General features: G+C 47.1%; 1 protein-coding gene across 4 annotated transcripts; it reads right to left on the reverse strand.

Moving 5' to 3' along the window:
* Positions 1-32,207: 32,207 nt before the first annotated feature.
* exosc9 (exosome component 9) lies at positions 32,208-118,325 on the reverse strand. 4 transcript variants are annotated; one of them, XM_086009908.1, is made up of 12 exons: positions 118,311-118,325; positions 109,978-110,072; positions 106,785-106,904; positions 92,701-92,803; positions 91,001-91,138; positions 66,752-66,834; positions 65,547-65,679; positions 61,616-61,704; positions 57,806-57,952; positions 54,566-54,744; positions 54,394-54,472; positions 32,208-32,898 (listed from the first exon to the last, which is right to left on the reverse strand). In XM_086009908.1, the coding sequence occupies exons 3-12, from the start codon at positions 106,811-106,813 to the stop codon at positions 32,799-32,801; spliced, it is 1,080 nt and encodes a 359-aa protein (XP_085866034.1). In that variant the 5' UTR covers positions 106,814-106,904; positions 109,978-110,072; positions 118,311-118,325; the 3' UTR covers positions 32,208-32,798. The 4 variants fall into 4 exon arrangements, 3 of the variants coding, with proteins under 3 accessions (XP_085866034.1, XP_085866010.1, XP_085866024.1); XM_086009884.1 differs by lacking the exon at positions 118,311-118,325 and adding an exon at positions 117,517-117,677; XM_086009898.1 differs by lacking the exons at positions 106,785-106,904; positions 109,978-110,072; positions 118,311-118,325 and adding an exon at positions 93,242-93,325.
* Positions 118,326-144,179: the final 25,854 nt, after the last annotated feature.

Consider the following 144,179-nt stretch of genomic DNA (forward strand, 5'->3'; position numbering starts at 1 on the left):
CTCACACTCCCAATCTCTCTCTCTCTCACACTCCCAATCTCCAATTCCAATTCCAATTTCCAATTAAAATGCTTTATTGGCATGAAAGTTTACAGAGAACCATATTGCCAAAGCTTACATAGCAAAAAGGTACAGTTTTCCAACATTCTGTAGGTGTCAATCGATTTGACATTTGTTGCGTACATACAATATTACTTTTAAACAGTATTAATTTTAAACAGTCTTTGTACTTCATTTGGTACGTTCAATATTAATTTTAAACAGTCTTAATTTTAAACAGTCCTCAGGTTGTGACATGTTGTTACATATTTGGCCCCAAGGTATGGTCTGTCTCCTTCTCCTAGGACTAATCTCAATTTTGACAGATCATCCAATTCCTTGAAATCTGGGGTTGTTTGGCTCAGCTTGTTGAATAATACGTTTCTTGATGTGTTGAATTTTTCGCATTTTAGGAGGAAATGCATTTCTGTTTCAACCTCGCCAGCCAGACATTGATCGCATATTCTATTCTCTCTAGGCTGCCAGGATTTCTTGTATCTGCCTTTTTCAATTTCCAGTTGGTGGTCGCTTAGTCTGTACCTGGTGAGGGTCTGTCTCTGTTTTGTGTCTCTGATGGTCGTGAGGTAGTCTGCCAGTTTATATTCTCTTTTTAGGGCCCGGTAACATTCTAATCTGCTTTGGCTTTCGGTTATTTTGTTCCAATGTTCCAGGTAGGTTTCTTTGCATTTTTTAATGATTTGGTTCACTCGGATTGGTGTTTGGACGGCTGTGTTGGTCTGGGGCTGGTCAGGGTCCGGCTGAGTACTTAGTTTCCGTAGCAGCTGACTCAGGGGACTCTTTTCTGGGTTTAGCTCTTGGGTCTGAAAGGCTTTGAAATGAAGGGTGTCTGGGGAGCTAGATTTGAGGTGATTTAGGAAGTTTAGTGCTCGTTTTTGGATGTTTATTATCAGTGGGTATCTGCCTAGTTCGGCTCTGCATGCATTTGTTGGCGTTTTTCTTTGGGTGCGAAGGATGCTTCGGCAGAATTCTGCATGTAGGGCTTCTATTGTATGTTTTTCCCATTTAGTGTAGCTTTGGTGATTTAGCGGGCCCCATACTTCACTACCGTACAGTGCAATGGGCAGGATTATGCTGTCAAATATTTTGAGCCAGATTTTGATTGGGATTTGGATGTTGTAGAATTTTCTTTTTATTGCATATAGGGCTCTTCGGGCTTTTTCTTTTAGTGCATTCACTGCTATGCTGAAGCTCCCTGATGCTGTAATAGTTAGACCAAGGTAGGTGTAGCTCATAGTGTGTCCTATAGTGATATCACTGAGGGTAAACTGGTATTTGTTTTCCTGACATCTGGGCCTTTTTTGGAAAATCATGATGTTGGTTTTCTTTAGATTTACTGTTAGAGCCCAATTTTGGCAGTATTTGTCGAGTAGGTCTAGTTGTTGCTGTAGTCCCTGTTCTGTGGGAGACAGCAGAACTAGGTCGTCCGCATAGAACAGGGATTTCACTTCTCCATCCAGGAGACGGAGACCTGGTGACTCGCTTTGCTCCAGCATGTCTGCTAATTCATTTATGTATATGTTGAACAGGGTCGGGCTCAAATTGCAGCCCTGCCGGACGCCTCTTCTCTGGGTGAAGAAATCGGTGCGTTTGTCTCCAATTTTGACCCCGCATTTGTTTTTCAGATACATTGATTTAATAAGGTCATAGACTTTGCCCCCTATTCCACATTGAAGAAGTTTATAATAGAGCCCTTCGTGCCATATAGAGTCAAAGGCTTTCTTGAAGTCGATGAAACAGGCGAATATTTTCCCATTTTTTGTTTGGTGTATATGTTTTTCAATGAGGGTGTGAAGGGTATAGATATGGTCGGCGGTGCGGTGTTTTGGAAGAAAGCCTATTTGGTTTTTTCTGAGGATATTATGTTTGTTAAGAAAATCAAGTAATCTACTATTTAGAATACTGCAGAATAACTTCCCTAGACAACTGTTGACACAGATGCCGCGGTAGTTATTTGGGTCTGATTTGTTTCCGCTTTTATATATGGGGGAGATTAGTCCTTGGCACCAGATATCGGGAAAACAGCCTGAACGTAATATGATGTTGAATAATTTGAGTACCGCACCCTGCATCTCCATATTGCTGAACTTGAGCATTTCATTTTTGATGTTGTCTGGGCCACAGGCTTTCTTTAGGTGGAGAGATTTTGTTTTTGTGGCCAGTTCTTTCCATGTGATTGGGGAGTCTAGAGGGTTTTGGTTGTCTTTGATTGTTGCTTCTAATGTGTGGAGTTTTTCTGTGACCTGATGTTGACTTGGGTTTGTTTCGTTTATTGGGATGTCTTTGTAGAGGTTTTCAAAATGTGTTCTCCAGATGTCGCCATCTTGGATTGGTAATGCTTGCAATTGTGTTGTACTCAGGTTATTCCACATTTCCCAGAATTGTTTTGGATTGGTGGAGTTTTCAATTTCTTCTAGTATTTTGTGGGTATAGTTTTGTGTTTTGTTCCTAATGGTGTGTTTATATCTTTTGAGGGTTTCATTGTATCTAGTACGTAGGTCCGGATTGTTTGGTTGGCGATGCTTTTGGTTTGATATTTTTCTCAGGTCTTTTCTGGCATTTTTGCATTCGTGGTCAAACCATTTCTTATTTTTATTTTGTCTTTTGTGACTCTTCCTCTTCTGTTTCACGAGGTCGGCTTTTACAGCTGCCTCATGAAAGATCATATTTATATCCTCTATGGCCATGTTTACCCCATCTCTGGTGATCTCATATAGATTTTCTTTAAATTTTGAAATTTTACTTGTGAGATCAGGTGAATTTAGTGCTGTGATGAATTTATCTCCACTGTCTGGGGCCCATCTGTATGTCTGGTTTATTTTATGTAGCTTACTGGGTTCCTTTTTTGTGTCTGTAGTTTGGGCAGAAAGTTTAAGGTACACATTTATTTGGTTATGGTCTGAGAGGGGGGATTGCTGCCTGACAGTGAATGCGTTGATATCGCAGGGGTCCAGGTCAGTGATTGTATAATCCACCACACTAGACCCAAGAGTTGAGGAATATGTGAGTCTCCCTAAGGAGTCCCCTCTGAACCTACCGTTAACTATGTACAGGCCTAAGGCTCGGCAGAGTTGCACTACCTCCCTACCGCTTTTATTTATTTCACAATCGAGGTTGTTTCGGTTTGCGATGGCTGGTGTGACATATAGAGGGGTCTGGCCAAACACATGGTTGTTGCCCTGTGGGTCTATGAAGTCAGGTTCACATCCTGTCCTTGCATTTAGGTCCCCACATAATAGCACCTTTCCTTGGGCCTGGAAATGGCTGATTTCCATGTGGAGAGTGTCAAATATCTCCTCTTCAAAATATGGCGATTCTATTGGAGGTATGTAGATCGCACATAAGTAAACATCGTTTTTTGCTATTCCTATATTTTTATCTAATTTTAGCCATACGTGTGATTTTCCCTGTTTTATCGGTGAGATGTGTTTGTTCAGTTCTCCTTTATACCACACCAGGATTCCCCCGGAGGTTCTGCCCTTGCGTGTCTTAATGTTCTTTACTGAAGGCACAATAATTTCATGGTACATTGGGGGACAGTGGGTCGGCATGTCCTTTTGGCACCATGTTTCTGTTAACACAATTATATCAATGTCTTTTATAGCTTTTAGGAATTCAGGGTCTGTACTCTTCATCCCAAAAGTTGAGGAGCGGAGGCCCTGGATATTCCAGCAGCTTATGTGGAAAGAACGCATTTATATAGTTCAATAAAACGAAATAAAATGGACCTATTTTGTGGGATGAGTGTGGAAACACTATTTTCTATAATGCTAAATGATGATTTAGTATAAATTTCATGAGGCATGCACATATATCTATCTAATAGTAGTAATAATACTGATAAGATAACAATAATGATAATGATAAATAACAATATTAATATCTCTCTCTCACACACTCCCAATCTCTCTCTCTCACACACTCCCAATCTCTCTCTCACACTCCCAGTCTCTCTCTCTCACACTCCCAATCTCTCTCTCTCACACTCCCAATCTCTCTCTCACACCCAATCTCTCTCTCTCACACTCCCAATCTCTCTCTCACACTCCCAATTTCTCTCTCTCTCACACTCCCAATCTCTCTCTCTCACACTCCCAATCTCTCTCTCTCACACACTCCCAATCTCTCTCTCTCTCACTCCCAATCTCTCCCTCTCTCACACTCCCAATCTCTCTCTCTCACACACTCCCAATCTCTCTCTCTCTCACACTCCCACTGTCTCTCTCTCTCACTCCCAATCTCTCTCTCTCACACACTCCCAATCTCTCTCTCTCTCACACTCCCTCTCTCTCACACTCCCAATCTCTCTCTCTCTCTCACACATCCAATCTCTCTCTCTCACACTCCCAATCTCTCTCTCTCACACTCCCAATCTCTCTCTCTCACACTCCCAATCTCTCTCTCTCACACTCCCAATCTCTCTCTCTCACACACTCCCAATCTCTCTCTCTCTCACACTCCCAATCTCTCTCTCTCACACACTCCCAATCTCTCTCTCTCACACATTCCCAATCTCTCTCTCACACTCCCAGTCTCTCTCTCTCACACTCCCAATCTCTCTCTCTCACACTCCCAATCTCTCTCTCACACCCAATCTCTCTCTCTCACACTCCCATCTCTCTCTCTCACACTCCCAATCTCTCTCTCTCACACACTCCCAATCTCTCTCTCTCTCACACTCCCAATCTCTCTCTCTCACACACTCCCAATCTCTCTCTCTCACACTCCCAATCTCTCTCTCTCACACACTCCCAATCTCTCTCTCTCACACACTCCCAATCTCTCTCTCTCACACACTCCCAATCTCTCTCTCACACTCCCAGTCTCTCTCTCTCACACTCCCAATCTCTCTCTCTCACACTCCCAATCTCTCTCTCACACCCAATCTCTCTCTCTCACACTCCCAATCTCTCTCTCACACTCCCAATTTCTCTCTCTCTCACACTCCCAATCTCTCTCTCTCACACTCCCAATCTCTCTCTCTCACACACTCCCAATCTCTCTCTCTCTCACAGTCCCAATCTCTCTCTCTCTCACTCCCAATCTCTCTCTCTCACACTCCCAATCTCTCTCTCTCACACACTCCCAATCTCTCTCTCTCTCACACTCCCACTGTCTCTCTCTCTCACTCCCAATCTCTCTCTCTCACACACTCCCAATCTCTCTCTCTCTCACACTCCCTCTCTCTCACACTCCCAATCTCTCTCTCTCTCTCACACATCCAATCTCTCTCTCTCACACTCCCAATCTCTCTCTCTCACACTCCCAATCTCTCTCTCTCACACTCCCAATCTCTCTCTCTCACACTCCCAATCTCTCTCTCTCACACTCCCAATCTCTCTCTCTCACACTCCCAATCTCTCTCTCTCACACACTCCCAATCTCTCTCTCTCTCACTCCCAATCTCTCTCTCTCACACACTCCCAATCTCTCTCTCTCACACATTCCCAATCTCTCTCTCACACTCCCAGTCTCTCTCTCTCACACTCCCAATCTCTCTCTCTCACACTCCCAATCTCTCTCTCACACCCAATCTCTCTCTCTCACACTCCCAATCTCTCTCTCACACACCCAATCTCTCTCTCTCACACTCCCAATCTCTCTCTCTCACACACTCCCAATCTCTCTCTCTCTCACACTCCCAATCTCTCTCTCTCTCACACTCCCAATCTCTCTCTCTCACACACTCCCAATCTCTCTCTCTCACACTCCCAATCTCTCTCTCACACTCCAGTCTCTCTCACACACTCCCAATCTCTCTCTCTCACACACCCAATCTCTCTCTCTCACACTCCCAATCTCTCTCTCTCACACTCCCAATCTCTCACACACTCCCAATCTCTCTCTCTCTCACACTCCCAATCTCTCTCTCACACACTCCCAATCTCTCTCTCTCTCTCACTCCCAATCTCTCTCTCACACTCCCAGTCTCTCTCTCTCACACTCCCAATCTCTCTCTCACACTCCCAGTCTCTCTCTCACACTCCCAGTCTCTCTCTCACTCCCCCAATCTCTCTCTCACACTCCCAGTCTCTCTCACACTCCAATCTCTCTCACACTCCCAATCTCTGTCTCTCACACTCCCAATCTCTCTCTCTCTCACTCCCAATCTCTCTCTCTCTCTATCTCCCCATTCTCTCTCTCTCCGCAGTCTCTATCTCTCACACTCCCAATCTCTCTCTCTCTATCTCCCCATTCTCTCTCTCTCTCCCCATTCTCTCTCTCTCTCCCCATTCTCTCTCTCTCTCACTCCCAATCTCTCTCTCTCTCTATCTCCCCATTCTCTCTCTCTCCCCAGTCTCTCTCTCTCACACTCCCAATCTCTCTCTCTCTCACACTCCCAGTCTCTCTCTCTCACACTCCCAATCTCTCTCTCTCACACTCCCAATCTCTCTCTCTCTCACACTCCCAATCTCTCTCTCTCTCACACTCCCAGTCTCTCTCTCTCACACTCCCAATCTCTCTCTCACACACTCTCAATCTCTCTCTCTCTCTCACTCCCAATCTCTCTCTGACACTCCCAATCTCTCTCTCACATTCCCAATCTCTCTCTCACTCCCAGTCTCTCTCTCTCACACTCCCAATCTCTCTCTCTCACACTCCCAATCTCTCTCTCTCACACATTCCCAATCTCTCTCTCTCTCACTCCCAGTCTCTCTCTCTCACACTCCCAATCTCTCTCTCTCACACTCCCAATCTCTCTCTCTCACACTCCCAATCTCTCTCTCACAGTCCCAATCTCTCTCTCTCACACTCCCAATCTCTCTCACACACTCCCAATCTCTCTCTCTCTCACACTCCCAATCTCTCTCTCACACACTCCCAATCTCTCTCTCTCACACTCCCAATCTCTCTCTCTCTCTCACACTCCCAATCTCTCTCTCACACTCCCAGTCTCTCTCTCTCACTCCCAATCTCTCTCTCTCACACACCCAATCTCTCTCTCACACTCCCAGTCTCTCACACTCCCAATCTCTCTCACACTCCCAATCTCTGTCTCTCACACTCCCAATCTCTCTCTCTCACACTCCCAATCTCTCTCTCTCTATCTCCCCATTCTCTCTCTCTCTCCCCATTCTCTCTCTCTCTCCCCATTCTCTCCTCTCACTCCCAATCTCTCTCTCTCTCTATCTCCCCATTCTCTCTCTCTCCCCAGTCTCTCTCTCTCACACTCCCAATCTCTCTCTCTCACACTCCCATCTCTCTCTCTCACACTCCCAATCTCTCTCTCTCTCACACTCCCAATCTCTCTCTCTCACACTCACCTCTCTCTCTCATCTCTCTCTCTCACACTCCCATCTCTCTCTCTCACACTCCCAATCTCTCTCCCACTCTCTCTCACACTCCCAATCTCTCTCTCTCTCACACTCCCAATCTCTCTCTCTCACACTCCCAATCTCTCTCTCTCACACTCCCAATCTCTCTCTCTCTCACACTCCCAATCTCTCTCTCTCACACTCCCAATCTCTCTCTCTCTCACACTCCCAATCTCTCTCTCTCTCACACTCCCAATCTCTCTCTCTCTCACACTCCAATCTCTCTCTCTCTCACACTCCCAATCTCTCTCTCTCACACTCCCAATCTCTCTCTCTCACACTCCCAATCTCTCTCTCTCACACTCCCAATCTCTCTCTCTCTCACACTCCCAATCTCTCTCTCTCTCACACTCCCAATCTCTCTCTCTCACACATTCCCAATCTCTCTCTCTCACACATTCCCAATCTCTCTCTCTCACACTCCCAATCTCTCTCTCTCACACTCCCAATCTCTCTCTCTCACACTCCCAATCTCTCTCTCTCACACTCCCAATCTCTCTCTCTCACACTCCCAATCTCTCTCTCTCACACTCCCAGTCTCTCTCTCTCACACTCCCAATCTCTCTCTCACACACTCTCAATCTCTCTCTCTCTCTCACTCCCAATCTCTCTCTCTGACACTCCCAATCTCTCTCTCACATTCCCAATCTCTCTCTCTCTCACTCCCAGTCTCTCTCTCTCACACTCCCAATCTCTCTCTCTCACACTCCCAATCTCTCTCTCTCACACTCCCAATCTCTCTCTGTCTCTCACACTCCCAATCTCTCTCTCTCTCACACTCCCAATCTCTCTCTCTCTCTCTCACACTCCCAATCTCTCTCTCTCTCACACTCCCAATCTCTCTCTCTCACACTCCCAATCTCTCTCTCTCACACTCCCAATCTCTCTCTCTCACACACTCCCAATCTCTCTCTCTCTCTCACACTCCCAATCTCTCTCTCTCACACACTCCCAATCTCTCTCTCTCACACATTCCCAATCTCTCTCTCACACATTCCCAATCTCTCTCTCTCACACTCCCAATCTCTCTCTCTCACACTCCCAATCTCTCTCTCTCACACTCCCAATCTCTCTCTCTCACACTCCCAATCTCTCTCTCTCTCTCTCACACTCCCAATCTCTCTCTCTCTCACACTCCCAATCTCTCTCTCTCACACTCCCAATCTCTCTCTCTCACACTCCCAATCTCTCTCTCTCACACACTCCCAATCTCTCTCTCTCTCACACTCCCAATCTCTCTCTCTCTCACACACTCCCAATCTCTCTCTCTCACACATTCCCAATCTCTCTCTCACACATTCCCAATCTCTCTCTCACACACTCCCAATCTCTCTCTCTCACACTCCCAATCTCTCTCTCTCACACTCCCAATCTCTCTCTCTCACACTCCCAATCTCTCTCTCTCACACTCCCAATCTCTCTCTCTCTCACACTCCCAATCTCTCTCTCTCACACTCCCAATCTCTCTCTCTCACACACTCCCAATCTCTCTCTCTCACACTCCCAATCTCTCTCTCTCTCTCTCACACTCCCAATCTCTCTCTCTCTCACTCTCCAATCTCTCTCTCTCACACTCCCAATCTCTCTCTCTCACACTCCCAATCTCTCTCTCTCACACTCCCAATCTCTCTCTCTCACACTCCCAATCTCTCTCTCTCACACTCCCAATCTCTCTCTCTCACACACTCCCAATCTCTCTCTCTCACACTCCCAATCTCTCTCTCTCTCTCTCACACTCCCAATCTCTCTCTCTCTCACACTCCCAATCTCTCTCTCTCACACTCCCAATCTCTCTCTCTCACACTCCCAATCTCTCTCTCTCACACTCCCAATCTCTCTCTCTCACACACTCCAATCTCTCTCTCTCACACTCCCAATCTCTCTCTCTCACTCCAATCTCTCTCTCTCACACTCCCAATCTCTCTCTCTCACACTCCCAATCTCTCTCTCTCTCACACTCCCAATCACTCTCTCACACTCCCAGTCTCTCTCTCTCACACTCCCAATCTCTCTCTCTCACACCCAACCTCTCTCTCTCACACTCCCAATCTCTCTCTCTCACACTCCCAATCTCTCTCTCACACTCCCAATCTCTCTCTCACACACTCCCAATCTGTCTCTCTCTCACACTCCCAATCTCTCTCTCTCACACACTCCCAATCTCTCTCTCTCTCACACACCCAATCTCTCTCTCTCACACTCCCAATCTCTCTCTCTCACACTCCCAATCCCTCTCTCTCACACACTCCCAATCTCTCTCTCTCTCACACTCCCAATCTCTCTCTCACACACTCCAATCTCTCTCTCTCACTCCCAATCTCTCTCTCACACTCCCAGTCTCTCTCTCTCACTCCCAATCTCTCTCTCTCACACTCCCAATCTCTCTCTCACACTCCCAGTCTCTCTCTCTCACACTCCCAATCTCTCTCTCTCTCTCACACTCCCAATCTCTCTCTCACACTCCCAGTCTCTCTCTCTCACACTCCCAATCTCTCTCTCTCACACACCCAATCTCTCTCTCTCACACTCCCAATCTCTCTCTCTCACACACTCCCAATCTCTCTCTCTCACACACTCCCAATCTCTCTCTCTCTCACACTCCCAATCTCTCTCTCACACTCCCAGTCTCTCTCTCTCACACTCCCAATCTCTCTCTCTCACACTCCCAATTTCTCTCTCACACACCCAATCTCTCTCTCTCTCACTCCCAGTCTCTCTCTCTCACACTCCCAATCTCTCTCTCTTTCACACTCCCAATCTCTCTCTCTCTCTCTCACACTCCCAATCTCTCTCTCACTCCCAATCTCTCTCACACTCCCAATCTCTCTCTCTCTCTCACTCCCAATCTCTCTCACACTCCCAATCTCTCTCTCTCTCACACTTCCAATCTCTCTCTCCTTCCCTCTCTCTCTCTCTCTCCTTCCCTCTCTGTCTCTCTCTCCTTCCCTCTCTTTCTCCTTCCCTCTCTCTCCTTCCCTCTCTCTCTCTCTCCTTCCATCTCTCTCTCTCTTTCCTTCCACCTCTCTCTCTCTCCTTCCCCCTCTCTCTCTCTCCTTCCCCCTCTCTCTCTCTCCTTCCCCCTCTCTCTCTCTCCTTCCCCCTCTCTCTCCTTCCCCCCCTCTCTCTCTCTCCTTCCCCCCCTCTCTCTCTCTCTCTCCTTCCCCCTCTCTCTCTCCTTCCCTCTCTCTCTCTCCTTCCCTCTCTCATTCCCTCTCTCTCTTCCCCCCAGTCGCTCCCTCTCTCTCTTCCAACAACAACATGCCCTCGAGAAAGCCTCGGCACCGCCGGGCTCCCCCAGCTAGTCTATATATATAAAGCGGCTCTTCTGTCTGTCTGTCTGTCTCTCTGTCCGTTCTCTATACACGCAAAAGTTATAGAGCGTACCTACACGTGTGTTACATCAAAAGAAAGCTTGTGATTACGGACCGGTCATAGGCATATTTACGTTTTGGCCGGACAAAAATCGTGCCCGCGGTATCCAAAAAACGTTCAACATTCCGCTCATTATCCCCTCATTAGCATTGAGTGACTGTGATGTCAAAGAGCTGCTATGATGTCAGAGCAGTTTTTGTGCTGTCATAAAGAAATCAATGCTTTCACTGTGCCCAGCCTACTCAGCTGGGGTGACTCGGGCCGGGCTTCTTCCTCTCTTTCTCTCCGTCTCTTTATCTCTCTCTCTGTCTCCAAGTCTCTCTCTCTCTCTCCCCCAGTTTCTCTCTCTCTCCCCCAGTTTCTCTCTCTCTCCCCCTCAGTCTCTCTCTCTCTCTATCTCCCAGTCTCTCTCTCTCTCCCAGTCTCTCTCTCTCCTCCAGACTCTCCCTCCTCCAGTCTCTCTCTCTCCCAGTCTCTCTCTCTCTGTCTCTCTCTCCCCCAATCTCTCTCTCGTTCCCCGTCTCTCTCTCCCCCAGTCTCTCCCTCTCTCTCTCTCCCCCCTCAGTCGCTCTCTCTCTCCCCCAGTCTCTCTCTTCCCCCCTGGTCTCTCTCTCTCTCTCTCTCCCCCAGTCTCTCTCTCTCCTCTCTCTCCCCCCAGTCTCTCCACTCTCGCTCTCTCCCCTGTCTCTCTCTACCCCAGTCTCTCTTTCTCCCCCTCAGTCGCTATCTCTCTCCCCCTCAGTCTCTCTCTCTATCTCCCCAGTCTCTCTCTCTCTACCCGTCTCTCTCTCTCCCCCCAGTCTCTCTACTCTTTCTCTCTCCCCGTCTCCCTCTCTCTCCCCCCAGTCTCTCTCTCTGTTTCCCTCTCTGTCGCTGTCTGTCTCTCTCTCCTTCACTCTCTCTCTCTCCCTCTCTCCTTCCCTCTCTCTCTGTCTCTCCTTCCCTCTCTCTGTCTCCCTGTCCTTCCCTCTCTCTGTCTCCCTGTCCTTCCCTCTCTCTGTCTCTCTCTCTCTCTCTCTCTCCTTCCCTCTCTCTCTCTGTCTCTCTCTCCTTCCCTCTCCAAACGGGGCGATACCGAATTTCTAGCCCTCTCCCTCTCTCTCCCCCCAATCTCTCTCTCTCTCCCCGTCTCTTTATCTCTCTCTCTGTCTCCCAGTCTCTCTATCTCTTCCCCCAGTCTCTCTCTCCCCCAGTTTCTCTCTCTCCCCGTCTCTCTTTCTCTCTCAATCCTCAGTCTCTCTCTCTCTCCCCCAGTCTCTCTCTCCTCCAGACTCTCCCTCCTCCAGTCTCTCTCTCCCAGTCTCTCTCTCTCCATCTCTCTCCTCCAGTCTCTCCCTCCTCCAGTCTCTCTCTCTCTCCCCCCAATCTCTCTCTCACTCCCCGTCTCTCTATCTCTCTCTCTCGTCTCCCAGTCTCTCTATCTCTCTCTCTTCCCAGTCTCTCTCCCTTCCCCGTCTCTCTCTCTCTCCCCAATCTCTCCCTCTCCCCAGTCTCTCTCTCTCTCTCCCCCCAGTCTCTCTACTCTTTTTCTCTCCCCCCGTCTCTCTCTCTCTCCTTCCCTCTGTCTCTGTCTGTCTCTCTCTCCTTCCCTCTCTCTCTCTCTCTCCTTCCCTCTCTCTCTCTCTCTCCTTCCCTCTCTCTCTCTGTCTCTCTCTCTCCTTCCCTCTCTCTCTCTCTCTCCTTCCCTCTCTCTCTCTCTCCTTCCCTCTCTCTCTCTCTCTCTCCTTCCCTCTCTCTCTCTGTCTCTCTCTCTCTCCTTCCCTCTCTCTCTCCTTCCCTCCCTCTCTCTCTCCTTCCCTCCCTCTCTCCTTCCCTCTCTCTCTCTCTCGTCTCCCCCCAGTCTCTCTCTCTCTCTTGCATCACGGGGGGCGTTTCATTCCATGTGTGGGCGTGCCTAATACTGCAGCCTCCCGAAATGTCGCCGCCATTTTTTTAATACCGACAGCGACAGCACCAGCACAACAAACCCCCACAGTGCAGCTCTGGCAAAGTATCCCGCTCCCGGCCCGCCGGAGCGGGCGGTGAGTTGGGGTCACTCGGGCCGGGCCTCACAACCGCTCGGCCCAAGGCACAGAGTGGGGGAGCGGCAGCGGCCGGCCGTAAACCGCGCGGCCCTGTAAACTGCCGTTTTACAAAAAAGCCTTGGCAACGCCGGGCTTCCCCCCCTTCCCTACCCCCCTCCCGCCCCCTTCCCCCTCCCCCCCTTCCCCCCAGTTGCTCTCTCTCTTCCCCCCAGTCTCTCGCTCTCTCTTCCCCCAGTCTCTCGCTCTCTCCCTTCCCCCCCAGTCTCACGCTCTCTCTTCCCCCCCAGTCTCACGCTCTCTCTTCCCCCCAGTCTCTCGCTCTCTCTCTTCCCCCCCAGTCTCTCGCTCTCTCTCTTCCTCCCAGTCTCTCGCTCTCTCTCTTCCTCCCAGTCTCTCGCTCTCTCTCTTCCCCCCAGTCTCTCGCTCTCTCTCTTCCCCCCAGTCTCTCGCTCTCTCTCTTCCCCCCAGTCTCTCGCTCTCTCTCTTCCCCCCAGTCTCTCGCTCTCTCTCTCTCTTCCTACAACAACATGCCCTCAAAAAAGCCTCGGCACCGCCGGGCACCCCCAGCTAGTATATATATAATCTATATACACACTATGTACACACACACGTACAGACATATAACACACACACATACAGATAGAGATACATAACCTATACACTAAGATATAGATACAGAAATTATGCTCTCACACACATTGTCCTTGGCAACAAAAAACATGTTATTTTGAAGGCAATGGGTGTAATGATCATTAATGACACTTCCAGCAATTTATTGCCTTTGAAATAGCACATATCTTGTTGCCAAGGACATTAATTGGCTTAGCAATGATGACTTCTGATGGAGACTAGCCTGATAGTCATGTATGAAGAATAGCCACTTGAGTAAAGTACCAGAGGGATGGCAGCATCTGTTGGTGCGTACACCTCTGGAGGAGAAAATGGCCAAACATGTTAAACAAGAAGTTTGTTTCACTGTCCATTGGAGAACTGCAACTGCAACTCCTAATAGTTTACTGGGTAAATTCACTGACTAGTGCGCCTCTTAACATCCAGACCAGGAAACCAGGAAGGTCTCTGGTTCCATTCCTGGTCTATGGATTTGCTGCTCTCACCTGGGTGACAAATTTACACTATAATTGGTTACAGGTAAGAAAAAAAAAATCAGCAAGTAACGCGTGCTGGAAAGTGCATCAGCAGCTCATCTCTGATTTCCAAAGCCACTGTCTGGGCACGCACATCAATAACCTGGAGGAACCCCTCAATCTTCCATGCAAATAAATTCAAAATTATGAAGAATTGAATTTGCATCATGGAATTATCTTTATTGCTCTTCTCTGAACAATCATAATACTGCGGAGTCACTAAGGGTTAAAATAACCTGCTTCCACTTGCAATCAAATACTTTTCAGACAAATGTTGATATTTGGTTAGACTTGGTGATAGCTTCACAATGGTACCGGGGCTTTGAGGATTAAATTATCAGAACAGTTTGCATAAACCAGGCTTGTATTATAGCAGGTTGAGGGATGATCTGATGAAGGTGTTAAAATTTTGAATAGGATTTGATTGGGTTGATATGGAGAAACTATTTCCTCTGGTGGGGAACCACGAACAAAGGGATATAATCTTAAAATTTGAGCTAGGCCATTCAGGAGCGGAATCATAGAGCACTTTTTCCACACAAAGGAGTAGAAATCTCCAAAAGGCTGTGCATGCTCCGTCCATTGGAGCTTTCAAGACTGAGATAGAATGATTTTTGTTAGGTAAGGGCATCAATGGATATGGAGCAAAGTTGGGTAAAAGGAGACCAAAACTGTGTACAGTACTCCAGGTGTGGTCTCACTAAAGCCCTTGTAGCAAGACTTCCTTACTCTTATACTCCAACCCCCTTTCAATAAAGGCCAACATGCCATTTGCCTTCCTAATTGCTTGCTGTACCTGCATGCTAACTTTCTGTGTTTCTTATATGAAGACACCCAAATCTCTCTGAACACCAATATTTGAAAGTTTCTCACCATTTAAAATATATTCTGTTTTTCTATTCTTCCTACCAAAGTGAATAACCTCACATTTCCTCACATTATACTTCACCTGCCACCTTATTGCCCACTCACTTAACCTGTCTATATCCCTTTGCAGGCTCTTTGTGTCCTCTTCACAGCTTACTAGTCCACCTAGCTTTGTATAGTCAGCAAACTTGGATACATTACACGGTCCATTCATCTAAGTCATTAATATAGATTGTAAATAGCTGAGGCCCCAGCACTGATCCTTGCGGCACCCCACTAGTTACAGCCTGCCAACCTGAAAATGACTCGTTTATTTCTACTCACTGTTTTCTGTCTGTTAACCAATCCTCTATCCATGCTAGTATGTTACCCCCAACCCCATACGCCCTAATCTTGTGTAATAAACTTTTATGTGGCACCTTATCGAATGTCTTAGAAATCCAAATATACTACATCCATTGGTTCCCCTTTATCTACCCTGCAAGTTACATCCTTAAAAATCTCTAATAAATTTGTCTAACACGATTTCCCTTCCATAAAATCATGTTGACTCTGCCTAATTATATTATGATTTTCTAAGTGCCCTGTTACCATTTCTTTAGTAATGGATTCCAGCATTTTCCCGACGACTGATGTCAGGCTAACTAGCCTGTAGTTCCCTGTTTTCTTTCTCCCTCCTTTCTTGAATAGCGGTGTTACATTTGCTACCTTCCAATCTGCTGGGACCGTTCTAGAATCTAGGGAATTTTGGAAGATCACAACCAATGCATCCACTATCTCTGCAACCATCTCTTTTAGAACCCTAGGATGTGGGCCATCAGGTCCAGGGGATTTGTCGGCTTTTAGTCCTATTAGTTTCTCTAGTACTTTTTCTCTACTGATAATAATTATTTTAAGTTCTTCACTCTCAATAGCCCCTTGTTTCCCCACTATTTTTGGTGTGCTTTTTGTGTCTTCTACTGTGAAGACGAATACAAAATATTTGTTTAACGTTTCTGCCATTTCCTTATTCCCCATTATAATTTCTCCCGTCTCAGCCTCCAGGGGACCAATGTTTACTTTTGCTACTCTCTTTCCTCTTTACATACTTGTAGAAGCTCTTACAATCTGTTTTTATATTTCTTGCTAGTTTACTCTCATATTCTATTTTCTTCCTTTTTATCAATTTTTTGATCATCATTTGCTGGTTTCTAAAACTCTCTCAATCCTCAGGTTACTGCTATTCTTCACAACATTATAAGCCTCTTCTTTTAATCCAATACTATCCTTAACTTCTTTGCATCCTGGAATGAAAAGATAACCCCTGGCTTCTATTCTGCACTACCATCTCCTTAAATCCCTCTCCTCTACCCCATCCACCTCCAGCAACAAAACTAGGAGCTCAAGGACTTCTTTGACACCAAGATTGAGACCATCCGTTCAACTCCCTCCCTTTCCATAGCCCACCAAGCCAAACTTCCCCCGAGGATTGCTCTGCTCTAACCCTGAACTCACATCTTTTTCCAGTTACTCTCTTATCTCCCCTCATTCCCACCCTGAGCTCATCATGTTCACGAAACTCACCTCCTGCTCTCTCGACCCTATTCCCACTAAACTGCTAACCACCCAACCTCCTTTCCTGGCCCCCATGGTAGCTGACATTGTAAACGGTTCCCTCTCCTCTGCTACTGTGCCCCTCTCTTTAAAATCTGCCATCACCAACCCCCCACCTCAAAAAACCCAGCCTTGAACCCCCTCTGTCCTTGCAAACACCACCTTATCTCCAACCTCCCTTTCATCTCCAAAGTCCTTGAACATGTCGCCTCCCAAATCTGTGCCCATCTTTTCCACAACTCCATGTTTGAACCTCTCTGATCTGGTTTCCACCCGTCACAGCACTGAAACAGCCCTAATCAAAATCACAAATCGCTATGCGATTGTGACCGTGGTAAACTATCCCTCATCCTTCTCAATCTGTCTCTAGCCTTGACATGGTTCACCTCACCATCCTCCTCAAAAGCCTCACCTCTCTTGTCCAGCTGAGTGGAACTGCCCTTGCCTGGTTCCATTCTTATCTATCCAGTTGTAGCCAGAGAATCTTGTGTAATGGCTTCTCTTCCCATCCCCGCAACAGTTAACTCTGAAATCTTCCTTGGCCCTCTACTGTTTCTCATCTACATGCTGCCCCTCGGCAACATCATCCAAAGACACACCAGGTTCCACATGTACACTGACAACACCCAAGTCTACCTCATTATCATCGCTCTCAACCCACCCAATACCTCAGTTATCATGAAATAGAAACAGAAAATGCTGGAGAAACTCAGCAGGTCAGGCAGCATCTGTGAAGAGAGAAACAGAGTTAATGTTTCAGGTCGATGACCTTTCGCCAGAACTGGAAAAAGCAGGAAATGGAACAGATTTTTAAGCAAGTGAAGAGGCTGGGAAAGGGGGGAGGGGATGAAAGAACAAAAGGGAAGGTCTGTGATAGGATAGAAGGCGGAAGAGGTAAAGAGACATTAAGAGATATTCAAGGCAAAAGGAGATGGTAATGGGACAGGTTAAGAAACAAAGGATGGCTCTAGATGAAGTGTAAATTGCGTTGGCAGAATGAAAGACAGCTGCCATGTGGGGGAGAAGAAAAAAAGACAAAGAGTGTGGATAAAAAAAAATATATATATAATAGGGACTGAGGTTATGATCTGAAATTGTTGAACTCTGTGTTGAGTCCAGAAGGCTGTAAAGTGCCTAATCGAAAGATGAGGTGCTGTTCCTCGAGCTTACGTTGAGCTTCAGTGGAACAATGTAAGAGGTCGAAGACAGTGAGGTCTGAGTGGGAGTGGAGCGAAGAATTAAAGTGACAGGTGACCGGAAGCTCGGGGTCCCCCTTACGGACTGAACGGAGGTGTTCCGCAAAGCGGTAACCCAATCTGCGTTTGGTCCCCCCAGTGTAGAGGAGACCACATCATGAGCAGCGAATACAGTATACTAAATTGCAAGAAGCACAAGTAAATTGCTATTTCACCTGGAAGGGGTGTTTGGGGCCCTGGACAGTGGGAAGGGGGGAGGTATAAGGGCTGCAAGCGCAGGAGATGCAACACATGCCCTTTTTTTTAACCTCAGTTATCATGCTGCTTGTTCGACATCCAGTATTGGATGAGGCAAAATCTCCTCCAATTAAACATTGGGAAGACCAAAGCCATTGTCTTCAGTCCCCGCCACAAACTCCGTTTCCTAGACACCAATTGCATCCCCTCCCTGGCCACCGTCTCAGGCTCAAGTAGACGGTTCACAACCTTGACATCCTATTTGACTCCAATCGGAGATCCCTATATCCTCCATCAAAACAACCACCTACTTCCAGCTCCATAATATTGCCTGTCTCTACCCATCTTCTACTGAAACCATCACATATTTGTCACCTCCAGATTTGACTGTTCCAATGCTCTCCTGGCCAGACTCACATCTTCCACCATCTATAAACTTGAGCTCATCCAAAACTCTGCTGCCAAATCCCAACTCGCACCAAGTCCCATTCACCCATCGCCCCAGTGCGCTCTGACTTACATTGGCTCCTGGCCCAGCAACACCTTGAATTTAAAATGCTCATTCTTGTGTTCAAATCCCTTCATGGCCTCACCCCTCATCTCTATAACCTCCTCCAACCCTATAACCTTTTGAGTACTCTGCATTCCTCCAATTCTGACCTTTCATGTATCCCCGACTTCCTTTGCCCCACTATTGGCGGCTGTACCTTCAGCTGTCTGGGGCCCCTAAGGTCTGGAATTTCTTCCCTAAAACTCTCCACCTTTAAGAAACTCCTTAAAAACCTACCTCTTTGACCAAGCTTTTGTTCACCTGTCCTAATGGTTCCTTCATTGGCTCGGTCAGTTTTTGTCTGATTATGCTTCTGTGAAGCACCTTGGGACATTTTACTACGTTAAAGGCGCTATATACATGCAGATTGTTGGTAACCCCCACTTGTTATTTCTTACTGAATTCAGTTTTTCCAGTTACCTATTTACATTAGCACCGAATCATATAGCAAAGTTGCATTTGCAAATTTTCCCTTACAAGCTCTTGCTACAACTGGGGACCCAGAACAAGCAGACCTTCAACAGTCCACTTCAGGGCAATGTCATTCATCATCACCTCCTGCTTTTTATTGCCAAACCAAAGTTAATTTGCTATTAATTAGGTTGTCTCATTGATAAGATCAGATGAGACCGGAAGGAGCGGACCTGGAGGGAGCACAGCGAAAGCAGAGCAGTTCAAATGTGCAGCAGCAACTCAACTGAGGCAATTTTTGAAAAAGTGACGTCAGAGTAAAAAAAGTGATTTCGGCACAAGGGAAGGAGCTGATTGGTGAGTAGCTGGTGAGTAGCTGGTGAGTGTATTTTTTTTAAGTTTATTTCTGCTAAGTTAGTTAATAGCTTGTTAAATAGAGGGAAAGAGCTGATTGGTGAGTAGCTGGGGAGTGATTTTTGTTAAGTTTTAAGTTTATTTCTGCTGGGTTAGTTCTTAGTCTAGTAGAGGCATGGCAGGGCAACTCAATCCCGTGGAGTGTACATCCTGTGCCATGTGGGAAGTCCTGGAATCTTCATGTAGCCTGGATGACCACATGTGCGGGAAGTGTTGCTAGCTACAGCAACTCGAGTTCTGGGTTTCAGAGCTTGAGCAGCGGCTGGAGTCACTGCGGTGCATCCGCAAGGCTGAGAGTTACGTGGATAGCATGATTCTAGAGGTGGTCACCCCGCAGCTTAAGAGTATGCAGGCAGAGAGGGAATGGGTGACCGCCAGACAGAAGAGGAGGGCCAGGCAGGTAGTGCAGGAGTCCCCAGAGTGCATCGTGCTCTCCAACCAGTATTCTGTTGAGTACTGGTGAGGGCGATAGTTCCTCTGGGGAGTGCAGCCAAAGTCAAGTCCATGGCACCACGGGTGGCTCAGCTGCATGCCGGGGGGGGGGGGGGGGGGGAGGAAGATCGGGAAAACAATAGGGGTAGGGGATTCGATAGTTAGGGAAGCAGACAGGTGTTTCTGCGGTCATAGACGTGACTCCAGAATGGTATGTTGCCTCTCTGGTGCCAGGGTCAAGGATGTCACTGAGCGGCTGCAGGACACTCTGAGGGGGGAGAGTGAACAGCCAGAGGTTGTTGTCCATATCGGTACCAACGACATAGACAGAAAGAGGGATGAGGTCCTGCAGGCAGAGTTTAGTGAGCTAGGAGAGAGATTAAAAAGCAGGACCTCAAAGATAGTAATCTCTGGATTACTCCCTGTGCCACGTGCTAGTGAGTACAGGAATAGAAGGATAGAACAGATGAGTGCCTGGCTGGAGAGATGGTGCAGGAGGGAGGGATTTAGATTCCTGAGGCATTGGGACCGTTTCTGGGGAAGGTGGGACCTGTACAAGCTGGACGGGTTACACCTCAACAGAGCTGGGACCAATATTCTCGTGGGGAGGTTTGTTAGTGCTGTTGGAGAGGGTGTAAATTAGCTTGGCAGGGGGATGGGCACCAGCATAAAGGAGCAGGAAAGAGGAATATGGTGCATAAAACAGTGATTGTGTTGGATAGTACTAGAGAAGATAGTACTAGAAGAGGTAGTAGTACCATATTAAATCGGAGCAGACCAAGACTACGAAAAATTCAAAAATGGGTTTAGAATGCATGTACGCAAATGCACAAAGTGTGGTGAATAAGGTTGATGAGCTACAAGCACAATTAGCTGGGTGGCAATAATGGAAACGTGGCTTAAAAATGGTGAGGACTGGGCACTTAATATTCAAGGGTACAAGGTGTTCAGAAAAGATAGGGAAGGAAAAAAGGGAGGTGCTGATTAAGGAAGACATTGTAGTGTTGGAAAGGGAGGATGTTCTTGAGGGAACAAGGACAGAATCCATTTGGTTAGAGCGGAGGAGAAAAAGGGTATGATCACACTATTGGGGATATTCTATAGGCCTCCAAATAGTGAGAGGGAGGTAGAGAAGCAAAACTGCAAGGAAATCAGAGAGATATGCAAGAGCTATAGAGTGGTGATATTGGGGGACTTTAATTACCCAAATATCGATTGGGATAATGCTAGGGTAAAGGGAAAGAAGGGGGAGGAATTTCTGAAATGTGTTCAGGCGAATTTCCTTGATCAATATGTTCTTGGCCCAACTACGAAAGAGGCATTGCTGGATCTGGTGCTGGGGAATGAGGTGGGTCAGGTCGACCAAGTGTCTGTGGGAGAACACTTGGGTGCGAGTGATCATTGTATCAAAACCCGGGAGAGTTCAAAAGCAGCGGGAGCAGAGCGAGAGCGCCAAAACCCCGGGAGAGTTCAAAAGTAGTGGGAGCAGAGTGAGAGCACCAAAACCCGGGAGAGTTCAAAAGCAGCGGGAGCAGAGCGAGAGCGCCAAAACCCCGGGAGAGTTCAAAAGCAGTGGGAGCAGAGCGAGAGCACCAAAACCCGGGACAGTTCAAAAGTAGTGGGAGCAGAGCGAGAGCGCCAAAACCCGGGAGGGTTCAAAAGCAGTGGGAGCAGAGCGAGAGCGCCAAAACCCGGGAGAGTTCAAAAGCAGCGGGAGCAGAGCGAGAGCGCCAAAACCCGGGAGAGTTCAAAAGTAGTGGGAGCAGAGCGCGAGCGCCAAAACCCGGGAGAGTTCAAAAGCAGTGGGAGCAGAGCGAGAGCGCCAAAACCCGGGAGAGTTCAAAAGCAGCGGGAGCAGAGCGAGAGCGCCAAAACCCGGGAGAGTTCAAAAGCAGCGGGAGCAGAGCGAGAGCGCCAAAACCCGGGAGAGTTCAAAAGCAGCGGGAGCAGAGCGAGAGCGCCAAAACCCGGGAGAGTTCAAAAGCAGCGGGAGCAGAGCGAGAGCGCCAAAACCCGGGAGAGTTCAAAAGCAGCGGGAGCAGAGCGAGAGCGCCAAAACCCGGGAGAGTTCAAAAGCAGCGGGAGCAGAGCGAGAGCGCCAAAACCCGGGAGAGTTCAAAAGCAGTGGGAGCAGAGCGAGAGCGCCAAAACCCGGGAGAGTTCAAAAGCAGCGGGAGCAGAGCGCGATACAAAGAACCGGTGAGTGTAAAGTAAAAAGTAATCGAAGTGTGATGTCACCAGAAAGCAGGTAAGTGATTGGTTGGTATTTCTTGCTTTTCTTCCCAAACTTGAGAGTCTAAATTTAAGTGCCTTGGTGTAGATTAAAAGATATGTGTTCCAAATTTAAAACCTAATTAATTAATTGAGATGGGAGACCAGGCAATGTGTTGTTGTTGCATGTGGGAGCTCGTGGACACCATTGAGGTCCAGTGCGACCACATCTGCAGCAAATGTTGGCTGCTCGAGGAACTTTGGCTCAGAGTTGATGAGCTGGAGTCCGAGCTTCAGACACTGTGACACATTAGGGAGGGGTAGTGTTACTTGGACACTATGTTCCAGGAGGCAGTCACACCCACTAGAATAATTACTTCCAATTCTGCCCATGGTCAGGGACAGGAGGGTGTGACTACAAGCGAGGCAGGTATTGGGATCCAGGAGGTAGTGGTGGAGGAGCCTCAGCCCTTGGCCTTGTCCAACAGGTATGAGATTCTTGCTCCATGTGTGGACGAGGCCAGGGACTGCAGGGAGGTTGAGCAAACTGACCACAGCACCGTGGTACAGGGAGCCATTTAAGTGGGGGGAGCAAAAAGAAATGTTGTAGTGATTGGGGACAGTATAGTAAGGGGGATAGATACTGTTCTCTGCAGCCGAGAGTGTGAGTCCCGAAGGCTGTGTTGCCTGCCCGGTGCCAGGGTTAAGGACATCTTCTCTGGGCTGGAAAGAAACTTGGAGTGGGAGGGGGAAGATCCAATTGTCATGGTCCACGTAGGTACCAATGACATAGGTAGGACAAAGAAAGAGGTTCTGCTGAGAGAGTATGAGCAGCTAGGGGCTAAATTAAAAAGCAGAACCACAAAGGTAATAATCTCTGGATTACTACCTGAGCCACGAGCAAATTTGCATAGGGTAAATAAGATCAGAGAAATGAACGAGTGGCTCAAAGACTGGTGTGGGAGAAATGGGTTTAGATTTGTGGGGCACTGGCACCAGTACTGGGATAAGAGGGAGCTGTTCCGTTTGGACAAGCTTCACTTGAACCATGCTGGGGCTAGAGTCCTGGCAAATCGAATAACTAGGGCTGTAGAGAGGGCTTTAAATTAAATAGTGGGGGGGGGGGGGGGGAGGATCCAGGTGAGCGGCAAAATAGAAAGTCAACGAGAAATGAGAAAGCAATAGAGCAGGCTAGAGAGGGGGGAAATAATAACCAGAGTGTGACAGGGACAGAATGTTTAAAAATAAGAGTGTAACAGAAAAAAAGGCCAAAACAAGGAAAAATGGTAACAAGATAAATGAGTTGACGGCACAAATAGATGCAAATGGGTATGATCTGATCGCCATTACGTGGTTGCAAGGCGACCAGGGCTGGGTACTGAATATTCCAGGGTATATGATAATTTGGAAGGATAGAAAGAAAGGAAAGGGAGGTGGGGTGGCTTTGTTGGTAAAAGATGGGATCAGTGTAGTGGTGAGAAGTGATATTGGCTCAGAAGATCAAGATGTAGAATCGGTTTGGGTGCAGATAAAAAATAATAAGGGGAAAAAGTCTCTTGTGGGTGTAGTCTACAGGCCCCCGAACAGTAGCAATGCTGTTGGACAGAGTATAAATCAACAAATAATGGAGGCCTGTAAAAAAGGTACGGTAATAATCATGGGTGATTTTAATCTCCATATTGATTGGACAAATCAAATTGGCCATGGTAGCCTGGAGGAGGAGTTCATAGAGTGCATCCGGGATGTTTTCCTAGAACAGTATATAATGGAACCAACCAGAGAGCAGGCTATCTTAGATCTGGTACTATTTAATGAGACAGAATTAATAAATGATCTCATAGTAAAGGATCCTCTAGGAAAGAGTGATCATAGCATGGTTGAATTTCAAATTCAGTTGGAGGGTGAGAAAGTTGTATCCCAAACCAGTGTCGATCTTAAACAAAGGAAATTAAAATGGCATGAAGGCAGAACTGGCTAAAGTGGACTGGAAAAACAAGTTATAGGGTAAGGAAGTTGAAATGCAGTGGTGGACATTTAAGGAGATATTTCATAACTCTCAACAAAAATATATTCCAGTGAGAAAGAAAGATTTTAAGAGAAGGGAGCACCACACGTGGTTAACTAAGGAAGTAAAGGATGGTATCAAATTGAAAACTAAGGCATACAATGTTGCCAAGATTGGTGGGAGACCAGAGGATTGGGAAATTTTTAAAAACCAGCAAAGGAGGACTAAAAAAATAACAGAGCAGATGAATTATGAGTCAGCTGGCAAGAAACATTAAAACAGATAGCAAGAACTTCTACAGGTATATAAAAAGAGGGTAGCTAAAGTAAATGTTGGTCCCTTAGAGGATGAGACTGGGGAATTAATAATGGGGAACAGGGAAATGGCAGAGACTCCGAACAAATATTTTGCATCGGTCTTCACTGTAGAAGACACTAACAACATCCCAATAATGGATAATCAAGGGGCCACAGGGAATGGGGAACTAAAGACAATCACCATCACTAAGGAAATAGTACTTGGTAAAATAATGGGACTAAAAGACGACAAGTCCCCTGGACCAGATGGCCTACATCCCAGGGTCTTAAAAGAAGTGGCTGCAAAGATAGTGGATGCATTGGTTGCAATATACCAAAATTCCCTGGACTCTGGAGAGGTCCCAGCGGATTGGAAAACTGCTAATGTAAGACCCCTATTTAAGAAAGGAGGGAGACAGAAAGCAGGAAACTATAGACCAGTTAGCCTAACATCTGTCGTTGGGAAAATACTGGAGTCCTTCATTAAGGAAGCAGTAGCAGGGCATTTAGAAAAACATACTGCAGTCAAACAGAGTCAGTATGGTTTTAGGAAAGGGAAAACATGTTTAACAAATTTGCTGGAGTTCTTTGAGGATGTAACAAGCAGGGTGGACAAGGGTGAGCCAGTGGATGTGGTGTATTTGGATTTCCAGAAGGCATTCGATAAGGTGCCACATAAAAGATTACTGCATAAGAGCTCACAGAGTTGGGGGTAATATATTAGCATGGATAGAGAATTGGTTAACTAACAGAAAGCAGAGTCAGGATAAATGGGCCATTTTCTGGTTGGCAAACAGTAACTAGTGGGGTGCCACAAGGATCGGTGCTGGGGCCCCAACTATTTACAATCTACATTAATGACTTGGATGAAGGGATCGAGTGTACTGTAGCCAAGTTTGCATATGATACAAAGATGGGTGGGAAAGCAAGTTGTGCAGAGGACTCAAAGAATCTGCAAAGGGATATAGACAGGCTAGATGAGTGGGCAAACATTTGGCAGATGGAGTATAATGTGGGAAAGTGCGATGTTATCTACTTTGGCAGAAAAAATAAAAAAGCAAACTATTATTTAAATGGAGATTACAAAATGCTACAGTTCAGAGTGACCTGGGGTTCTTGTGCATGAAACACAAAAAGTTAGCATGCAGGTACAGCAAGTAATCAAAAAGACAAATGGAATGTTGGCCTTCATTTCAAGGGGGTTGGAGTATAAAAGCAGGGAAGTCCTGCTACAACTGTACAAGGTATTGGTGAGACCACACCTTGAGTACTGCGTACAGTTTTGGTCTCCTTATTTAAGGAGGGATATACTTGCATTGGAGGCAGTTCAGAGACGATTCACTCGGTTAATTCCAGAGATGAGGGGTTTGACTTATGAGGAAAGGTTGAGCAGGCTGGGCCTATACTCATTGGAATTTAGAAGAATGAGAGGTGATCTTATTGAAACATAAAATACTGAGGGGGCTCGACAAGGTAGATGCAGAGAGGGTGTTTCCCCTCGTGGGGAAATCGAGAACTTGGGGGGCACAGTCTCAGAATAAAGGATAGCCCTTTTAGAACTGAGATGAGGAGGAACTTCTTCTCTCAGAGGGTCGTAAATTTGTGGAATTCTCTGCCGCAGAGAGCTGTGGAGGCTGGGTCATTAAATACATTTAAAGTGGAGATAGACAAATGTTTGCAAGATAGGGGAGTGAAGGGTTATGGGGAGCAGGTCGGGAAGTGGCTTTGAGCCCAAGATCAGCCATGATCTTATTGAATGGCGGAACAGGCTCGAGGGGCCAAGTGGCCTATTCCTGCTCCTATTTCTTATATGCCATAAGATTTAGATTCGCCATGGAGAGGAGCAAGTAACAATCTAGAGCAGAACTTCTAAACTGGAATAGGGCTAACTTCAATGGGATGTGAAAGGATCTAGCCAGGGTAAAATGGAACCAATGACTGACAGAGAAAACTGTAACAGAACAATGGGAGATCTTTAAGGAGGAGATGTTCCATGTACAGGCTAGGTACAATCCAACAAGAGGGAAGGGTAAGAGAACCAAAGCAAGGGCTCCTTGGATGACGAGGGAGATAGAGAAGACGATGAAACAAAAAAAGAGGGTGTATGATGCATGTCAGGTGATTTCTTCAATAATATAAGAACATTTTGGCTTAAAAAATAAACCAAAAGGCTAGCAATATCTTCAGGGTTTTACTAGACCTTAGCTAAGAGTTGTGGGTGGATTTTTAAGGGTTGGTTTAAATTCAAAGTTCAATTTTCTTGTAATTGATGCAATCTATAGATTCATTTAGACAGTTCAAAGAAAAAACCTAAGCATCTAGTACCAAAATATTAAAGTTATAATGGAGGCACACTACTCCAGTGATGAAATTACTCAAGAATTGAAAAATTGTTGAAAAAAAAGCAATTTCTCCATGCTTAAAATCGGTTTCTGCCTCACATCCATCATCGTAAATCACCTCTACGTATTCTTGGGATGTTCAAACAAAAAAAAAAGGCATCCCAACATTGGCCTCATTTCCTAAGCAGCCAGATAACCTATATATAATGTAGGTGAACAACCAATACAGGAAACTTTGTGATAACCGGCACCGGCGGGACCGGCGTGTTGCCGATCTATCAAAACTGCCGGACATACAAAGTTAATGTTGAAGCATACGGAGGTTTTCATCTCCATATCTGACAACAAACACTGTTGCTTAGCAACAACTTCTAAAGAGTCGGCTGCAGCTGCAAGCGTCTGTAGCTGAAGCTGTTGCTATAGCTACAGACCTTGCAGTGGCTGACTGGGAAAAAAACAGAACGAGATCTAAAAAAACTTACAGAAAACGGCTCCTGATTTTTGCCATTAGATCGAGTATTCCGGACATACAACCTCCGGATAAACCAAAGTTTCCTGTACTAACATTTCAACTGAGGAAACCAATCATTTATTCATAAATTTAATTGACTGTGGAGTTATCTTTTCATCTATATGACAAAACTGTTAGATGCAGGAAAGGCCTGCAAAATGATTTAATTGGGTTCAGCATCAAATAAAGATTTCACAATAACAAAAACATTTCAGCTTAAAAAATAAACCAAATGTAGTACATAAAAATCTGCAGTGTCAGGATATTGGAGTAAATAATTTACTCAGCTTCAGTGATAGAAAATGTTGCTTTATGTTGTTTCCCACGAGAACAGTTTAACATTTACCTCGACAATATATGTCCTCCTTTGGCTCAGTGTCCATTTTTCTTGTGCCTCTGGATGTTTTTCTATGTTAAAGGCATACAAATATTCAGAAGACAGAAAACAACACTGAACCTACAACATCTTTGGCCCGCTGATGGGCTACTGCACTAGTCAGATTCTGAAGTGTCATGTAAGTTTCCAACCGGCAAGAAAGGGACCAGCGGGAGCAGCGAGGAGGAGCTCGGGAGAAAACCCGGCGACCAGCGAGGCCCGAGACCAGTCGGGAGCAGTGTGGTGAGACCGGTATAAAAACCGGAGAGCAGCGAGGCCCGAGACCAGTCGGGACCAGCGGGAACAGCGAGGAGGAGCTCGGGAGAAAACCCGGCGACCAGCGAGGCCCGAGACCAGTCGGGAGCAGTGTGGTGAGACCGGTATAAAAACCGGAGAGCAGCGAGGCCCGAGACCAGTCGGGACCAGCGGGAGCAGCGAGGAGGAGCTCGGGAGAAAACCCGGCGACCAGCGAGGCCCGAGACCAGTCGGGAGCAGTGTGGTGAGACCGGTATAAAAACCGGAGAGCAGCGAGGCCCGAGACCAGTCGGGACCAGCGAGGAGGAGCTCGGGAGAAAACCCGGCGACCAGCGAGGCCCGAGACCAGTCGGGAGCAGTGTGGTGAGACCGGTATAAAAACCGGAGAGCAGCGAGGCTTACCAACTCAGCAGCGGGGAGAGAGGTAAAAAGTAATCAGTGTGCGACGTCACCAGGGAGCAGGTAGGTGAGTATTTCTCTTTTTTCAATACAAGCTTGAATTCTGTGGTGTTAAATTTCTGTGGTGTAGTGGGGATAGTTGGTAAATAAAGCGCCCTAGAGCATACCTGTAACTGGGGTATTGAATAAATTTTTAAAGAAATTAAAGGGGTAAGTCATGGCAGGAGAGTTCAGACCCGTGCTCTGCTCCTCCTGCTCTATGTGGGAAGTCAGGGATGCTGCCAGTGTCCCTGATGACCATGTGTGCAGGAAATGCATCCAGCTGCAGCTACTTGTAGACCGCATTGCGGCGCTCGAGCTGCGGGTGGATGAATTTTGGAGCATGCGCGATGCTGAAAGGCTCGTGGATAACACGTTTAGCGAGTTGTGCACGCCTCAGGGTAGGGCAGCACAGGGGGTGACCATCAGGCGGAGCAACAAAGGCAGGCAGGTAGTGCAGGGAACCCCTGCGGACATCCCCCTTTCAAACAAGTATACCGCTTTGGATACTGTTGAGGGGGATGACTCACCAGGGGAAGGCAGCAGCGGCCAACTTCCTGGCACTGGGGGTGCTCCTGCTGCCCAGGAAGGGGGGAAAAAGAGTGGGAGAGCAATAGTGGTAGGGGATTCTATAGTAAGGGGAACAGATAGGCGTTTCTGTGGCCGTAGACGTGAATCCAGGATGGTTTGTTGCCTCCCTGGTGCCAGGGTCAAGGATGTCACTGAGCGGCTGCAGGGCATTCTGGAGGGGGAGGGAGAACAGCCAGTGGTCGTGGTCCACATTGGTACCAACGACATAGGTAAAAAGAGGGATGAGGTCCTGCAGCAAGAATTTAGGGAGCTAGGTGAAGGATTAAGGAGCAGGACCTCAAAGGTTGTAATCTCTGGATTACTCCCGGTGCCACGTGCTAGTAAGTATAGGAATAGGAAGATAGAACAGATGAATGCGTGGCTAAAGGGATGGTGCAGGGGGGAGGGCTTTAGTTTCCTGGATCACTGGGTCTGCTTCTGGGAAAGGTGGGACTTGTACAAGTCGGACGGTTTACACCTGAACCAGGGGGGAACCAATATCCTTGCGGGGAGGTTTGCTAGCACTGCTGGGGAGGGTTTAAACTAACTTGGCAGGGGGTTGGGGTACAGAGTGGAGCTATAGTAGGGTGTGATTTACGGCCAAATACAGAGGGAAAAACAAGTCAGCTGGGAAGGCAGAGCAAATATGTGAAGGCAAAAGAGAATATGGCAGGGCTGGAAGGCATTTATTTTAATGCAAGGAGTCTTGCAAATAAGGTGGATGAACTGAAGTTGTTGTTGAACACATGGGAGTACGATATTGTTGCTATCACGGAGACATGGTTGAGGGAGGGTCAGGACTGGCAGCTCAATATTCCGGGGTATAGAATCTTCAGGCGAGACAGAGGGGGGTGTAAAAGGGGAGGGGGTGTTGCAATATTAATTAAGGAGTCAATTACTGCTGTAAGGAGGGATGATATATTAGCGGGTTCCTCTAATGAGGCCATATGGGTAGAACTTAAAAACAAAAAGGGGGCAAGCACTTTGCTGGGAGTGTACAAAAGGCCCCCAAACAGTCAGGGGGAGATAGAGGAACAGATATGTAGGCAAATCTCAGAGAAGTGCGAAAATAATAGGGTAATAATAGTGGGGGATTTCAACTTCCCCAATATAAATTGGGACAGTCAGAGTGTGAAAGGCTTAGAGGGTGCAGAATTCTTAAAGTGCATCCAGGAGAGCTTTTTGAGCCAACATGTAGAAAGTCCTACAAGAGAGGGGGCGGTACTGGACCTAATTCTGGGGAATGTAGCCGGGCAAGTGGCGGAAGTGTCAGTAGGAGAGCATTTTGGCGACAGTGACCATAATTCGGTGAGATTTAAGGTGGTCATGGAAAAAGACAAAGACGGCCCGGAAATAAGGGTTCTAAATTGGGGGAAGGCCGATTTTAATATGATAAGGCAGGATCTGGCCAAAGTGGACTGGGAGCAGCTGCTTATAGGAAAATCCACATCAAAACAGTGGGAGACTTTCAGAAGGGAAATAGAGAGAGTACAACGCCAACATGTTCCTGTAAAGGTCAAGGGTGGGACCAACAAGCAAAGGGAACCTTGGATGACAAGGGATATACAAAAATGCATTAGAAATAAGAGGGGGGCTTTTGGCAGTTACAAAAGACTAAAGACAGAAGAAGCCCTAGAGGAGTATAAAAAGTGCAGGGGCATACTTAAAAAAGAAATTAGGAGGGCGAGGAGGGGCCATGAAATAACACTGGCGAGCAAAATAAAGGAAAATCCTAAGATGTTTTATAAGTATATTAAGGGCAAGAGGATAACCAGGGAAAGGGTAGGGCCCATTAGGGACCAAAGTGGCAATCTGTGTGTAGAGCCAGAGGATGTAGGCGGGGTTTAAATGAATTTTTTGCATCTGTGTTCACTATGGAGAAAGACGATGTAGACATAGAAATCGGGCAAGGGGACTGTGACATACTTGAACATATTAGCATCGAGAGGGAGGAGGTGCTAGCGGTTTTAGCGGGCCAAAAAGTGGATAAATCCCCAGGCCCGGACGAGATGTATCCCAGGCTGCTGTGGGAGGCAAGGGAGGAGATTGCAGGGGCTCTGACACTAATTTTCAGAACCTCTCTGGCCACAGGGGATGTACCAGAGGACTGGAGAACAGCTAACGTAGTACCATTATTCAAGAAGGGTAGCAGGGATAAACCAGGGAATTACAGGCCAGTGAGTCTAACATCTGTGGTGGGGAAATTATTGGAAAAAATTCTGAGGGACAAAATTAATCTCCACTTGGAGAGGCAAGGATTAATCGGGGATAGTCAGCATGGCTTTGTTAAGGGTAAATCATGTCTAACAAATCTGATCGAATTTTTCGAGGGGGTGACTAGTGGGGTGGATGAGGGAAATGCTGTGGATGTGGTGTACATGGACTTCAGTAAAGCTTTTGACAAAGTCCCGCATAGGAGACTGGTCAAGAAGGTAAGAGCCCATGGGATCCAGGGTGCCTTGGCGCGTTGGATCCTAAACTGGCTGAGTGGCAGGAGGCAGAGGGTGATGGTCGAAGGTTGCTTTTGTGACTGGAAGCCTGTGTCCAGTGGGGTACCTCAGGGATCGGTGCTGGGTCCCTTATTGTTTGTGATCTACATAAATGATTTGGATGAAAATGTAAAAGGTATGATCAGTAAGTTCGCAGATGACACGAAAATTGGTGGGGTGGTAAATTGCGAGGAGGAAAGCCTCCGGCTACAGGACGATATAAACGGGTTGGTCAGATGGGCGGAAAAGTGGCAAATGGAATTTAACCCTGAAAAGTGCGAGGTGATGCATTTTGGACGGACAAATAAGGCAAGGGAATACACAATGAGTGGTAGGACCCTAGGAAGTACAGAGGGTCAGAGGGACCTTGGTGTACATGTACATAGATCCCTGAAGGCAGCGGAGCAGGTAGATAAGGTGGTTAAAAAGGCATATGGGATACTTATATTCTATGCCTCGGCTAATGAAGGCAAGAGCAGGGAGGTTATGATGGAGCTGTACAAAACGCTGGTGAGGCCACAGCTGGAGTACTGTGTGCAGTTCTGGTCGCCTCACTATAGGAAGGATGTGATTGCTTTGGAGAGGGTGCAGAGAAGATTCACCAGGATGTTACCTGGGATGGAGCGCCTCAGCTATGAAGAGAGGCTGGACAGGCTGGAGTTGTTTTCCTTGGAGCAGAGAAGGCTGAGGGGGGACCTGATTGAGGTGTACAAAATAATGAGGGGCATAGATAGGGTAGATAAAGAGGAACTTTTCCCCTTAGTGGGGGGGTCAATAACAAGGGGGCATAGATTCAGGGTAAGGGGCAGGAGATTTAGAGGGGATTTGAGGAGGAACTTTTTCACCCAGAGGGTGGTTGGAATGTGGAACTCAATGCCTGAAAGGGTGGTGGAGGCAGGAACCCTCACAACATTCAAGAAGCATTTGGATGAGCACTTGAAATGCCATTGCATACAAGGCTATGGACCAAATGCTGGAAAATGGGATTAGACTGGACAGGGATGGATGGGCGGCGCAGACACGATGGGCCGAAGGGCCTCTTTCTGTGCTGTAAAACTCTATGACTCATCTCCTTCAGAGCTATTCAGCCATTTTCAAAATTCTCAATAGAAAGGATTTTATTCAAGAAACATCAAAAACAGGTTAAACAGGCCAACATTTAAGCAAATTAACAGAATTGTTTGAAAATTAAAAGACAAAATTTAAAAAAGGCAAAGAATAAAAAGATAAAACTCATTGTTTCATTGCTCTTGCAGGCAACAACTGCAGAAGTGGCAAAAAAGGTCTGAGCTGAACTATTAAACAGTAGCAAATGCAGAGCTGCTAAAACAGTAACAAGTGCAATGAATTAGAAATTAACAAAAATCCCTGAAAAGTTGCCTAGGTTACTCCAATTACAGTTAACCAGGTATCAACAAATGGTTAGTAAAAACCCTAAAGGGATTTTAAATCGATTTATCTGAACAAAATTTTACAAATTACAGTTGCTTTTACAAAATTACAGATGGACATCAAGTCAAGAATAAAGATTTAGACAAACCTACTTCTTGAGACGTGGAATTAGAGTGTATAATGTTGCAATTTATTTCATATGCCTCCTCCGAGGATAACACATTTCACATGCAACAATAAAATATACTCTTAATAAAGCTTCAATAGAATGCATATCAAATTATTTGAAAACTAAGCTATCACAGCTGGGATCCTTTTTTCTTCTGTTTTTTCTTGTTTTTATTTTTTGATAGTATTTTGCTTGTTGATATCTGCTGTGTTTCTTCAGAATTTATTTTTCTAAGGGATGAAATAAAAACAATGGACCATCAACTTCAGAAACTGGACAGTTGACTCGAATGTGTTACTATTTTACAGAAAATTTATAAAGTATATAGAATTTTACAACACAGAAACAGACCTTTTGGTCCAACAGGTCAATACCACCTTACTTCATATCTCACTCTATCAACACTACTTTCTATTCCTTTCTCCCTCATCTACTTATCTAGCATCTAGCTTCCCCCTTAAATGCATCTATGCTATTCACCTCAACCATTTCACATGGTAGTGAGTTCCATATTCTCACCACTTCCCAAGTTAAGAAGTTTCTCCTGAATTCCTTATTGGATTTATTAGTGACTATCTTATATTTATGGCCCCTAGTTTTGGACTTGCCCACAAGTGGAAACATCTTCTCTACATCTACCCTATTGAATCCCTTCCTAATTTTAAAGACCTCTATCAGCTCACCTCTCAGTTTTCTCTTTTCTAGGATGTTCAGTCTTTCTTGATAGTTGTACCCTCTCAGTTCTGCTGTCATCCTTGTAAATCTTTTTTGCACTTTCTCCAGTGTTTCTATATCCTTTATGTAATATGGAGACCAAAACTGTGCACAAATGTGGTCTAACCAAGGTTCTATATAAGTTTAACATAACTTCTCTGCTTTTGAATTCTGTTCCTCTAGAAATGAATCCCAGTGCTTTGTTTGCACTTTTTATGGCTTTGTTAACCTGCATTGCTACTTTTCATAGTTTATGAATCTGTACCCCTAGATCCCTTTGTGCCTCTACCCCATTTAGATTCTTATTTTCTAAGGAGTAGGTGGCCTCCTTATTTCTCTTACCAAAATGCACCATCTCACACTTATCTATATTGAAATTACTTTGCCAGTTATACACCTATTCTGCAAGTTTGTTAACATCTTCTTGTATTTTGTCGCAGTTCTCCTCAGTATTAACTATAACCCCGAATTTGGTGTCATCCACAAATTTTGATATTGTACTTCCAATTCCAGAGTCCAAATTGTTTATGTAAATGGTGAATAATAGTGGTCCCAACACCAATCCTTGTGGAACACCACTTCTCACTATCCACCAGTCTTTAACCCCACTCTGTTTTTTGTTCATTACCCTCATCTACTCTTTGTTACTTCAAAGAATTCAATAAGGTTGGTCAAGCATGATCTACCCTTTTGAAATCCGTGCTGACTATTCTTTATTATATTTCCAGTTTCTTGATGTATTTCTATGTCATCTTTGAGTAAAGGTTCCAATATCTTTCCTACCACTGACTCAAGTGAACTGGTCCATAGTTCTCTGGATTTGTTCCATCGCCCTTTTTGAATATGGGAACATCATTAGCTGCACGCCAGTCCTCTGGCACTATTCATATATACATATATAAATACAGAATACATATTATCTTCTCTACGTTTGTCTAGTTTATCATTTATCTCCCTCTTTTCGAAACATTCATAACAAGATAGACGAACTAGCGGCACAAATAGAGATAAATGGATTTGATCTAATAGCCATTACAGAAACGTGGTTGCAAGGTGACTAAATGTTCCAGGGTACTTGATGTTTCGAAAAGACAGGCTGAATGGAAAAGGATGGAGGATAGCCCTGATAATAAAGGATGACATAAGGACAGTAAAGAGGAAGGATCTTGGCTCGGAAAATCAGGAAGTAGAATCAGTATGGGTGGAAATAAGGAACAAGGGGCGGAAAACACTGGTGGGAGTAATATATAGGCCACCTAACAGTAGCTATACCATTGGACAGAATATTAATCAAGAAATAGTAGGAGCTTGTAACAAAGGTAATGCAATAATCGTGGGGGGGCTTTAATCTTCATCAAATCAAATTGGCATAGGTAGTCTGGAGGACGAGTTCATGGAATGCATTCGTGACAGTTTCCTAGAACAATACATCATGGAACAGGCTATTTTAGATCTTGTATTGTGTAATGAGACAGGGATAATCTGCAGTCTCATAGTAAAGGATCCTCTGGGGCAGAGTGATCATAAACTTAATGTGAAACTCTATCATATGAAGAGTGACTTGCCTAAGTCCAAAACTAGAGTCTTAAACTTAAATAAAGCCAATTACATAGGTATGAGAAGCCAGTTGGCTAATTGGATTGAAAAAATAGATTAAAAGGTATGGCAGTAGATAAGCAGATGGCATTATAAGAAATATTTCATAATTCTCAATAAAAATGCATTCCATTGAAGAACAAAAACGCCACGGGAAAAGAGATCCAGCCGTGGCTAACTAAAGAAGTTAAGGATAGCATTAGATTAAAAGAGGCTTCACACAGAATCACACAGAAACCTCACAGTGCAGATAGAGGCCATTTCGGCCCCGTAACCCCTACACCGACACATATCCCACCCTATCCCCGTAACCCCACGTATTTAATCCCCCTAACACTAAGGGTCAATTTTATCATAGCCAATCAACCTAACCCGCACATCTTTGGACTGTGGGAGGAAACCGGAGCACCCGGAGGAAACCCACGCAAACACGGGGAGAATGTGCAAACTCCACACAGACAGTCACCCGAGGCCGGATTCGAACCCGGGTCCCTGGCGCTGTGAGGCAACAGTGCTAACCACTATGCCACCGTACCAGATTGCAAGAGCTTCTACAAGTATGTAAAAAGGAAGAGAGTAGCAAAAGTAAACGTTGGTCCCTTAGAGGCTGAGACAGGAGAAATTATTATGGGGAATAAGGAAATGGCAGAAACATTAAACAAATATTTTGTATCTGTTTTCACAGTAGAACACAAAAAAGGATACCAAAAATGGTGGGGAACCAAGGGACTAATGAGGATGAGGAACTTAACGTAATTAATATAAGTAGAAAAAGTACTAGAGAAACTAATGGGACTAAAAGCTGACAAATCCCCATGACCTGACGACCTACATCCTAGGGTTCTAAAAGAGGTGGCTGCAGATAGTGGATGCATTGGTTTTGATCTTCCAAAATTCCCTAGATTCTAGAACGGTCCCAGCGTATTGGAAGGTAGCAAATGTAACCCCGCTATTCGAGAAAGGAGGGAGAGAGAAAGCAGGGAACTACAGGCCAGTTAGCCTGACATCAGTCGTCAGGAAAATGCTGGAATCCAAATCGTGTTTGACAAATTTATTAGAGTTTTTTGAGGATGTAACAAGCAGGGCAGATAAAGGAGAACCAATGGGTGTAGTATATTTGGATTTTCAAAGGGCATTCGATAAGGTGCCACATAAAAGTTTATTACACAAGATAATGGCTCATGGGGTTGGGGGCAATATATTAGCATGGATAGAGGATTGGTTAATGGACAGAAAACAGAGTATAGATAAAAGGGTCTTTTTCAGGTTGGCAGGCTGTAACTAGTGGGGTGCCACAAGGATCAGTGCTGGGGCCTCAGCTATTTACAATCTATAGTAATGACCTAGATGAAGGGACCGAGGATAATGTATCCAAGTTTGCTGACAATACAAAGCTAGGTGGGACAGTAAGCTCTGAGGAGGACACAACGAGTCTGCAAAGGGATATAGATAGCCTAAGTGAGTGGGCAGTATGGTGGCAGATGGAGTATAATGTAGGGAAATGTGAGGTTATTCACTTTGGTAGGAAGAATAGAAAAACAGAATATCTTTTAAATGGTGAGAAACTTTTAAATGTTGATGTTCAGAGTGATTTGGGTGTCCTCGTGTAAGAAACGCAAAGCTAGCATGCAGGTACAGCAAGCAATAAGGGAGGCAAATGGCATGTTGGCCTTTATTGCAAGGGGGTTGGAATATAAGAGTAAGGAAGTCTTGCTGCAATTGCAGAGGGCCTTGGTGAGACCACACCTGGAGTACTGTGCACAGTTTTGGCCTCCTTATCTAAGGAAGGATATACTTGCCTTGGAGGCGGTGCAGCAAAGGTTCACTAGATTGATTCCTGGGATGAGAGGGCTGTCCTATGATGAGAGATTGTGCAGAATGGGCCTATACTCTCTGGAGTTTAGAAGAATGAGAGGTGATCTCATTGAAACATACAAGATTGTGAAGGGGATTGAGAGGTTGTTTCCCCTGGCTGGAGTGTCTAAAACTAGGGGGCATAGTCTCAGGATAGGTTATAGGCCATTTAAGACCGAGATGAGGAGGAATTTCTTCACTCGGAGGGTTGTGAATCTTTGGAATTCTCTGTCCCAGAGAGCTGTGGATGCTGAGTCTTTGAGTATATTCAAGGCTGAGATAGATAGGCTTTTGGACTCCAGGGGAATCAAGGGATATGGAGATTGGGCGGGAAAGTGGAGTTGAGTTCAATGATCAGCCATGATCTTATTGAATGGCGGAGCAGACTCGAGGGGCCATATGGCCTACTCCTGCTCTTATTTCTTATATTTCTATGTTCTTAAGTTCTTTCGATCTTAAATATCCTGATATCCTTTTGATCTCTTCTTCTAATGTCATATCCACCACGTTAGTTTCCCTGGTTAAAAACGGAGGCCAATTAACTATTCAATATTGTGCCATTCCACTGACATTACCTGTAACTTTATCTTTCAGATCCTTATCTTAATTTCCCTTTTGATATTTCTGGGTCTATTTTACTCATTCTTTTAATATTCTTTGATAATTTCCCTTTTGTAATTCGTCTTTGCCTTCCTAATTGTTTTTTGTCCTCTTTCCTAACCTATTCGTATTCCCCTTTGTCATCCTCTGCATTATTACACAGAAACATAGAAGATAGGAGCAGGAGTAGGCCATTCAGCCCCTCGAGTCTGTTCCGCCATTTAATGAGATCATGGCTGATCATCCAAATTCAGTACCCTGCCCCTGCTTTCTCCCCATATCCATTGATCCCTTTAGCCGTAAGAAATATATCTAACTCCTTCTTGAATAGAGAATTCCACATGTTCACCACTCTCTGGGTGAAGAAATTCCTCATCTCAGTCCTAAATGGCTTACCCCTTATCCTTAGACTGCGACCCCTGGTGCTGGACTACCCTGCCATCGGGAACATCCTTCCTACATCTAGTCTGTCTAGTCCTGTTAGAATTTTATAAGTTTCAATGAGATCCCATCTCATTCTTCTAAACTCTAGCGAATATAAGCCTAATCGACCCAATCTCTCCTCATACGTCATTCCTGCCATCCCAGGCATCAGTCTGGTGAATCTTCGCTGCACTCTCTCCATGGCAAGAACATTCTTCCTCAGATAAGGTGACCAAAACTGCACACAATACTCAAGGTGTGGTCTCACCAAGGCCCTGTACAACTGCAGCAAGACATCCTTGTACCTGTACTCGAATCCTCTCGCTATGAAGGCCAAGATACCATTTTCATAAGAACATAAGAAATAGGAGCAGGAGTAGGCCATAAGGCCCCTCGGGCCTGCTCCGCCATTCAATAGGATCATGGCTGATCTGAATCTAGACTCACGTCCACTTCCCTGCCTTCTCCCCGTAACCCCTAATTCCCTTATCTGCTAGGAAAATGTCTATCTCCATTTTAAATTTATTTAATGTTGCAGCTTCCACAGCTCTCTGGGGTAGCAAATTCCACAGATTTACTACCCTCTGAGTGAAGAAGTTTCTCCTCATCTCAGTTTTGAAAGGGCAGCCCCTTATTCTAAGATTATGCCCCTAGTTCTAGTCTCACCCATCAGTGGAAGCATCCTCACCGCATCCACCCGATCAAGTCCCCAAACAATCTTATATGTTTCTTCTTAACCGCCTGCTGCACCTGCATGCTTACCTTCAGCGACTGGTGCACAAGGACACCCAGGTCTCGTTGCACTTCCCCTTTTCCCAATCTATTGCCGTTCAGATAATAATCTGTCTTCCTGTTTTTGCCACCGAAGTGGATAACCTCGCATTTATGTCGACTGCAAACTTGGAGATATTACATCTAGTCCCCTCGTCTAGATAATTTATATATATTGTGAATAGCTGGGGTCCTAGCACCGATCCCTGCAGTACCCCACTAGTCCAATTCCAATTCCAATTCAAATGCTTTATTGGCATGAAAGTTTACAGAGAACCATATTGCCAAAGCTTACATAGCAAAAGGTACAGTTTTCCAACATTCTGTAGGTGTCAATCGATTTGACATTTGTTGGGTACATACAATATTACTTTTAAACAATATTAATTTTAAACAGTCTTTCTACTTCATTTGGTACGTTCAATATTAATTTTAAACAGTCTTACTTTTAAACAGTCCTCAGGTTGTGACATGTTGTTACATATTTGGCCCCAAGGTATGGTCTGTCTCCTTCTCCCAGGACTAATCTCAATTTTGACAGGTCATCCAATTCCTTGAAATCTGGGGTTGTTTGGCTTAGCTTGTTGAATAATATGTTTCTTGATGTGTTGAATTTTTCGCATTTTAGGAGGAAATGCATTTCTGTTTCAACCTCGCCGGCCAGACATTGATCGCATATTCTATTCTCTCTAGGCTGCCAGGATTTCTTGTATCTGCCTTTTTCAATTTCCAGTTGGTGGTCGCTTAGTCTGTACCTGGTGAGGGTCTGTCTCTGTTTTGTGTCTCTGATGGTCGTGAGGTAGTCTGCCAGTTTATATTCTCTTTTTAGGGCCCGGTAACATTCTAATCTGCTTTGGCTTTCGGTTATTTTGTTCCAATGTTCCAGGTAGGTTTCTTTGCATTGTTTAATGATTTGGTTCACTCGGATTGGTGTTTGGATGGCTGTGTTGGTCTGGGGCTGGTCAGGGTCCGGCTGAGTACTTAGTTTCAGTAGCAGCTGACTCAGGGGACTCTTTTCTGGGTTTAGCTCTTGGGTCTGAAAGGCTTTGAAATGAAGGGTGTCTGGGGAGCTAGATTTGAGGTGATTTAGGAAGTTTAGTGCTCATTTTTGGATGTTTATTATCAGTGGGTATCTGCCTAGTTCGGCTCTGCATGCATTTGTTGGCGTTTTTCTTTGGGTGCGAAGGATGCTTCGGCAGAATTCTGCATGTAGGGCTTCTATTGTGTGTTTTTCCCATTTAGTGTAGCTTTGGTGATTTAGCGGGCCCCATACTTCACTACCGTACAGTGCAATGGGCAGGATTATGCTGTCAAATATTTTGAGCCAGATGTTGATTGGGATTTGGATGTTGTAGAATTTTCTTTTTATTGCATATAGGGCTCTTCGGGCTTTTTCTTTTAGTGCATTCACTGCTATGCTGAAGCTCCCTGATGCTGTAATAGTTAGACCAAGGTAGGTGTAGCTCCCAGACAGAGGGAGAGATGCACAGGACGTACGCAATACCTCAGACAGAAACAATCCATTAAGAGACAATAAGCAGATGTGCAGCAGCATCTACTTCCGCCTTATGGATCAAGGACTAATTAATAGAAAGAACTGTAACCAAATTGTATTAACTTTTGTAGACAACTGGGGTGATCTTTTTTTTCCCCACACTTAGACACGACAAACACGTACCACTCTTTAACCTATCATAGAAAAAGATAAAACTTAACATGAAATCCTTATATATTTCGACCTGGAATATCCAAGGTCTACGCTCTTCACTGCGAGAAGTGAAGAGTAGGACCCCAGAGTTCATAGAGGAAACTAAAGATCTAGATATTATCATTTTTACAGGAAACTTGGTATAAAGGAAAAGGACACACCGGCTGTCCCCAAGGGTACACTGAGCTAGTGGTCCCCTCCAATAAATTACCAAGTGTAACCCAAGGCAGAGACTCCGGAGGCATACTGATCTGGTTTAAAACAGAACTTAAGAATTACATCAAATTTATAAAAAAGGGCGAAAACCATATGTGGCTCAAACTTGAGAGGGAGATTATCTCAAACACCCAAGATGTTTACATTTGCGCACTTTATATCCCTCCAATCGATTCCCCGTACTACAAAGAGGACACCTTCTCCAACATGGAGGGGGAAATTATCCAATATCAGGCCCAGGGGAACGTGTTGATCTGTGGGGACCTCAATTCAAGAACGGGCGAAGAACCAGACTTCACCAATAATCAGGGAAACAATTACGTATTCGGGAATAACCACTTTGACATCCCTTCCCTTCCATACAGGCATAACTGCGACAAGCAGTCAAATACCAACGGTAAACAGCTACTACAGCTCTGTCGAAACCTGGGTCTGTACATTGTCAATGGTAGGTTCATAGGAGACCTCCTAGGAAGATCGACCTACTGCTCACCTCTTGGCTGCAGCACAGTAGACTATATGATTACAGACTTGGACCCATCCTCTTTCAGAGCATTCACAGTCAAACCACAAAAAACACTGTCAGATCACAGTCAAATTACTATGTTTCTCAAAAAGACAGAAACAAACAACATAGAAACACAACCCAGTAAACTGTACAACACCAAAAAATCGTACAGATGGGCCAAAAACGACACGGAAAAATACCAGAAAACAATTAGCAATGCATCAACTCGAGCTCTCTTAGACACCTTTCTGGATAACATATACACTCACAATAAAGAAGGCGTAAACCGGGCAGTTAGTAAACTAAACAATATTTTTGATAATTTGGCAACAAATGCAAACTTGAAAGCTCGCAAGAACAAACCCAAAACAAAAAACTATGAAAAATGGTTTGACCATGATTGCCATAACATGAGGAAAAAACTTAGAAAACTATCAAACCAAAAACACAGACATCCAGAAAACGAGGAATTACGCCTTACTTATTGTCAGACGCTAACACAATACAGAAACACACTCAGGACCAAAAAAGAGCAATTTATTAAGAATACACTCAGCTCCATGGAGGAATCCATTGAGTCGAATTGTTTCTGGGACAACTTGAAAACACTACACAAAAAACACGACGATTTGTCCATTCAAAATGGGGACACATGGGTAAACCACTTTGAAAAATTATACCAGAAAAACACACTAGGACCAGAGCAACACCAAATACGCAAAAAACTGGAAAAGCTTGAAATGGCCATAAAAGATAACCAAAACCCGCTAGACGCCATAATAACAGAAAAAGAACTTCTTGAAAAACTCAAGGACCTGCGACCAGGAAAAGCTTGCGGGACAGACGGCATACTAAACGAGATGATTAAACACGCAGACGACAAACTGAAACTGGCTATCCTAAAACTCTTCAACTTGGTTCTGAGTGTCGGTTATTTCCCTGACATCTGGAACAAAGGACTCATAACACCCATATACAAAAGTGGGGACAAAATCGACCCAAACAACTATCGAGGCATCTGTGTAAACAGTAACCTGGGGAAGGTATTCTGTAGCATCATAAACAAAAGACTTATAAACTTCCTTGAAGAGCACAATGTCTTGAGTAAAAGCCAAATTGGATTCCTGCCAAACTATAGAACATCCGATCATATCTTCACCCTACAGACCCTAATTGACAAACACGTTCACCATAACAAAAGCAAAATCTACGCATGCTTTGTAGATTTCCAGAAGGCTTTCGACTCCATCTGGCATGACGGTTTATTCCTGAAACTTATCGAAAGCGGGGTAGGAGGTAAAACATATGATGTAATTAAATCAATGTATACAAACAATAAATGTGCAGTTAAAATTGGAGACAAACAAAATACTTCCCACAGGGGCGGGGGGTGACGCAGGGCTCGCCAATCTCACCAACACTCTTTAATATTTACATTAATGGATTGGCAAAACTACTTGAACAATCTACAGCACCCGGCCTCACCCTATATGAATCCAAGGTTAAATTCCTCCTCTATGCCGACGACCTGGTTCTGCTGTCACCAACTAAGGAGGGTCTACAGCAGAACCTGGACCTGCTGGAGTCGTACTGCCAGACTTGGGCCCTGACAATAAATCCCCAAAAAACCAAAGTCCTTGTGTTCCAGCAAAGATCCAAACAACATGGACCCACAATAAATTTCACAGTAGGAACAACCAAAATTGAACAAACCACTCACTACACATACTTGGGCTTAAAAATCAGTTCTACAGGAAACTTCAAACTGGCTGTGAATGAACTGAAAGAGAAAGCAAGAAGGGCTTTCTATGCCATCAAAAAATCAATCCAAATAGAAATCCCAATTAGCATTTGGCTCAAAATTTTCAAATCAGTAATTGAACCAATTGCACTCTATGGCAGTGAGGTCTGGGGACCACTAACACAACAAGATTTTGCAAAATGGGACAAACACCCAATTGAGATCCTACATGCGGAATTCTGTAAAAGTATCCTCCGGACTCAAAGGAAAACAGTAAACAACGCATGCAGGGCGGAACTAGGCCAATACCCATTAATAATCACTATCCAAAAAAGAGCCACCAAATTTTGGAATCACCTACAAATGAGCAACCCCCAATGCTATCACTACGACGCCCTGAAATGCCAAGAGCTGACCATAAAGAAGAATACCCTCAGTCAACTAGTCCTGGGACTCAATAAAGTAACTAATAACAATACTAACAATAACCAGCCCCAGGACAGTGACAGGGTAACACAAAGAATTCGACCCAACACAATCGTCGCTAAGCAAAAGGAAAAATATCTGTCATATTGGGCAGAAACAACAAAAACCCAAAGCAAACTCAATTGCTACTTGGCCCTAAACAGACAATACAACATAGCTGATTACCTGACCATGGTAAAGGATAACAAACTGAGAAGAACCTTGACAAGGTACAGACTTAGCGAACATAGCCTAGCGATCGAAAAAGGCAGACACAGGCAGACCAGGCTGCCAAGAGAAGACAGGATATGCTCTCACTGCAGTCAGGGAGTAGTTGAGACAGAGATGCACTTCCTCACAGCCTGTGGAAAATATCAGGGCATCAGAGAGAATTTCTATCAAAAATTCTCACAAATATGCCCTGAATTCAGAAATCTGACTGACAACCAAAAACTCCCATTCCTACTGGGGGAGGAGAGAAGCTGTGTAACACTGGCGGCACACTATGTTACAGCTTGCCATGAACAGAGGGACAACCAGTAAACTAAGACAAGAGTATATATAAACAAGGCGAAAATATATTTATAAACTCAGGGATATACCTGTTTATACACTGTATGAATGGAACCGCGTTTATGTGTTCAACCATAAATGTATTTTGATGCTTTGGCAACATAAGATGTACCTTATCATGCCAATAAAGCGATTTGTATTGTATTGTATTGTGTCCTACAGTGGTATCACTGAGGGTAAACTGGTATTTGTTTTCTTGACATCTGGGCCTTTTTTGAAAAATCATGATGTTGGTTTTCTTTAGATTTACTGTTAGAGCCCAATTTTGGCAGTATTTGTCGAGTAGGTCTAGTTGTTGCTGTAATCCCTGTTCTGTGGGAGACAGCAGAACCAGGTCGTCCGCATAGAACAGGGATTTCACTTCTCCATCAAGGAGACGGAGACCTGGTGACTCGCTTTGCTCCAGCATGTCTGCTAATTCATTTATGTATATGTTGAACAGGGTCGGGCTCAAATTGTAGCCCTGCCGGACGCCTCTTCTCTGGGTGAAGAAATCGGTGCGTTTGTCTCCAATTTTGACCCCGCATTTGTTTTTCAGATACATTGATTTAATAAGGTCATAGACTTTGCCCCCTATTCCACACTGAAGAAGTTTATAATAGAGCCCTTCGTGCCATATAGAGTCAAAGGCTTTCTTGAAGTCGATGAAACAGGCGAAAATTTTCCCATTTTTTGTTTGGTGTATATGTTTTTCAATGAGGGTGTGAAGGGTATAGATATGGTCGGCGGTGCGGTGTTTTGGAAGAAAGCCTATTTGGTTTTTTCTGAGGATATTATGTTTGTTAAGAAAATCAAGTAATCTACTATTTAGAATACTGCAGAATAACTTCCCTAGACAACTGTTGACACAGATGCCGCGGTAGTTATTTGGGTCTGATTTGTTTCCGCTTTTATATATGGGGGAGATTAGTCCTTGGCACCAGATATCGGGAAAACAGCCTGAACGTAATATGTTGAATAATTTGAGTACCGCACCCTGCATCTCCATATTGCTGAACTTGAGCATTTCATTTTTGATGTTGTCTGGGCCACAGGCTTTCTTTAGGTGGAGAGATTTTGTTTTTGTGGCCAGTTCTTTCCATGTGATTGGGGAGTCTAGAGGGTTTTGGTTGTCTTCAATTGTTGCTTCTAATGTGTGGAGTTTTTCTGTGACCTGATGTTGACTTGGGTTTGTTTCGTTTATTGGGATGTCTTTGTAGAGGTTTTCAAAATGTGTTCTCCAGATGTCGCCATCTTGGATTGGTAATGCTTGCAATTGTGTTGTACTCAGGTTATTCCACATTTCCCAGAATTGTTTTGGATTGGTGGAGTTTTCAATTTCTTCGAGTATTTTGTGGGTATAGTTTTGTGTTTTGTTCCTAATGGTGTGTTTATATCTTTTGAGGGTTTCATTGTATCTAGTACGTAGGTCCGGATTGTTTGGTTGCCGATGCTTTTGGTTTGATATTTTTCTCAGGTCTTTTCTGGCATTTTTGCATTCGTGGTCAAACCATTTCTTATTTTTATTTTGTCTTTTGTGACGCTTCCTCTTCTGTTTCACGAGGTCGGCTTTTACAGCTGCCTCATGGAAGATCATATTTATATCCTCTATGGCCATGTTTACACCATCTCTGGTGATCTCATATAGATTTTCTTTAAATTTTGAAATTTTACTTGTGAGATCAGGTGAATTTAGTGCTGTGATGAATTTATCTCCACTGTCTGGGGCCCATCTGTATGTCTGGTTTATTTTATGTAGCTTACTGGGTTCCTTTTTTGTGTCTGTAGTTTGGGCAGAAAGTTTAAGGTACACATTTATTTGGTTATGGTCTGAGAGGGGGGATTGCTGCCTGACAGTGAATGCGTTGATATCGCAGGGGTCCAGGTCAGTGATTGTATAATCCACCACACTAGACCCAAGAGTTGAGGAATATGTGAGTCTCCCTAAGGAGTCCCCTCTGAACCTACCGTTAACTATGTACAGGCCTAAGGCTCGGCAGAGTTGCACTACCTCCCTACCGCTTTTATTTATTTCACAATCGAGGTTGTTCCGGTTTGCGATGGCTGGTGTGACATATAGAGGGGTCTGGCCAAACACATGGTTGTTGCCCTGTGGGTCTGTGAAGTCAGGTTCACATCCGGTCCTTGCATTTAGGTCCCCACATAGTAGCACCTTTCCTTGGGCCTGGAAATGGCTGATTTCCATGTGGAGTGTCAAATATCTCCTCTTCAAAATATGGCGATTCTATTGGAGGTATGTAGATCGCACATAAGTAAACATCGTTTTTTGCTATTCCTATATTTTTATCTAATTTTAGCCATACGTGTGATTTTCCCTGTTTTATCGGTGAGATGTGTTTGTTCAGTTCTCCTTTATACCACACCAGGATTCCCCCGGAGGTTCTGCCCTTGCGTGTCTTAGTGTTCTTTACTGAGGGCACAATGATTTCATGGTACATTGGAGGACAGTGGGTCGGCATGTCCTTTTGGCACCATGTTTCTGTTAACACAATTATATCAATGTCTTTTATAGCTTTTAGGAATTCAGGGTCTGTACTCTTCATCCCAAAAGTTGAGGAGCGGAGACCCTGGATATTCCAGCAGCTTATGTGGAAAGAACGCATTTATATAGTTCAAAAGAAACGAAATAAAATGGACCTATTTTGTGGGATGAGTGTGGAAACACTATTTTCTATAATGCTAAATGATGATTTAGTATAAATTTCATGAGGCATGCACATATAGCTATCTAATAATAGTAATAATAATGATAAGATAACAATAATGATAATGATAAATAACAATATTAATAATTTAGTGCATTCCTCTCCGGCTTTCTATCACTGCCTGCCACTCGGAAAAAGACCCGTTTATTCCAACTCTTTGCTTCCTGTCTGCCAACCAGTTCTCTATCCAAGACAGTACCTTACCCCCAATCCCATGTGCTTTAACTTTGCACGCTAATCTCTTATGCGGGACCTTATCGAAAGCCTGCTGAAAGTCCAAATACACCACATCCACTGGTTCTCCCTTATCTATTCTACCAGTTACATCCTCAAAAAATTCCAGTAGATTAGTCAAGCATGATTTACCTTTTGTAAATCCATGTTGACTTTGTCCGATCCTGTCACTGTTTTCCAAGTGTTTTGCTATTACATCTTTTATAATGGGCTCTAGCACTTCCCCCACTACCGATGTCAGACTTACCCGTCTATAATTCACCGTTTCCTCTGTACCACCTTTGGGGTTACATTAGCTATCCTCCAATCCATGGGAACTGTTCCAGAGTCTATAGAATTTTGGAAGATGACCAGCAATGCATCTACTATTTCTAGGGCCACTTCCTTAAGTACCCTAGGATGTAGATTATCAGGCCCTGGGGATTTATCGGCCTTCAATCCCGTCAATTTCCCTAACACCATTTCCCTACAAATACTGATTTCATTCAATTCCTCCCTCTCATTAGACCCTATGTTCCCCGACATCTCTGGGAGGTTATTTGTGTCCTCCTTTGTGAAGACAGAACCAAAGTATGTATTTAATTGGTCTGCCATTTCTTTGTTCGCCATTATAAATTCCCGATTCTGACTGCAAGGGACCTACGCTTGACGTCACCAATCTTTTTCTCTTCACATATCTATAGAAGCTTTTACAGTCTGTTTTAATGTTCCCTGCAAGCTTACTCTCATAATCTATTTCCCCCCTCTTAATTAATCCCTTTGTCCTCATTTGCTGAATCCTAAACTGCTCCCAGTCCTCAGGTTTGCTGCTTTTTCTGGCCAAATTATATGTCCTCTCCTTGGATCTTATGCTATCCCTAATTTCCCTGGTTAGCCACGGTTGAGTCACCTTTTTTGTTTTATTTTTATGCCAAACAGGGATGAAAAAATTCTGTAGTTCATCCATGCGATCTTTAAATGTTTGCCATTGCCTATCCACCGTCAACCCTTTAAGTAATGTTCCCCAATCCATCCTAGCCAACTCGTGCCTCATACCATTGTAGTTTCCTTTATTTAAATTCAGGACCCTAGTCTGAGTCAACTACTTCACTCTCCATTTAAATGAAGAATTCTATCATATTATGATCGCTCCTCCCCAAGGGGCCTCACACAACAAGATTGCTAATTAATCCTTTCTCATTACATAATACCCAGTCTAAGATGGCCTGATCTCTAGTTGGTTCCTCGACATATTGGTCCAGGAAACCATCCCGTATACACTCTAGGAATTCCTCCTCCACAGTATTGTTACTAATTTGGTTAGCCCAATCTATATGTAGATTAAAGTCACCCATGATAACTGCTGTGCCCTTATTGCATGCATCTCTAATTTCCCGTTTAATGCCATCCCCAACCTCAGCATTACTGTTTGGGGGTCTGTATACAACTCCCACTAACGTTTTCTGCCCCATGGTATTTCTCAGCTCTGCCCATACAGATTCCACATCATCAGAGCCAATATCCTTCCTTACTATTGAGTTAATCTCTTTAACCGGCAATGCTACCCCACCTCCTTTTCCTTTTTGCCTGTCCTTCCTGAATACTGAATATCCCTGGATGTTGAATTCCCAGTCTTGGTCACCCTGGAGCCATGTCTCCGTAATCCCAATTATATCATATCCGTTTACATCTATTTGCACAGCTAATTCATCCACCTTATTACAAATGCTCCTCACATTAAGACACAAAGCCTTCAGGCTTGTTTTTTTTTTTTTTTTTAAAAACACTCTTAGTCCTTTTAGAATTATTATTTACTGTAGCCCTGTTTGATTTACACCCTTGATTTCTCTGCCTTACAGTTTTGCTTTTCTCCTTCCTGTCTTTTGTTTCTATCCTTGCTTCCCTTTCCTCTGTCTCCCTGAACAGGTTCCCAACCCCCTGCCATTTTAGTTTAAACCCTCCCCACAGCACTAGCAAACACTCCCCCTAGGACATCGGTCCCGGTCCCGCCCAGGTGCAAACCATCCAGTTTGTACTGGTCCCACCTCCCCCAGAACCGGTTCCAATGTCCCAGGAATTTGAATCCCTCCCCTTTGCACCATTCCTCTAGCCACGTATTCATCTGAAATATCCTTCTATTTCTACTCTGACTAGCACGTGGCACTGGTAGCAATCCTGAGATTACTACCTTTGAGGTCCTATTTTTTAAATTTACCTCCTAACTCCCTATATTCAGCTTTTAGGACCTCATCCCGTTTTTTTACCGCTATCGTTGGTACCTATATGCACCATGACATCTGGCTGTTCACCCTCCCCCTCCAATATTGTCTATGTTCTTAGTGTATTCTTTTTCTTTAGCTTCAATTTTACTCTCATCTCTTTATTCATCCATGTTGTTTCATTATTGATTAGTTTGTTTTTTTAGCAGAAAATATTTTTCCTGAACTCTATTAATCACGTTTTTAAATATTTCCCACTGCCATTCTATCTCTTCATATGTCAACATTTTTTCCCCAGTTCCATCCTCACCACCTAATAATTAGCTTTTTACCAATCTATTACTTTGGTCTTTGTCTTACTTATGTCCTTCTGAATCTAGATCCTAAACCTTATTGGCGTTGTGATCGCTATAGCTTAGATGCTCCCGTACGCTTACCTCGCTTATCTGCTCAGTTTCCATTAATTGATCCAGCAGTGATTCCTCTCTTGTTGGGCTTCTTACGTACTGGGTAAGAAAGTTGTCCTGTGCACACTATAAAAACTCCATTTCCTTTTCCCCACCTCTTCTTGCCAGTTTATTTGAGGGTAGTTGAAATCTCCCATGATTATTATTCTATGGGGGGAAAAATTCAGTGGCACCCCCTTTGGGGCGCTATTTTTAGCGCCCCGAAAAAGTTAGTGCTCCTGCGCTGTAAATTCAGTGGTAGCGCCCCAAGCAGGAGGCGGGGCGCTACTGGAATCGCTCCCCCTCCTTCCTAGGGCGCTACAAGTGAATATCGCGGCACTACATGCAACACTGCCATGCGCATCAGCACGTAGCGCCGTGGTATTGCAGGCCTCCCGCCCCTGATTAAAGGGGAGGGGCCTAGCGCTACACACTCCGGTGCCCTGCTGCACCACTGCGGAGCGGGGTGCCGAGAAAGCAGCCCGGAACTCAAGAGGAGTGCCGAGCTGAGCGATCGTGGCCAGCACCCCGAATGAAAAGGGGAAGGGGGCAGGTGCTGGCAGGCGGCCCAAAACAAAATGGCCGCCTGACACATGCCCTTTAACTTGCGGCTGCAAAAATGCCACCCTGACCCCGTCGGACATATTGCCCGGCGATAGGTTAGGGGGCGCAACTGAAGTTTGCGGCCGGTGTGCAAGTGGGGCGCTACCGGCTAACCCCACCACTAGCCTCCCGCTGAATTTCGCGGGAGGCGTTCGTGACGCCGCGCTCAGGCGCTTTGCGCCGCGGGGGCGCTAACGGGAGGCAGAAAGCAACCCAATTTTCCTCCCTATGTTTTACTCATTTTATAGATTTGTCTACATATTTCTCCCTCCACTTCCCTTCACTATTAGGTGGTCTGTAGTATACCCCTATTAGCGTAATCGATTCCATCTTATCCTTTATCTCAATATACAAATGGATTCTGTTTCTATCTTATTAGTTATTTCTACGGCCAGTTATCTCTAATTAGTACAGCTACCCCACCCCACTTCTTCCTTTTTCTTATCTTTTCTAAATAAGTTATATCATGCCAATCTTCATCTTTATGCAGCCATGTTTCAGTTATCCCTACATCTGGTTCCTTGCTACGAATTATTGCCTCCAGTTCCCCCATTTTGTTTCTGATGCTCTGTACATTGCTGTACAGGTAAGTTAATTTATTTCTATTAATCGTTCCTCTCGCTTTATTTTTTAAGTTATTTTATACTTATGTTCTATAACTTTAACTGCCTCCTGACCGTTTATGTTATTCTTATTCCTTTCCTTGGTCTGACCTTTACTCTCATCTCCTATTTCTTTTATATTCATGCTATTGTTATTTTTACCAGATCCCCCCACCCCCATCTTAGTTGTTTGAAGTCCTTCGACAGCCCTATTTATCCTTTCTGCTAGGACCTTGACCCCATTCGGTTTAGGTGAAGCCGTCCCAGCGGTACAGCTCCTTCCTGTCCCAGTCGCCCATGAAATGAACCCCTCCTTCCCACACCACTCTTTCAGCCACACATTCACCTTCCTCATCTATCTAGCCCTATGCCAATTAGCACATGGCTTGAGTAGTAATCCCTCGATTTTTTATGTAGTTCCTAGCTCCTGATACCTCCTTAGCAGGATCTCCTCCCTGTTCTTCCCCATGTCATTTGTCTGGACATGGACCATGACAACTAGATCTTCCCCCTCCCTTTCCAAGTCCCTCAGAGTTATTCTTAACCCTGGCACCAGGTAGGCAACACACCCTCCTGGACTCTATCTGTCCCCATAATGATCAAATCCTCTATGACTACAACTTTTCTATTTCTAGTTTGCTTTCCCCCCCACCACCCCGGACTGCTTCCTGCTCCACGGTGCCATGGTTAGCATCCTACCTGCAGCCTTTATCCTTATCCCTACAGCTAGTAACTACATCGTACCTGTTGGATAGGACCGGTGTCTGCGGTACCTCCTTCTCTGCCTCCCCTGGGTTCCCCCTTACCTGCTGACTGACAGCCACACACCTCCCTTCCTGCATTTTTCTATGAGCTGTGACTGTGGATTAAACTATCAAAGAATTCCTCCCCCTCCCTTTGTGTTGGAGTGTCTCTAAGTCGCACTCCAGCTCAACCACTCTCAAGGCAGAGACATTTCTTACAGGTGCAGTTATCCGGGACAATCTTACTGTCCACAAAGCCCCACATTTAGCAGTTCCGACACACTGCCTGTGCAGCCATTTCTAATCTTTATTTATTTATTGTTAGCAGTAATTTATTTCTAGAACTAACAATCACTTGAGGTCTAGATTATATTTAGTAGATGGATTTAGATTGACTTCAAATTAGTTAGTAATTAATTACATTGATTACTTTATTTACCTACCTTTTTTTAAGATAGTTATTCCCTAATCGATTGAATAAACTTATTCCTGATTCAGGCATATAATACACAAATCACATGCATCTTAATGAACTCCTGATCAGACACAACACAAGATTAACCTATACATAACATGCTTCACAATGCTCCAATGATCTTTCACACAACAGCTCCTTGCAGAAAAGAACATTTTTTACACAGGATTCAGTTGAAGCCCATTTAAATCATGATGCTTTTGGACATTTAATTATTAAAAATATAACCACACTGCATAAATGCTGATCCAAGCATAACTTGTTCTTTCCAAGGCGGAACGGTGGTATGAATTTATATGTGAATTGAGCAGAGGGGTGTCAGTGCCGGGGAATGGAACACTATTCCACTTTTTGCATTCAATGAAATCACTGAGCACAAGTTGAGCAAAGTTCACCAGGTATGGACTAAACCAAAACAAACTGGTATACTTTCCTGTGAAAGAAAATCCAGGAGTAGAATGTGGTTATCACAATATATGTGTGCCCCATTCGCCTTATGTTAGTTAAGTCCTTGATGCACTGTGATTTAAAGAGTAGATTTATAAAATGGTGCAGTTTATAACAGTGTTATGAAAGGAAACTGTAAATATAATGGCCCAGATTTTGCAGTTGTAATGATGGCGAAACTGTCAGCACTCACCGCCATTACTCTGTGAAACTGACATCAACTTCTGGCGTCTGCACATGCACAGTTAAACGCGGAAATCCAGAAGTTGCTGTCAGTGATTCCCTCCTCCTCCACAGGGTGCGCTGAAGTCCCTGCAGAGGGCAATCTTTAGAAATTAACTTGACTGACGTGAACTTCCCCTGTTACGCTGTAATATCGCTGTTAAAATCCCCCAAAAAGTTAAGCCTCGTTAAATGAAGTGTAACTGGGTTTTTAATGGCGTGCTATGTCATAACTACTGCTGAACAATCTCCCTGGCCCTGAAAAACTAATTTTATATTTGTGTAATGTCAAATTTTTCCATTGTGATAAAAATTCTATAGGTTTTAAATAAGTTTGTTTATGATATTTCAACTTCTACCTTAATCCCATGTGTATGTCCCAATCTTTATTTCGCTCTCTGTAAAATTTATAAAAAGTGAAGGATAATCAGTGGTTTTTACTTCCTGGTTTGCTGTCTGAGAATTCTTCAATGTTATTGGCTGCTTAGCCTGTTTGATATCATCACTGCTGCTGTACGTTCAAGATCCCCTAGAGTTGGCGCCAGAATGATGTTAACGTCAGCAAAGGTGAAATTGATGCCAGAGAGCACTAGATCTTTGTGGGCAGCTTTCTTCGAAGTCAGCGGTGAGTGCTGCCACTTCGCCGCTGACTGCAAAATCCGGGCCAATGTGCAATAGGGAGGACACGAAAAACCACTTTTACGAATGTCGCAGACTAACATCAGTACACGTATGCATCTTATTGGTAAATTACCAGTTATCATTATGCGTCATCACCAAATACAACTGAAGCTCTATTGAAGAGCAAATTCGTAACATCGTACAGATATCTTTGAATTGTTACCAAGTTCCAACTTTCTTCCCAACATAGCAAGCAATAATGAGGTACCAAAGGGCTGCCAGAACCATAGCTCAAGAAAGAGCCGCCATCTTCAGGAGAGAAAATTACAAACAAAAATAGTGTGTTCAAATTAGTAAAAGAAAAAGTGGTGCCAAGTCACACATTAGCTTTTTTTTTTATAAAGAGAAGTCTGAGCTATATTCTCCCCTCTTCTCCTGAGAGCGTCAAATCCTTGCTGGGTTACAGTTGCACAGGTACTAGTCCCCTTCCAATACCTCACCCAAGTGGTCATTATTAATGTGTTAGTCTTGATGGTGAGTGCCAGTAGGCTATTCCACTACATGGGACCTCGCAGTGGAGCACAATCCTGTCCTCAATCAATATCCACACACACATACATACTTCCAAGAGGGAACACTAGATAATTGGCTAGGTTTTCCCTCCTTAAACCCAGAGGCGCTGAGGCCAGTTATAGCATCATTACTTTGCTCCCAGCTGAGATCAGCTAACTCAGCACAGACTACGGAATGTACCCACTGAACCATCAAGCTTTAAGGGTTATAGTGAATCTTGGGTATCCTGACTGAATGACACATTTTAGGTGTCAATTTTTCCTTTAAAAGGTGTACTTGTAACTTTTTATAACCTGTACTTATAAAGTGTTTTCCATTGTTTTTGTTTAAATGCTTTACTCATTCTAATAAACTCTCCTCACAAGGGGGTGGGTAAAACCTTAGCAGCACGAATGACTTATTGGGACTACATTATTAGCGATGTAGATTTTCTATCCTCTTGTTCTGTCATCAAACCAGCTTATTGAAACAAGGAAAGTATAAACATGTTTTCTTCTTAAAAAGTATTTCCAAAGAATACAGCTGTCTTGGAGTCACCTATTCATACAATACTGAAATGAATACTGAATCCTTTCCTTTACGCATACACTGCCGAAAACCATTATTAAAATAACTGGCCTCGTCTACTTAAACTTGAAATAAATGTATCAAGCAATTCAATTCTCAATGGGTTTCGTTCCAACCCACCTTCCTTTCTTCTGCATTCTTTCTGGTTCCAGTATTATCATTTCTTCCTCTTCACTGTCTGACAGTTGGATAATCTCAGCTGTACAAAAAGTACAAAGAGAGAGACAATAAATATTCAGCAAGTCTCTAATTCTAAACTGAACACTAGACAACACAGATGCAGAATATTTACCATCTGTAGGTTTGCTTGCTTTTTCATTATCATTGCCCAAACTCTGGGCACCCGGTTCAGGAACAATATCCTCTTCATCTTCTTCCTCCTCTTCCTCCAGATCATCGATCATCCATTCATTTTGAATCCCTTCCCCAATTTGACCTGTTCCAGGAGCACGCACAATTGGTTTTGGAACACTGTTTCCAGTTAAGAAAAATATTAGTCAAGCACAATAAAGCCTTTGTAAAAAGAAAAAGTGCTAGACTTTGTCAAAAATATATTAATTGCTACCATTGTTAGGAACTTTCCAATTAAGGTTTTAGTACACTAAAGTCGTACGGTATTGTACAACTTGCCACTTAAATTAGTATTGGTCCACCATGATACTCGTAGCTTTATACTTCAGGAACAATCAATATTTTGCTCTTATTCCCTACATTACTTCCATTGTTGCCCACCTCAGTCATTCCCCCATGTTACCCTTCTTCCCTAGTGGTATGTGTCTAGTATTTCTAAATAGGATACTTTTATTTCATACTTTCCTAATAGTACTGTCCAATCCAGTTTCCTTAACACGCCCCTCAAAATCTGCCTTTCTAAAGTTGAGTGTTTCCATTGTATTCTCCTTTCCATCATAAACCGAAGCTCAAACTCCACTATACTGTAGTCACTGTCACCAAGGTGTTTCGATTCTCACCTGCGCTACCATCTATCGGTCGTTACTTAATATCAAGTCCAACAGTGTCCCAGCTCATGCAAATTCTTTTACCAACTGTCCATGTAACAGCCCAGGGTCACAATATTACTCCTACTATAAACACTTTTAGACACTTCCCAATCTATCCCTGATAAACTGAAGCCATCCAATCTCGGTTCCTGTACATACCAAGTTCTTGATCCAATCCCTCCTTCTGACCTAATGGTTTATTGCAGACACCAGTTAGTTTTCTTCTCCTTCATGTCTCTTATTCCTGTTCACGGGGTTGTCACCTTATTTGCACCCGCAGCAGACAATCAACTTCTCTTTTACATAAAAGGCTACACCTCCCTCACTATTTGCCTTTCCCATTTTTACTTTTATTACTTCTATTACAAGAAACAACAACAACCATTTATATTGTGCCTTTTAATGTAGAAAACTTCTCAAGGCAGTCTACATAGTGGAGTAGAAGAAAATAATAGATGAAAAGAATGGATGCAGAGCCACGTGCAAGAGTTAGAGGTGACAAAACATGGTTGAAAAGATGGAGAGAGAAGTAGAGGCAGAGCAATTTAAGCAGGGTGCTCCAAAATTAGGGCTGAGGCATCTGAAGGCTCTGCTACCAATGGTAGGACAAAGAGAGGGAGGGGAAGGCACAGAAGAGCAATCATTGGACCAAAGGGCATGGGAGGAATGCAAGGCTGGATAGGTTACAGAGATAGGGTGGATGAAGCCATAAAAGGATTTGAAGAAAAAGTGGATTTTCCCCGACCACTGCCTCCCAGGGAAAAGGTCAGGAAAAAGGAGCAATCTGGGCCATTGCCCCTTTAAAGCTGTTCTGGGATTCCTGAAGAGTTGGAGCTTGTCCTGCACTTGTAGTAAGCATGGGCCAGTCTGATACATGCTAATGCGGCAAAAGATTCTTTCCTGGCCTCCGACCTGTGCTGAGTAGAGAGTCCGCAGGGGTCCTGGGGCAGTCCAAAAACACCCAGGTGGGGCCATTTAAATTTTTGTTGTTGATAAAAGTAAGTGTCAGCATGCTCCCGCACCACCTCCACCCCAGGATCCTGAACACAGAGACTGAGATGCAGCTGTAAGCCTGAGAGGTCTGCAACTACACCTCATTTTCCTGCCCTTTCTGATGGCACCTAAGCCCTGCTCTGACAGTGTCCTTAAGTCATGTAAATGGCTGGGACAAGAATCTCTGGTGCTCCTGTCTAGCAACAGGATGGCAGGAGGGTGAAGCAGAAAAATCCCACCCTGGTTTCTTTGCGAAGTGATCTGTACACCTGCATGTTTACCCAACCCGTGTCATTGGTCAACCAGGTCTCCACGCTACCTACGAGATCATAGCCTCCCTCTCCAGCAAGCACCTCCAGGTTTCCAATTTTGCTCTTCAGATTCCTAGCATTTATTTATCGAAATCTGAAGCATCCATTCCCAGTCCCATTCCCTAGACTAATGTATTTAATTACCTTGTCATTGTTTCCCGTGTAGCCACATTCTTAACAGTGAATACACTTTCCTACTATATCCTACTGCATTTGAACAGTCATCTACCAGACTCCGTTGTGTACCATAATGTCTAACTACTGTATCTTTTCTATCTTCAGCATTCTATTTTCTTTCTAAGCCTGTTCTGTTGTTATTTCTGTTCACCTCTTCCCTTGGTATCATTAGTTTAAATCGTTCTCCCACTAAAGTTGGCAAAAATTCTTTAACAGAGTTCAAAAACTCTTAAAATTTCACGACCACCAGACATCTCAAAGCGCTTTACAGCCAATGAAGTACTTTTGAAGTGGTCACTGTTGTAATGTGGGAAACGCGGCAGCCAATTTACACACAGCAAGGTCCCACAAACAGCAATGTGATAATGACCAGATAATCTGTTTTTGTTATGTTGGTTAAGGGATAAATATTGGCCAGGACACCGGGGATAACAGGGAGTGCTACATTGTCAGTGGTGTTGTCTTTCGGATGAGACATTAAACCAAGGCTCCGTCTGCTCCAGCAGGTGGATGTAAGAGATCCCATCACACTACTTTGAAGAGCAGTGGAGTTACCCCGGCCAATGGCCAATATTTACCTTTCAATCAACATCACTCAAAAAAATTATCCGGTCATTATAACATTACTGTTTGTGGGAGCATGCTGTGTGCAAATTGGCTGCCACGTTTCCTATAATACAGTAGTGACTACACTTCATTGGCTGTAAAGCGCTTTGGACATCCTGAGGTTGTGAAAGGCACTATATAAATGCAAGTCTTTCATTCAAATAAACATAGTGGATTATGCAACATTTCAATTTGTTGCTCCAGCACATTGCATGCAATATTCCATCATGTTTAGTGCACACAAACAAATACTAGGAAACCACTGGAAAGTTCAAGCACGAAATTGATTAAGAGTTCTAACAAGACGACAGCAAATGATTAACTTAAACCATTAAATTTTAAAATATAAATATAAAGTTAGTTTCAAAGCATGTATAAAATGCTTTATTAAGCAGATTAATCATTGACTTTAATTTAGCAACTGGACCAATGATCAAAAGATACAGTGATGGGGATGGTTCAGCCTTTGATATGATTTCTTCAGCTTGTTCTTCAACACCATCTGTATCCACTGGAGCTTCATCGAGCTTAAAGGTAGTGATCCGCTTGTTTGGTATGGATTCTGCAAAACCAAACTTCCCACCTTCCTTCCTGTCCAATGCAAAATGTACAGGCATTTTAGTAAGCTTTTGCATAAAATCTCAGCAGTTGGGTTTGCTATTGTTATTAATGCATCAAATTATTTACTTGAACTATGGTCTTCTTCATTCTTTGATATTGCAGTCTACTGGAGGGGAGAGGAAAGGATGGGAGAACATATTAGGACACTAAAGATATGAAATTCCTTTGGGGTTTCATCAGTCTCTTGCTGTAACTCTGGAACCAGGATTTTCATCATTTCCAGGTTAATTATGGCTACCTTATAAGAGGTGGGACTTCCGTCCACCCTGGTACAGGGACCTCCTACGCAGGAAGCTCCCACTCCTCAGGCCACTGGGGCATAGTGCATTACTGGAGGCTGGTACAGTGACTGGGGGCATATTGACCTCCACAAGGGTGCATGTGGGCCCCATTGGTGGGGTCCAGGACAGGCAAGCAGCCTAGACTCTCAAAGACCAGGATTGAAAAAAAATGTAGGTTGTCCCCCCTTGCAAGGACCAATGTGCAAGAATTTGCAACTGTAGAAGCCACATATGTAGAGCATGAAAACTAATAATGCTACTTAGGATACACAAATAGAGCTGTGCCTTTATCCTGTTCGCATCACAAGGTTGTCCCCTTGAATGGTGCTGAAGCTGTCTGATTTAATTGCTCATTACGTAGTAACAAAATGCATTCCTGAGGAAATCAGGGGAAAAGGGCTGGTCCTCTACCTGTATCATGCTCTGTCCCCTTGAAGAGCCATCCACGCCCTTCCCCCCCCACCCCCACGTCTAATTTTCCCGGCCTTTGTTGAACAGGGTGGAAACCTGGCGAAACGCACATTGCATGCAATATTCCATCATGTTTAGTGCACACAAACAAATACTAGGAAACCACTGGGAAGTTCAAGCAAGAAATCGTTTAAGAGTTCTAACAAGACGGCAGCAAATGATTAACTTAAACCATTAAATTTTAAAATATAAATATAAAGTTAGTTTCAAAGCATGTATAAAATGCTTTATTAAGCAGATTAATCACTGGCTTTAATTTAGCAACTGGACCAATGATCAAAAGATAGAGTGATGGGGATGGCCAGATTGAATTTTGTCCCCCAAGCCAGCAGGCTGGAGACTGCCCCAAGAAGGATGATTTGTGACCCGTGCAAAAAATACCATCTTCCCGACTACACAAATCAACATATGGATTGTTGCAGATGTTATTGAGAATGCTTCCTATCCATTATCAACTTATCATGTGACCTAGGAGTGAATAGTGTAGTCAAACTGCACCCTGATGTCTCTCTGTGCTGAAAAAAAAATTAAGTGTCAAAATTCTTGTAGCCAGAATTGCTCTCCAATAAATGAGTTAGTCATGAGCTTCAAGCAGTCTTCACACTTCAGGTAATAGCAGTTAGAAAATAGTAAAGATGGGCATCATGTGAGTAGTGACTGAAAGGATTTGCGACACTCAGTCAGTTGAACCAACACAACCACCAATATTAAAGATGATGGCCCTGAAGTTGCATTCAGCGGCGTATCCAAGGAGTACGCCACTGACCTCTGAATGAAATCCGCACTTACCTGGTGCGAGGCTCCAAACGAAAACTTGCTTTGAAATGCTGCAGAGTTGTACGCAGCATAGTGGCCCACGGATCCCAGGGGCGCACCATTGTGTGTAAACGTACCTGGGATCACGCGGGACGGTGCTCCCTTCACTAGCCATTCAGGAAACATTGATTAAAGGAAGATACAGGCCAATTTGAATCCAGCCTACAGCAGAGTTAAGCATAGCAACTGGACAGCCTCACTATAAATACTGGCTGGCCTTCACTCTTAGATTTATTTTTCTTGCACCACATGGTTTTTGCAAGCTCACATTAATACATTTTCATATATCTGGAAATGACCTGACAAAAAGTTGAAATATATTTTGACACCATAAATTTGATATTATATATATATTATATCACAAATTATTATGGCCCTGAAATTGCAATTTTTTCACACACCCTCCCCATATGCTGTGCTAACAGGCTCCTGCGCCTGTTTGTACCAGCCAGAAATTTTTCCAGTGTAATTGATGCGCAGTTGGTGGGCAATTAGCCCAACACTGCGCCAGCACATCATTTCAAATGAGGACCTGACATTCGCAGCGGATGATCTTTCTAGTCAGAACTTGACAGATCGTAAGTTCAGGATTCAGCGTATGCGCTTAAACCCCGAACTTGCAGTCAATTTCAAAGGCGGTATGATATCGTACTCAGAGTACGACATCATGCCAACCGTGAATTCAGGCCCAATGTTGCTTTAAAAATCAGTAGTTCTTTCCTTCCCCACACCACCTTGGGATGACGGCAATATCCTAATTGTACATGGAGGAGGAACAAATGAGCCTCTCGTATCACTAGCTTTTAAATCCATTCTTCTGAATTGAATTTGAAATATAATACAAAGTCTTAAAAATGACTAATACAAAAAACATTTGCTTCCATATACTTGCGTTTGTAATTTTTCTTTAAAAAGACGTACAGAAATTGGTTCATAAATCTGACAAATTATGACCAATAACTCTAAAGTATACAGTATACAGGAAACACGCTTTTAACCGGCACCTAAATATCCGGAAATCTCTCTTAACCGGCAAAATTCAGGAGTAGGTTCAGATAAGTTTTACTTTATATTAGTGGCTGTGTAACCGGGGTTCCTGGATCTGTGGCCGTGTAACCGGGGTTCCTGCACCTGTGGCCGTGCAACAGGGACTCCTGGATCTGTGGCCGTGTAATCGGGACTCCTGCACAAGTGCCGTATAACCGGGGCTCCTGCACCTGTGGCTGTGTACGGGGCTCTTGTACCCTGGTAAATATACCTCTCTGTAATTCAGACTTTTTGATCAACCGGCACCACGCCGGTCCCGTCGGTGCCGGATAAAAAAAAGTTTCCTGTACATTAAAATATTTTAATTAATTCATCCATCAAAATTGTGTTAAATGTAATCACTTTGACAGTACATTTCAGCACATATATAATTTTTTTAAATGAATACTGTATACTAACAAATCATGCGCTTACAATTTTAAAAATACCACTCACATTCATCAAAGTGTAAGTTTATATTTTCAGGCAACAGAGTATGAATAAGTTTTGAAAAGCAGCCCAACACTAATCTTTTGTTCAATTGTCCTGATTAATCCAAGCAAGCAAATCAAAATATATTTGGATACAGAAATTTTTTTCATATTTTCAAAAGATGGTGACTCATGCTGGGGTATGATACCAAGGGTGCACATTGCTCCTTCCGCTCCACCCACCCCCAAAAGAATATCACCCAAGTTGTCATTTTTTATGTGGAAGCCTAGATGGCAAATGCCAAGGACTCGAATAGTAAGGGGCTGTAGGTGAGCCTTACCCTGTCCTCACCAAAATCCAAACGGATGCACTGGCCAGCAGGAGACACGAGATAATGATCAGGAACCATTGCCAAGTTTGCCCCTCCCCAGCCTAGGGACACAGAGGCGAAATTTACCATCTCCACTTCCTGAGTGATAACACAGCACAGATTAGACACTGAATCTGCCTGTTCACACGCCATCAGAGGAGCTCCAACTTATAAATTAATTTACTTTCAAAACACAGCACTTTGTATAAAAAAATTAAGTGTTTAAAATAAACTTGCCTGACTTTTTTATCATTTTCAAGAGCTTTCTGCATTAGTTCTGTGATCTCTGCCACCTTCACCCCAGCTATTTTAGTACAACGGAGAACCTAAAATGAAGAGATAAGATTATTGTTCTTCCTTGTTCCCGGTTTCTTCCTTCTTTCGTGGAGATGTTGATTTATTTTGGGTACAGTCCACAGGTACCAGCAGCCCTCTAGTACCTCACCCCATTAGGCATTCTTTATGTGACATCCTAGACAGCGAGCATCACCAGTCTATTCAGCTGCAGGGCCAAAGCCGAGCTTGATCTTGTCCCAGACATGTGTCTCCACACATTCACTTTTCAACAGGGTCACTGGATGGTGATCTGGAGCAGGACCTTGGCTAGTTTTTCTCTTCACCTAGCTCAAAGGGGCTGAGGCTGGTTTATAGGGGCCCACTGTCCTGCTGAAATTAGTAAACCCAGCACAGACGATGGTGAACTGGCTATCTTCCTTAGTCTGCAGTGTGCTTTCATAGTAGCTACTGACCCTGCAATATCAGGTGTCAAGTATATGACTGCTGGTCAGAGGTTGGAGGTTTTTTATTGCAGGGAAGAAGGACTGGTAGAGGTGGTACTGAGGATTGTTAATGTGGCGATGAGGGGTTGGGTAGGAGTAGATCAGCTGAATCGTTGGACAGTCAACTGCTAGTGAATAGCTCTGGCTACAGCCTGGTGCTGTTGCCCTCCCACTTCTGCTCCATCTTTGGGGTGTTCATGCTGTGCAGGCTTCATGTATAGACCCTATTGCTCAGCAAAGTTGTGCAGACCACCACAATCTGGGAGACTCTCTGTGGGCTATATGGTACAAAGCCCTCAGATTTGTCCAGACAATGAAAGCATTGCTTGAGCAGTTCAGTGCTCTGCTCTATGATGGCTCTAGTAGCCCTGTGGCTCTGGTTGCATATCAATTCGGCTGGCAAGGGCTAGTCATGTATAGGTGTCATGAAGAGCCTTTGTCCTCAGGCAGCTAGCTCCTGACTTGCTGAGGTTTGTCAAAGAGTGTGGGGGGGGGGGAGGGGGAGAGATGGTGGACTGGCACAGTATGTAGGTGATCACTCACCAGCTGTTTATTCATGCATTTCCTGTTCATGAAGGCTGCTGGCTCATTGGGAAATGCCCTGACCACTACATGGGTGGAGTCAATGACATCCTGAACTTGTGGGAAGCCTTCTACAGCTGCATAGCCGACAGCCCTTTCCTGCTGACATTTATGGGGAATGTTATAACATCTTTGGCCTTGGCAAAGAGGGCATCAGTGTCCTTCTTGATGCAAGCATAGATTGCAGACTGACTAATGTCACCTGCTGCAGCCTGTAATGATGTTAGGGCCGCTTTCTCATCGGGCTGAAGGAGTTAAAAAGCTACCCAAACACAGCAATTTCTAAGGTCTACAGACTCTTCTGATTAATATAATGACAAAACTTGGAATTTGAAGTTTCAGGACCAAATGGTGATCTACATCAAGGAACATGGATCATCTTTAACTGAAATTGATAGAAAATCAAATGATCACATCATGTATATTTAACATTTAAACTGAAAATAATGGGGCTAGTAGACACCAATCAATCTGTTGGAGAAGCCAGGATGAAGTAATTTGGTGCATGGCCTTTAGGAAAAGCCTGGACCGCTTTCCTTTTTATCTAGTGTACAATAGCCTTCCAAAACGAAATGCTTTCTTGTCTAGTGCTGGTAAATCGATGTGATTGGCCAGTATTATGATGCCCATTACACAAAAAAAGAAACAAAATGGCAGGTACATTAGATGGTAAGAGAGTACTTATGAAAAATCGGAAGAATCTAGAGCAGATAAACTTGGGCAAAAGAATGGATAGATTACTTTTTATAAATCTTTTGGAAAAAAAACACCAATAAAGTGATAACATACAATCAATGCAACAAAGCAGAACCAACAGCACTGGGAAAAGCACTCTAAGCTATCAGCAACACAAAACAATGAGAAACTTATTTTCCTTTCACATCATATAATCTAAGAGTACACTGCAGCTCTACAAGAATCACCAGGTCCCTGGCTTATCATCAGCAGTTTATGCATAATACCTCAGAGATCAGCTTTTGAAAAAAAATAGAAAATAAAACCAATTTTAGCGTACTGTAAAACATAATGAAGTTTAAAATGATATAATTATCCCAAAGGAAAACTTGGATTAGATTTTGTCATTGAACTGATTTGAAGCATTGCCAATCATTCTAAGAATACCAGTGATAAAAGAGGATTTAGTTTAATTGCAATTTTGTGCTACACAAATGAAGTGAGGTGTGGGGGGGGGGGGTTGAAAAAAAGGAATAAAAACACCAGGGCCTAGAAATTCAGTGGCCTGCGCCACCAGTTTGCGCCCAAAGAGGGCTTTTGCGCCACTGTGCAAACCTACCGCGATATTTAGCGGGGCGCTAATGGCGGCGTTAGCCATTAGCGCTGCGCCGCCACCGATGACGTCATCGGTGTGCGCAGCGCCCCGCTATCGCCCCGCTGGCCATATTTGGTTGCTGCCGCCTCGCCCGCAAACAGCGACTGGTACACGGGGCCTACCTGTGCCGGTACTGGGGCGAGTTAAGGTGGAGGTGCGGCCGGCCGCTTTTTCGGCGGCCGCCTGCCCGCACCTCCTTCCCCGGCCTCCTACACGCCCCCCCCCCCCCGCGGCATTGCCAGCTGTTTCCAGAGAGCCCGGCACTTCTCCTTGGTGCCGGGCTCATTTGCCGGCACTCGCGAGCGGGGATCGCGCTGTTGCAGGCACCTCCCCCTTAAGACTGAGAGGAAGGCCTGCAGTACCGCAGGCTGCCGTGCCGCAGCGGGTGGCGCTGCGGCACTTTGCACGCCGATATTCAGTTTCAGCGCCTCAAGCAGGGCGCCGAAACCCTTGTTTAGCGGCCGGCTTCCACTTGGGGCGCTGAAAGTGAATTTCCCGCTGGCGCAAGTGGCTCCGCGCGCAGCGGTAATTCTGGCGCCCAGGCGAGCTGGGCGCCCCTAACTGAATTTCTAGGCCCAGATACCTTAAAGTGGATTAATCAGATGCTGAAGGCAGAGCAAATAGAACATTCATTTGCAACTTTTATTTGTTCTTTCCTCCCATCCCCCCTCTCCCTGCTCCTACACTTGCTTAAAAACCTGTTACATCGCCAACCTTTTCCAGTTCTGACGAAGGGTCATCGATCTGAAACGTTAACTGTTTCTCTCTCCACAGATGCTGCCTGACCTGCTGAATATTACCAGCATTTTCTGTTTTTATTTCAGATTTCCAGCATCTTGCTTTTGTATTCGTTTGCAACTATTCAGTAGTTAAATCAATTTCAAGTATTTTTTTTTTTTTTATATAAAAGAGCTTGCATTTATATAGCACCTTCCATATCCTCAGGATGTCCCAAAGTATTTACGATAATTGGATTAGTTTTGAAGCGCAGTCAGTTGTGCAAACATGACAGCTAATTTGTGCACAGCAAGGTTCCACAGACAAATGACCATATCATCTATTTCTGGTGATGTTCGTTGAGAGGGGAATGTTGGCCAGGACACCAGAGAACTCCCTGCTCTTCTTCAAATAGTCCCTTTGGAACTTTTACATCCACCTGAACAGGCAAATGGAGCCTTGGTTTAATGTTTCATCCAAAAGACCAGCACCTCCAACAATGCACCAGCCCCTCAATAATTGAAAAATAAAAACCAGGGGCTAGAAATGCACAACACTCAATCAACATTTGAAAGAGAAAGAGATGGGGACCTTTAACACAACTCGTCTTTAGATAAAAAGTTACATCTATAATATTAACCTTTCGGGTGCTGACTGACCTACTGTACATTGCCAATATTTTGTTTTTACTTCAAATTTCCAGCATTTCTTTTTGTAGACTTACACTTTTACGAAAACGTAAGTGTGCAAGCATGCTGACCTGATCTTTTAGAAGCATAATTCCACCACTGGACTGAATGGTGCACAGCTCACGGTGTTTGTTCATGGCAATCACCAAAAGTCCATCCATGACTCGTTCCTCATGTTCGATTGGATCCACCAACAGGTACGTTCTATAAAAGAAAAATATTACTTAGAAATTACAACGTGCCTACCTTGTTCCCATATCTCTTTATTCACCTTTCCTTCAACTGCTTAACTGATTTATAAATGTTGAGTCTGTGCGTCAATCCTAAATTTTATCTATTTTTAGTGACACATACAGGGGGAATTTGCTACTTGTGGCTGTTTTGTGCTTCACTTTCAAGCCCACAGAATAGCTCAGATCTTTCTTGTAATATAATATTTACAAAAATGTCCAATGACTATGAGTGGAAGATTTTAGGGCATAAAGGGGCAGATTTTCCTCTTTAGCATTTGGATCTAAGGCATAGCCTGGGAAGAGTGCTGAAAAGGAAAATCAGATGGAAAGGATCATGCCTGTAATGGAGCCCACCCGATTTTCTGTTCATTTAAATCAATGGGAGGAAAACAGAGCAGTTGTGTTATGAGCACGCGCTCCTCCCTGCATTCCTCCTAGGTGACGCTTTACGTCCAATTACGAAAGAGAAAAATCTGCACCAAATTATCTGTTCTCTTTCTCTGCATTGTATCTCAGGTTACAATTACCTCCTTTAACAATGAATAAAATTGGGCATTCACAAGCTCATCGTTCAAGGTAAATCAAGCAACATTACACAATGCAATAGATTCTTTATACTTATCTGATTGTGTTAAAGAAGTCAAGCTAAAGATTTCAGCTTGATTATGATTTAGATTTACAAATCTAAGGGATGTGATAAAGTTAACACTATTGAGAGGTTGAATCCTTTACACAGTTTACTCTGCTGCCACCACCACCCTTTCTAAAATGGCTGAAAAAACAAAAGGATACTTAATCCATATCCTGCTAAGTAAGCAGAAATCCTATTCAGAGTTGGAAATTCAGTAAAACTAAGTTGCATTAGGTTATATGTTGGTCCCCTATTGAGGTTATAATAAAGTTTTACTTGTACACTAGATGTTAAAGTTTATCTCCAAAATAAAATGATTTTATTTTATCTAGGAAGAGAAAAATAGTACAACTTGTCCCTATATGGGATCAAGAAGCACAAGAAAGAAAAACAATCTAACTTTTATACCCACCCCTGCTGAAAGAAGGCAAAGCTGACAGCAATGGGCATGTGATGGATGCTCAATGGGATTGGATCACGCTCCTCTGGTGTATACTAGTGAAAGAGAAACACTGTTAGAGGCACATTCTTTGATGCTAACAATTAGTCAAAAGATTTAACTGCAATGACTCGTGTTTTGCATTTGACAACAGCTTCTCACTATACCACCAAGATATACTCAGATCTCTAACATAATAAATATGGTTTATGCCAGTCATTGACATCGAAAGCTATGCAATGCATTCTTCTCAATAACAAGCTCCTTGGTAATTAGAGTCATAGGGGGAAAAATTGGGTGAGTAGCGCCACCTGTTAGCGCCTAAAGAGGCAGTCAGTGGCTGTAGCGCCACTGGCTGCGCCTCCCGCGATATTCAGCAGAGGCGCTAATGGTGGCGTTAGCCATTTGCGCTGCGCCGCCACCGATGACGTCATCGGTGTGCGCAGCGCCCCATTCGCGATTATTTGGTAGCGAACGGCGCAGTTGCGCCGTTCGCTACCCGCGCCCAGCTCACGGGGCCTTACTGTGCCGGCAGCGGCGCAAGTTAAGGTGGAGGTGCGGGGCGGCCGCCTGCCAGCACCTCCGTCCCCGGCCTCCTGACACCCCCTTCCCCCCCCCCACCGCGGCATTGCCGACTGTTTCCCGAGAGCCCGGCACTTCTCCTTGGTGCCGGGCTCGTTTGCCGGCACTTGCGAGCGGGGATCGCGCTGTTGCAGGCCCCTCCCCCTTAACAATGGGAGGAAGGCCTGCAGTACCGCAGCATGCCGTGCCGCAGCGTGTGGCGCTGCGGCACGTTGCGCTGCGATATTCAGTTTCAGCGCCCTAAGAGGGACGCGGAGCGCCTCGAGCCTCGCCCCGTCTCCCTCTAGGGGCAATGGAACTGACTATCTGACGATCGCTAAAGCCTCGAACGCTGCGCTAAATACTGCGCTCAGTCGACTTTTGCGCCCCAACCCAATTTCTAGGCCATAGAGTTATACAGCACAGAAAGAGGCCATTTGGCCCATCGTGTCTGCGCCGGCCATCAAGCCCTATCTATTCTAAACCCATTTTCCAGCACTTGGTCCGTAGCCTTGTATGCTGTGGCGCTTCGAGTGCTCATCTAAATGCTTCTAGAATGTTGTGAGGGTTCCTGCCTCTACCACCCTTTCAGGCGGTGAGTTCCAGATTCCAACCACCCTTTGGGTGAAAAAGCTTTTCCTCAAATCCCCTCTAAACCGCCTGCCCCTTACCTTGAAACTATGACCCCTGGTTATTGACCCCTCTACTAAGGGGAATAGTTCCTTTCTATCTACCCTATCTATGCCCCTCATAATTTTGTACACCTCAATCAGGTCCCCCCTCAGCCTTCTCTGCTCGAAGGAAAACAACCCCAGCCTGTCCAGTCTCTCTTCATAGCTCCAGCCTAGGTAACATCCTAGTGAATCTCCTCTGCACCCTCTCCAATGCAATCACATCCTTCCTATAGTGTGGCGAGCAGAACTGCACACAGTATTCCAGCTGTGGCCTAACTAGTGACTTATACAGCTCCATCATAACCTCCCTGCTCTTATATTCTATGCCTCGGCTAATGAAGGCAAGTATCCCATATGCCTTCTTAACCACCTTATCTACCTGTCCTGCTGCCTTCAGGGATCTATGTACATGCACACCAAGGTTCCGCTGATCCTCTGTCCTTCCTAGGGTCCCAACCTTCATTGTGTATTCCCTTGCCTTGTTAGTCTGCCCAAAATGCATCACCTCACACTTTTCAGGGTTAAATTCCATTTGCCACTGTTCTGCCCATCTGACCAACCCGTCTATATCGTCCTGTAGCCTGAAGCTTCCCTCCTCGCTATTTACCACTCCACCAATTTTCGTGTCATCTGCGAACCGATCATACCTCCTACATTCATATCTAAATCATTAATGCACACTACTAACAGCAAAGGACCCAGCACCGATCCCTGCGGTACACCACTGGACACAGGTTTCCAGTCACAAAAACAACCTTCGACCATCACCCTGTCCCTCAGAATTTTTTCCAATAATTTTCCTACCACTGATGTTAGGCTCACCAGCCTGTAATTCCCTGGTTTATCCCTACTACCCTTCTTGAATAATGGTACTACGTTAGCTGTCCTCCAGTCCTCTGGCACTCCCCTGTGGCCAGGGAGGTTCTGAAAATTTGTGTCTGAGCCCCTGCAATCTCCTCCCTTGCCTCACACAGCAGCCTGGGATACATCTTGTCTGGGCCTGGGGATTTATCCACTTTTAAGCCCACTAAAACCGCTAGCACCTCCTCCCTCTCAATACTAATTTGTTCAAGTATATCACAATCCCCCTGCCTGATTTCTATGCCTACATCATCCTTCTCTACAGTGAACACAGATGCAAAATATTCATTTAAAACCTCACCCACATCTTCCAGCTCTACACACAGATTGCCACTTTGGTCCCTAATGGGCCCTACTCTTTTCCTGGTTATCCTCTTGCCCTTAATATACTTATAAAACACCTTGGGATTTTCCTTTATTTTGCCCGCCAGTGTTTTTTCATGCCCCCTCTTCGCTCACCTAAGTTTATTTTTTTAAGTACCCCCCTGCACTTTCTATACTCCTCTAGGGCTTCCACTGTTTTTAGTCCTTTGTATCTGCCAAAAGCCTCCCTTTTTTTCCTAATCCATTCTTGTATATCCCTTGACATCCAGGGTTCCCTGGGCTTGTTGGTCCCACCCTTGACCTTTACGGGAACATGTTGGCGTTGTACTCTCTCCATTTCCTTTCTGAAAGGCTCTCACTGCTCTGATGTGGATTTTCCTACAAGTAGCTGATCCCAGTCCATTTTGGCCAGATCCTGCCTTATCATATTAAAATCGGCCTTCCCCCAATTTAGAACCTTTATTTCCGGTCCATCTTTGTCCTTTTCCATGACTACTTTAAATCTCACCGAATTATGGTCACTGTCACCAAAATGCTCTCCTACTGACACTTCTGCCACTTGCCCGGCTACATTCCCTAGAATTACCGTCCCCCCTCTTGTAGGATTTTCTACATGCTGGCTCAAAAAGCTCTCCTGGATGCACTTTAAGAATTCTGCACTTTAAGATTTTTCTTCAGGAGTCGTTGTTCTAGATATGATATATTATCGGTTACTTATTATAACAGTTATATTTCTTGTGTCAGTGTTCAAGATCACCGTTGTCTCATTCACGTTTCCACTGCACGGTCACTTTTGGTTTCTCTTTGTCTAGTATGTTCATGCTTACGAGAATCTAAATAAATGTAGATAAAACAACCTCTTGCAGGTGTTTAGATAGCAAGATCATTCATAAAACATATATTCCATTTCACCAACAGAAAATGCTATTTCATATATTTAACAAACTTAAGTAATAACAACTGCTATTTATAACTTTAAAAAAAACTAGTGACACCAAGCAGTATTGACTATTACAGCAAGGACATCAAGTATAATAAATGAGAGATAGTGTCATGTTCACTGCATTAGGAAGGAACATTGGACTTTTTTATGACTATAGTCTGTCTTTCTGAAGGTTTTATGGTTGTGAGTGTAGATCTGCCAAGTTATTGGCATATAAATATTTAAATATCAACACTGCAACTCAGATGGAAAACTTAAAATGTCTCAAGATTAATGCTGATTGGGCCATTGGAAGTACATCTGGGCAATGACCAATCAGAAAACAAAATGACTTATGGGAGAAAGATTCACAAGTATGTCCTGCTGATAACATGGAAACCAGCTATCATAGTACAGGTAGACTATCCTTTATCCGCACTTCCGAAAACCTCTAAAAACCGAAAGTTTTTTCGTGGAGCGTAAGTCGTGCGCACGACATGACCCGAGTGGCGCCAAACATGACAGGAGTGGTCCGGGAGCTCTGCCTTTCTCTGTGAGCAGGGCAGAGAGTCAGAGTTCCCTCCTGGGTAGGAGATTGCAGGCCGAGCCGGGCAGTGTGAAGGAGGTACCGGGAGAGTGAGCCCAACAATACAGCAGCCCGTCCGATAGCTGCAGCGGCCTGTCCGATAGTCTTTTCTTCCCCCCCACCACCCCCCCCCCCCCGGCCTGATTTGCAGGCCAGCTTAGTGCAGGAGTCAGCCGATATCCGGCTTTCCCACAACTGGCGGCGGCAGTCGAGCCCCAGACCCCCACTAAGTCAAGGAATTCAGATACGGAGCAGGGGGAGCCGGAAACCTCGATCTAACGGCAGAAATCAGCAGCTGTTTTGTTAGGTTTTTTTTCTTCCCCTAGCATTTTTTTCTTCCCCTAGCATTTTTTTTTTTTTTTTTATAAAAACAGTCAGGCTGTGGAAAGCCTCTCTGTAGCTTAGCAACAGCTTCAGAGACGCTTCCAAGGCAGGGCCCGAGTGTTTACAAGCTGTGTGTTTGTCAGAAAACCTTCTGAAATCCGAAAAATTCCGAAAACCGAAAGACAGCTGGTCCCAAGGTTTTCGGATAAAGGATAGTCTACCTGTAATTACATTAAAGACACACTCTGGGTTATTTCCATGCAATGCACGCAGCAGCCCTCCAACAATTTACTTACACATTAAACAAAACCATACAAATAAACAAAGGAGTTCCCAAATAACAACAGAGAATGCTGGAAAAACTCAGCAGGTCAGGCAACATCCGTGGAGAGAAATTGAAGTTGACGTTTTGGGTTGAAACCCTTCTTCAAAACAGCTTTGAAGGAGGGTTTCAACCCGAAACGTCAACTCAAATTTCTCTCCACGGATGTTGCCTGACCTGCTGAGTTTTTCCAACATTCTCTGTTGTTATTTTAAAGGAGTTCCCAATATGGGCTCAATGCTGAGAAACCAGGCACACCGGGATTGAAGGGCCCCCCAATAAGCTTGTTCAAAAGAAAGAGAAAATTTATAGCACATTAGTAACATTATCCTATTAGGGTTTTGTTACTTACATTCTTGGCAGGACAAACCCTTAAAATGGATGCCTGCTGAATGAATTGCTTACTCCAGTACAAAGCATGTGTATAAATTTGACAATAGGGAATTTGAAGATACAACAATCTTAAGATTGCTTAAAGCACTATAGGGGTCTGATGATCAAACATAACTTAATGCAAAACTATTTAAGCTACCACTGTACATAGTAAAAATCACTATCAGAAACTAAATAAATAAATAAAATGCAGAGAAGCAAAATGGAGAACAAGCTAAACAGATACAGTCGTCACCTTCCCAATCTCCACAAGGGCTGTGCCCATTTTCTATCAATTTAAATTTAAAATTGATTAATTTACAATGTAATTAACTAGGTGTCAGAGTGGTAGGACACAGGACTGTGTTAATGGTACCTCGGCAGTATAGACATGCATCAGTGGGTTCTTGATAATGGGTCTCCATTGCATCCTCTTAGCCTGGGAAGGTGGATCTTAGAATGATACAGCACAGGAGGCCATTCGGCCCATCGTGTCTGATCACAGAGTCATTGAAGAATAGCAAAAAGGACAGAGGGTGAAACAATTTCCTGTCAAGTTTCAAAGCCTTGCATTGTGTGCTAAAACAAAGAACATTAAAGTTTACAAGGGAAAAATGCGGTGCTTCTTAGATATAAAAATAGCAAATAAGAAACAGAGCACGATAACACAGGATAAACATGGCCTCTAATCCAGAAAATTACCCTGTTTAAAAAGAGTTGCTGTTGATATTTTTAAAAATCAATAAACAGTGAAATCTCCTTATCTACACTTCAATTATCCACCAGAATTTCTAAGGGACATAGATTTATGGGAGATGTTACTTTGTTGCATAGTTCATTAAAACAATCACCTTCTGTCTGACACAAAGCAGCCTCACAATTCAAGAAAGATTACATTCAATTTGTGTTATTTGTAATTGCCAGTCTTCATTCCTATGTCGAGGGAACTGCCGTACAATAAGGGCAAGACCAAAATTTGGGGACTTTTCCAGTTTCCATTATCTATCAGGAGCATTCCGATCAATCATTGGGAAATGGCAAGATGGAATAAAATGACCTTTTCCAGTCCTATACGTTCCTATGTTATGGTGGATAATTCAGGTTTTATTGTGACAAAAAAAAGTACATTGTGCAACCAACCCCATTCAAGCAGAAATATAGACAGCTTGTATTTATATAGCGCCTTTAATATAGAAAAACAGCACTAGTTGCTTCACAGAGACGTAATGGAAAAAAAGGTGCCAAGTCAAAGGAGATACGTATTAGGAGAAAGGCAAAATTCTGCGGATTCTGGAAATCTAAAATCTAAACAAGAGGTCAAAGAGGCGGGTTTTAAGGAGCGTCATAAAGGAGGCGAGATTGAAGAGGTGGAAGGGTTTAGGGAGGGAATTCTAGAGCGTGGGACCAGGCCCACTATTGGTGACCATGCCTTCTTCTCTTCTTAGGCAGTCCCTCGGAACCGAGGATGACTTGCTTCCACATTAAAAATGAGTTTGCAGGTGACTGATGAGTCCAATGCGGGACCTACAGTCTCTGTCACATGTGGGGCAGGCGGTGGTTGAAGGGACAGGTGGGTGGGGTGCTTGGGTTGACGTGCGCTCCTTGCGCTGCCTGCGCTTGGCTTCCGTTTGCTCCCGGTGAAGAGACTCGAGGTGTTCGGCGCCTTCCCGGATGCTTCTCCTCCATTTTGTGCGGTCTTGGGCCAGGGATTCCCAGGTGTCGGTGGGGATGTTACATTTTTTCAAGGAGGCTTTGAGGGTGTCCTTGAAGCGTTTCCTCTGCCCACCTGTAACCACCGCTCTTGCCGTGCCGGGGCTCCGAGTAGAGCACTTGTTTTGGGAGTCTCGTATCGGGCATGCAGACAATGTGACTCGTCCATCGGAGCTGATTGAGCATGGTCAAAGCTTCGATGCTGGGGATGTTGGCCTAAGCAAGAACACGGATGTTGGTGCGCCTATCCTGCCAATGGATTTGCAAGATCTTGCGGAGGTAGCGTTGGTGGTACCTCTCCAGTGCTTTGAGGTGCCTGCTGTACATGGTCCATGTCTCTGAGGCATACAGGAGGGCGGGTATCACTGCTGCTCTGTAGACGATGAGCTTAGTGCCAGGTTTGAGGTCCTGGTCTTCAAACACTCTCTTCCTCAGGCGACCGAAGGCTGCACTGGCACACTGAAGGCAGTGTTGGACTTCATCGTCGATGTCTGCCTCTGTTGACAGTAGGCTCCCGAGGTATGGAAAGTGGTCCACGTTGTCCAAGGCCTTGTTGTGGATTTTGATAATCGGGGGGCAGTACTGTGTGGCGGGGGCAGGTTGGTAGAGGGCCTTTGTCTTACGGATGTTTAGTGTAAGGCCCATGCTCTCGTACGCTTCGGTGAAGGTGTTGACGATGGTTTGGAGTTCGACCTCCGAGTGAGTGCAGACGCAAGCGTCGTCTGCATACTGTAATTCGACGACAGAGGATGGGACGACCTTGGATCTGGACTGGAGGCGACGGAGGTTGAACAGTTTCCCGTTTGTTCTGTAAATTAGCTCCACTCCAGCGGGGAGCTTACTGAGGGTGAGATGGAGCATTGCAGCAAAGATGATCGAGAAGAGTGGTGCGATGACACAGCCTTGCTTGACCCCGGTTCGTTCGAGAATTGGGTCTGTGGTGGAACCGTTGGTCAGGATCATGGCTTGCATGTCGCTGTGAAGCAGGCGGAGGATAGTGACAAACTTTTGAGGGCAGCTGAATTTGAGGAGGACACTCCATAATCTCTCACGGTTGACAGTGTCGAAGGCCTTTGTGAGATCAAAGAAGGCCATGTACAGCGGTTGGTGCTGTTCCCTGCATTTCTCTTGTAATTGACGTGCGGTGAAGATCATGTCCATTGTGCCCCTTAGTGGGCGGAATCCGCATTGCGACTCTGGGAGGAGCTCTTTGGCCACTGGGAGAAGGCGATTGAGGAGGATTCTTGCGATGACTTTCCCTGTGGCAGACAGCAGGGAAACTCCACTGTAATTACTGCAATCGGACTTGTCACCTTTCTTGAAGATGGTCACAATTACGGCATCTCTGAGATCCCCGGCATGCTCTCCTCCTTCCAGATAAGAGAAATTATTATTTTTAAAATTTTTATTCATTGATGGGATGTGGGCGTCGCTGGCTAGGCCTGCATTTAGTGCCCATTCCTAATTGCCCTTGAGAAGATGGTGGTGAGCCGCCTTCTTGAACCGCTGCAGTCCATATGGTGTAGGCACACCCACAATGCTGTTAGGAAGGGAGTTCCAGGATTTTGGCCCAGCGACAGTGAAGGAACGGCGATACAGGTCCAAGTCAGGATGGTGTGTGGCTTGGAGGGGAACTTGTAGGTGGTGATGTTCCCATGCATCTGCTGCCCTTGTCCTTCTAAGTGGTAGAGGTCGCGGGTTTGGAAGGTGCTGTTGAAGGAGCTTTGGCGAGTTGCTGCAGTGCATCTTGTAGATGGTACACACTGCAGCCACAGTGCGCCGGTGGTGGAGGGAGTGAATGTTGAAGGTGGTGGATGGAGTGCCAATCAAGTGGGCTGCTTTGTCCTGGATGGTGTCAAGCTTCTTGAGTGTTGTTGGAGCTGCACTCATCCAGGCAAGTGGAGAGTATTCCATCACACTCCTGACTTGTGCCTTTGGGGAGTCAGGAGGTGAGACACTTGCCGCAGAATTCCCAGCCTCTGGCCTGCTCTTGTAGCCACAGTATTTTTCTGGCTGGTCCAGTTCAGTTTCTGATCAATGGTAACCCCCAGGATGTTGATAGTGGGGGATTCAGCGATGGTAATGCCATTGAATATCAAGGGGAGATGGTTAGAGTCTCACTTGTTGCAGATGGTCATTGCCTGGCACTTGTGTGGTGCGAATGTTACTTGCCACTTGTCAGCCCAAGTCTGAATGTTGTCCAGGTCTTGCTGCATATGGACACGGACTGCGTCAGTATCTGACGAGTCTCGAATGGTGCTGAACAGTGTGCAATCATCAGCGAACATCCCCACTTCTGACCTTATGATGGAGGGAAGGTCATTGATGAAACAGCTGAAGATGGTTGGGCCTAGGCCTAGTTCATGAATTCGCGCCAGTAGTGCTTCTCCGCCATGCTTTAGTGCCTCAGCGGGGATTCTATCTGCTCCTGAGGCCTTGTTGTTCTTCAGTTGTCGGATGGCCTTTTCTACCTCTGGGCTGGGGTTGTGCTGAGATGGTGGCGGGTAGCATGCTGTGGGATGGAGTTGAGGACACGCGTGTCGCAGAGTCGTGGTTAAGGAGATCTTTGAAGTGTTCCTTCCAGCGGGCTCTGTCCTTGATGAGCACCTCACCGTTCTTGGCCCGCAGTGGGGAAGGGCCTTGGGTGCTTGGGCCGTAGATGGTCTTGACTGCGCTAAAGAATCCACGCAAGTCATGGTTGTCAGCTAGCTGCTGGATCTCCTGCGCTTTCTCCACCCACCATCTGTTCTTTAGGTGGCGAGTTTTTTGTTGGACCTCGGCCTTCAGGCTTCTGTAGAGCTGCTTTCTTGCTCTCGAGTTCTGTTGCTGTTTCCAGATCAGGAATGCCTTGCGCTTGCGGCTTATTAGCTCCTGGATCTCCTGGTCATTCTCGTCGAACCAGTCTTGGTGTTTCCTGGTCGAGTGACCGAGCGTCTCTTCACAGGTGCTGATTATGGAGGCCTTGAGTGCAGACCAGACGCTGTGAGCACTCTGTGTCTCTGCATCACTGGGAGTCGTCAGGTTGTTTGTGAGGCGCAGGCTGAATAGGGCTTTCTTAGCGGGGTCTTTGAGTGCTCCAGTGTTAATTTTCCTGCAGCATTGTTTCTGTTGCCGCCGCTGTTTTGGGGCTAACATTGATGGAGATGACACAGCGGATTAGGCGATGGTCTGTCCAGCAGTCATCAGCTCCTGTCATGGCGTGGGTGATGCGGACGTCCTTGCGGTCCCTCGCTCGAACGACGACGTAGTCCAGCAGATGCCAGTGTTTGGAATGAGGGTGCTGCCATGAAGCCTTGTACTTGTCTCTCTGACGGAACAAGGTGTTGGTTATGACGAGGCCATGTTCTAAGCATCGACAGGAGGGTACCACTGGAGTTGGCTTTCCCTACACCCTCTCTGCTGATCACACCTCCCCAGAGGTCTGTCCTTTCCATCTCTGGCGTTAAAGTTGCCAAGGAGGATCAGCTTGTTGCCCGTTGGGACTCGGGACAGGGATTGTTCAAGGCTGGAGTAGAATTCCTCTTTGGTCTCGTCTGTGGCTTCCAGTGTTGGGGCGTATGCACTGATGACCGTAGCGCATTGGTTTTGGGCTAGGGTGAGTCGAAGAGTCATGAGGCGCTCGTTTATACCGCATGGGGAATCTCAGACGCCCAACAAGTTCATTTTTTACGGCGAAGCCTACCCCATGGAGGCGGGGTTCTTCTTCAGGTTTGCCTTTCCAGAAGAAGGTGTAACCACCGCCTTGCTCCTTGAGCTGGCCTTCCCCTGCCCACCGGGTCTCACTTAGGGCGGCGATGTCAATGTCAAAACGTCTGAGCTCCCGGGCAACGATAGCAGTATGGCGTTCCGGTCCGTCACTGTTGGGGTTGGCCATGGGGGTCCTGACATTCCAGGTCCCAAACTTCCATTTTAAAAGGGTGGAAGATGCCTGTGCGTGTATTCTTTTAACGTGGAGTGGCCGTTGCACACCAGCTACCACACGGGCTTGACAGAGCAAGGTCTTGGTCCAATGGCAAGGGGATCCAAGACGATTGTAGACCAGGCTCTGCTACAACGGCCTAGCAAACACACACAAACATACTGCTACTGTCCTCCTCCCTCCTTCCCGCAGATCCTCTCTGCTTGGGTTTCGTAGGATGCATTGTGGTCCTCCCGACCTCGCTGTTGGCCTGTGCCGCACTCCCCTGGGCCCCGACGCCGCTGCTGGTCCATGCTGTGCCATTCTTGGGCCTTGACCTCGCTGCTGGGCTTGTCCTCGTTCCTGGGTTCCGGCTTCGGACATGAATGATGTTGTCTCTCACAGGATCAAATTAGCACTGATATTCTCGCGGTCCCTGGTCCCGAGCTCCACTCGCGATCCACTAGTCACTAGATCACTAGTCTAGTGGAGAAGCACAGTCTTGACGGCAGAGGGGTCTGGGAATTTGGGAGCTAAGTTTAAGCGAAGAGCCAGTGCTCACTGAGAACAAAGAACAGGCATGGTCAGGGGATGGGCAGTGGGCTCAGGTAACTTTAACCTTGCAGCTTGAACTTGCAGTTAGGGATAAAATGCACCCACTATTAGAGCCAGGGGAACTTAAACAGCAGAAGAGAGGAGGCTGCGGGGAAAGAGAGCAAAGGATGGCAACGGATGGTCAAGGATGGCAAAGGAGCTCCCTCGGGAGCTGCCAGCACAGGAGCCATCTTGTAAGGCAGCTGAAGGCATTGCCGTCAATGGTGGGGCAAAAGAGGGATGCACAAAAAGCCCAGACATGATGGGCTGAATGGCCTCCTTCTGCGCCGTTAATTTCTATGAAAGCCATAATTAGAGGAGCAGAGAGTATTGAGGTGGGGGGGGATGTTGTTAGGCTGCAGGAAGTTACAGAGATAGGGTGGGGTGTGGCGAAGAAGGGATGTAAACAAAGTTCGAGGGAGGTACATATAGCAAATGCATATCTCATCCATTTCTAATGCACAAATGATTGTAACCTCAAATAGTTACTCTTTGTTCCAGGTGATGCCAGTTTTCATTGATATTTAACTGCAAATTTGTTATTTCTCGAGATGGCTTAATGTGTATTCATACAGCAGTCCACCTTGTAGCAGGGGCTTTGTTAGTTAGAAAGAATAAACAGAAAAGTTCCATTAGTGAGGGAACTGCAAACAATGGGCCAAATTGTGCAGCAGCAGGGCGACTTTCTCTTGTACGTTTAGATTTTTTAATTTTTCGCATGGCAAGTTGCTGAATGTGCTAACTGATAACGGCGCAGCGAGGAAACCCAAGCATCTGGGACTTGAGTGAACAGGGCAAGCAACTGTGCATCTCCTTAACAAGGATGATTGAAAGATGGTGAAATTAACAGCGCAAGGACGGAGAAGGAAGTGTAAATTAGAGTGGGTAAATTCAATGTTAAATCAGGTACAGAAAGGGAAAGAGAGAGGGGAAAATGAGAAACACAGAGAAAAATAAATTTAATTTTATATTTTTAAAATCTCCTACAACTAAAACATGAAGGAATAAGTCTCCACACTTTTAAGAGTTCATTTTCAGTGTCAGAGATGTTTTTTGGCAGTAATTAACACTTACATGTCGTTAAAAGGGTACTTAGACTGGAATGGACAAGACTTAACTATGTGGCGAGTTTAGTTCATATCTACTGCGCAAATACAGCAATTTCACGCCATTCAATGCATTTCAATGGGGAGGCAGACCGCAAAGTGCTATTTTTGCGAAGCTAACGGTGGAGTAGCGCAACTCGGTCAGCAACTTTTGGATATTTGACTTTAACCATGCATCTGCCCCCCTCTCCTGAAGTTGTACCATTTGCACTTAAATAATGGCGCGCGCCATTAGTCTCACCATTATTTTGACAGGAAAATCCAATCAGAGGTGCAGATCGTTACATAAGTGGCAAATGAACTTTAACATAGATAAATGTGAGGTGATGCACTTCAGGAGGAAAAATAGAAACATCACCTACACCGTAGAAAATAAGAAACTGAATGGGGACAAGAGCAAAGGGATCTAGGGTTACAGGTGAACAAATCATTAAAAGCAGCATCGCAGGTCAGCAAAGCAATTAAAAATGCTAACAAAGCACTAGGATTTATTTCTAGGGCTACAGAATTCAGAAGTAGTGAAGTTACGTTAAACTTGTATAGGACCCTGGTCTGGCCGTACCGAGTACTGTGCACAGTTCCGGTCTCCTTACTATAAAAAGGACACAGAAGCACTGGAGAAAGTGCAATAAAGATTTACCAAGCTGGTACCAGAACTGACAGATTACAGCTAGCGGGAAAAATTGAACAGGTTGTAGCATTTTTCTTTAGAAAAGAGACTTAGAGGTGACCTGATAGAGGTCTTTAAAATTATGAATGCATTGGACAGAGTAAATGCGGAGAGAATATTTCCAATTGTGGGAGAATCCAAAACTAGGGGCAATAAATACAAGATAGTTACTAATAAATCCAATAGGGAAATAAGGAGAAATTTCTTTACTCAGAATGGTTAGGATTTGGAACATGCTACCACAGGAAGTAGTTGAGGCAAATAGCTCAGATGTTGTCAAAAGAACAAGAACATAAGAAATAGGAGCAGGAGTAGGCCATACGCCCCCCTGAGCAATTGAACCAATGTTCAGGAAGAAGGAAGCTGTAGATTGCAGGAAGATATCAATAAATTGGTCAGATGGGCACAACAATCGCAAATGGAATTCAATCCGGAGAAGTGTGAGGTAATGCATTTGGGGAGGGCTAAGGGCTAACAAGGAATGGGAATACACATTAAATGGTAGGACACAGAGTAGTGTAGAGGAACAAAGGGACCTTGGAGTGCATGTCCACAGATCCCTGAAGGTAGCAGACCCGGTAGATAAGGTGGTTAAGAAGGCATACGGAATGCTTGCCTTTATTAGCCGTGGCATAGAATACAAAAGCAGGGGGGGGGGGGGTTATGTTTCAACTGTATAAAACACTAGTTAGGCCTCAGCTAGAGTACTGCGTGCAGTTCTGGTCACCACATTACAGGAAAGATATGATTGCACGAGAGAGTGTACAGGGGAGATTTACAAGGATGTTGCTGGGAGTAGAGAACCTTAGCTATGAGGAAAGACTGGATAGGCTGAGTCTTTATTCCTTGGAACAGAGGAGGCTGAGGGGAGACTTAATTGAGGTGTATAAAATTATGAGGGGCATAGATAAAGTGGATAGAAAGGACCTATTTCCCTTAGCAGAGGGGTCAAAAACCAGGGGGGCACAGATTTAAAGTAATTGGTGGAAGGTTTAGAGTGGATTTGAGGGGAAATTTCTTCACCCAGAGGGTTGTGGGGGTCTGGAACTCACTGCCTGAAAGGGTGGTAGAGGCAGGAACCCTACCCACATTTAAAAAGTACTTGGATGTGCACTTGGGATGCTGTAACCTGCAGGGCTATGGACCAAGCGGGATTAGACTGGATAGCTCTTTGTTGGCCGATGCGGACACGACGGGCCGAAATTGCCTCCTTCCATGCTGTGGACCTGAAATTAGGATCGGGGGCTTGCCGCGCGTGCATAACATTTTAAGTAATCATTAATTAACATGTTTACAAGAACAATAATCTACACATTTGCTGCAGTTAATCAATTATAAGTCAGTCTCTCTGGAGGCTTCCTGACTCGGTCCGGATAACGCCTCGGTGGTGTAGTAGGTTCTTTTGGCAAGGTCGATTCGGCTTGAATGCCAGTGTCGGGTTCATCTGGTTCCAGTATCACCGGATCGGAGGTAGATACTATGGGTATCTCTGCTTCATCATTAGGCGTATAGAGATGTGGTGTAGGTTGCCCCTTTTCGGATGACTCTATAATCTGGTCAGCATGGCGCCTTATTAGGTTAGGTTGATTGGCTATGATAAATTGACCCTTAGTGTTAGGGGGATTAAATACATGGGGTTACGGGGATAGGGTGGGATATGTGTTGGTGCAGGGGTTACGGGGATCAGGTGGGATATGTGTCGGTGCAGGCTCGATGGGCCGAAATGGCCTCTATCTGCACTGTGGGGTTTCTGTGGGTTTCTGTGATTATGCTTTCTCCAATGTCCACGGTATACATCAGTGGTCCTAGTCGTGTGCAAATAGTTCCAGGTTGCCATTTCTCGGTACGGTAGTCCCGGGCCAAAACTTGTTGACCTATCTGGAAGGTTCTAGTTGGGCTTTCATTCATGCCTTGAAATTGCCGGTTCTCTACGTCCCTTCTGATGTTTGGCTTGATCAAATCCAGCCGGCATCTTAGTCTTCTATTGAAAAACATCATGGCGGGAGTTTGGTTTGTAACCACGTGTTGCATTCCTGTGCGCAAACAAGAAGTTATCTACCTTACGTTGTAGATTTATGTCTTCATTACCCATGGCCTTTATGGCCTTCTTGAAGGTCTGGACAAACCTTTCAGCTAATCCATTGGTGGCGGGATGGTATGGGGCGGACGTGTAGTGCTTACCCCATTGTTTTTTTAAGAACTTCCTGAATTCTTCGGATACAAATTGCAGTCCATTATCAGAACAGATCTGTTCAGGCAGCCCATTCCTGGCAAATATGGTCCTTAATACTGTGATGGTTTTTTCCGTGGTGGTGGAGGACATCTTTATTACCTCCGGCCACTTGGAGTGTGCATCCACCGCGATTAAGAACATTGAGTCCATAAATGGACCAGCAAAGTCGATATGTACCCTTTGCCATTGAGATGAGGGCCACTCCCATGGATGTAGAGGGGCTTGTGGTGGGGCGTTTTGGACCTTCTGGCATCCTAGACAGCTCTTGGTCATTTCTTCGATGTCTCCATCGATACCTGGCCACCACACAAACGCTCTGGCTAGGTTCTTCATTTTCACTCCACCCAGATGCCCCTCGTGAAGCTCCTTTAGCACTTTATCCTGGAGTTTGGGTGGAATCACCACTCTGGATCCACACATCAAGGTTCCTCGGCACACTGACAGCTGTTCTCTTCTTTGCGAGAATGCTGGCAACAGTGGTTCGCCATGTGCTGGCCATCCCTTCACCGTTAAATCGTAGACTCGTGAGAGAGTCGGGTCATTTCTCGTTTCCTTTTCAATGGTAGAATTTGTTACTGGTAGACATTCCACTATGGTTGAGTGGAACATCTCCACTGGGTCCACTGTAGGTGCCTCTTCTACCGTTGGCAACGGTAGGCGCGATAAGCCGTCAGCATTCCCATGCTGTTTTGATCCTTTGTATTCTATGTCATATTGGTGTGCCCCTAGGAAAAGGGACCACCTCTGTAGCCTTTGCGCTGTCATAATGGGAACGCCCTTTTTAGGGTTGAATATGGAGATGAGGGGTTGATGGTCAGTCAACAAGGTAAATTTTTGTCCGTGTAGGTAATGGTTGAATTTCTTCACTCCCCACACCAGGCTGAGTGCTTCCCTGTCGATCTGGGCATAGTTACGCTCAGCTGAGTTCAATGAGCGTGACGCAAAAGCTATCGGCCGCTCCGAGCCATCAGGGAATCTATGCGATAATACCGCTCCTACGCCGTAAGGGGATGCATCGCACGCCAGTCTGATTGGCAGTGATGGGTTGTAATGAGCCAACACTTCCTTGGACGTGATCAAGCCTTTGCATTTATGGAAGGCACGTTTACAGTCTTCGCTCCATTTCCAAATTACTCCCGTTTGTAGCAGTGCGTTAAGAGGGTGCAGAACAGTTGACAAGTTCGGTAAAAATTTGTGATAGTAATTTATCAATCCCAGGAACGACCTTAATTGTGAGACATTTTCAGGTGCTGGGGCTATTATGACCGCTTCAATTTTTTCAGGTGACTTATGCAACCCTTCTTCGTTAATTATATGGCCACAATATATTTGTTTCTGGAAAAATTCGCACTTGGGGCGATTTGCTCGTAGGCCCTGTTCTCTCAGCCTAGTGAGCACCTGCTCCAAATTGGCACGGTGCTCATTGTCGTTTTCTCCTGTTACAAGGATGTCGTCTAGGTAGCATTGAGTCCCCGGAATCCCTTGCAGGACTTGCTCCATAGCTCTTTGCCAGGTAGCTGGAGCTGATGCTACTCCGAAAACCAGTCGATTGTACTGGTACAGGCCTTTGTGTGTGTTTATCGTGAGATACTTTTTAGAGGCCTCCTCAACCTCCATCTGTAGATATGCCTGTGCCAAGTCAATTTTGGTGAAACGTTTCCCTCCGGATAGTGAGGCGAAAATATCTTCTATCCTCGGAAGAGGATACTGTACCGTGTGAAGGACCGGGTTTACAGTCACCTTGAAGTCCCCACAGATGCGAATTTTTCTCTGTTCTTCAGATTTATCATTATTCAACGTTTTCTTCGTGACCAGGACGATGGGTGTTGCCCACTCGCTCCAATCTACCTTGGATAACACACCTGCCTTTTCCAAATTCTCCAGCTCTGCCTCGACTGCTGGACGAATTGCGTATGGCACCGGCCTTGCCTTAAAAAACTTGGGAATTGCCGCATCTTCCACTTTTATTGAGGCGGTGACGCCTTTCAAGGTTCCTAGTTCCTGTTGAAACACTTCTTTGGCGTTGGCCAAGATGTCTTTTAATCGTTCAGGTATGACGTCACCGTCAGTGCCTGAATGGAGTGCCAGTCTAAACATATCTTCCTGATGCATTCACGTCCCAACAGCGGTGGACCACCATCTTGCAGAACGTATAAATACAACTTCTGTATTTCCTTGCCGTTGTATACAACAGGCACCCTTATTTTCCCTCTGTGGTATACTTTCTGCCCCGTATATGTCTTCAAGATAATGGATGTGTCTTTCAAAGGTATATGTGGAAATAGCCGCTCGTAATCCCGTCGACTTATGACGGTCAGAGCTGATCCTGTATCTAGCTCCATTTTAACTGGGGACCCCGCTATCGTGAGGGTAACCCAAATGGTCTGGTAATCTTCTTTGGCAATTACATTATGTAATTTGAGACAGCTTAGTCTCTTGTTTCCGGAGTCGCTATCGCTCTTCTGGTCTTCGGAGCTACTGTCCGTCATCATTTGTACCTTTCTGTACTTTTCCTTATTGATTTTTTTCCTGTCAGTGGATTTTTTGTTTCCAGATCGGCATACACGTGCAAGGTGTCCCATCTTTCCGCATTGCCTGCATGCTTTGTCCTTGAACCAGCAGTCCCTCTGGTCATGGGTGGATCTGCCGCAGCGATAACATCTCTCGAAACCCCGTGTCATTTCATGGGTACCGAAGTCCTGTGGCTTTTGCTGTATCTCTGCAGCTCCTCTTGCTGCTGCTTTGTATGATACAGCCACACTGAAAGCCTTGTCCAGTGTCAAATCTTTCTCAGAAAGTAGCCTTTTCTGTGTTCCTTCACTTAGGAGACCGCAGACGAATTTGTCTCGTAGAGAATCTGCCAGTCCTGCCCCGAATTGGCAGTGCTTTGACAGCTTTCTTAATTCGGTGAGGTAATCAGCGTTACTTTCATTCTTGTGCTGATTCCTCCTCAAGAATTTGAATCGTTCTGCTATCAGCAGCGGTGTTGGGTTTAAGTGCTCCTGTAGGGTATCAACAATCTCCTTAAAATTCTTGTCCATCGGTTTGGCTGGAGTGATTAAGTTTCGTAACAGCCCGTATGTCCTTGCGCCCATCAGATTTAGAAGTACCGATGCCTTTTTATCATCCTCTACTTCATTCGCTGTGCAATATACCTCCACAGCACAGTGGCATAGTGGTTAGCACTGTTGCCTCACAGCGCCAGAGACCCGGGTTCGAATCCGGCCTCGGGTGACTGTCTGTGTGGAGTTTGCACATTCTCCCCGTGTTTGCGTGGGTTTCCTCCGGGTGCTCCGGTTTACTCCCACAGTCCAAAGATGTGCGGGTTAGGTTGATTGGCTATGATAAATTGACCCTTAGTGTTAGGGGGATTAAATACATGGGGTTACGGGGATAGGGTGGGATATGTGTTGGTGTAGGGTTTACGGGGATCGGGTGGGATATGTGTCGGTGCAAGCTCGATGGGCCGAAATGGCCTCTATCTGCACTGTGGGGTTTCTGTGATTCTTTCCACATGTGGTCCAATCCTCTATATTACTATCGAAAGCAGTAATATTGCCAGTCTTAGGCATCCTGAAAATCAAAAATGGCGCCTCCCGCGCTTTCCTTTCTTCCCTGCCGAGAAAAAATGGCGCCTCCCGCGCTTTCCCGCCGCTGCTGACAATGCTGTTCTCCGCGGTTTTTATTTACACAGACATTTTTAATAGTTGGAGACTCGTTCCCGCCGGACTCTCTGGGACTTTTCCCTCCCTCTGCTTGGTCCGAACGCCGACCTGCTTTGCAGCGCCGGCCGTCTCCCGAGTGCTCCATCCTCCGTCTCTGTTTGCCTTCGCCTTCCCACTCGCTGCTCGGCCCCGCTGCAGAACCACCCGATCGAGCCCCAGCCCGCCGCCCAGGAAGGATCAGTGCAGTACCTGCCACCAGCCCGGCTAGCTGGTGAAACCACAGTTTGTTTTTTTTTTCTTCGACCTTCGTCTGAGGAATCGATCTCCTTGAGGTGCTGCCGAATTGCAGGTAAGTCCGTTTCGAATTCGTCGCCACTGTTGTATCCGTGTGTTAATGGAGACACGGAATGCAGGAGTTGGTTTAACAGGTGTTTACTGAACAAAGTCTGGAGGTGAACTAAAAGATACAAGACGCTATACAGGCTTACATACCCGAGTGGTCACTACCGGTATTATAGTACACAGGGGCTCTTAAAGGTACATACACTACAATTATCATCTCTGCTCTGTTCACTGCACTCTCCTCAAAATCGACAGTTTACAAAAAGCCTAAAGTGTACCTGGGGATGAAATGTAGGTTACCAAATGGAGGCAGAATAGATGAAAATTAGGGAACAAACTGTTACAATTGCCGTATACAATAAAGTGTTAATGGGGAATTAAGGTTCCTTTACTGAACGCATCATATTCTGCATGAGGTCCACAGATTTCACCTCTCATCTGAGTCCTGGAGAGAATGTCACTAGAATATTCCCAGCACCTGGAGCAGCCCCAAATCCACCTACAGTGGACAGGGATACAACAAAAGTCATATCATGCATTGAGGTCCCATTAGACATTCGTAATAACATCTGGGACTGTCTTCAGGAGCTGGATGTAACTAATATAACTCACTGCTGGTGGTGAGGAGAGACATCCTTGCTATGATAAAACCTTACCTTGCCATTTAGTAATGAGTAATGAGCAAGAATTAACTAATAATCTGACAGTAAGGGAGCATCATCCAAACAGTGACCATAACATAGAACAGGAGTAGGCCATTCTGCCCCTTGAGCCTGTACTGCCATTCAATTAGATCCTGGTTGAGCTGTATCTTAACTCCATCTACCCGGCTTGGTTCCATAACCCGTAATACCATTGCCTAACAAAAATCTACCAGATTTCCAGCATCCGCGGTATTTTGCTTTTGTAAAAATCTATCAATGTCAGTTTAGAAATTTTCAATTGACCTAGCCTCAACAGCTGTTTGGCGGGGGGGGGCGGGGAGTTTCAGATTACCACTACCCTTTGTGTGAAGCAGTGCTTCCTGATATCACCCCTGAACAGCCTAGCTCTAATTTTAAGGTTATGCCCCCTTGTTCTGGACTCCTCCACCAGAGGAAATAGTTTTCTCCCTATATACCCTATCAAATCCTTTAATCACCATAAACCCCTCAATAGATCATCCCATAATCTTCTATATTCAAGGGAATAAAAGACCAGACTATGCAACCTATCATCATAATTTAACCCTTTTTGCCCCGGTATCGTTCTGGTGAATCTGCGCTACACCCGCTCCAAGGCCAATATATCCTTCCTGAGGTGTGGTGTCCAGAACTGAACACAGTGCTCAAGATGGGGTCTGACCAGAGCTCAGTACAGCGGCAACATAACTTCCAGCCCTTTGTATTCCAGCCCCCTCGAGATAAAGGCCAACATTCCATTAGCCGTTTTCATTATTTTTTGTACCTGTCCACCAGCTTTTAGTGAGTTCTGTACTTGGACCCCTAAATCTCTGCTCATCCACAGCTTCTCACCAGTTAGAAAATACTCTGATTTATCTTTCTTGGGTCCAAAGTGGCGACCTCAGACTTTCCCACATTAAACTCCATCTGCCACAGTTCTGCCCACATACTTAATCCGTCAATGTCCCTTTGCAACTTTCTGCTCCCATCTACACTATTTAATTTGCCACCTAACTTGGTGTCATCAGCAAACTTAGATATACGGCAGTCTATTCCTTCATCCAAGTCCTGTAGAAATATAGGGAAAAGCTGAGGCCCCAGTACAGGTTCCTGGGCGAAACCACTAGTCACATCCAGCCAGTTTCAGTACATACCCATTATCTCTACTCTCTGTCTCCTACCTCCTTACCAATAGGTTGCCTCCAATACTATGCACTCTCATTTTTGTGAACAGTCTGAACAACAACAACAACTTGTATTTACATAGCGCCTTTAATGTAGTAAAACGTCCTAAGGTGCTTCACAGGAACTTTATCAAACAAAATTTGACACTGAGCCACATAAGGAGCTATTGGGGCAGATGACCAAAAATTTGATTGAAGTGGTAGGTTTTAAGGAGCGTCTAAAAAGAGGAACGAGAGGTAGAGAGGCGGAGAGGTTTAGGGCGGGATTTCCAGAGCTTAGGCCTTGGTAGCTGAAGGCACTGTTGCCAATGGTGGAGCGATTAAAATTGGGGATGCTCAAGTCTCTTATGTGGTACCTTGTCGAATGCCTTCTGGAAGTCATAAAAAGTTTGACATTAAGTTCAAGAAGGCGAAAGATCACACACAAATCATAAGGCAGACTTTGACAGAATGAGACGCAAGCTGAACACGTTAAACTGGGCTGAGATGTTAACAGGTAAACCTACAGAAAAAAATTAGTACAATACATACCCCTAAAGAGCAAAAGTTCCACTTGTACAGTCAAGAAACCATGGTCAACATATAAAGTGAGACAGAGTATAAAACTAAAGGAAATGGGTTACATAATTGCTTAGGAATCCAAGGGTTAGTATGGTAATAACAGAGCGGCACAAAGGAAATATTAAGAGATGCAAAAGGAATATGAAGAAAAGCTTGCAAGTAATATAAAGGCTAATGGTAAAAAAAATACAGGTAGACTATCCTTTATCCGAACTTCCGAAAACCGATTTTTTTTTCGTTCAGCGTAAATCGTGCGCACGACATGACCCGAGTGGCGCAAAACATGGCAGGAGTGGTCCTCCGGGGCCCAGAACAAGAATTCCTGCAGATTGTCGACATGCCGGCCTTCACTCTCGATGTTAAGTGTGACTGAGGGAGCTCTGCCTTTCCCTGTGAGCAGGGCAGAGGGTCACAGAGTTCCCGCCTGGGTAGGAGATTGCAGGCCGAGCCAGGCAGTGTGAAGGAGGTACCAGGAGAGTGAACCTAACAATACAGCGGCCCGTCCGATAGCTGCAGCGGCCCGTCCGATATTCTTTGCTCCCCCCGACCTGATTTGCGGGCCAGCTTAGCGTAGGAGTCAGCCGATATCCGGCTTTCCCACAACTGGCAGCGGCAGTCGAGCCCCAGACCCCTGCTAAGTCAAGGAATTCAGAGAAGCAGGAAGGGGAATGAGACACAGAGCAGGGGGAGCTGTAAACAGACTGTGAGCAGCAGCACAGAGAAGCAGGAAGGGGAATGAGACACAGAACAGTCGCAAGAGGTAGCCTGAACTTTTAGAATTTATATTAAATACAAATACTAATTACCAAATTAATTTAATGTTCAGAGTTTCCCAGTCTGAAATAATACCTTCTGAAATCCGAAAATTTCTGAAAACCGAAACACAGCTGGTCCCAAGGTTTTCGGATAAGGGATAGTCAACCTGTAATATATTCAGTGTGTCTTTAAGGGAGATGTGTGCTTATCAAAGACTGACGTAGGTGATACTGTAATAGACAAGACAATGGCAAATATATTAAAGGAGTACTTTGTATCAGTTTTCATAGTAGAGGAAAAGGATAAAATACCAGATAAAAGGGAAACTAAAGATAAATCAAGGGGAGGAACTTATTGGATTCAATATAAGTAACAATATGGTAATGGAGAAAATAATGGGACTGAAAACAGATAAATCTCCAGGACCTGATGGTTTCCATCCCAGTGTATTAAAAGTAGGTGAGGGAATTGCAGAAGTGTTGGTGACAATCTTTCAAAGCTCTCTTGATTCTGGGATTGTGCTGTTAGATTAGGAAATTGCAAATGTTATTCCATTATCTAAGAAGGGTGGCAGAGAGAAACCAAGTAAGTAACAGGGTCCGTCAGTTTAACATCAGTTGTGGGGAGGCTAATAGAATCTGTAATTAGGGGTAGAGTTACTGAGCACGTAGACAAGTATGAATGTATTTGTTAAGGTTCAACACAAGAGACTATTAGCAAAAATTAGAGCACGTGGAATTAGAAGTAGCTTTTTGACTTTGTTTGGAAATTGGTTGGGAGATAGGAGACTGACAGTGGGGATGAAGAGTTGGTAATCTGATTGGCAGGATGTGACTAATGGTGTTTCCCAAGGATCTGTTCTGGGGCCACAACCTTTCATCTTGTATATTAATTACTTGGATGAAGGAATAGAGAGTTGTATATCCAAGTTTGCAGATGACACTAAGTTAGGACATAAGAAATAGAGCAGGAGTAGGCCATACAGCCCCTCGAGCCTCCTCCGTCATTCAATAAGATCATGGCTGATCTTCGACCACAGCTCCACTTTCCCACCCTATCCCCATATCCCTTAAGTCCAAAAATCTATCAATCTCAGCCTTGAATATACTCAACAACTGAGCATCCACAGCCCTCTGGGGTTGCGAATTCTAAGGATTCACAACCCTTTGAGTGAAGAAATTTCTCCTTATCTCAGCCCTAAATGGCTGACCTCTTATCCTGAGACTATGCCCTCTTGTTCTAGATGATACAGCCAGGGGAACCAGCCTCTCAACATCCAATCTGTCAAGCCCTCTCAGAATCTTATATGTTTCAATGAGATCACCTCTCATTCTTCTAAACTCCAGAGAGTATAGGCCCATTCTACACAATCTCTCCTCATAGGACAGCCCTCTCATCCCGAATCAATCAGTAAACCTTTGTTGCACCCCCTCTAAGGCAAGTATATCCTTCCTTTGGTACGGAGACCAAAACTATACACACTGCCTTACTCTTGTACTCCAACCCCCTTGCAATAAAAGCCAACATACCATTTTCTTTCCTAATTGCTTGCTGTACCTGCATGTTAACTTTCTGTGTTTCTAGGAAACTAGATGAGTACATGAGAGAAAAAGGGAATAGAAAGATATGCTGAAAGGCTGAGATGAGGCAGTTGGAATAGGAGACTCGTGGAATATAAACACCAGCACAGACTAGTTGGGCCGATTGCCCTGTTTCTGCGCAGTATATTCTATATAATTCTACGTAATTATGATGGTTAACAGAATATTAGATTAATTATCTTTGATTACTAAATAGTTCGCAGACACAACTCTGCCTACATTGTATCCAACCACGCCCGTTAAAAATGATTGTTCTAATTTAAAAAATATAAAGACAACTTTCTGAATACTCACCACTGTGACTTCTTCTCCTTGAATGGAGACATCAGGTCTTTTGAAGTGAGACAACGCCACAATGGCCGCTATGCTCGCAGCATCAATAATGTTGCCATCATGGTTTAACAAATGCAAGTCTACACGAATCTGCCACACCTAGATAAGAGAATCAAAGAAGAAAATTAATCTAGCTAGTTTACATAGAGTCTGAGGATTGAAAGAAAGAATGAATGTTTAGGGAGATTGAAGAAATAACTTGATCAAGTGCAATCTGAAGAATTTAAAAAATAAATGTTATATGTTCAACTGGTGTCTGTTGCAATTTTAGATTATACTTCATAACCAAACCACACGAGCGTCGCACGCTAAAAGTGATAATGATTTGTTTCAATTTACAAATGATCCAGTTTGAATTATAGCTCCATGTTTAAATGGGTTTGGAATCTGCAGTGATCTTGTTGAGTGTAAATATTCTATCATTTCCCTTGATATTGACAGTACAATGCACAGAACCGGTGAACCTTTGGCAGTAGCCATATGGCAGCTTACTGTCAAGATCCATATCTGAATATTGCATTTTACCATTTGGAAGTACAGTAGAGAAGCCTCTGGAAAAGAGCATTATAATCAAATGATTTGATAATTCAATTTTTAGCACTAAATTTCTACTTTGCTTCATTCAAATTACTGGATAACTCAAACTTTTAAGTACAAAAATGACCGAATTATCAGGGGTAGGCTATATGGCTCCTTGCCTTGGCATTGATTTTGAAGTATTTTACTTATTATTAGCGGATCACTGATGTTTGGATAATCAAGGTACAGAGGCTCTAAACAGTGGTTTCCCTTTTACAGTTTGCATCGTATGAGCATACTTTAAGGTACATATTGTTGCGGATGAATGCATCCCAGTTTTATCTTCCCAAATGCTTTTTTGTCGGTGGTCCATCTAATCAGTTATACTATGTATGGCTGCTTAGACTAGGTACAAGTGTATAAACATGGTCATGTTACTCAAGATCACAAGATAGGTTTGTATCTTGATGAGGTCTCTTCTTCTAGAATACTGTCGCAACATTGCTGCAGAAGAATGGGGCCTCTTCGTGCTTAATGGCTATTCTCTCTGGAAGGGAACAGATTGTTCGAGGCAGAAGGGGCCAGGTGTTATGGAAGGGGAGGAAAGAAAACAGCAGCTTACCTACAAAAGAGGGGACAAGTATAATAAGTGTTATTACAGGAGGAGAGGGATTAAGCTGCAAATTGGAGGGAAATATAAACCAAACCTCTGGGGAGATGAACCCTTAGAAGTAGCTGAAACCTCAGCAGCAGGGTGAAACCTTAGCGGGAGTTGAAGCCTTAGAAACCAATGATCTGCAGCTGTCTGTTTGGCAGACAATAGATTGATTGTGGGTGAGCTTATCTATTTTTTGGCTATATTGCTGTTGTGTACGTAAACTGTTGTTATATGCCTGCCTTTTTGCTAAACTAAACCTCCAGAAGTGAGGTGTGTGTGGAGAAATCTGATGCTAAATAAACAATTGATTACTAAAATGAATCTATTTATTGGTGTGGTTAACAGTACTTGAGCCTAAGGCACAAATCCCCTCTCCCTGTCTAGTGAATCGCAGTCTGGTTCACCAGAGATAGCGGTCAGTAGGGAGGTATTTGAGGTACAAGTTCAGGTGTCTATCCTATCTGTTGTGACAATATCTTCTCACCTTTGCACCTGCTACAACACACAGAGATTCTGTGTCTATGCACTTGGAATTCCTCAGACACCTCTCCAACAGCCGGTTCAGTTTAACTAATAACTCGGATTGCCTGGAAATCATAACATTTAGACACTATTATTGCAAACTATATTTTCCAAAAAAGAAAATGACAGATAGCAGTTATTACACATTCAAACAGCAGGGGTAAGGAGGTACCTTCCTATAATATGATCCAAATTCTAACAAGAGCAATGGAGAAAGAATATAATTGGAGTAGCAAAACGTTAGTTGGGGTGAAATTGGTCTTTGGTGGTAGTGCAAAATGGGCGATAATGAATTGGCAGCCGGTTTTAAACACCGCCCGATTTTCTTTTCCATTAACTTCAAATTGAAAATAAATTTGAGAGATGTAAAATGGGCTGCCGATTCACGATCAAACATTTTGCACTACTGCCGAGGACCAATTTCACCCTTAAAAAGCTACCAAATTGATTTACTTGCAAAACATTTCAATGATTTTATATCTATCCAATAATTTTGTACGTACGCTTTCCAAAAATCAGCCATATTAACAAACTGAAGAATGTTCATCATTAATCTTCTCCTTAACTGTAGACTGCCATCACAGTTTAAAAAGCTTCACATTTTTAATTCTGATTGTTCTACAACAGTTCAAGCAATTCATTAACTGTGCCTCATCACACTGCTCATCAGAAGAAGACTGTGCAGATAGCAGACTCTAAAAATAAGAGGGGGAAAGAAAATACAATAAAACAACAGAACTCTATCAAGGATTTCTAAAATTGAGACGGTAACAGGTGACAATGTGGTGGACTAAATGTGGTCTGTGAGCATTACTAGTCCAAGACACTTCTCATTACAATGGAGATAGAGACAAACTGATTATTGGGTTATGAATAAAAAAAAAAACTGACAATACACAGATCTGCTAGCATCTGAAAGAGCCAGTGTTCTGGTGAAGGGTCTCTACCTGAACAGTAAACCTGATGTCTTAAAAACAATTTGTGCTGGGAAATGGAACACTTATTTTAGACACTCAATGGACTGGATTTTATCAATGGGGATGTGCTGGAGGCGGGACTGCTGGTTTCCGGGTTTCAGTCGCGCCCCCAGCGACGCCTGACCAACCCATGCTATTTTTCCTTGATTGACATTGTTAAACCCACCCTGCGGGCTTACCGGCCAATTAAGGGAAAGCCGGTGACAGATGACGTCAGCGTATAACGCTTCACTTGTCGAAAAATTTTTGAGAAACTGTCAAACACTGACAATCTCTGTTCTAAGGTGAGCCCTTGCACAGAAGGCTCACCAAGACCTCTCTCCTCAGCAGAAAGCAGATGGCTGCTGCATCTGAGAAAGCAGCAGCCATTCTGTCATCTCTGCCATTGAGATGGGGCACCCCCGGATCCTCAAAGGTTGAAGCCTGCAGAAAGATAAAAGGTAAGGAAACTTTTTCCAGCACTTTACACTCCCCTCTCATACTTATCTGTCCACACTTGCACCCATCACTCACCTCTACAGCTTACATTTCGACCCCTCTCACCCCCACTGCTCGCCTTGCTGACCCTAGCGAGGTTTGCAGCAGTCGGGAAGCCCGCAATTGCAGGCGTAAAATGAGGAAATTCCTCAAAACTGCCAATAACTACCCTTGAACAGGCAGTTAATTGGCTCTAAGCCCCTTCCCGCCGAGAGGTGGTGGGTCCCTGTGCGACTTGGGGACCTGCCTCCCGGGAAGATGGTATGGAGGCGGGTTGGGAGCGGGGTCGGTACCTGCTCCCAGTTTCTGCCATTTTCCCGGCAGTCCCTCCTCCAAACCCGCCTCCTCAGGGCTGGTAAAATCCAGCCCAATGTGTCAGCATCAAGCACTCCTAGGTCAGGTGAAGCATAACTACATGCAGAGCTAAGTTCCCACCACACTGCCCCAACCTCAAGTGCACTCCCTACTGCACCAGAGTGACAATTTTTCCATTTCCCACACCGGCCAGAGGCACTCAGAACTGGATTGGGATTGTCGAAACTCATTCCACATAGGTCCCTACAGGTGGACAGAAGAGACTTTCATTCCATCTGGGCTGGATTTGAACCTAGGTCCTAGAGATGAAAGGCCAGGATCTAACCCATTGTGCCATTCAGTTCCCAGGTTGCTCCTTAGTTCAAATATAGATCGGAAGGTCACTGATCTCCCTAACTTCCTAAATCAAAATATAAATTGGACTGTGCAACAAGGATGTGCTGAAAAACATAGGAATAGGAGTAGGCTATTCAGTCCCTCGAGCCTGTTGCGCCATTCAATTAGATCATGGCTGATCTGTACTACAATTTATTCCATTTACTCGCCTTTTATTCATATCCCTTGATACTCTTAGCTAACAAAAATCTATCGATTATAGTTTTGAAAATTTTGATTGACTCAGAATCCACAGCCTTTTGGAGGGGCAGAAATCCAGATTTCCACTACCCTTTGTGTGAAAAAGTGAGGACAATATTCTGACCGAGCTCTCATTTTACGATTCTGCCCTTTTGTTCTGGATTTCCCCACCAGAGGAAATAGCTTCTCTGTATCTACCGTATCCAATCCTTTTATCATTTTAAACACCTCAATTAGATCATCTCTCAAACATCTCAACTCAAGGAAATACAAAGTAGATTTATGCAACCTGTCCTCATAATTTAACCTTTTAAGCCTTGGTATCAATCTGGTGAATCTACACTGTATTCTCTCCAGGGCTAATATATCCTTCCTGAGATTCGATGCCTAAAGTTGAACACAGTACTCCAGACGAGGTCTGACCAAGGCTCTGTACAACTGATGTATCATTTTCTCCTCTTTGTATTCAGACCCCCTTAAGAAAGGTCAACATTCCATTAGCCTTTTGGATTATTTGTTGTACCTGTGCACTAGATTCAAGTGCTTTGGGATGTTTTACTACGTCAAAGGCACTATATAAATAAGTGAATTGTGTACATGGACACTTAAATCTCTTCGCTCCTCCACACCTACTAGTCTCACATCATTGAGAAAATATTCTGATTTGTCCTTCTCAGACCGAAAGTGGATGACCTCATCCTTCCTCACTTTGAATGCTATTCGCCATAGTTCTGTGCACTCAGTCTATGTCCTTTTGCAACTTCCTGCTCCCACCTACACAACTTACTATACCTCTTAACTTAGTGTTATCTGCAAACTTGGATATACAACTCTCTATTCTTTCATCCAAGTCATTAATATATGTGGTGAAAAGTACAGATCCCTGGGAACACCACTTGTCACATCCATCCAATCAGAACGTTCCCTTTATCCCTACTCTCGGTCTCCGGCCTCCCGAGCAATTACCAACCCATTCCAAGGTCGCCTCCAATTTTGTGCGCTTTCCTTTTTGCTATTAACTCTGGTGTAGAACATTATCAAGTGTCTAAGCAAGTGTGGGGCAGGGAAAAGGAGGAGGGGAGGAAAGAACAAAGGGAAGGTCTGTGATAGGGTGGAAGGCAGGAGAGATTAAAAGACAAAAGGGATGATGGTGCAAGGCAAAAGGAGATGGTAATGGGACAAGTTAAGAAACAAAAAATGACTCTAGATGAGGCGTAAATGGCAATGGCGGAATCATCAACAGCTGCCATGTGAGAGAAAAAAGAAACCATGGGGCCGAAGTTATGATCTGAAATTGTTGAACTCGATGTTGAGTCCAGAAGGCTGTAAAGTGCCTAATCGGAAGATGAGGTACTATTCCTCGAGCTTACGCTGAGCTTCGTTGGAACAGTGCAAGAGGCCGAGGACGAAGAGATCAGAGTGGGAGTGGAGCGGAGAATTAAAATGACAAGCAAACGGAAACTCAGTCATGTTTGCGGACTGAATAGAGGCGTTCTGCAAAGTGATCGCCTAATGTGCTTTTGGTCTCCCCAATGTAGAGGAGACTGCATCGTGAGATTCGTGAGCAGCAAATACAGTATACTAAATTGAGAGTACAAGTCATAGAGTTATAACGGCACAGAAGGAGGCCATTTGGCCCATCGAGTCGTGGCGGCTCTCTGTAGAACAATCTAGTCAGTTTCATTCCCCCGCTCTATCCCAATAGTCCTGCAAGTTTATTTCCCTCAAGTGCCTATCCCGTCTCCCCTTGAAAACATTGAGTGTCTCCGCTTCCACCACTTCAGTCGGCAACGAATTCCAGGTCATTACCACTCGCTGTTTAAAAAAGGTTTTTCCTCACATCCCCCCTGTAACTCTTGCCCAAAACCTTAAATCTGTGTCCCCTAATCCTTGTACCATCAACTAGTGGGAACAGCCTTTCCCCGTCTAGCCTATCCAAACCCGTCATAATCTTGTACACCTCTATCAAATCACCCCTCAACCTTCTTTGCTCTAATGAAAACAAATCCAGCTTCTCCAACCTGTCCTTGTAGCCAAGATCCCCCAACCCCGGAACCATTCTGGTAAATCACCTCTGCACCCTCTCGAGGGCCTTCACATCCTTCCTAAAGTGTGGTGACCAGAACTGGATGCAATACTCCAGTTGTGGCCTAACCAGTGCTTTATAAAAGGTTCAGCATAACTTCTCTACTTTTGTACTCAATACCTCTATTTATGAAGCCCAAGATCCCATATGCTTTGTTAACCATTCTCTCAATATGTCCTGCCACCTTCAGGGACCTATGCACATTAGCTCCCAGGTCCCTCTGTCCCTGCACACTCTTTAAAACTGTGCCATTAAGTGTATCTTGCCTCTCCCTGTTCCTTCTGCCAAAATGCATCACCTCACACTTCTCTGTATTAAATCCATCTGCCACTTGTCTGCCCATCCTGCTAGCCTTTCTATGTCCTGTTGCAGTCGATTGGTATCATCTCACTGTTAGCCACACCTCCAAGTTTGGTATCATCGGCAAATTTAGAAATTCTACTCTTTCACCTGGAAGGAGTGTTTGGGGGTCCTGGATGGTGGGAAAGGAGGTAAAAGGGCAGGTGTTGCATCTCCTGCGCTTGCACGGGAAGATGCCGTGGGAAGTGGAGGGGGTGTTGAGGGTGAATGAAGAGTATACCAGGGTGTTGCAGGGGGAATGGTCCCTTCGGAATGCTGAAGGGGAGGGGAGAGGAAGATGTGTTTGGTGGTAGCATCACGCTGGAGGTGGCGGAAATGACAGAGGATGATCCGTTGAATGTGAAGGCTGGTTGGTTGAAGGTGAGGACAAGGAGAACCCTATTGTGCTTCTGGGCAGGAGTGGAAGGGGTGAGAGCAGAAGTGTTGGAAATGGGACGGACACGGTCGAGGGCCCCGTCAACCATGGTGGAGGAGAATCCTCGGTTGACAAAAAAGGAAGATATCAGAAGCACTGGTATGAAAGGTGGCATCATTAGAACAGATGTAACGGGGAAATTGGGAGAATGGAATAGAGTCCTTACAGGAAGCGTGGTAGGAGGAAGTGTAATCAAGGTAGCTGTGGGAGTCAGTGGGCTTATAGTAGATATTGGTCGACAGCCTATCCCCAGAAATGGAGAAGTCGAGGAAGGGAAGGGAAGAGTCGGAGATGAACCATGTGAAGGTGAGGGAAGGGTGGAAATTGAACATACATAAGAACATAAGGCGCAGGAGCAGTCGGAGGTAATTTGGCTCCTCGAGCCTGCTCCGCCATTCAATAAAATCATGGCTGATCTGATCTTGGCCTCAACTCCACTTCCCTGCCTGCTCCCCACAACCCTCGACTCCCTTACCTTTCAAAAATCTGTCTATCTCCACCTTAAATATATTCAATGACCCAGCCGCCACAGCTCCCTGGGGAAGGGAATTCCAAAGATTCACGACCCTCAGAAGAAATTCTTCCTCATTTCCGATTTAAATGGGTGCCCCCGTATTCTAAAATTATGCCCCCTAGTTGTAGATTCCACCACGAGGGGAAACATCCTCTCAGCATCTACCCTGTCAAGCCCCTTCAGAATCTTATATGTTTCAATAAGATCCCCTCTCATTCTTCTAAACACCAAAGAGTATAGGCCCAACTTGCTCAACCTTTCTTCATAAGACAACCCCTTCATGTCCGGAATCAACCTCGTGAACCTGCTCTGAACTGCCTCCAATGCAAGTATATCCTTCCTTAAATAAGGAGACCAAAACTGTACACAGTACTCCAGGTGTGGTCTCACCAACGCCCTGTACAGTTGTAACAGGACTTCCCTACTTTTATACTCCATTCCCTTTGCAATAAAGGCCAACACTCCATTTGCCTTCCTAATTACTTGCTGTACCTGCATGCTAACTTTGTGTGTTTCATGTACAAGGACCCCCAGGTCCCTTTGTACCTCAGCATTTTGTAATCTCTCTCCATTTAAATAATAACTTGCTTTTTTATTTTTCCTACCAAAGTGGATAAGCTTGCATTTTCCCACATTAAACTCCATCTGCCAGATTTTTGCCCACTCGCTTAGCCTATCTATATCCCTTTGGAAATTCTTTGCGTCGCCACACAATTTGCTTTCCCACCTATCTTTGTATCAGCAGCAAATTTGGCTACATTACATTCGGTCCCTTCATCCAAGTCATTAATATAGATTGTAAATAGTTGAGGCCCCAGCACTGATCCCTGCGGCACCCCACTAGTTACAGTTTGCCAACCTGAAAATGACCTATTTATCCCGACTCTTTGTTTTCCGTTAGTTAGCCAATCCTCTATCCATGCTAATATATTACCACCAATCCCGTGAGCTCTTATCTTGTATAGTAACCTTTTATGTGACACCTTATCGAATGCCTTCCAGAAATCTAAATACACGGCATCTACTGGTTCCCCTTTATCAACCCTACTCGTTACATCCTCAAAGAACTCCAGCAAATTTATCAAACATGATTTCCCTTTCATAAAACCATGCTGACTCTGCTTGACTATATTATGATTTTCTAAATGTGCTGCTACCACTTCGTTAATGATGGACTCCAGCATTTTCCCAATGACAGATGTTAGGCTAACTGGTCGATAGTTGCCTGCTTTCTGTCTCCCTCCTATTGGAAGCAAAGTTGATGAAATTTTCCAGTTCGGGGCGAGAGCAGGAAACGACACTGATACAGTCATCAATGTACCGGAAAAAGAGGTGAGGGAGGAGACCTGAGTAGGACTGGAACAAAGAATGTTCCACATATCCCACGAAAAGGCAGGCATACCTAGGACTTATACGGGTTTCCATAGCAACACCTTTTATTTGGAGGAAGTGAGTGGAGTCCAAGGAGTTGTTGTTCAATGTAAGAACAAGTTCAGCCAGCCAGAGGAGGGTGGTGGTGGTGGATGGGGATGGGGACAGGTAGTGCCTCCGTTCAAGGAAGAAGCGGAGGGCCCTCAGGCTGTCCTGGTGGGGAATGGAGGTGTAGAGGGATTGGACGTCCATGGTGAAAACGAGACAGTTCGGGAAACTGCTAAAGTAGCGGAGGGCGTCGGTAGAGTCGCGGATGTAGGTGGGAAGAGACTAGACAAGGGGAGAATAAAAAAGTCGAGAAAGGAAGAAATCAGTTCCGTGGAGCAAAAACAGGCTGAAGTAATGGGGCTACCAAGGTAGTCCAGTTTATGGATCTTGAGAAGGCGGTAGAAGCGGGCTGTGCGAGGTTGGGTGACTATGAGGTAGGAGGCCATGGAGGGAAGATCTCCAGAGGAGATGAGGTCAGTAGCATTCTGAGAAATTATGGTTTGATGCTCAGTGGTGGGGTCATTGTCCAGGGGAGGAGGCATCAGAGAGTTGGTGTTCAGCCTCCGCAAGGTAGAGGTCGGTTCGCCAAACAACAGTGTCACCCTTGTCAGCAGGTTTACTGATAATGTTAGGGTTAGACATGACAGAACGGATTGCTGCAAGTTCAGAGAGAGGTAGATTAGAGTGAGTGAGCGGAGTAGAAAAATTGAGACGGCCAATGTCACGCTGGCAGTTCCCAATGAAAAGATCTAGAGAGGGCAAGAGGTCTGAGAGGGTTTCAGGTGGATTGAGGGGAGAAAGGATCTATGTGGGGGGGGAAGACTCCTGGCCAAAGAAGTGGGCCCGGAGGCAAAGGAAGAAGACCTCAGCATCATGCGGAGTTCGAAATTCATTGAGGTGGGAGCGTAAGCTGATGAAGCCGGGGCCTTTGCTGAGGACTGATCATTCGGGGTCAGAGGGGATAGTGGGGATGTGAACATGTTGGATGAAGGCAGGATCCAGTTTGGTTGTGATGCCATTGATAGTTAATTGGAGTTATTGACTTATAATGCAATGTGTTTTTTTGCACCCAAAAATTTGATTGAAATATAAAAACACAGCCAAGTAGAATATACAACAACAACTTATATTTATATAGCGTCTTAATGTAGTAAACCATCCCAAGGCGCTTCACAGGAGTATTATAAGACAAAAAATTTGACACTGAGCCACATAAGGAGAAATTAGCGCAGGTGACTAAAAAGCTTGGTCAAAGAGATAGGTTTTAAGGAGCGTCTTAAAGGAGGAAAGAGAGGTAGAGAGGCAGACAGGTTTAGGGAGGGGATTCCAGAGCTTAGGGCCGAGGCAACAGAAGGCATGGCCACCAATGGTTGAGTGATTACAATCAGGGATGCTCAAGAGGGCAGAATTAGAGGAACGCAGATATCTCGGGGGGGCGGGGGGGGTTGTGGGGCTGAAGGAGATTATAGAGATAGGGAGGGGCGAGGCCATGGAGGAATTTGAAAACAAGGATGAGAATTTTGAAATCGAGGTGTAGCTTAACCGGGAGCCAAAGTAAGTCTGCGAGCACAGGGGTGATGGGTGAACGGGACTTGGTGCCTGTTAGGACACAGGCAGCAGAGTTTTGGATGACCTCAAGTTTACGTAGGGTAGAAGGTGGGAGCCCTGCCAGGAGTGCGTTAGAATAGTCAAGTCTATTGTAGCAGTGGATGAGCTGAGGCGAGGGCGGAGGCGATGTTACCGAGGTGGAAATAGGTGGTCTTAGTTATGCCACGGATGTGGTCGGAAGCTCATTTCAGAGTCAAATGTGACACCAAGGTTGCGAACAGTGTGGTTCAGCCTCAGACAGGTGTTAGGGAGAGGGATGCAGTCAGTGGTTGGGAACAGAGTTTGTGGCAGGGACCAAAAACAATGGCTAAAAAGTGAACCTAGGCTAGGTAAGCATCCATTAAACCATGCCCCAGCAAGATGTCCGCGTCTTCAAACACAAAGATAGAGAAGTACACATTTTTTGTTACCCTTTACTGTAACGGGTAAATGAGAGCCACACTATTGAAATTAACATGTCATTGATGCGCTATCAATTACTCATAAAAGACTGAGAGTTAAGAGAGTAACTAAAGGCTTTTATTAGCAAAGAACAGAGCATGCCTCTCGTGGTTGACTGGGTTCCAAGAAGGCAGGGGGCTGCAGGTCAATCACCTTTATACCTGGGCCTGTGTGGGTGGAGCCAGCCGAGACATGTTGAGGCATGCATAGGTACAACAGTGTGTAACAACAACAACAACAAGTGGTTTACCACATTCACCCCTTGTTTAAAATTGAGTCCGGCGGGGTGAAGTGTACTAAAGGTTCGTGTAAGTAATTATCAGGTGGCCTTGTATGCCGTCCTGATCATCGTGGTGGCGGCGGTGATGGTGCAGCATCCAACGTTGAGTCTGGCGTCTCATTGAGTGGTTGGGTGGTCAATGACGGGTCCTGGGGCTGCGGCATGCCGTCTAGCGGGGTTGGGTTGTGGGTAGTGGTGGATGGCAATGGTCGTGTTTCAGGGGCACCCAAAGGTGCGAGATCTCGTGTGGGGGCTGTGTCCTCCCACCCGTCCGGGTACGCTACGTAAGCGTACTGGGGGTAGGCGTGGGTAGTGGTGGATGGCGAGGGGGGTGTTTCGGGAGCACCCGAAGGTGCGAGGTCTCGTATGGAGACTGTGTCCTCCCGCCCGTCCGGGTACACCACGTAAGCATACTGAGGGTTGGCATGGAGGAGGCTCACCCTCTCGACCAGGGGGTCCGTCTTATGGGACCTCACGTGCTTCCGCAGTAGGACGGGTCCTGGAGAAGTCAGCCATGTCGGTAACGAGGTCCCCGATGTGGACTTCCTGGGGAAGGAGAACATTCTCTCGTGAGGGGTAGCATTGGTGGCTGTACAGAGCAGTGACCAAATGGAATGGAGCGCCGCAGGGAGGACTTCCTGCCAGCGAGAGGTCGGAAGGCCCTTAGATTTCAAGTTTAAAAGGACTGCCTTCCAGACCGTCGCATTCTCCCTTTCCACCTGGCCATTCCCCCGGGGGTTGTAACTGGTGGTCCTGTTTGTAGCGATACCTCTCGATAGCAGGTACTGCCGGAGTTCATCGCTCATAAAGGATGAGCCCCTGTCGCTATGAATATAGCTAGGGAAACCGAACAAGGCGAAGAGGTCATTCAGACATTTAATGACCGTGGTACTGGTCATGTCTGAGCAAGGGATGGCAAACGGGAATACTCATCAATTATGTTGAGGAAGTACACATTGCGGTCGGAGGAGGGGAGGGGCCCTTTAAAATCGACGCTCAGCCGTTCAAAGGGGCGCGTGGCTTTGATCAGGCTTGCTCTGTCTGGCCTATAAAAATGCGGTTTGCACTCGGCACAGATTTGGCAGTTCCTGGTCATGGCCCTGACCTCCTCGATGGAGTAGGGCAGGTTACGGGATTTGATGAAGTGAAAAAACCTGGTGACCCCCCGGGTGGCAGAGGTCATTGTGGAGGGTCTTCAGTCTATCGACCTGCGCGTTGGCGCATGTACCACGTGATAGGGCATCTGGGGGCTCATTGAGTTTCCCGGGCCAGTACAAGATATCGTAATTGTAGGTGGAGAGTTCGATTCTCCACCTCAAGATCTTGTCGTTCTTGATTTTGCCCCTCTGCTTATTATTAAACATAAAAGCTACTGAACGCTGGTCAGTGAGCAGGGTAAATCGTTTTCCGGCCAGGTAATGCCTCCAATGTCGCACAGCTTCCACAATGGCCTGGGCCTCCTTTTCGACAGAGGAGTGTCGAATCTCGGGGCCCTGGAGGATCCTTGAGAAAAAGGACACGGGTCTCCCCGCCTGGTTAAGGGTTGCAGCTAGGGCAAAGTCGGATGCGTCGCTCTCCACTTGGAAAGGGATGGACTCATCCACTGCGTGCATTGTGGCCTTCGCAATATCTCCTTTTATGAGCGTGAAGGCTGCACAGGCCTCTGCTGTCAGGGGGAAGGAGGTGGACTTGATGAGGGGTCTGGCTTTGTCCGCATAGTTGGGCACCCACTGAGCATAGTACGAGAAAAACCCTAGGCATCTCTTCAGTGCTTTTTGGCAGTGGGGGAGGGGGAGCTCCATAAGGGGGCGCATCCTGTCGGGGTCGGGGCCGATGACTCCGTTCTCCACTACACAGCCAAGAATGGCAAGGCGCTTGGTACGAAACATACATTTGTCCTTGTTGTATGTTAGGTTCAGCCGCACGGAGGAATTTCTCTAGATTAACATCATGGTCCTGCTGGTCGCGGCCGCAGATGGTGACGTTGTCTAGATAGGGGAAAGTGGCCTGGAGCGCGTTCTGGTCGACCATCCGGTCCATCTCCCGTTGGAAGACTGAAACCCCGTTGGTGACGCCGAAGGGAACTCTGAGGAAGTGGTAGAGACGACCGTCAGCTTCAAAAGCTGTGTACTGGCGGTCCTCAGCCCTGATGGGGAGCTGGTGGTATGCCGACTTCAGATCAATCGTCGAGAACACCCGGTATTGTGCTATCTGATTGACCATGTCAGATATGCGGGGGAGTGGGTATGCATCTAGCTGGGTGTAGCGATTGATCGTCTGGCTGTAGTCAATAACTAGGCGCTGTTTTTCGCCAGTCTTCACTACCACCACTTGTGCTCGCCATGGGCTGGTGCTACTTTCAATAATCCCTTCCTTCAGGAGTCTTGCTACCTCGGATTTAATGAAGCTCCTATCCCCGGCACTGTAACACCTGCTTTTGGTAGCGATGGGCTTACAGTCGCGGGTGAGGTTAGCGAACGAGGGGGGCGGGACTTTAAGGGTGGAGAGGCTGCAAATGGTGCGCGGCGGGCGATTTAAAAGCTGCTGGCTGCAGACTGAGAGTGGGGGGAGGGGTCCGTCGTACGCTAATGTGACACTCTTAAGGTTGCACTGGAAATCCAACCCCAGTAGAACGGCAGCGCAAAGATGGGGCAGGACCAGGAGTTTAAAATTTTTGTATTCTGTGCCCCTTACTGAAAGGGTCACTACACAGTAGCCACCGACGTCCGCTGATTGGGCTTTGGAAGCCAAAGAGATCCGATGTCGCGTCGGCAGGACCGGGAGAGAGTAACTCCGCACCGTGTCGGGGTGGATAAAGCTTTCCGTGCTCCCGCTGTCAAAAAGGCAGGTAGTGGCGCGGCCGTTTACCTTAATGTCCATCATGGACCCGGACAGTTGATGAGGGAGAGATTGGTCCAGCGTCACGGAGGCCAGCGTATGGTCGAGCGAGTCGATGTGGTCGTCAGATGAGGCGGTGGTTGAGTCCGGGTCCCCCATGGTTGAAGTTGGAGACGTCCGAGATGGCAGACAAAATGGCGGCGCCCATGGTCCCGATCCCCACGCGGCTGGGGGAGCCCAAGATGGCGGACAAGATGGCTGCCCCCACGGTTCGCACGCGGCGCTGCTGGCGTTAGCGGTTTTACCTTTGCAGGCGCTGACATAGTGTCCTTTATTCCCGCAGCCGGAGCAGGTAGCGTTTCTCGCCGGGCAGCGTGCTCTGGGGTGTTTTGCCTGGCCACAAAAATAACATTTCTGTGCCTTGGACATCGCAGCAGCAGTTGAAGGTGGCGGTCCCATGACCCAAGGTTGTGGCGTCCACGTTGCGGAGCGGTTAGGGGAGAAGGCGTCCATATTCCTGTGGGCCGCGTCGAGCGAGAGGGACACTGCCTTTCTCAGGTCCATTTCTCCCTTTTCCAACAGTCTCTGCCGGGAGTAGTCGGACCTTAGACCCGCAACGAAAGCATCTCGGATCAGTCCCTCCGTGTGTGCTGCGGCTGATGCTTCTTTGCAATCGCAGTCTCGGCCGAGTATCCGTAGTGCCCGTAGGAAGGCCTCCACCGATTCCCCGGGCTGCTGTCTGCGGGATCTTAAGAGGTGCCGGACATAGACCGTATTTACCGGGCATGCGTATTGCCCTTTTAGCAGACCGATAGCCGCCGCGTCCTGGATTATTGTATAAACTTGGTGGCTCACCTTTGAGGCCAGGATTTCCAACTTGTTTTCGTCCAGGGTCACAGTTGAGGCTTGCAGGTAGGCCTCGAAGCAACGCAGCCAATGCGCGAATTTGGTAGCCGAACCCGCTTCTTGGGGGTCTAGGTCCAGGCATGTTGGTCTGAGGGCTCGCAGCAGCTCCTGTTGCTCCGCGTTTGGTGCAGCAGCCTGCTGTTCAGCGTTTGGTGCAGCAGCCTGCTGTTCAGCAAATGTCGACATTTTGTTTTTGCTAATAAAATTGATGCGCTATCAATTACTCATAAAAGACTGAGAGTTAAGAGAGTAACTAAAGGCTTTTATTAGCAAAGAACAGAGCATGCCTCTCGTGGTTGACTGGGTTCCAAGAAGGCAGGGGGCTGCAGGTCAATCACCTTTATACCTGGGCCTGTGTGGGTGGAGCCAGCCGAGACATGTTGAGGCATGCATAGGTACAACAGTGTGTAACAACAACAACAACAGTGGTTTACCACATTCATAAACATAAGCAAGACTATATAAAACATTGGAGCATTCGGTTCTTGAAATAACCAGTTTTGAAACTGCCGTATGTCTGCAGACCTAAATATTTCAATCTCCAAGACAAGTACCACCAAACTTAACTGGGGCAAAACAGCGCGCTTATAAATACTGAATTCCCACTTTCGGCTGATTTCTCAATTTAAATAAATATTTTCAGTAACACATTATACCTTAAAATGAGATGGTATGACACAGAAAATAATTTTAATGCACCAGGTGTTAAAAGCATTTCCCATATTCAAAAAAGAGAAAATAAACACATCTGGTGTCAAGAAGGAAAAACTGGTTGGTCACTGGAAAATGATTTACAATTGTAATCTTCCATGGTTGTCTACATGCCAGACTAACCTGCCAGGTTCAAACGCAGGTGAAGCCATTGGAGAGAGCTCCAAATTGAAGAAGATGATGCCTTCTGTAGGCCGACTAAGTTTAGGAGTAACAAGTTCACATGACACTTGTGCAAGGACCCTGAAATGACAGTTGAAGACAAATTAGGCATCTTTTACTTGACTCCAGAAAATAAAACAGCTCTACATAATAATGGCCAATATTAATCGTACTGAAGTACAACACTGAGGGAGTGCTGCATTGTCTCTTAGATTAAACGTTAAACGTAAAAGAACTTGGCACTATTCAATGAGGAGCAAGAAGTTTTCCTGGTGTCCTGACAAAAATAATGGTTCTTTGTAGCACTCCTGTCCCACCTTTGTCCAATGATAAGTTTTATTTAGTTGGTTCCTTGCTACCATGCCTCTTTTTCATCACCCTCCCTGCCTTAAAAATTTTTACTTTTCCCACATGTTGATGGCAACAAGAACAACATTCTGGTCAGTTGCGCTATTGGCAGCCCCAGTCTGCCTCTTCATCTCCCCTTCCTTAAACCCAATACTGCGTCTCAAAACCGCCCACTTTGGATAGGCACGACAATTTCATTCTTGGGGGTGGCTTCACTTGACATCTGTGCCAGCACCAAGGATTTTCACTTTATTTTTCATCGACTGCTACAAGACAATGGTACAGCTGAAGCAGGCCTGGTGGCACTTGGCATCCCAGCAGAGAACCGCAAGCAAGTGCCCAGGAAGAGCTGCCATTTTGAGCTACTGCTGCTGACACCCCCCGAGCAGGAAGACGATATGGAGGTTGTGCCATAGTGAGTGATCTTGCAGTGCAACACAATGATTTTGTCAACCTGATGCATCCTCCAGGCAAGCACCACTTTTTTACGTTTTTGTTTTTTTTGTATTTTCTTTATTTTTCCCCTTCCAAGTTCACACTTTGGTGTTTTATTCTCTGCTCCCATTAATCTCTGGGGGATGGCCGGTCTCTGTTGTGCTGCGGCCTGTCCTTGGATGTTGCACATGCCCCCTCCTCCGCTCACTGGGCGTACCACCCCCTGCAACTTGTTCGCAGCTGCCTCCATTCCTCTGGTCCACAGAAAGGCCTTTGTTACATGCTGCAATTTTATATTTTGGGATTCTGGGGCCCATTCAGGCGGCTCTCCATTGTTTATATTTTCATGCAATTAGTTTCAATCAGAACTTCGACCAATTCTTAAAGTTACTTTTAAAAATATTTGCTCCTCTACCCCCCGTGGGTCATATTGCAATGCAGCATGTGCCGTTGACAGCAGTGAACATGCCGTGTAGTGGACTTTTGGCAGTGCTTGCCTTCAACAGCACAATGCAAGAGCATTAGCAGAGTGATGGCGTAAGAACTGTAGACTGGAGATTAGAATAGAGTTAGCAGGACCAACATGGAGGACCTCAGCAGGTATCACAGACATGTAAATGACAGCCTCTATCCTCAGACTATACTGTAGGCAATGCCACAGGATGTCGACTAATGGAAATTTAAATCGAAGAAAGGCAAAATTAATGCTGGTGTTTTAGGGGAAGAAAAATAATGAAAGTAATGTCCCCCCTCCCTTCTGCCTCAAACAAGATTTGCAATTGGGGGGAAAGCACCATACAGGTACCTAATGATGAAACTGTTCCATGGGGAGTGGGAGGACTTCAACCACTTTTTTTCCTACCTCTTACTCTATTGTTGTTAAAACCACCTTGCATTGTAAACAGGACAGAACTAACTTTTAAAGCAATTCTGTACTATAAACGCCCTACTGGAAAGATGCTCAAATAAATTTATTTGCGTTTAATCTCTGGTCTTCCAAAAAGACAAGTTATAAAGCACCTTCTGAAAGCCAAATATATTACTGTGAGGACTACATGAGGAAATGTGTCCTGTACATGTGGATATCTCAAAAGGATGGGCAATGGCGCATTGTAAGAGACTTATCCATTTCTATTAAGATGCGAGCGAGTTCAGGATCCACACTATAACAATGTTATGTTTCCTTCAGTGACAGATATTTATCAGTGCAGTTAAGTGTAGAGCAAGCGTGCCGGAGATGATAAACTGTAGACGAGGCTTCAGCAAATTTCTAGAAGATATGTGCCTTTAACTGTGTTCACAAAGTTTGAAGATCAATTTCTTGTTACTGCAGCAAATTTCAAGTCTGATTTAGTAAATCGGTCTTCTAACCCAAGACAAAATAAAGGCAGAAAGGGAAAAGAGCCTGTGCTGCATGTGGGAGTTAATAGTACTTGTAACATTATATTGAGGGCAATGATTACCGGCTGAACTAATTAAAAAAAAATCAACTTTCAAAATATAAACCAACAGCACTATGGTACTTATGTATTTTTAAACTGTGCATTAAAAAATAACTAGTTCTTCTTAATTTATAAAAATATTAACATTAAAATATTTGGGTTTCACAACCTTTCTTTGATTTGGCTTCAAGTCCGTAAAAAGTTAATTTACACTTTATTTTTTCTTAAGGCAGAAATTTCAATTGGTGGATGAGGCATATTCCTGCAGTACAATGGTCATACTTTAAAGTTAGTGCAGTTGTGAGTTTCACATTTTCAGCATCCATGTACCCGTTTTCCAAAGATGGGGAAGTGTGTGCGTGCACACCTTTATGTGAATTACAAAATTAAGTCAACAGCATACCATTTTTGATATCACCAACCACTGGGAAAATGGAACAAGTTCAGCACATTTTACATTTGCACATTTATGGACTGCAAGTCATTTTTTCCCTTTCCTCTAAACACCATGGCCCCCACCCCCTCCATCCTCTAGTCTCGCCAGACCATGCATCTCCTGTGACAAGAAGACAGATGGCTGACTTGCCCAAGGCCTCCACTGGCAACACTTTTAGCTGATGGAAAGGAAGCTTGCAACAGCACCCTTTCTCCTCCCTCCAGGAGGTGCCTGGCTTCCACTCAGTGTCTCCCCAATGCAGCACAGCTAGCTGGTGAAGAAGGATGGGAGAGAAAGAAAATCTAATCTTGGTCGCCCAATGCCACAGCACTGCAACACTGGTGTACCAACACATTTCATCTCCACCTCCCCCAACAATTAAAAGGTCAGGTTTAATGCATTAAAAAAGAACAAATGCCACAAAAAAGCAGAGATATTCAGACTGTGTGAAATGATGAACTACAACTCTCTTCTGGCAAATTGATTTAGTTACCTTGTTTTACCCAGTTCCACAATACAGCAGCCATATTCAGTTCCAAATGTTATCTTGATATTTCTATAGTCATATGTCTGTCTTCCATCAAGACGCTGTTGATTAAAAATACAGGATAGTCACATTTAAAACAAATTGGCTTTAGTTGATGGCAGTTCTATAACAAACTCCATCCATATTCATGACCGATTATGGCTTGGATTTAATAGCATATTTATATTTTCTTGAACAGAAAAACAAAAGTCCTCCTCCACCCCATTACTCACTTTTCAAAATAATGTCAGAAAGCCACCAAAACAAAAAGTATAGTCCTCAACTTTACCATAGCTGCTAATTAAAATAGAAGGATGGGTACCTCTCAACATTGTACTTTTAATATAAAAATACCAATGATCTGCTTGCAATACTACTATTTTCTTCTAAGTCTCCTAGTCTATATGTCTCAGTAGCACAGCGGACAGAATGCAGCCTTGGCTCAGTGGCAGCATTCTTGCCTCGGAGTCAGAAAGTCATTGGTTCAAGAGACTTCAGTACAAAATCTAGGCGGACACTTCAGTGCAGTACTGAGAAAGTGCTGCATTGTCAGAGGTGCCATCTTTCAAATGAGGCGTTAAACCAATCTGTCCTCTCAGGTGTCTGTAAAAGATCCCATGACACTATTTGGAAGAAATTCAGGAGTCCTTCCCGGTGTCCTAGCCAACTTTTATCCGTAAACCAACATCACTAGAACAGATTATCTGGTCATTTATCTCATTGCTGTCTGTGGCAATTTGCTGTGTGCAAATTAGTAGCCGTATTTTCCCACATCACAGCAGTGACTGCACTTCAAAAGTACTTTGTTGGCAGTGATGTGCTTTGGCACATTGTGAAAGGTGCGTTCTTTCAATGCATTACACATTAAATTTGTCTGATCTGATCATTTCAAAGTTTTAGGGGGAAAGTCATTCAATGTATATTTATAGCAAAACTGTAAATGTGTTGTTTATATACACATTTGTATTTGGATGCAAATGTTACACCCTTGTTCAAAAAAGAGGGAGAAGGATAAGCTTGGCAATTACAGGTCAGTCAGTGGTGGGGAAGCTTTTAGAAACAATAATCCGGGAGAAAATTAACAGCCACTTGGATAAGCATAGACTAATAAAGGAGAGCCAGCATGGATTTGTTAAGGGCAAATCACGTTTGAGTAACTGGATTGAGTTTTTTGATGTGGTAACAGAGAGGGTGGATGAGGGCAGTGTAGTTGATGTTGTGTACATGGACTTTCAAAGGGCGATAGATAAAGTACCATACATTAGGCTAGTTAGCAAAACTGAAGCCCATGGGATAAAAGGGGCAGCTGCAGCATGGAGACAACATTGGTTAAGGGATAGAAAACCGAGAGGAGTGGTGAATGGCTGGTTTTTGGACTGGAGGGAGGTATACAGTGGAGTTCCCCCCAGGTTCAGTACTAGGACCACTGCTGTTTATAATATACATTCATGACTTGGACTTGAGGGGTACAGGACAACATTTCAAAATTTGCAGATAACACGAAACTTGGAAGTGTAGTAAACAGTGAGGACGATAATAATAAACTTCAAGAGGACTTCGACAGGCTGGCGGATGAAATTCAATGCAGGAAAGTGTGAGGTGATACATTTTGGTAGGAAGAATGAGGAGAGACAATACATGAACATTAAAGGAGGTGCAAGAGACCTGGGGATATTTGTGCAGAAATCTTTGAAGGTGGCAGGACAGGTTAACAAAGCAGTTAATAAAGCATATGAGATCCTGGGCTTTATAAATAGAGGTAGAGTACAAAAGCCAGGAAGTTATGCTAAACCTATCTAAAACACTAGTTCGGCCCCAGCTTGAGTATTGTGTCCAATTCTGGGCACCATGCTTTAGGAAGGACGTGAAGGCTTTGGAGAGGGTACAGAAGAGATTTACTAGAATGGTTCCAGGGATGAGGGATTACAGTTACGTGGATAGACTGGAGAGGCTGGGGTTGTTCTCCTTAGAGCAGAAAAGGCCATGAGGAGATTTGATAGAGGTGTTTAAAATCATGAAGCGTTTAGATAGAGTAAATAAAGAGAATCTGTTTCTAATGGCTGCAGGGTCGATAACCAGAGGGCACAGATTGGCAAAAGAACCAGAGGCAACGTGAGGAAAAAACTTTTTACGCAACGAGTGGTTAGGATTTGGAATGCAGTGCCCAATAGGGTGGTGGATAGCTAGTCATTCATCTCATTGCTGTTTATGGTGCCTTGCTGTGCATAAATTAGCTGCCATATTTACCTATAAAACAAGAGTGATTACAAGGTAAAATGAATTAATGGGCTGTGAATCATTTTGGGGCATCTGGGGGATGTTCTATAAATGCAGGTTCTTTGTTTCTTTCTTTGAACGACAGTCAGCATAGCTTCAGAATGGGAAGATGTTGCCTGACAAATCTCTAGATTTCTTTGAGGAAGTGGTAACCCATGTGGACTGTGGAAAACTGTATGATGTGGTGTAGCCAGACTTCGAAAAATCATCTGAAAGGCTACTAGTTAATCTACTAGTTAAGCTGAATGATGTGGAGATTCAGGGTAAATCTTGGAAATTGTAAGAAATAGCTGAAAAGTGGAACACAACAACAGGTACTTGCATATTAGAGGAGTTTCTTGGAGTGGGGAAGCAGTGTGGGTTGCCCCCATGGCTTAGTCTTGGGACCACGACTGTATCTCATTTATATCAATGATGACTTGGTTTCAGGAACTCAATACAAAACGGTCAAATTTGCAGATGATACCAAACTAAGAGGGGCAGTGGAAGAGGGAGATAGCTCAGAAATTCCCTCAGATCCAACCCCGACATTGTCATTAAACCTGCTGACAAGGGTGGTGCTGTTGTTGTTTGGCGAACGGACCTCTACCTAGCGGAAGCTGACCGCCAACTCTCCGACACCTCCTCCTACCTCCACCTGGACCATGACCCCACTCCCGAACATCAAGCCACCGTTTCCAAGACGGTCACTGACCTCATCTCCTCTGGAGATCTCCCCCCCCACGGCCGCCAACCTCAGTTCCCCAACCCCGCACAGCCCGCTTCTACCTACTTCCCAAGATCCACAAACAGGACTGCGCTGGTAGACCCATCGTTTCAGCCTGTTCTTGCCCCACAGAACTTATCTCTTCCTATCTCGACTCTATCTTTTCTCCCCTTGTCCAGTCTCTTCCCACCTACATCCGCGACTCTTCCGGCACCCTCCGCCACTTTAACAGTTTCCCGGCCCCAACCGCATCCTTTTCACTATGGATGTACAATCCCTCTACACCTCCATCCCCCACCAGGATGGCCTGAGGGCGCTCCGCTTCTTCCTTGAACAGAGACCCAACAACCAGTCCCCATCCACCACCACCCTCCTCCGCCTGGCTGAACTTGTTCTCACATTGAACAACTTCTCCTTTGACTCCACTCATTTCCTCCAAATCAAAGGTGTTGCTATGGGTACCCGCATGGGTCCTAGCTATGCCTGCCTTTTCGTGGGATATGTGGAACACTCTTTGTTCCAGTTCTACTCAGGTCCCCTCCCTCACCTCTTTTTCCGGTACATTGATGACTGTATCGGTGCCGTCTCCTGCTCGCGCCCTGAACTAGAAAATTTAATTCACTTATAGAAACGTAGAAGATAGGAGCAGTAGGCCATTCGGCCCCTCGAGCCTGCTCCGCCATTCAGTAATATCATGGCTGATCATCCAAACTCAGTACCCTGTCCCTGCCTTCTCCCCATATCCCTTTAGCATTAAGAAATATATCTAACTCCTTCTTGAATATATTTAATGAATTGGCCTCAACTGCCTTCTGTGGTAGAGAATTCCACAGGTTCACCACTCTCTGGGTGAAGAAATTCCTCTTCATCTCTGTCCTAAATGGCTTATCTCTTATCTTTAGACTGTGACCCCTGGTTCTGGACTCCCCCGCCATTGGGAACATCCTTCCTGCATCTAGTCTGTCTAGTCCTGTTAGAATTTTATAAGTTTGAATGAGATCCCCTCTCATTCTTCCAAACTCCAGCGAGTATAAGCCCAATCGACCCAATCTCTCCTCATACGTCATTCCTGCCATCCCAGGTACTTTGCTTCCAATTGCCACCCTTCCCTCACCTTCACATGGTCCATCTCCGACTCTTCCCTTCCCTTCCTCGACTTCTCCGTCTCCATCTCTGGGGATAGGTTATTGACAAACATTCACTACAAGCCCACTGACTCCCACAGCTACCTGGACTACACTTCCTCCCACCCCGCCTCCTGTAAGGACTCTATTCCATTCTCCCAGTTTCTCCGTCTCCGCCGCATCTGCTCTGACGATGCCACCTTCCATACCAGTGCTTCCGACGGCTTCCTTTTTCCTCAACCGAGGATTCCCCTCTACTGTGGTTGACACGGCCCTTGACCGTGTCCGTTTTATCTCCCGCACTTCTGCCCTCACCTCTGCCCCTCCCTCCCGGAACCACGATAGAGTTCCCCTTGTCCTCACCTTTCACCCCACCAGCCTCCACATTCAACGGATCATCCTCTGCCATTTCCGCCACCTCCAGCGTGATCCCACCACCAAACGCATCTTCCCCTCACCTCTTTCAGCATTCCGTAGGGACCGCTCCCTCCGCGACACCTTAGTCCACTCCTCTATCACCCCCCAGCACCCCTTCCCCTTCGCCCGGCACCTTCCCGTGCAAGCGCAGGAGATGTAACACATGCCCTTATACCTTCCCCCTTCCCACTGTCCAGGGCCCCAAACACCCCTTCCAGGTGAAACAGTGATTTACTTGTACTTCCTGCAATTTAGTATACTGTATTCGCTGCTCACGATGCGGTCTCCTCTACATTGGGAAGACCAAACGCAGATTGGGTGACCGCTTTGCGGAACACCTCCATTCAGTCCGTAAGGGGGACCCCGAGCTCCTGGTGGCCTGTCACGTTAATTCACCGCTCCATTCCCATTCAGACCTCACCATCCTCGGCCTCTTGCATTGTTCCACGGAAGCTCAACGTAAGCTCGAGGAACAGCACCTCATCTTTCGATTAGGTGCTCTAGACTCAACATAGAGTTCAACAATTTCAGATGATAACCTCAGCCCCTACCACATATTTTTTTTTTTCCAATCCACTTTTGTTTGGCCTTTTTTCTTCCCTCCCACATGGCAGCTGTCCTTCATTCTGCCAGCGCAATTCACACCTCATCTATAGCCATCCTTTGTTCCTTAACCTGTCCCATTACCACCTCCTCTTGTCTTGAATATCTCTTAATGTCTCTCAATCTCTCCTGCTTTCTATCCTTTCATCCCCTCCCCCTTTTCCCAGCCCCTAAACTTGCTTTAAAATCTATTCCATTTCCTGCTTTTTTCCAGTTCTGACGATAGGTCTTCGACCTGAAACGTTAACTCTGTTTCTCTCTCCACGGATGCTGCCTGGCCTGCTGAGTTTTTCCAGCGTTTTCTGTTGTTATTTCAGATTTCCAGCATCTGCAGTATTTTGCTATCAGACTAAATATATATGTGGGTGGAACAGTGACAGATGAAACCTAATGCTGACCAGCATAAAGTAATACACACAAGGAAAAAAGGGGAGACACTCATACTCCATAAATGGCAGTGAAGGAAAAAGAGATTCAAGACTCTTAGTAGAGTTGCCAATGAACATGTCCAACCAACACAGAGCAGCAATCAACAAAGCCAACAGAAGAACTACTTCGATACAGTACTGAGGGAGTGCTGCACCCATTGGAGGTGCTATCTTTCAGATGGCACTATTCGAAGTGCAGAGAAATTCTCTCCCATATCCTGGCCAACATTTATCGCTCAACCAACATCACTAAAACAGATTATCTGGTCATTTATCGCATTGCTGTTTGTGTGACCTTGCTGCATGCAAATTGCCTGCTGCGTTTCCCTACATTACAACAGTGACTACACTTCAAAAAGTACTTCCATTGGCTATTACGCACTTTGGGATGTTCTGAGGTCGTGAAAGGTGCTATATAAATCCAAGTTCTTTCTAAATCTACGTAACCAAAACAATAGAATAAAAGTCAGAGATGGTCATGATTAAATTGTTATAGTGCCCTGGTCTGAGCACAACTTGGGTTGTGTCCAGCTCTGGTTGCTGAGAAACAAGAGATATTCGGTACTGGAGGCAGTGTAGAGAAGAGCCATGAGGCTGATCCCTGATGTCAAAAGACAGATGTTTGAGGAAAAGGACTTTATAAAATAGTTAAGGGAATGGAAATGGTAAATCCAGAATATAATTTTATATTAAATTGCCAAAGCACACACGAGACACAGGTTCAAACTATTAAAGGGTAAATTTAGGAAGCTCTTCACACAAAGTGATCAACATATGGAATGGACTTCCAGGCAGAATATGGACGGAGACAATTTTGGAATCATTGAAGAAACAATCAGATGTTTAAATAGGAGGGACAGTGGGGTCTTTCTAGATGAATGAATTAAAATGAGCCAAATGGCTTTCCTTATGATCGGTATTCTCACAAGTCTTTAGTTTGATACCACATGGAGTGCAACTCCAGTGTTGTTAAACCAACCTTAAAATCGAGCTCAGAGAATCCTATGGAACTTTTTAAAACCCATCTGGAGACAACAAATGTTTACAGTGTTGCAACTTGCACTCTATTTAAAAATCAAACTTCCAGGAGATAAACTTTCTCCTGGCAGGTGCTGCCAGGCTGGAACAAAAGGAATGCAGCTACAGAACGGAGTAAGAGACACCTAAAACCCCGATCACAAGCACCGGCAGCGTATTGTTTACAACTAAGGATAACGATGATGGGGATTAGGCGCAAGTCATTCTATTACATTCATTTAGCGAGACTGGGATCGTACTTCATGATTTCTAAATATTAGATTTGGCATCATCTTTGCACTTCTATAAAGTAGGTTTAAATGGGCATAAATCATCGGCTTCATTATGTCGCAGCAGGCATGGGCACCGGGACAGGGCCCTCGGCTCACGCGGGGCACCGGGACAGGGCCCTCGGCTCACGCGGGGCACCGGGACAGGGCCCTCGGCTCACGCGGGGCACCGGGACAGGGCCCTCGGCTCACGCGGGGCACCGGGACAGGGCCCTCGGCTCACGCGGGGCACCGGGACAGGGCCCTCGGCTCACGCGGGGCACCGGGACAGGGCCCTCGGCTCACGCGGGGCACCGGGACAGGGCCCTCGGCTCACGCGGGGCACCGGGACAGGGCCCTCGGCTCACGCGGGGCACCGGGACAGGGCCCTCGGCTCACGCGGGGCACCGGGACAGGGCCCTCGGCTCACGCGGGGCACCGGGACAGGGCCCTCGGCTCACGCGGGGCACCGGGACAGGGCCCTCGGCTCACGCGGGGCACCGGGACAGGGCCCTCGGCTCACGCGGGGCACCGGGACAGGGCCCTCGGCTCACGCGGGGCACCGGGACAGGGCCACTGCTCCCGGGCCGGGCTCCATTGACGGACCGTGAGCTGCCGGCAGATTCCATGAACAATGAAAGCCTGGGGCTGGCGCCGATCCGCACCTGTCTCTCGGCGATGGCCTGCAGGATGAACTGCCTCTCGCAGTTTGATAACGGGGTGTCCCTCATTTCCACCCGGCGCCGGGAGACAGTGTCCGCGCCAAACTCTCCCCTGGCAACGGGGGCGCCGCTCTGACCTCATCGGCCGGCGACAGGCAGCGAGGAGGTGAGGCCCCGGCCCCGCCCCCCGAGTCTGAGGTACCGAGCTAGGGCCGGGGATTCGCCTGCAACACAGAACATACATACTTATGTTGTACAATTTTGTATGTTTGTAGTGGGACACTAATGTCCTGGATAAAGGTTCGACCTTCCCATTCGTTTCCAATAACATTTCCAAACTTTTACTTGTGGCGTTTGGGGCGATTAATAGGTGGCCAATATTCAGGAATGAGTCCAGCAGCATTTAACAAACCCCTACTGCTGTAGAAACACGATAATTCTCGAGACATGTGGTTAAGCAGTTAAAAATAAAAAAGTTAAAAAGGGAGCGAGGTCGTGCTTCCAATTCTCTGCTAAAGCTGCTTTATGACTGACCACTAAGTAATAGATAAGAGCTGTCCAGAGTATATCTTGATTTTTTTCGTTGCTGCTTGAGAGCAAACAGCTCCCTCCAGTTGACAATTCCATGATTCAGAGAATTTCATTAATTTTCCTTAACATTTCTACCCCTCCTTTACCTATACACGGTCCATCACGGAATCTTTCCCTTTCCTGGTTGGACTTCTCCATGGGGAGAAATTCTGGCGTGAAAAGGATGGCGCAATCCCAATGTGCGCACAAAGATGTTAGCCTGATACCTGAGCAAAGTTGGGTCTTGGCCTTCATTTGCAGTGCCAACTGGACACCCCAGTGCGGCTCGCTGGATGGAGATTGACCAATTACGACTGGCCTTGCTGCAAAGCCGGGGTACGGCAGCATAATGGTTATGTTACTGGACTAGTAATCCAGAGGCCTGGACTAATGATCCACAGACGTGTTCAATTCAGTTAATTAAATAAATCTGAAATAAAGCAGCTAGTATCAATAATGGTGACCATGAAGCTACCGGATTGTCGTAAAAACCCAACTGGTTCACTAATGTCCTTTTATGGAAGGAAACCTACCATCCTTACCCAATCTGGCCTATATGTGACTCCAGACCCACAGCAATGTGGTTGACTCTTAACTGTCCTCTGAAATGGCCTAGCAAGCCACTCAGTTGTACCAAACCGCTACAACAAAGTCACTGTGAGAGTACCTTAACCACAAGGACTACAGCAATTCAAGAAGGCGGCTCACCACCATCTTCTCAAGGGCAATTAGAGATGGACAATAAATGCCAGCCTTGCCAGCGATGCCCACATCCTGTGAATGATTTAAAAAATGGTAGGAGGGGCGTGGGCCTGCACCTCCAGGCTCTAGAGAAATTTCAGTCCCTTTTTTTTTTTTCTTTTTTTTTCTTGGGTGCCAGTCAGTTCTGTTGGTAACCTCTAGATGGCACCTTCACTTGTTGGTTCCTTTGTTAATGTTTCTCGTTTTCTTGGTTAATTGCTCCTTGCTTTCTCTCTTTTAATTCGCCCAAAAAACAAGTTCACACATAAAGTGACAAAAAAAACCAATAACCCTTTTAACCAGCCCTCCACCAATCAAATTAAAATTTGGTTGTCCCGATTAATTATGCACTCCAGTCCCCGCGGCGCCCACCGGTCCCGAAAAAGCTCGAGCGTGCCGGCGGACACCGCGTGCTCCATCTCTAGGGCCACCCGGGCGCGAACATGGCCACGGAAGAGGGGAGGCAATCCGGTCGGACGACCCCCTCGCTCGCCCGCTGCCAGGACCAATTGATGGCTTTCTTGGCCAGGCCCAGGAGCAGGCCCACGAGGAGGTCCTCCGACCCGCCCGCCCCCCTCCGCACGGGGTGACCGTAGATCAGGAGCGTGGGACTGAAGTGCAACCAAAATTTGAGGAGCAGCCCCCTCAAAAAATGGAAGAGGGGCTGCAACCTCTCACACCCCGTGTAAACGTGAAAGACGGACTCCTCCAGACCGCAAAACAAACAGGCGGTCTGGGAGTCCGTAAACCTACTTAAAAATCTATTGCACGGGACTGCTCTGTGCAACACCCTCCAGGCCAAATCCCCGATAGAACAAGGGAGGACTCCCGCATAGAGAGCCCCCCATTGGGGACCTCCGCCTCCGTCTGGAGGTAAAACGGCACGCCACGGCGTGTCCGGACGGCAGGCGAAGATGGCAAAGTGGAAGGTGTGCAAGAGCAGCCCGTACAGGAAACCCCTCCGCGCAGAATGGAAAAGCACGGAGGGCATCTCCTCGAGACGGCTCAAGTTGTGAGGCACCAAACCCCTAGGGGAGCTTTGGGGCAGGGCGCCGATAAGGAATTCCGTCCGAACGGGAGTAAGCCCGGGCGGGATCGCCCCACGCGCTTGAGCCGCCTCGATACACCTCGTGGCGCCGGGGCGCAACTTCGCCTTCACCGCCTCGATGGCATCGACCGCGAGCCGGACGTCGTCCCACGACATGCGCCGCGCCAGCTCCTCCGGCGCCATCCAGCCCGCTCCTCCGACATCGAGCAGGTCCCCGACTCTGGTCACACCGCCAGCCACAGCCCCACCCTCCGTCAGCCGCCCGAACCCACATTCACGGAGGTGCGGATTCCTGAGCAGCGGCTCCCGAAGGAGAGCCGCCGCTCCTGACGGGGGGGAGCTCCGCCTGGAAGCGACATAGTTCCAAACCCATAGTAGTTCCTGGTAGAAGACAGGCAGCTCCTGCAGGCCGGCACACCTGCAGCCCACTTTCACAAACAGGAGCTGCATGTCGTAATTGAGGCCGTGCAGCTGACGGAAGAAAAACGTCGCCAGCGCACACCATCTCGGAGGATTCTCTACGTACAGGCATCTCTGCAGCGTCTCAAGACGGAAAGTCGCAGCCTGGGTGCGAAGGCACACCAGCGCCTGACCGCCCTCCCTAAGCGGGAGACACAGAACCGCAGCAGAGACCCAGTGCTTCCTTTTGTCCCAGAAGAAGTCGATAAGCTTCTTCTGTATCTTGGCGGCAAACGCAGGGGGAGGGATCAAAGTGACCAACCGGTACCACAACATGGCAGCCACCAGCTGGTTTATGACCAGCGCTCGACCCCTGTAGGACAACACTCGGAGCAGTCCTGTCCAGCGTCCTAGGCGAGCGGTGACTTTGGCCTCCAGCTCTTGCCAGTTCGCCGGCCAGGCGTCCTCGGCAGGGCTAAGGTAGACTCACAAATAGAGGAGGTGCGTGGTGCTCCAGGCGAAAGGCCTGAACTCCTCCGGCAGGGAGTCCACCCGCCACTGACCCACCAGGAGTCCGGAACATTTCTCCCAGTTGATCTTGGCGGAGGATGCGTCCGAGTAAATCTGCTGGCATTCCCGCATCCTCCGCAAGTCAGCGGGATCCGTGACCGTGAGGAGCACGTCATCGGCGTAAGCCGAGAGGACCACCTCCACGCCCGGCCCTTGCAGAGCCAGTCCCGTCAACCTCTTCCGCAAGAGGCGCAGGAATGGCTCCACGCAAATGGCGTATAACTGACCGGACATGGGGCATCCCTGACGCACCCCACTCCCGAAGCGAAGGGGCGCCGTCAAGGACCCGTTAACTTTAATCAGACACTCTGCGGCGGCGTACAGAAGTCGGATCCGGGCGACGAAATGCGTCCCGAACCCGAATGCGCGCAGAGTCCCGAAAAGATACTCGTGATCCACCCTGTCGAACGCCTTCTCCTGATCCAGGGAGAGGAAGGCGACCGACAGACCAGCCCTCTGGGAGTGGTGGACCAGGTCCCGGACCAGATGGATGTTGTCGTGGATGGTCCGGCCCGGGACCGTGTAGGACTGGTCGGGGTGGATCATGTGGGCCAGCACGGTGCCAAGGCGAGCAGACATAGCCCTGGCAAAGATTTTATAGTCCGTGCTAAGGAGGGAGACCGGGCGCCAGTTCTTGAGGAGGCGGAGATCGCCCCTCTTAGGCAGCAGGACAATGACCGCCCTGCACCAAGAGAGGGGCATCTCCCCGGTCGCCAAACTTTCCCCCAGGACCCGCGCGTAGTCGCCCCCCAAGACGTCCCAGAACGCCCTGTGGAACTCCACGGTCAGCCCGTCCAGCCCCGGGGACTTTCCCCTAGAGAGCTGGCGGAGGGCGCCGGTCAGCTCCGCCAGGCTTAGCGGAGCGTCCAATTTTTCGGCGCCCTCCGGACTGACCTTCGGCAGGTCCTCCCACAAAACTCTGCACGCATCCTCGCTGGACGGATCCGGAGAGAACAGAGCCCCGTAGTAGGCGCGGGTCTCCGTGCTGATTCCCTCCGGATCCGAGACCAGAGATCCGTCGTCGGCCAGCAGCCCCAAGAGCTGCTTACGGACCCCTCGTCTTTTTTCCAGCGAGTAGAAGAAGGGGGAGCCGCGGTCCAGGTCCCGCAGGAGCTGGATCCGCGACCTCACGTACGCGCCTCGGGACCCGACGAGCTGCAGGTCCTTCAGCACGCCCTTCTTCTCTTCGTACACCTTCCGCAGGGCCGAGTCCCCGACGACTTGACCGAGACGGGACTCCAGGTCGAGCACCTCCTTCTCCAACCGCCCGACCCGGGCCTCCCGCCTCTTGGTCGACCCCTTCGCATACTCCTGACAGAAGAGACGCACGTGAGCCTTGCCCACGTCCCACCACAGCCTCAAGGAGGGGAAGCCCCCCTGCTTCCTTCTCCAGTCGGCCCAAAACCGACGAAACGAATCCCGGAACCGCGCGTCCTCCAGCAGCAGGTTGTTAAAGTGCCAGTATGCGGACCCTCCCCGAGCGCGCAGCGGGACGAGCTCCGCCCACACCAGGTGGTGGTCCGTGCACGGCACCGGCCGCATGGAAGCCGCCGGAACGCAGGATACGTACGCCCGGGAAATGTAGAGGCGGTCGATTCTGGACCCTCCTCCTCCAGACCTCACATAAGTGAAGGTGCTGGAGTCAGGATGAAGATTTCGCCAGACGTCCACCAAGTCGAAGGACCCGACCAGGTCCCTCAACTTCTCCATCGCCGGCGGGCATCGCGGGGGACTCGTACGGTCCCTCGCCTCGAGGGTACAGTTAAAATCCCCCCCGAGGATGACGCACTCGCCCACGTCGATGGAGCCCAGAAGAGCGGACACTTCTTCAAAGAAGTGCACTTGCTGTGCACCGGCCTGAGGGGCATACACGTTCACTAGATGGAGCGGCACGCCCCCCAGGCGAACAGTGACCTGGAGCAAGCGGCCCGGCACGTGCTCCTTGACCCCCAAGATCTCCGGCTGAAAATGCGGGACCAGCAAGATAGCCACCCCGCTGGAATTATTGGAGAGGTGACTCATGCTGACCCCTCCTTGCCACTCCAGGAGCCACGTGGCTTCGTCTCCCGGAACGGTGTGGGTTTCTTGCAGGAAGCACACCGCATACTTCCCGTCCCGAAGGACCGAGAAGTTATTGAATCTGCGGCGCGCCTCCCCGCTGCCGTTGATGTTGAGGCTGGCTATGGTTATCTTCATGTCAGAAGCATAGTGCAACCTCTACCTACAACTAACGGGGGGAGGAAGCGCAGCCGCTAGTCAGCCGCCACCTCCTCAGCAGCCCAGTGAGAAATGTTCTGAGCCGACGCAGCTCAAGTGGGTTCACACCCTCATCCGCGTCCATGGTCTTAACGGCGGCGCGGACGGAATCAATGAGCAGCGCCAGCTCCGACCACCTGTCGAGGGCCAGCCGGACCTTCCCGCGCCGACCCAGGCACGTGGCCATAAAATCCCGGAGTTCCCTTGCGGGAATGAGGGGAGACTTGGCAAGGGGCACGAGGTCATCCACCGCCTCGTCGGCGCCGGAGTCCGACTCGTCCTCCGTGCCCATCACCGAGTCCCCATCCTCCTCCAGGGGTTCATCACCAGCGGCCGACCCGCCCACCGCACAGTGCGCAGCGGACGGCTCGGCCGCAACAGCCGGCCCCGCCTCCGCCCGGATCCCACCCCCAGGATCGATGGCGGAGGAATTCTCCCTGGGCTCCTCCGGGGACGCCGGGCCAGAAGACGGCGGCGGCGGTTCGGAGCCCCCCTCCGCCCCAGACGCCAGATCGAACGGAGAAATCGGGGAGAACACAAATCCGAACTCCCCCAGGATGTCCGGCGCCCGAGACACAGCCAGAGGGCCTTCCTCTTCCGCGCCACCGGCCTCTGACCCGGCAGATAGGGCGTCTTTGGCTAAATCCTCGACCAGGTCGAGCAGCCCCTGGGAAATGACCGGGCCGCTTTGGGCGAGATCACTTTCTTGGAACTCGCCCGACCCAGACCCCAGGCCGCCCGACCCGTCGAGGGGTAACGGCACCGATAAATAGTCTATTTCAGCCGCGGGTTGATCCGCGACCCCCCCCACGGGCAGGGTCTCGTCCTCATCCCCGGGAGGCACGTGCTGCACAGACACATCTGCCTCAGCCTCCCGAGGGACAGGCGACCCCTGCCGATCGCCGGTGATGGTGACAGCGGTGGGGGGGGCGCAGCACCCGCGGCGGGCGACGACTCCCCCTGTTCGGAGGGACCCTCCTCCTCCCGGTCCTCCTCCTCATCCAGGGTGTCGCGCCTTCTTTTTAGCGCGGAGGGAGCGAGGGAGACCTCCATGTCTGCAAAGGCCTCCTCCTCAACTCCCTCCGGCGGAGCAGGTTTGTCGGGTTCCTCGGGCCCGAGCCCAGCCGCAGGTAATGGCAATACCGCTGCGGCGGTTGCGGCCACAGGCTCGGGCACGAGGCCCCTCCCGCTCGCATCTGCCCCGGTCAACTCCGCGAGGAGCGCGGGTGTAAGGGGTTCAAGGGGCAAGGGCTCGCCATCCACGGGGGGACCCGCCCTAAGGTGTTTTTTCTTTCCTCGCGCCTTTTTTCCGACCGGACACGCGCCCTCCCCCCCGCCGGAGGCCTTGGTGGCATCGGCCCCCGACGTCAACCGCGCATCAGACGTACTTGACGCGCGGGCAGACCCAGGGGGAGGAGCAGCGGCGGCGCCCGCCTCGGCGGCACGAGATGATCCGGCGGCCTTGGAGGCAGGGCAGTTCCTCCTGATATGCCCCACCTCCTTGCAGGCGTGGCACCGCACACCGTCCGACGTCCAAAAGACGCGATAGGCGGTCCCCTCGTGGAGGACGACGAACGCTCCGTCAGTGTCCTCCTCCCGCGCCAGCTGGATAAACAGCTGGCGCCGGAAGGAGAAGACGTGGCGAAGGCTGGCCTCCCGGAAGCCGAGCGGGATAGGCGTGATCCCCGACCTCACCTCCCCAAGCTGACGCAAATGGGGAAGGAGGAGCTCACCGGGAACATAGGGCGGGACGTTAGAGATGACAATCCTCTGCGCGGTGGCCTCGAGAGGATCCACCGGCAGGAAGGTCCCGCCCACGGTGAGCCCCTTGGTGACGGCCAGGGACACCGCCCGCTCCGACCCCAGGAAGAACACAGCCTTCCCGTACATTTTCGAGGCCGCGATGATGGCTGAGGGGCCGACAACCCCAGCCATGGCTTTGACGCAGGCCTCGATGGTCATAGTGGGGTGAGTGTAGCTCTTCACCCCAAACTTTTTCGTTATCAGTTTAAATGGTGACGGGGCAGCAGAAGCAGCGGGAGCAGCTGTGGCTGTGGCTGCCGCTCCCGCATAAGTCTTGGCTTGCCCCGCCACCGGCGATGATGTAGTCGCCATTCTGGGGTGCTTTAAGGGCTGCACTCACCCCAAGTCACAGGCCTGAAGATGTTAATGGCCTCAGGTAATATATATATTTTTCTGTCCTCTATTGAGCAGAGGGAGCTGATTAAAATGAGGACACACCTCTCCCCTTACTGAATGAAATTGGGGGAGGGGCCCTCTCCCCTCTGCTCAATAGGCAATTAATAAAAGGTGATGGGACTGAGGTGCCTTAGAAAGACAGGCAGAGAGAGATAGAGAGAGAGAGAGAGGGGGGGTAGGAAGGAGGGAGACCACAAGGGCAGTGTTGCCACTCAGGATGGTGGGTGGGTGTTGGCAGGGGGGCACTCTCTGATGTAGTTTAAAAGTCTTTGGTGATGGTCTTCTGGCAGGGGGAGAAGATGTCTTCACCTGGAAAAGCTGGAGAAGCCCAGGCTCAGTCCTGCAACAGGTCTTAACGATGTAATTAATGAAATTAGAGACTTCACCTGGTCAGCTCCAGCTCTCCCAGGGCAGGCAATAGTAGGGGTGCTAATTAGTGGTGTGTGTGGCCTAGCTTTTAACAAGAGCCACACACACACACACACCACACCCCTTGATGGTCCGGCCTTGCTTCTTCTTTTCTCCCCCCACCTAAAATACAAAGTCTTGGGAGAGTGCCCCAAATAACACCCACCTGTAGATGTTTCAAACGAGATGAATCTTCCCTCCTTCCAAACAGTTGGTGGTTTTTTTCCTGATGTTTCTCTCCCCTCTCTCCTGAAGTGGAGGCCAATTTGGGGAGGCAGTGATAGAAAAGGCCTCTCCCCGGTTGATGTTGATATAGGCCTCCTTTCTCCTTCTCCTCCTCTGCCCAATCTCTCCAGGCACCTCAGTTGTTTGAAGATGTTGGAGGAGGTGGAGGTGGTGATCTATCTTTCAGCTACTCCTCTTCCTGGTCAGGAGACCACCACTCTCCACTCTCTTGTTTTGGCAGCTCCTTCTCCTCTTGCTGCTTGAGACAGCCAGAAAAGCACACAGGTCTTTCCTGGTTGAAGGTCCTCTTTTTATTTGAACCAAAATTTGAACCACCTGGTTGGAGGTCCTCTTTTTATTTGAACCAAAATTTGAACCACCTGGATGGAGGTCCTCTTTTTATTTGAACCAAAATTTGAACCACCTGGTTGGAGGTCCTCTTTTTATTTGAACCAAAATTTAAAACTTAAACCAGATCAACTGTAAATAAACAAAAGTTCAACTAAACCTTAATAAATCAAATTAAAATTTGGTGTTCCAAATTGACGATGCACTCCAGCCCCCGCGGCGCCCAACAGTCGCGGAAATACTCAAGCGTACCAGCGGACACCGCGTGCTCCATCTCCAGGGCCACCCGGGCGCGAACATGGCCGCGGAAGAGAGGCAGGCAATCCGGCTGGATGACCCCCTTGATCGCCCGCTGCCTGGACCAATTGATTGCTCTTTTAGCCAGGCCCAGGAGCAGGCCCACAAGGAGGTCCTCCAGCCTATCCGCTCCCCTCCGCACATGTTGACCGTAGATCAAGAGCGTGGGACTGAAGTGCAACCAAAAATCGAGGAGCAGCCCCTTTAAGTAGTGAAAGAGGGGCTGCAACCTCTCACACTCCATATAAACGTGGAAAACGGACTCCTCCAGGCCGCAAAAAACACAGGCGGCCTGGGAGTCCGTGAACCTACTTAAAACCTTATTGCACGGGACCGCTCCGTGCAACACCCTCCAGGCCAAGTCCCCGATGGAACAAGGGAGGACTCCAGCGTAGAGAGCCCTCCATTGGGGACCTCCGCCACCGCCAGTCGGCAAGACGCCACGCCAAGGCGTGTCTGGACGGTAGACGAAGATGGCAAAGTGGAGAGTGTGCAGGAGCAGCCCGTACAGGAAACCCCTCCGCGCGGAATGAAAAGGCACGGAGGGTATTTCCTCGAGATGGCTCAAGTTGTGAGGCGCCGGCTCCCGAGGGGAGTTTCGGGGCCGGGCGCCAATAAGGAATTCCGTCCGGACGGGGGTAAGCTCGGACGGGATCGCCCCACGTGCTTGAGCCGCCTCGATACACCTAGTGGAATCGGGGCCCAGTACCACTTTCACCGACTCGATGGCTTCGGCCGCGAGCCGGACGTTGGCCCAGGACAGGCGCCACGCCAGCTCCTCCGGCGCCATCCAGCCCGCTCCTCCGACATCGAGCAGGTCCCCGACTCTGGTCACACCGCCAGCCACAGCCCCACCCTCCGCCAGCCGCCCGAACCCACATTCACGGAGGTGCGGATTCCTGAGCAGCGGCTCCCGAAGGAGAGCCGCCGCTCCTGATGGGGGAGAGCTCCGCCTGGAAGCGACATAGTTCCAAACCCATAGTAGTTCCTGGTAGAAGACAGGCAGCTCCCGCAGGTCGGCACGCCTGCAGCCCACTTTCACAAACAGGAGCTGCGTGTTGTAATTGAGGCCGTGCAGCTGACGGAAGAAAAACGTCGCCAGCGCACACCATCTCGGAGGATTCTCTACGTACAGGTATCTCTGCAGCGTCTGAAGATGGAAAGTCGCAGCCTGGGTGCGAAGGCACACCAGCGCCTGACCGCCCTCCCTAAGCGGGAGACACAGAACCGCAGCAGAGACCCAGTGCTTCCTTTTGTCCCAGAAGAAGTCGATGAGCTTCTTCTGTATCTTGGCGACAAACGCAGGGGGAGGGATCAAAGTGACCAACCGGTACCACAACATGGCAGCCACCAGCTGGTTTATGACCAGCGCTCGACCCCTGTAGGACAACACTCGGAGCAGTCCTGTCCAGCGTCCTAGGCGAGCGGTGACTTTGGCCTCCAGCTCTTGCCAGTTCGCCGGCCAGGCGTCCTTGGCAGGGCTAAGGTAGACTCCCAAATAGAGGAGGTGCGTGGTGCTCCAGGCGAAAGGCCTGAACTCCTCCGGCAGGGAGTCCACCCGCCACTGATCCACCAGGAGTCCGGAACATTTCTCCCAGTTGATCTTGGCGGAGGATGCGTCCGAGTAAATCTGCTGGCATTCCCGCATCCTCCGCAAGTCAGCGGGATCCGTGACCGTGAGGAGCACATCATCGGCGTAAGCCGAGAGGACCACCTCCACGCCCGGCCCTTGCAGAGCCAGTCCCGTCAACCTCTTCCGCAAGACGCGCAGGAATGGCTCCACGCAAATGGCGTATAACTGACCGGACATGGGGCATCCCTGACGCACCCCCCTCCCAAAGCGAAGGGGCGCCGTCAAGGACCCGTTAACTTTAATCAGACACTCTGCGGCGGCGTACAGAAGTCGGATCCGGGCGACGAAATGCGTCCCGAACCCGAATGCGCGCAGAGTCCCGAAAAGATACTCGTGATCCACCCTGTCGAACGCCTTCTCCTGATCCAGGGAGAGGAAGGCGACCGACAGACCAGCCCTCTGGGAGTGGTGGACCAGGTCCCGGACCAGATGGATGTTGTCGTGGATGGTCCGGCCCGGGACCGTGTAGGACTGGTCGGGGTGGATCATGTGGGCCAGCACGGTGCCAAGGCGAGCAGACATAGCCCTGGCAAAGATTTTATAGTCCGTGCTAAGGAGGGAGACCGGGCGCCAGTTCTTGAGGAGGCGGAGATCGCCCCTCTTAGGCAGCAGGACAATGACCGCCCTGCGCCAAGAGAGGGGCATCTCCCCGGTCGCCAAACTTTCCCCCAGGACCCGCGCGTAGTCGCCCCCCAAGACGTCCCAGAACGCCCTGTGGAACTCCACGGTCAGCCCGTCCAGCCCCGGGGACTTTCCCCTAGAGAGCTGGCGGAGGGCGCCGGTCAGCTCCGCCAGGCTTAGCGGAGCGTCCAATTTTTCGGCGCCCTCCGGACTGACCTTCGGCAGGTCCTCCCACAAAACTCTGCGCGCATCCTCGCTGGACGGATCCGGAGAGAACAGAGCCCCGTAGTAGGCGCGGGTCTCCACGCTGATTCCCTCCGGATCCGAGACCAGAGATCCGTCGTCGGCCAGCAGCCCCAAGAGCTGCTTACGGACCCCTCGTCTTTTTTCCAGCGAGTAGAAGAAGGGGGAGCCGCGGTCCAGGTCCCGCAGGAGCTGGATCCGCGACCTCACGTACGCGCCTCGGGACCCGACGAGCTGCAGGTCCTTCTTCTCTTCGTACACCTTCCGCAGGGCCGAGTCCCCGACGACTTGACCGAGACGGGACTCCAGGTCGAGCACCTCCTTCTCCAACCGCCCGACCCGGGCCTCCCGCCTCTTGGTCGACCCCTTCGCATACTCCTGACAGAAGAGACGCACGTGAGCCTTGCCCATGTCCCACCACAGCCTCAAGGAGGGGAAGCCCCCCTGCTTCCTTCTCCAGTCGGCCCAGAACCGACGAAACGAATCCCGGAACCGCGCGTCCTCCAGCAGCAGGTTGTTAAAGTGCCAGTACGCGGACCCTCCCCGAGCGCGCAGCGGGACGAGCTCCGCCCACACCAGGTGGTGGTCCGTGCACGGCACCGGCCGCATGGAAGCCGCTGGAACGCAGGATACGTACACCCGGGAAATGTAGAGGCGGTCGATTCTGGACCCTCCTCCTCCAGACCTCACGTAAGTGAAGGCGCTGGAGTCGGGATGAAGATTTCGCCAGACGTCCACCAAGTCGAAGGACCCAACCAGGTCCCTCAACTTCTCCATCGCCGGCGGGCATCGCGGGGGACCCGTACGGTCCCTCGCCTCGAGGGTACAGTTAAAATCCCCCCCGAGGATGACGCACTCGCCCACGTCGATGGAGCCCAGAAGAGCGGACACTTCTTCAAAGAAGCGCACTTGCTGCGCACCGGCCTGAGGGGCATACACGTTCACTAGATGGAGCGGCACGCCCCCCAGGCGAACAGTGACCTGGAGCAAGCGGCCCGGCACGTGCTCCTTGACCCCCAAGATCTCCGGCTGAAAATGCGGGGCCAGCAAGATAGCCACCCCGCTGGAATTATTGGAGAGGTGACTCATGCTGACCCCTCCTTGCCACTCCAGGAGCCACATGGCTTCGTCTCCCGGAACGGTGTGGGTTTCTTGCAGGAAGCAGACCGCATACTTCCCGTCCCGAAGGACCGAGAAGTTATTGAATCTGCGGCGCGCCTCCCCGCTGCCGTTGATGTTGAGGCTGGCTATGGTTATCTTCATGTCAGAAGCATAGTGCAAACTCTACCTACAACTAACGGGGGGAGGAAGCGCGGCCGCTAGTCAGCCGCCACCTCCTCAGCAGCCCAGTGAGAAATGTTCTGAGCCAACGCAGCTCAAGTGGGTTCACACCCTCGTCCGCGTCCATGGTCTTAACGGCGGCGCGGACGGAATCAATGAGCAGCGTCAGCTCCGACCACCTGTCGAGGGCCAGCCGGACCTTCCCGCGCCGACCCAGGCACGTGGCCATAAAATCCCGGAGTTCCCTTGCGGGAATGAGGGGAGACTCGGCAAGGGGCACGAGGTCGTCCACCGCCTCGTCGGCGCCGGAGTCCGACTCGTCCTCCGTGCCCATCACCGAGTCCCCATCATCCCTCAGGGGCTCGTCACCAGCGGCCGACCCGCCCACCACGCAGTGCGCAGCGGATGGCTCGGCCGCAAAAGCCGGCCCCGCCTCCGCCCGGATCCCACACCCAGGATCGGTGGCGGAGGAATTCTCCCTGGGCTCCTCCGGGGGCGCCGGGCCAGAAGACGGCGGCGGCGGTTCGGAGCCCCCCTCCGCCCCAGACGCCAGATCGAACGGAGAAATCGGGGAGAACACAAATCCGAACTCCCCCAGGACGTCCGGCGCCCGAGACACAGCCAGAGGGCCTTCCTCATCCGCGCCACCGGCCTCTGACCCGGCAGATGGGGCGTCTTTGGCTAAATCCTCGACCAGGTCGAGCAGCCCCTGGGAAATGACCAGGCCGCTTTGGGCGAGCTCACTATCTTGGAACTCGCCCGACCCAGACCCCAGGCCGCCCGACCCGTCGAGGGGTAACGACACCGATAAATAGTCTATTTCAGCCGTGGGTTGATCCGCGACCCCCCCCACGGGCAGGGTCTCGTCCTCATCCCCGGGAGGCACGTGCTGCACAGACACATCTGCCTCAGCCTCCCGAGGGACAGGCGACCCCTGCCGATTGCCGGTGATGGTGACAGCGGTGGGGGGGGGCGCTGCACCCGCGGCGGGCGACGACTCCCCCTGTTCGGAGGGACCCTCCTCCTCCCGGTCCTCCTCCTCATCCAGGGTGTCGCGCCTTCTTTTTAGCGCGGAGGGAGCGAGGGAGACCTCCATGTCTGCAAAGGCCTCCTCCTCAACTCCCTCCGGCGGAGCAGGTTTGTCGGGTTCCTCGGGCCCGAGCCCAGCCGCAGGTAATGGCAATACCGCTGCGGCGGTTGCGGCCACAGGCTCGGGCACGAGGCCCCTCCCGCTCGCATCTGCCCCGGTCAACTCCGCGAGGAGCGCGGGTGTAAGGGGCTCAAGAGGCAAGGGATCGCCATCCACGGGGGGACCCGCCCTAAGGTGTTTTTTCTTTCCCCGCGCCCTTTTTCCGACCGGACACGCTCCCTCCCCCCCGCCGGAGGCCTTGGTGGCATCGGCCCCCGACGTCAACCGCGCATCAGACGTACTTGACGCGCGGGCAGACCTGGGGGGAGGAGGAGCGGCGGCGCCCCCCTCGGCCGCACGAGATGATCCGGCGGCCTTGGAGGCAGGGCAGTTCCTCCTGATATGCCCCACCTCCTTGCAGGCGTGGCACCGCACACCGTCCGACGTCCAAAAGACGCGATAGGCGGTCCCCTCGTGGAGGACGACGAACGCTCCGTCAGTGTCCTCCTCCCGCGCCAGCTGGATAAACAGCTGGCGCCGGAAGGAGAAGACGTGGCGAAGGCTGGCCTCCCGGAAGCCGAGCGGGATAGGCGTGATCCCCGACCTCACCTCCCCAAGCTGACGCAAATGGGGAAGGAGGAGCTCACCGGGAACATAGGGCGGGACGTTAGAGATGACAATCCTCTGCGCGGTGGCCTCGAGAGGATCCACCGGCAGGAAGGTCCCGCCCACGGTGAGCCCCTTGGTGACGGCCAGGGACACCGCCCGCTCCGACCCCAGGAAGAACACAGCCTTCCCGTACATTTTCGAGGCCGCGACGATGGCTGAGGGGCCGACAACCCCAGCCATGGCTTTGACGCAGGCCTCGATGGTCATAGTGGGGTGAGTGTAGCTCTTCACCCCAAGCTTTTTCGTTATCAGTTTAAATGGTGACGGGGCAGCAGAAGCAGCGGGAGCAGCTGTGGCTGTGGCTGCCGCTCCCGCATAAGTCTTGGCTTGCCCCGCCACCGGCGATGATGTAGTCGCCATTCTGGGATGCTTTTTTTAAGGGCTACACTCACCCCAAGTCACAGGCCTGAAGGTGTTAATGGCCTTAGGTAATATATGTATTTTTTTGTCCTCTATTGAGCAGAGGGAGCTGATTAAAATGAGGACACACCTCTCCCCTTACTGAATGAAATTGGGGGAGGGGCCCTCTCCCCTCTGCTCAATAGGCAATTAATAAAAGGTGATGGGACTGAGGTGCCTTAGAAAGACAGGCAGAGAGAGATAGAGAGAGAGAGAGAGGGGGGTAGGAAGGAGGGAGACCACAAGGGCAGTGTTGCCACTCAGGATGGTGGGTGGGTGGGTGGGTGTTGGCAGGGGGGCACTCTCTGATGTAGTTTAAAAGTCTTTGGTGATGGTCTTCTGGCAGGGGGAGAAGATGTCTTCACCTGGAAAAGCTGGAGAAGCCCAGGCTCAGTCCTGCAACAGGTCTTAATGATGAAATTAGAGACTTCACCTGGTCAGCTCCAGCTCTCCCAGGGCAGGCAATAGTAGGGGTGCTAATTAGTGGTGTGTGTGGCCTAGCTTTTAACAAGAGCCACACACACACACACTACACCCCTTGATGGTCCGGCCTTGCTTCTTCTTTTCTCCCCCCACCTAAAATACAAAGTCTTGGGAGAGTGCCCCAAATAACACCCACCTGTAGATGTTTCAAACGAGATGAATCTTCCCTCCTTCCAAACAGTTGGTGGTTTTTTTTCTGATGTTTCTCTCCCCTCTCTCCTGAAGTGGAGGCCAATTTGGGGAGGCAGTGATAGAAAAGGCCTCTCCCCGGTTGATGTTGATGTAGACCTCCTTTCTTCTTCTCCTCCTCTGCCCAATCTCTCCAGGCACCTCAGTTGTTTGAAGATGTTGGAGGAGGTGGAGGTGGTGATCTATCTTTCAGCTACTCCTCTTCCTGGTCAGGAGACCACCACTCTCCACTCTCTTGTTTTGGCAGCTCCTTCTCCTCTTGCTGCTTGAGACAACCAGAAAAGCACACAGGTCTTTCCTGGTTGAAGGTCAGGGCGAATCTGCCCAATAAATCCTGACACAGCACTTATATACTGGTGTGGTCACCATCGGTATTACAGTATACAGCAGCCAAGATAAAGTAGTGCCACACCTAAAATAGTTCTCTTAAAGGTGAACGGTTACATACAATAGTTCTCTTAAAGGTAGAACAGTTACATACACTACAATCCTCCCTTTTTAGCTTACAACATACTTATTCCCCATTAACCATATCATTAGAACATATATACAAATTATGTAAAACAGTTCACAGATTCAGTCTCTCTGGAGGTCTCCTGACTCTGTCCGGATAACGCCTCGGTGGTGTAGTAGTTTTCGGCGGGGTAGTAGGTTCTTCCGGCAAGGCCGATTCAGCTTGAATGACAGTGTCAGGATCATCTGATTCCAGTATTACCAGATCGGAGGTAGGTGCTCTGGGTATCTCTGTTTCTACATTAGCCGTGTAAGGTTGTGGAGTAGGTTGGCTCTTTGTGGATGACCCTATGATCTGGTCAACATGGCGCCTTATTATGCTGTCACCAATGTCCACTGTATACAGCAGCGGCCCTAGCCTTTTTACAATAGTTCCAGGCTGCCATTTCTCGGTACGGTAGTCCCGGGCCAAAACTTGTTGACCTGTCTGAAAAGATCTAGTTGGCCTTTCATTCATGCCCTGGAATTGCCGGTTCTCTACGTCCCTTCTGACGTTTGGCTTAATCAAATCCAGCCGGCATCTTAGTCTTCTATTGAAAAACATCATGGCGGGAGTTTAATTTGTGACCGCATGTGTTGCATTCCTGTACGCCAACAAGAAGTTATCTACCTTATGTTGTAAGTTGATGTTCTCATTACCCATGGCCTTTATGGCCTTATTGAAGGTCTGGACAAACCTTTCAGCTAAGCCATTGGTGGCGGGATGGTATGGGGCTGACGTGTAGTGCTTGACCCCATTGCTTTTTAAGAACTTCCTGAATTCTTCGGACACAAATTGTGGTCCATTATCAGAACAGACCTGTTCCGGCAGCCCATTCCTGGCAAACATGGTCCTTAATACTGTGATGGTTTTTTCCGTGGTGGTGGAGGACATCTTTATTACCTCCGGCCACTTGGAGTGTGCATCCACCGCTATTAGAAACATTGAGTCCATAAATGGACCAGCAAAGTCGATGTGTACCCTTTGCCAAGGAGATGAGGGCCACTCCCATGGATGCAGAGGAGCTTGTGGTGGCGCGTTTTGGACCTTCTGGCATCCCAGACAACTCTTGGTTATTTCCTCGATGTCTCCATCAATACCTGGCCACCACACAAACGCTCTTGCTAGGTTCTTCGTTTTCACTCCACCCAGATGCCCCTCGTGAAGTTCCTTTAGCACCTTATGCTGAAGTTTGGGTGGAATCACCACTCTCGATCCACACATCAAGGTTCCTCGGCACACTGACAGCTGTTCTTTCTGTTGCGAAAATGCTGGCAGTGTTGGTTCGCCATGTGCTGGCCATCCCTCCACTGTTAGATCGTAGACCCGTGAGAGAGTCGGGTCATTTCTTGTTTCATTCTCGATCATCGAATTGGTTACTGGTAGCCATTCTACTATGGATGAGTGGAACATCTCTATCGGGTCCATTGTAGCCGCCTCTTCTACTGCCGGCAACGGTAGGCGCGATAACCCATCAGCATTTCCATGCTGTTTGGAGCTTTTGCATTCAATGTCATATTGGTGTGCCCCAAGTAACACGGACCACCTCTGTAACCTTTGCGCTGTCATAGTGGAAACGGCCTTGTTAGGGTTGAATATGGACACCAACGGCTGGTGGTCTGTCAGTAATGTAAACTTCTTGCCCTGCAGGTAATGATTGAATTTCTTTACTCCCCACACAAGGCTGAGGGCCTCCCTGTCTATCTGAGCGTAATTTCGCTCCGCGGAGGTCAACGATCGGGACGCAAATGCGACTGGCCTTTCCGAGCCATTTGGTAACTTGTGTGAAAGTACTGCTCCAATTCCATAAGGGGAAGCATCACAAGCTAGACGAAGAGGTAACGTTGGGTTGAAATGAGCCAACACTTCCTCAGAGGTAATCAACGCCTTGCTTCTGCGAAAGGCCTTTTTACAGTCCTCGCTCCACTTCCATGGCACTTCTTTGCAGAAACTTGTGATAATAATTAATCAACCCCAGAAACGATCTCAACTGTGAAACGTTTTCTGGAGCGGGGGCCTTCACGACAGCTTCTATCTTGTCAGGCGACTTGTGCAGCCCCTCTTGGTCAATGACATGACCGCAGTACGAGATCCGTTTCTGGAAGAACTCACATTTCTGGCGATTAACTCGAAGGCCATATTCCTTCAACCTGGTGAGCACCAGTTTCAAATTTGTGAGGTGTTCCTCCTCGTCTTCTCCCATAATCAGGATATCGTCCAAGTAACACTGCGTGCTTGGAACACCTTGTAAGACCTGCTCCATTGCCCTCTGCCAAATTGCTGGAGCCGAAGCTACTCCAAAAACCAGTCTATTATAACGATACAAGCCTCTGTGCGTGTTGATTGTGAGATACTGGCGCGACTCTTCCTCGACTTCCATTTGTAAGTATGCCTGTGCCAGGTCTATCTTCGTGAAGTGTTTCCCACCAGACAATGAAGCAAAGATATCCTCAATCCGCGGAAGCGGGTATTGTACCGTGTGAAGCACCGGATTAACTGTGATCTTGAAATCTCCGCAGATGCGGACCTTCCCCAGTCCCCCTGGCTTGTTACTTGATGAAGACTTCATGACGGGAACAATGGGCGTGGCCCACTCACTCCAGTCCACCTTAGACAGTACCCCTGAACGTTCAAGCTCTTCCAGTTCTGCCTCCACAGCAGGTCGTATCGCGTAAGGTACTGATCTGGCTTTGAAAAATTTTGGGCTTGCATGTTCTGCAATCTTGATTTTTGCTTTAATTCCTCTCAGTGTTCCCAGTCCTTGCTGGAATACCTCTTTAGCTTCGTCCAATATTCTGGACAACCGTTCAGGTTTGACCTCTTCCTTCCTGGAATCTACCGTCATTGTGTTTAGTGAATGCCAGTCTATCTTTATTTTCCTGATCCACTCCCGTCCCAGAAGTGGTGGACCTCCCTCGGGCAGCACATACAAGTCCATCCTTTGGTGATCTTTGTCTTTGTATCTCACCTTGACTTCTATCTTTCCGATGGGGTATACTTTGTGCCCCGTGTATGTCTGCAATACTATCTCCGTATCCCGTAGGGGAATATGTTTGAATAACTTTTTGTAATCATGCTTATTCATGACTGTCAACGCCGATCCGGTGTCCACTTCCATCTTCACTTGGACTTTTGCAATCTGTAGTGTGATCCAGATAGTTTGTCGGTCAGCTTGTTTACTCACATTATGAATCCTCAGACTACCCAGTGCCTTGCTGTTGGAGTCTGAGTCCGAATTCTGTTCATCTGGACTCTTCCCAGTCACCTCATGTATCTTTCTGTACTTCTTCTGCGGTGACTTATTATTGTTGTTCTTCTTTCCTGACCGGCATACCTTAGCTATGTGGCCAAGCTTGCCACATTTCCTACAGTCCTGGTTTTTAACCCAGCATTGGTTCTGGTCGTGTGTTGTCTTCCCACAACGAGAACATTTCGTTGTACCCGAAGTCATTTGATCCACACTGAGTACCGCTGTCTTCTGCTGCATTTCCGCCATGCCTCTCGCTGCGGCTTCGTGCGATGCTGCAATAAGGACAGCCTTATCAAGTGTAAGATCGTGCTCTTCGAGTAGTCGTTTTTGCGTTCCTTCCTTCGACAATCCACACACGAACTTGTCTCGCAATGCCTCTGTCAGATTTCCTCTAAACTGGCAGTATTTCGCTAGTCTACGCAGCTCGACCAAGTACTCCGCGTTGCTTTCCTCTTTTCGTTGCGTTCTCCCGTAAAATTTAGATCGTTCCGCTAACATCAGCGGTGCGGGGTTAAAATGATCCTTCAGGACAACAACAATATTATCGAAAGACTGATCCGCCGGTTTAGCTGGTGATAGAAGATGCTTCAATAACCCGTATGTCCTCGCACCCATTGAGTTTAATAAGGTTAGAGCTTTTTCATAATTTGCTATCTTATTAGCCGTACAATATATCTCGATGCGTTCTACATACGTGGGCCAGTCTTCCACCTCGGCATTGAAACCGTTGCTGTTACTATGCTTAGGCATCTTCACACTCTTCCTGAGAAACAACAATATTCTTTAACTTTTTTTTTCCAGATGGCAGTTTCCCGCGCTTATCTTCTTTCCCCGCCCACTTTAAAAATGGCGGTTCCCGCTTCTGTCTTCTTCCCCGCCTACTGGCGGCTTCCCGCGTTTCTTCCCCTGGCAGGAGGGGTAAGCTTCCCTCGGGCGACGGCCGCTGGCTTTCGGGTTTGCAGCCTGCGCGTTGGCTTCAGCGCGTTCCCTTCTCTCGGCAGGGCAGCCGGTGCTGGGTACAACCCGTTGGCGGCGAACAGTTTCAGCCGCTGGGCTGGATCTCGCTCAGCCTTCCTCGCTCGGGCTCTGTCTCTCCCGCTCGCTCGGGCTCCCAATCGCGCCTCCAGCCCTCTCGCAGTCCGATGCTTCCCTCCCCGGCTGCGGCTACGTTCTCCGCGGTTTATTTATTTTATATCGTCCCGCGCCTTACGATCCGGTCGCAGCGCTTCGTGGCCTCAATCACTGTCTGGCCTTTTTCACCCCAATCGCGCCTCCCAGCTTCTCGCAGTCCGGCGCTTTCCTCCCCGGCTGCGACTGAGTTCTCCGTGGCTTATTTATTTTTATATCTTCCCGCGCCTTACGATCCCGGTCGCAGAGCCTCGTGGTCGCGGTAGTTGTCCGGCCTTTTTCGCCGTCGCGGTCTAGCCGTCTCACGACGCTCCCCAGCCCGCTTGTACCGCGGCTTCTGCTCCACGCTGCCCCAGTCTCAGCGCCTCTGGGCCCGACTTCTGTCCGGCTCCTTTCCCCCTCGACCGTGGTCGAGTGCACCGCCCTTATCCTCCGTTTATTTGTTTCTATTTTCCCTTTACTCACAGTCACCGTGGCCGACTTGCTTCTCGTGTTGATCGGCTCACTCACCACCGTGGCAGAAGGGACAATCCGTGCCTGTTGCTGATGGAAGACTTCGTGTTTGAAATCTTCCTCCTTTCTTGGTCTGCAGACTCGAGTTTTCTCTCAGCAAAACGACGAGGGCGGGTGCCTCTTTTCGACGCTCGTTTACTTCTTCAGAAGTATTGTTGCCGCAGGGTAAGATCGAACTCGTCGCCACTGTAAAGTCTGTGGGTTGTATAGCGAAGTAATACACAGACTACAAGAGTAACTTAAACAGGACTTACTATTCGAAGGTCAGGGCGAATCTGCCCAATAAATCCTGACACAGCACTTATATACTGGTGTGGTCACCATCGGTATTACAGTATACAGCAGCCAAGATAAAGTAGTGCCACACCTAAAATAATTCTCTTAAAGGTGAACGGTTACATACAATAGTTCTCTTAAAGGTAGAACAGTTACATACACTACAGTTTTTGGTGACTATCTTATATTGATAGCCTCCAGTTTTGCTCTTCCCCACAAGTGAAAACATTCTGTGTCTACTCTATCAAAACCTTTCATAATTTTAAAGACCTCTATTAGGTCACCCCTCAGCCTTCTCTTTTCAAGAGAAAAGAGACCCAGCTTGTTCATCCTTTCCTGATAGGTATAACCTTGCATTTCTGATATCATTCTTGTAAATATTTTTGCACCCTCCCCTACTTCCTCTATATCCTTTTTATAATATGGTGACGAGAATTGTACACAGTACTCCAAGTATGGTCTAACCAAGGTTCGATACAAGTTTAGCATAACTTCACTACTTTTCAACTCTATCCTTCTAGAAATAAACCCTAGTGCTTGGTTTGCCTTTTTATGGCCTTATTAACCTCTGTCGCTACTTTTAGTGATTTGTGTATTTGTACTCCGAGGTCCCTTTGCTCCTCTACCCCATTTAGATTCTTATTTTCCAAGTAATATGTGACCTCCTTATTTTTCTTACCAAAACGTAATACCTCACATTTATCTGTGTTGAAATTCATTTGCCAATTACATGCCCATTCTGCAAATATAAATTGTGAACAACATTGGTCCCAGCACTGATCCTTGTGGGACCACACTTTCCACCTTCTGCCACTCTGAATAGCTACCCTTTACCCTTACTCTCTGCTTTCTGCCTTGAAGCCAGCTGGCTATCCAATCTGCTAATTGTCCCCTGACTCTGCATTCCCTGACCTTATTCATTAGTCTATAATGTGGTACCTTATCGAAGGCCTTTTGGAAATCTAGGTAAATTACATCTACTACATTACCCATGTCTACTCTCTTACCTTTTCAAAGAATTCAATGAGGTTGGTCAAGCAAGACTGTCCCTTTTGAAATCCATGCTAACTATTCATACTTTGGTTACATACTTCCTGTAAGAACTCCATTCTCTTCTCCAAGCTTCTCCATCTCCACTGCATCCATCCCAATGGTAGGGGGACCATCGAGCGCTAGAGGTTATTGAGTGGAATAGAAACAGAAAGTTCTGGAAATACTCAGGAGCTCAGGTAGCATCTGTGGCGAGAGAAACAGAGTTAATGTTTCAGGTCGATGGCCTTTTGTCAGAACTGGAAAAAATTAAAGATGTGACTGGATTTATGCAAGTAGGGGAGGAAAGAACAAAAGGGAAGGTCTGTGATGGGGTGGAAGGCAGGAGACTGGGCTGGCTGGATGACAGGCAACTGCAAGGGCACTGGCGGAGTGGCAGTGGTGGGTGGATGAATGTTGTCATCCTGACAGAGGACAGCAGGTTTGTGCTCCACGGAGCCACTGCCACTACCCTGGGGCGGCACCTCAGCATTCCTAGCTGGACTGCTGTGACACGCTGCAAGCCCCTATCCACACGGGTAATTCAAGCCATGATGGCAGCAGTCTGAGCTTGCATGGCAACAAGCTGAGCCTGCACGAGAGCAGTCTGAGCTTGCATGACAGAGGTCTGAGCTTCCACTGCAACACTTAGACGTTGGGTGGCTTCTACTTGTGCTGGAATAGGCAGACAGGTCTTTGGCTTAATGTCTCTTCTGAGAATGGCTTCTCCAACAGTACAGAACTCTTGCAGTACTACAGTGGCGTGACAGCCTAAGCTAATTTTCTATTGGTCTTCAGCTGTTGGCTCTTGTAACAAGGATCTCACAAAGCCAGTGGCCACATTAAGATAATTTTTAGACCAGTGACCAGAAATTGTTAGAGTGTTCCTGACTGTTAGTGGTTTATTTGGGGTTTGCAAATATGCTGCTTTAGCGACACCAGCACACATTGGTGGTGACAGCATTACACAACATTGTGATGTGTCTTGTCTGCTCATGTACACTTGCCAAAATGTCACAGCCAGTATGTGTGTATAATGGCAGGTCGGCACAATGCAGCTCTAGATCATCGGAAGATGGTTGTGGTGATTGAAGGTCAATCATCACAGCCCCGGGATATCACTGCAGGAGTTCCTCAGGGCAGTGTCCTAGGCCCAACCATCTTCAGCTGCTTCATCAGTGACCTTCCCTCCAACATAAGGTCAGAAATGGGGATGTTCGCTGATGATTGCACAGTGTTCAGTGCCATTCACAACTCCTCAGATAATGAAGCAGTCCATGACCGCATGCAACAAGACCTGGACGATGTTCAGGCTTGGGCTGATAAGTGGCAGGTAACATTTGCGCCACAGAAGTGCCAGGCAATGACTATCTCCAACAAGCGAGAGTCTAACCACCGTCCCTTGACATTCAATGGTATTACCATCGCTGAATCCCCCACCATTAACATCCTGCGGGGTCACCATTAACCAGAAATTAACTGGACCAGCCACATAAACACTGTGGCAACAAGAGCAGGTCAGAGGCTAGGTATTCTGCGGTGAGTGTCTCACTTCCTGACTCCCCAAAGCCTTTCTACCATCTACAAGGCACAAGTAAGGAGTGTGATGGAATACTCTCCGCTTGCCTGGATGAGTGCAGCACCAACAACACTCAAGCAGCTCGACACCATCTAGGACAAAGCAGCTCGCTTGATTGGCACCCCCTCTACCACCTTAAACATTCACTCACTCCAGCACCAGTGTAACATGGCTGCAGTGTGTACCATCTATAAGATGCACTGTAGCAATTCGCCAAGGCTTCTTTGGCAGCACCTCCCAAACCTGCGACCTCTACCACCTAGAAGGACAAGGGCAGCAGACTCATGGGAACACCACCACCTCCAAGTTACCTTCCAAGTCACACACCATCCTGACTTAGAAGTATATCGCCGATTCGTCATCGTCACTAGGTCAAAATCCTGGAACTCCCTCCCTAACAGCACTGTGGGAGTACCTTCACCACGTGGACTGCAGCGGTTCAAGAAGGCGATGCACCACCACCTTCTCAAGGGCAATTAGGAATGGGCAATAAATGCTGGCCTTGCCTCTCCCATGGAGCCATGGTCACTCTCCTCAATATTCCTACAACTCTGCTCGAGAACAGAGTACAATACTGCTGTGATGCTTTAAAGGCCCTTGTTAACATTAGCCCCCAGAGCCAAGATGGCAGCTGTCTGAGCTTCCATGTGTAAGGTTCTCAAAATTCCCACATTCCTCCAAGGTTATTAATAAAAGGGACCCTGTATGGACAATTTTAAAAGGGGTACCCAAAAGGGTGGCGTCCGCACCTCGTGACCAAAAGCCTGTAAGATTTTAAAAGCTTGGACTCTGTAGCACAAACAGGCAGTTTTGGGAAATCGAAACGTAAAATGCATTTCTGTGAAAAGGACTTTGTGTTTGAAAAGCTAGACAGCTAGGCAAACACTGAATATGCATTGCGTCAGATCGAAACAGATCAAGCCCAGTTAGGCCTAAGCATAAGGCCATTAGTTTGTCCGCATAAATAATCGGAAACAGCTCGAGGGAGCCACCAAGGCTGGAAAGGCCGATTTAAAATGCATTAATGACAATACAACCCGGACATCGGGGCCATCAGGTGCGATAAACGGCCATCTAAAGCCAGTTAACTTAGATTGGTATAATCATTTAAAACAGCCCGCCAAAAGTTGGACAATAGACTGACCTGATTTGGTGCGCAGATAAGGGCCTTCGGAAGGAGTATAATTGTAGGCCCACCGGTAGCCATGCACTCTTCCTCCTGCGCTTGCTACCTGGCCACTGCCCGTGTCTTCCCCAAATCCATCAGGGATGCCCGGTATCGCACCAGGTAAACACGGGCAGACCAGGCCAGATGAGACGAGATGAGACGAGACGAGATGAGATGAGACGAGACGAATTGGAAGAAGATTGAAGAACGCTTTGAATAATCGGGCCTTCAATCCAGCTAACCTGCGACTATCTTCATGCAAAATTCAACTGCTGCCACCCAAAGAAGAAGAACCATCATCCCTGCGAGGTAAAGCACCCAGGCAAAGACTTTAATCTCGGGGTACTTTACCTGGACGACGCCCTTGCAGCGCCCTGAGACCACGTGATGACGGCAGGCCCCAGAGAGCACAAAGAGCGAACCCCAAACCTCACAACCGTTTTAACTCAGCAGATTTTGACTTGGTGAGCATAAATTCCTGGCCTCTTAGCTTAATCTAGTTCGGTATAGGGGTGGGATAAGGATAAAGGGATTGTTAATGTGTGTTGTTCCCTCGATGTGCCGTGTGTTCCCCATTCTCATTTAAATATATTCTTTTGATAAGCCTGCAACTACATAGTGACTTTTCAGTATTTGTAATTTTTTATTCCTGTTTTAATAAAATCTTGGTTTTCTTACACCAAACCACTTGTCTACTCGTTTTCTGTATCGCTGCCTGTACCTAAGTCCGATGTCGAGAACCCAAGGGTGTGGGAGCGATTCGAACCGCTCACAGGCAGTCAGGGGCATAACTGACTGGCCACACGCCACCCCCTACACATGGCAGCAATGTGAGCTTCCATGGCAGCAGTCAGCAGAGGCTCCATCATGGTGGGCACCACTGTCGTGTTGATGGAGCTGACTGTTTGGCTCCATGGGAGAGGTACCTGCAGTCCTCTCTCAGGATGACAACATGCCTGCTCCCCGACCAGACACTCCACCAGTGCCCTTCTTAGTGTCACATAGCCATAACGGAGACATGGTTGCAAAGTGGCCGAGGTTGGGAACTAAATATTCCAGGATACTTAACTTTTAGAAGAGATAGGCAAAATGGAAAAGGAGGAGGGGTAGCCCTGATAATAAAGGATGGGATAAAGACAGTAGAGACAAAGGGGGAGAAATTCAGTATCGCCCTGTTTGGGGCGCCGTTCTTGGCCGCGCGCAAAGATTAGCACCTGGCGCTAATTATCGCCTCCGACTGCAAACTTGGCTTTTATCGCCCCTGGAGGTGATTGGAGCGCTAAATCAGGCGCTACACACCTCTCTTAAGGCACTAAGGCCGAGGAGTGAGGCGCTACCTCAGAGCGCGGGCGCAGCGCAGGTGCTGTCAGTTACCGATTGAACACAGGCACACTGTTCTTAAAGGGGAGGGTCGATCTTGTTCTCCAGTCACACCCTGCTTATTGGAGCCTTGAATCTCGGCCTGGACAGACCTGTGCCTAAATCTTCCAGCCAAGGACTATGGAGAGGGCCAGGGAGCGAG

This window comes from Somniosus microcephalus, chromosome 2, assembly GCF_052327205.1.
Source record: "Somniosus microcephalus isolate GS21.2 chromosome 2, FLI_Smic_1.0, whole genome shotgun sequence".
Lineage (NCBI taxonomy): Eukaryota > Metazoa > Chordata > Chondrichthyes > Squaliformes > Somniosidae > Somniosus > Somniosus microcephalus.

Bases quoted from the DNA above. Each gene is read 5' to 3' on its own strand.
- exosc9 (XM_086009884.1), bottom strand. From the start codon at position 117,582: ATGAGGGACACCCCGTTATCAAACTGCGAGAGGCAGTTCATCCTGCAG. The intron at 110,073-117,516 runs GTGCGGATCGGC...TTTAATCAACAG, and splicing joins AGGCCATCGCCGAGAGACAG to CGTCTTGATGGAAGACAGAC. The intron at 54,473-54,565 runs GTAAATATTCTG...CTTTTTGTACAG, and splicing joins AGCAAGCAAACCTACAGATG to CTGAGATTATCCAACTGTCA.